The sequence below is a fragment of the Gorilla gorilla genome, chromosome 4, assembly GCF_029281585.2.
Source record: "Gorilla gorilla gorilla isolate KB3781 chromosome 4, NHGRI_mGorGor1-v2.1_pri, whole genome shotgun sequence".
In the NCBI taxonomy this organism is placed as follows: domain Eukaryota; kingdom Metazoa; phylum Chordata; class Mammalia; order Primates; family Hominidae; genus Gorilla; species Gorilla gorilla.
Genome location: NC_073228.2, coordinates 180,338,664 through 180,477,547, shown reverse-complemented (window position 1 = coordinate 180,477,547; position 138,884 = coordinate 180,338,664). Strand labels below are relative to the sequence as shown.

General features: G+C 54.0%; 5 protein-coding genes across 13 annotated transcripts; 2 read left to right on the top strand and 3 right to left on the bottom strand.

The window, feature by feature from the left end:
- Positions 1 to 39,766: 39,766 nt before the first annotated feature.
- TSPAN17 (tetraspanin 17) lies at positions 39,767 to 51,457 on the bottom strand. 4 transcript variants are annotated; one of them, XM_004043061.5, is made up of 9 exons: positions 51,126 to 51,454; positions 47,141 to 47,191; positions 46,907 to 47,053; positions 45,894 to 46,064; positions 43,791 to 43,916; positions 42,684 to 42,731; positions 41,998 to 42,114; positions 41,858 to 41,919; positions 39,767 to 41,296 (listed from the first exon to the last, which is right to left on the bottom strand). In XM_004043061.5, exons 1-9 carry the CDS (start codon positions 51,210 to 51,212, stop codon positions 41,116 to 41,118), a joined length of 990 nt encoding a protein of 329 aa, XP_004043109.1. In that variant the 5' UTR covers positions 51,213 to 51,454; the 3' UTR covers positions 39,767 to 41,115. The 4 variants fall into 4 exon arrangements, with proteins under 4 accessions (XP_004043109.1, XP_030867217.2, XP_055242299.1 ...); XM_031011357.3 differs by having other exon boundaries at positions 41,858 to 42,114; XM_055386324.2 differs by lacking the exon at positions 41,858 to 41,919.
- An 831-nt stretch (positions 51,458 to 52,288) lies between these two features.
- On the bottom strand, positions 52,289 to 68,204 carry EIF4E1B (eukaryotic translation initiation factor 4E family member 1B). Of its 4 annotated transcripts, none has more exons than XM_055386325.2 (9): positions 67,850 to 68,204; positions 56,736 to 56,870; positions 56,111 to 56,203; positions 55,658 to 55,839; positions 55,190 to 55,285; positions 54,485 to 54,548; positions 53,682 to 53,795; positions 53,409 to 53,548; positions 52,289 to 53,058 (listed from the first exon to the last, which is right to left on the bottom strand). In XM_055386325.2, exons 3-9 carry the CDS (start codon positions 56,123 to 56,125, stop codon positions 52,944 to 52,946), a joined length of 726 nt encoding a protein of 241 aa, XP_055242300.1. In that variant the 5' UTR covers positions 56,126 to 56,203; positions 56,736 to 56,870; positions 67,850 to 68,204; the 3' UTR covers positions 52,289 to 52,943. The 4 variants fall into 4 exon arrangements, with proteins under 4 accessions (XP_055242300.1, XP_018882049.1, XP_018882050.1 ...); XM_019026504.3 differs by having other exon boundaries at positions 52,299 to 53,058; positions 56,111 to 56,296; XM_019026505.3 differs by having other exon boundaries at positions 52,299 to 53,058; positions 56,111 to 56,296; positions 67,863 to 68,204.
- Positions 68,205 to 68,536: 332 nt separating this feature from the next.
- Positions 68,537 to 78,724, top strand: SNCB (synuclein beta). 3 transcript variants are annotated; one of them, XM_004043056.5, is made up of 6 exons: positions 68,537 to 68,628; positions 69,246 to 69,375; positions 72,142 to 72,183; positions 72,388 to 72,506; positions 77,625 to 77,714; positions 78,085 to 78,724. In XM_004043056.5, the coding sequence occupies exons 2-6, from the start codon at positions 69,255 to 69,257 to the stop codon at positions 78,115 to 78,117; spliced, it is 405 nt and encodes a 134-aa protein (XP_004043104.1). In that variant the 5' UTR covers positions 68,537 to 68,628; positions 69,246 to 69,254; the 3' UTR covers positions 78,118 to 78,724. The 3 variants fall into 3 exon arrangements, with proteins under 3 accessions (XP_004043104.1, XP_018884116.1, XP_018884115.1); XM_019028571.3 differs by lacking the exon at positions 78,085 to 78,724 and having other exon boundaries at positions 72,142 to 72,171; positions 77,625 to 77,816; XM_019028570.3 differs by lacking the exon at positions 78,085 to 78,724 and having other exon boundaries at positions 77,625 to 77,816.
- Positions 78,725 to 88,664: 9,940 nt separating this feature from the next.
- On the top strand, positions 88,665 to 103,185 carry GPRIN1 (G protein regulated inducer of neurite outgrowth 1). Its single transcript, XM_031010682.3, has 2 exons — positions 88,665 to 88,956; positions 99,155 to 103,185. Exon 2 carries the CDS (start codon positions 99,198 to 99,200, stop codon positions 102,174 to 102,176), a length of 2,979 nt encoding a protein of 992 aa, XP_030866542.1. The 5' UTR covers positions 88,665 to 88,956; positions 99,155 to 99,197; the 3' UTR covers positions 102,177 to 103,185.
- A 79-nt stretch (positions 103,186 to 103,264) lies between these two features.
- CDHR2 (cadherin related family member 2) lies at positions 103,265 to 133,161 on the bottom strand. The gene is made up of 31 exons (XM_019027877.4): positions 133,088 to 133,161; positions 132,749 to 132,820; positions 129,671 to 129,810; positions 129,478 to 129,528; positions 127,176 to 127,265; positions 124,293 to 124,382; positions 123,255 to 123,380; positions 123,038 to 123,184; positions 122,883 to 122,958; positions 122,625 to 122,740; positions 122,279 to 122,512; positions 120,912 to 121,067; positions 120,668 to 120,829; positions 120,367 to 120,428; positions 119,854 to 120,097; positions 116,888 to 117,127; positions 114,212 to 114,281; positions 113,456 to 114,061; positions 112,530 to 112,601; positions 111,706 to 111,755; positions 109,355 to 109,506; positions 109,099 to 109,207; positions 108,921 to 109,009; positions 108,391 to 108,459; positions 108,207 to 108,284; positions 108,052 to 108,112; positions 107,850 to 107,974; positions 107,214 to 107,327; positions 107,053 to 107,133; positions 106,207 to 106,264; positions 103,265 to 103,455 (listed from the first exon to the last, which is right to left on the bottom strand). The coding sequence occupies exons 1-31, from the start codon at positions 133,137 to 133,139 to the stop codon at positions 103,315 to 103,317; spliced, it is 3,933 nt and encodes a 1,310-aa protein (XP_018883422.3). The 5' UTR covers positions 133,140 to 133,161; the 3' UTR covers positions 103,265 to 103,314.
- Between the last annotated feature and the right edge of the window lie 5,723 nt (positions 133,162 to 138,884).

Here is a 138,884-nt window from a genome sequence, read left to right as displayed (position 1 = left end):
CTCGCAATGCTCTCGGGCCTACATTCATGGTAGCTTGAGTCAGCCAGGGTGAGAGTATTTACACCACAGCCGTCAGCAAAGGCTCCCAGTCCAGGCTCTTTTCTATCCAGCCCCACCCCTAGCAAAACACCAAAAGCCAATCTTCTTAATCTGAGTGAATCTCCTCAACCTGCAAAATCTTCCAAATGCAGGGAATGTTGAAATGCCTCCTGCAGTAGGTCCTGTTCCGTTTCCTCTGATGCTTTAGTTCCTATCTTTTCAGCCACCTCCGGCAAGCCCCAGGGCCCCTTGGAGGTGGTGCCAGAAGAGTTAATTCCCATCACCTCCTCACTCCCTTCCTCAACTCACCACCTGTTCTGCTCGGGCTCTGGCCCCAGGTGGGGTATAAACACCCCCAGTGATAAATGGCCAGGCAAGCAGCAGTACCGGTGACGCCGGAGCCCTCTGCTCCCTCCACCACCTGTTCTGTCCCAGCTGGAGGGAGGGGTGCTGGAGGAGGGGGCTTCCATCTGAGTCAGAATCATTCATCCTAAGTAATTAGCTGCCAAAGAGAATGCAAACCTGCTGCCGAGGAGCAGAGGTCTCCCCCCAGCCAGCTTCTCCAAACTCCTCCTGCCCCAGACTTGCCTCCGGAGGCAGCTGGGAGAGCTGGAAACCTGAGGAGGCCAGAAAACCATCTGCCAGGGCTCAGGTCTCTTTGCAGATCAAAAGCTAAGCCACTCCTTTCAAGACTGCCTCTGTCAGGCCCTGCCTTGTCCAACCCACAGCTTCCCTCCCAAGGCTGCTGTGCCGGGCCTCTCTCATCCTCTCCTGAACTGTATTGGTTGAGTTGTATTGGTTACCTGCGCCTAAGGCATCTTAGCCCAGGGAAAGCAAAGGCTGGGCATCATCACCCGCTGAGTCAGGCCCTGATCTTGGACCCCCGTGTGGGTAACTGGGTTTGGGTTGTGCCTGATGCCCAGGCCCCATCTTCTGCCCATTTTGGTGCCTTCCCCCATAGCAGGCAATGTAGGTGCCCACTGCAGTGTATGCCAGCCCAACCTCCAGCCACCAGCGCCTGCGACCACATTTCTTTGCCTGAGACCTTTCTCTGCCATCTGGATGCCACTCTGCCCATGTTGCCACAGGCCAGAGTGCTGGAAAATAGGGCCCCCCGAGAGAAGCCATCAGCCAGTAACTGATAGGAGCTGGTGTCTAGGTGCCCATAACCCTCCCCTTGTGTGGGGTACTCTCAGGCATGCTGTCCACACTGAGCCCAGCCCTGCAGGATGGAGCTGTGGTTGCCCACAGTTGGAACTCACTGAGAGTGCTCCCTCTCCTGGCTGCTCCTTTCCCTTTCCCATTCCCCTACCACCTCCCAAATTAACTACTTGTATGGGAAACCTTGTCTCAGGGTTCGCTTCCAGGGGGATGCAAACTAAGGCTGCCTCCTTCCAATGCATGACTGAGCACCTGCTGTGTTCCAGGCGCTGCAGCGAGAGAAGGACACAGGTGTGCAGGCTCTGCCCTGGGCTGGGCCCATGTGGGAGGATAGGCAATGGACAAGGAATCAAATCATATCCTCTTACATGGTCTTAAACACAATGATGAAAATGCAACCGGATGATGGCAGTGGTGGGGAAGAGTTTGTTTTAGAGGAAGAGAGGGCAGATAGGGAAGAGCGGATCTCTCCAAGGGAGGGTCAGCCATGCAGAGAGCTGCGGGAAGAAGATTCCAGGCAGAGAGAACGGCAAATGCAAAGGCTGTGTGGTGGGAGTGAGCATGGTCGGTTTAGGAACACATAGAAGGCATTGTGGTAGGAAAGAGGTGGGCCAGGAGAAGGTGGAAGAAGTGAAGTAGGAAGAAACGCTGAGGCTGGACCTGGTGGGTCCCTGCAGAGCATGAAAAAGAGTCTGTGGGTTCAGGAGCACTGGAAATCTTGGGCAGGGTTGAGAGGGGAGGAGGAGGTTTGCTCAGCACCACAGAGCATCGCTCAGCCTACTGAGCGGAGACTGGGTGGAGCAGGGGCAGGAGTGGATCACAGAGGCAGCTGGGGCTCCCCCCCATCATCTAAATGGGAGAGGTTGGTGCTTGGAGCAATTCCGTGTTCTCTGCAGGTGAACCTTCCATTTGAAAACCTGCCCTTTCTCTGCTGAGGACCAGTCCCTGGCCTGTGTGTGCCATTCCCCAGGCCCCTCCAGGTTGGCGGTGACCTCCAAACCTCAGGCTAATGCCTGCTTCCTTGTTCCCTCTGGAGTCCCCCACAATGCCACATGTCCCCGCCCACCACCTGCCCAGGGAACATCCTTGCTCCCCATGACTGGGCATCACTAGGGGCCTCCCAGCTTTCGCCGGCTCCACAAGTGAGCAAGTGTCATTCCAGATCGAAGCACCACTGCCACCCCGACCCTGCCTTCCCCAGTCCAGCCCCCAGAATGGCCCCTCCCAGGGCCCAGGGCAGTGATCATTTAGTGGCACCATGCGCTCGCAGCAGCTTTCTCTGAGTTCCTCAGAACACATTAACTACATTATTTTTCACTCAATATCCATCAAGAAACCCTTGAGAGAGCTGAAGGACGTGGCTTAGCCCTAGTTTACAGATGGGTTGTACAAATAGAAAGGTTTCCGCATTTTTCAGGAGCACCAAGGAACAGAGCCTTGGTGAATCCTAAACTGGCATCAATCACAAATGGGCACAGTTAGAGGAAGAGTTATAAGCCTTATGTGGAAACCAGGTTTGGGGCCTTGCTGCCTGCCTCTGCTGGGGAACAGACACCACAGACCCACAGACCCCGCAGACCCCTGCCCAGGGACTAGGGGAGAGCTTGCTCTTGCTCTCTCAGGAGGGCCCCGGGTTGCCTGCCGGGCTGGCCCCATCCTGCTTCAGTACTGAGCTTTACTGTGTAACTCTAATGCTCAGGGCATGGTGGCACACGCCTGTAATCCCAGCATTTAGGGAGGCCAAGGTGGGAGGATTGCTTGAGCCCAGGAGTTCAAGACCAGCCGGCAATCTCTCTTTTGTAGAGATAGGGAGTCCCTATCTCTACAAAACATATGAAAATTAGCCAGGCATGATGACATACACCTGTGGTCCCACCTACTTGGGAGGCTAAGTCAGGAGGATTGCTTGAGCCCAGGGGGTTGAGGCCGCAGTGAACCAAGATCGTGCCACTGCACTCTAGCCTGGGCAACACAGCAAGACCTTGTCTCAAAAAACAAAAGGATAACTCAAGGGCCACTGAGAACTATGTTCTGGGTCCAGGGCAGGAGCAAGAAGAGGGCTTGCAGAGGAAGGCAAGAACGGGAACAGAGAGCGTGCGAGACTAAGCTTTCTGTCTCTGTCTGCCTCAGCCTCCTCATCCGTAAAACGGGGGAATATAATTCCCTTCTCCCAGGGCAGCAGGTGCGATCATGGCTGTGAGCACACTTAGGGGTCTGGGGCATAGACTGCCAGTTATTCCTCACTGCCAGTGTCTATTTTCCCCTCCCTCTGCCCTTCCCTCCCTTCTGGCTCATGGCTGCCAGAATCGGCACTCTCTCCAGCCTCCCTGCCACATGACTAAATTCAGACCGTAACGCTGTAAGCATGAGTGTAGCGTGCAGTTCTGGGAAGTGTCCTCAAAGGGAGAACATGTCCTTCTCAGTCCCTTTCTCCTCTCGGCAGCTGGAACTAAGCAACCACCGTGGCTGGTAAAGTGGAGGAGGTCTCCTGCAAAGGAGGTCGCCCTCGACCGACCGGAGAAGGCTCTTCTAGTCCCAACTCCTGCCTGCAGGCTCTTGATTGTTTGAGAGAGAAATAACTTCTATCTTGTTTACAGCGCTGCTCTTTTCTTTTGAGTGGCTTCTATCACTCCTAGCTGAACCTAATCCTGTTCACTGTAGACCAGAACCTAGATCTGTCTGTCCCCAGGGCCCAGGCCCACCCACCAGCCCACTGCTCTGTGGGTCCTCGTGAAAGGCCATAGTGGTTGGAGGGGTGGCTACCGCTCCAGATTCGTCAATGAGCTGCCCAATAAGGCAGGCGGCCCTGGCTCGGCTGAGCCCCCGACGCAGCTCAACTAGAAGGTGCTGGGGGTGACCCCCACGGGGTTTCTGGAACAGGCTGGAGCTTTGGCTTTTGAGAAGGACAGGAAAAGAGCTTGAAGAATGGGAAGGCTGAGGACAAGGACAGTGACTGGAAATTACTTGCTGGCTGGCTTCAATCCAGCCTCTGGCAAAGCAGAAAGGAAATTCTCAACTGGTCCTCACACAGTTAGAAGAACGTGGTGATGAGGCGGTCTCAGATGTCCCATCCTCATCCTCTGACTCGGTCCTTGTACCCATTGCACAGAAAGGAACCAATGGCTCCCCTTCCACCACCTGGGAGCACGAGCCAGCTGGTGACCACAGAGTGGATATCATCTGTGTCTCTCCAGCCCTACATCCGTTCGTCCTTCTCGGTGCTAACAGCACCCAGTTTCTCTCTGGGAGTCCCCACCGTCCCCGCTTTCAATCCATGAGCTTCAGATGGAGCAGACCTCGCCCCAGGGTCCAAGGCTGCCATGTGGCTCAGGCTGGGCCAGAGAACTTAAATTCCTCCAACTACCATGATCGGCCAGGGATGGACATGTGACCCAGTAAGACCCAGTGAGACTGGAGGGGACGTTCTTTGTTCCTGGATTTGACCCTGGGAAGGTATAACCCTTTTACTACCACATGGAGCCTCAGGACGAAGCTAATGTGGAAACAAGCAGAGCCAAGAGACAGACAGGAGCCCTCCTGGTTCTAGATGGCTCCAAGCTGAAGCTCTCATCAGCCCTGGACATGTATATACCAGCAGATTTATTCCCCATCACCACCCAGAGCAATTTGCCTACGTACATTCTAGTCTCTCTGACTGGAACGTCATTCCTTCTCCAGCTGCCAAAATCCCCTCCAGCATCTTCAGGCAAATGTAAACTGCCCCCCGCCCCCCGCACCAAGAAGGAGCTGGCTCTCTCCCCTGCCCCAGTTGAGCACAGATCACATAAATGGGACCCATTTTCACATGGGCTCCGCCTCCCCATAGGAGTCTCTTCAGCCCAGGACCTGCGTCTCCTGTAACTCTGTATCCAGCACCCAGCATCCAGTAGGCGCTCACTAAATACCGGTTGAATAAATAAATGAATGACTGCAGAGAAGCAAGCTAATCGTTCATCAAGTTTATGGATGACATGAAATTGGGAGCAGTTTCTAGCCAGAGGTTAGAATCGTAAAGCAGATTGGCTTTCACAAATGAGACTACAGCAAGACGGAATCGGAATTGGATGACGTTCATTAAGTAACTAGTTTGAGGAAGTCGTCGCCGGGAGTGTGTGAGAGCTGGGGATATAATGGTTTCTGTGCACGTTCCAAGAAAAGCTGTGGGTGGCAGGCTGGACAGGGGGCGGAAGAAGTTGGCTGCCAAGAGCTGGGGTTAAAATGGGGTTGAGGTCAGTTCATGGGCTTGTGACAGGCAAGACCCCAACAAGTCCTTCTGCCACCAGAAGCCACCCCTAGCTCTGTATTTTGGATGCAGTGGAAGCGAGGGAAAAGCTTTTAAAATACAGAGGACAAATTGGATTTCTGAAGTCGGGTTAAAGAAACTGGGGTTGCTGCATCTGGAAGCAAAAACAGGAAAAACCACTTCCCTGAATGGGCTTTAATGAGGGGTGCCACTCCCCAGAGTGGGGAAGGCACCCCCGCTCGCACCTGGAAGAGCCCTGTGTCCCAGAAGAAGGGTGACAGTCAGGGAAGTGGTGGCAGCCCGCCCTGCCCCCACTGCAGCCTCCAGAGCTGCCGCCACCCCTGCTGTTTACACTTTTATCGTTTGCAATGAAAGACGATGATGTGTGTGCGCTGTATTGATTGTGCCTGTTAGATTTTTATGTCATTGTGGAAAGCAGCAATTATGGTCGCCTGCTCTGGAGGGAGCAAACAGCCCTAGGGGAGGATGAGGCAGGGCCAAGAAGATGGAAAAGGCAGCCCGAGGGGTCCCCTGCTCAGGAGCTGGGGGTGTGAGGTAGGCAGGACAAGAGAGGGACTAGCTGAGCCTGAGGGCAGGCTGGATATGCCCTACCCCAGGCTGCAGACATTTATTAAGCGCCTGGGGTGTGCCTAATACTCAAATCTTTGTCTCATATCCTTCTGAAAGCCCCCAGTGGCTTCCCTTTTGCATTTAGAATAATGCAAAACATGTCACTGTGCTTACCAAGACATGTCACCTGGCCCTGCCCAACCCGCCGGTCTCACCTCCACCCTCACTCATTGCCCTCCGGCCCCCTGGCCTTCCTCCTGGCCTGTCCGTTTGCCACGCCGGGCTCTGCCTTAGGGCCTTGGCACGTGCCACTCCCTCGCCTGGAATGCTGTTCCCCACAATCCCTGTCCTCTTCACACTCAGGTCTCAGCTCCAGCGCCACCTCCTCACAGCCCAATCACAGAGACTCCGTGCCATGTGCACACCAGTCTCTATCACATCACCTCCCTTTTTTTCTTCCTAAGACTTTCAGGAAGTCTTGTCCACTCTCAGATGGCTTCCTGTTTGTGGGCTCATTGTCTCTCTCACGCAATGAGATGTAAATGCAAACAGAATGAGGGCCAGGCGCGGTGGCTCACCGCCTGTAATCCCCCGACTTTGGGAGGCTGAGGCAGCAGATCACTTGAGCTCAGGAGTTCGAGACCAGCCTAGCCAACATGGTGAAACCCTGTCACTACCAAAACAAAACAAAACAAAACAACAACATTAGCCAGGCACGGTGGTGCATGCCTGCAGTCCCACCTACTTGGGAGGCTGAGGTGGGAGGATTGCTTGAACCCAGGAGGCAGAGATTGCAGTGAGCCGAGATTGCAGCACTGCACTCCAGCCTGGGTGACAGAGTGAGACTCTGTCTCAAAAATAAATAAATAGATAAGGAATGGGAACCTTATCTCTTGTTCACTGCTCTGCCACCAGCACCTAGAGGACTTCCTGGTACACAACATGAGTGGAATGAATATTGATAAATATAATTAGCTCCAGTGAACAGTAAAGGAAACTGAGGCCTAGAGAGTGTATTAATCAGGGCTGTGTTTGTGAGTAACAGAATGCCCAACTAATACCCAGAGGTGGGTGATTGCTGGCACTGGCCCAGTTGCTCAGTGATATCCTTCCAGGCCAGGGAACTTCCCATCTTCCTGCCAGCCTTAGGACATTACTCTTAGCTTGCCCCTCATGGTCACAAGGTGGCTGCTGCTGCTCCTGACATCATGTGGCATTCTAAGCCGGAAGCAGAGGAGAAGGCCAAATTCTGATCCAGCTGAGTCTATCCCTCTTTTTACTGGGCCCTTTCCACTCCCAGAACACCCTCAAAGATTCTTTCTCCATCTCATTGGCCAGATTGGTGGCACTTGCCGCAAGAGAGATTGGGAAACTGAGCTCTCCAGGCTCCGCCTTAGAGGAAAGCAAAGAGAAGAGGGTTGGACAGGAAAGTGGGCCAGCCTCAGTGACAGCCATGGGGGGGGTGAGGTGACTTGCCCATGGTCACAACTACACAACTACTGGCTGACTCCAGGGTCCATCCCTATTTGTCATACCCTGGTGCTTCCCTCCTGGCACCTGTGTCAGAGAGAGAAGGCACTAGAGCAGATAGCGCAGGTGCCCTCAGGTCTGTCGCCTGGCCACGTGCAGTTGTGTCTAAGCTGCCTGTCTTGATCAGCTCCCAACATCTGCCTCCTTCCCACAACACACCCCAGTGCTCCGGCCACAACAATCCACCCAGTGCTCCCTGACCCACCCAGTCCCTAAGCCCTCCTCTGGCTCTATGCACCTGTTGCTCCTGGCCAGAGTCCCTGCTCACCCTGCAGCACTCCGCTCATCCTTCCAGGACCAGCTCAAATGTTGCCTCCTCCAACTCTTTCTCTTCTCCCTCTGTCATTTGGCACACATGACGTGCCTAGGTCAGCTCAGGGTGCTCCAAGGTGCCCTTATATAGCTGACACTCCAGAGGAAGAGACAGGCCATAAGCAAATAAACAACAAAATAAGACCATTTTACAAAGGCACCGGTATTGTAATAAAAACAAAGCAGGGTGATGTGTTAGACACTGGGAGGTTGTGCCAGGCAGAATAATAGCCCCCCAAAGATGTCCTCAGTCTAATCCCTGGAACCTGTGACTATGTCAGGTCACACTCCAAGGAGAGTTAAAGGTGAAGATGGACTTAAGGTTGTGAATCATAAAGAATCTGGCTGGCCTTTGTACCCAGTTCCTGGGAGGTAGCCTCTAAATCCTTAGAATTTCCTGAGTGATGGGTGTCTTGTTACTTGCAGTCACTCAGACAATAGCTGTTACTTTATGCCAAGGAGGTGGCTCAGGATCAGGGCTGGACATGCCAGAAAGACCAGCCCTGTGATGAGAGGGTGGGGCTGTGAGCCACACATGATATCAGCCCGACCTCCATGGAGGAGAGGGGGACGGAGATGGGGTTCAGCTTCACGGCCAATGATGCAGCCCATTCAAGCAATTGTGTCCACGTAATGAAACCCCAATAAAAACTCAACACCAAAGCTCAGGTGTGCATCCCTGACTGACAATACTCTGTTTTGTCACACGTTGATGTCTCAGAGGGGGATGCGTCCTGACTCCACAGGGAGATCATGATGGACACTTCATGTTTGGGACTCTCCCAGACCTCGCCCTGTGGGTCTGTCTCTTGGGTTGGTTCTGATTGTATCCGTTTATCATCGTAAGTATAGCCCTTTCCTGAGTTCTGAGTCATTCTAACAAATTATCAAACCTGAGGGTGCAGTGAGAGCCCCTGAATGTGTAGGCAGCTGGTGAGAAGTGGGGGTGGCCTGGGGCCCCTTGCTCCTGTGGCTGGTGTCTGAAGTGAGGGCAGTCTTGCGGAGGAGTGTACCCTTAGCCTGTGGAGTCTGGCCTAATTCCAGGCAGTTAGCGTCAGAAGCCATTGCAGGTGGCTCATGAGCTGACCTTGAGTTGGGGACGTTGTCCTGAATTATCTGATAGGCCCAGTAGAATCACAAGAGTCCTTAGAGATGGAAGAGGGAGACAGAGGGAAGAGAACCAGAGAGTGAGAGTGCAGGAGGGACTCAGCCCAACTTGAAGGGGGAAAAGGGGGCCATGAGGATGGGGGAGGACAGGTGACCTCGGGCAGCTGGAAGAAGCAAGGAAACAGACTCCCCCCACGAGCCTCCAGGAAGAACACAGCCCTGCCCACACCTTGATGTTAGTCCAGTGGGACCCAGGTTGGACTTGTGTCCCCCAGGACCATAAGATATAAGTGTGCATTGTTTTAAACATCTAATCTTGGGGTGGTTTATTACAGCAGCAACGGGAAACTCATACAAGGATGCTACTTGGTGTGGGGAGGGTCAGGGAAGGCCTCTCTGAGAAGGTGGCAATTAGGGTGAAACTTGAGCCTCCTCCTACCCCCTTATGTCACGCTGTTGCTGGCTTTGTTTGGAAGATGCCCACAAATGTGGACCTTACCGGATTCCGCTTTGTACACCCACAACTTACTGGAGACCAACAGGGACTAAGTTTTCAATAATGTTTTTCCTCACAGTAATTTATTTATTTGTTTATTTATTTAATTTCTTGAGACAGAATCCCACTTAGTCGCCCAGGCGGGAGTGCAGTGATGTAATCATAGCCCACTGCAGCCTTGAACTCCTGGGCTGCAGCAATCCTCCTGCTTTGGCCTCCCAAGTAACTGGGACTACAGGCGTGCACCACCATGCCCTGCTATTTTTGTTGTTGTTGTTGTTGAGACAGGGTCTCCTTATGTTGCCCAGGCTGGTCTCGAACTCCTGGACTCAAGTGATCCTCCTGCCTCATCCTCCCAAAGTGCTGGGATTACAGGCGTGAGCTCCCATGTCCAGCCATGGGTCAATTTTCATGGGAACATAAGTTTTCATTTCTGTAGAGTAAATCCCCAGGAGTGGAATTGCTGGGTCACATGGTAAGCATATATTTAACTTTATAAACAATTGATAAATCAATTTCCAGACGGGTGGTGCCATTTTGAGTTCTCATCAGCAATGTGTGAGCATTCCACTTGGTATTGTCAGAACTTTTATTTTATTCATTCTAGTGGATGTGTAGTTGTACCTATTGCCCTAATGGATAATGATGTTGAACATCTTTTCATATGCTTATTGGACATCTTTATATCCTCTTTTGTAAAGTATCTGTTCAGATCTTTTGTCCAGTTTTTAAATGGGTTTTTTGTTTTCTTACTGATGGCAGCAGTGGCTCCATCACGCCGGCTGCAGCAGGGAGTCACAGCCAGGGCTGCACAGGTGGGGACAGACAGGAGTCCCACCCTTTCCAAGCTGGGGTAGGAGCTCCCCAGGTGATATTGCAGCCACCCAAGTTCTGGCTGCGGATCCGAGTCTCCCTGTGCTCTTGAGGGGCCAGGAACAGACAGGAACCCTGCCCTCCTGGGTGCAGCTGCAACCGCCCAAACCAAGGCTGCAGACCTGGGCTTCCCACTCCAGGAGCAGACAGGAGCCCTGCCCCAACCCCCCACCCCCAAACTGCTGCTGCAGGCTCAGGCATCCCTGCACTCTTGGAGGCTTGGGAAGTCCCCCTGCCCTTGCAGGCTTGGAAGTGCCTGCTCCCCTTGCCTGGCTTCTCCTTGCTATCAGGGCTGAGCCCAGTGCCATGAACTGCAGCAGGAGGCAGACAAATTCCTGGGCAGAAGGCAGCAGTCCCCAGTGAGGCTCCATCTTCAAAAGACCCAAGTGTCTTTTCTGGGTCTGCCCATGGCCACCCGTGGACCAATCAGCATGCACGTCCCCGCCTCTGAGGCCCATAAAAGCCCTGGGCTCAGCCAGAACTGAGCAGACAGTGGGATGACTAGCAGCAGAGAGGAGCTTCACACTCCAGGGTCTCCTCTCTGCTAGGAGCTGAACACTCATTGGGACACCCTGGCTGCGGAAAGGAGCTACCCCCTGTAGGTCTCCTGTGAGTTGTTCTGTTGCGCAGTAAGCTCTTCTTCATCTTGCTCACCCTGCACTTGTTTGCATACCTCATTCTTTCTGGCTGCAGGAGAAGAACTCGGGACCGCCAAATGGTGGAGCTAAAAGAGCTATAACATGAACAGGGCTGAAACACGGCCCTTGCTCACCACATTGCAGGCGAAGAGGAGAGAAGACCTGCAGCCCTTTAGGGAGCCCAGACCTGGGAGGCCTCTCTGAGCTAGGGCTGTGACTCCCTCTTTGGGGTCCTGCAGTGCCTGGAATCTCCAAGCTTCTGGGTGCCACTGCATTTCCCAGTGCCAGCCGGGGAAGCTACCTGCAATGCACCTGGTCCAGCCACAGCCTCACAGAGAGCCGGCACCTGTGCTGCCCTCCCCACTGCAGGTGTGTCTGACTGCACAGAGGCGGGACCCCACACTTGCTCACACACCCCTCACTGCTCCACACCTGACTCGTCCTTGGCAGATGTGGGATCCAGGCTGGTAGTGTGAGCCGAGTGCAGCCTGCCAGGCCGAGTGGGTGGAACAAGCCAGTGGGCCTGAGCAAAACTTGGGCAAAGGCACCACCGCCAGAGGTTTCAGGCCAGAAAGTGACACCCCAAAGATTCCGTGACATTACTGTTAAGTTTTGACAGTTCTTTATATGCTCTGAATACAAATCTCTTGTTGGATATGTGGTTTGTAAATATTTTCTCCAAGTCCATAGCTTGTCTTTTTATTCTCTTAACAGTCTCTTTCTCAAAGCAAAAGTTTTAATTTTGATGAAACTCGATTTATCCTTTTATAGACTGTTTTTAATAGCATGCCTACAAACTCTTTGTCTAATCACAGGTCTTAAAGATGGCCTTCTATGTTTCCATTCAAAAGTTTTATCTATAATCTATTTAGAGTCCATTTTTGAGGTCTGGCATGGTGGCTCACACCTGTAATCCTAGCACTTTGGGAGGCCAAGGCAGGAGGATCACTTAAGCCAGGGAGTCTGAGACCAACCAGCATGGGCAACATGGTGAGACCCCTTCTCTACAAATAAAAAATTAGCCAGGCATGGCTGGGCGTGGTGGCTCACACCTGTAATCCCAGCACTTTGGGAGGCCGAGGCGGGTGGATCATGAGGTCAGGATATCGAGATCATCCTGGCTAACACGGTGAAACCCTGTCTCTACTAAAAACACACACAAAAAATTTGCTGGGCATGGTGGCAGGCACCTGTAGTCCCAGCTACTCAGGAGGCTGAGGCAGGAGAATGGCGTGAACCCGGGAGGTAGAACTTGCAACGAGCCGAGATCGCACCACTGCACTCCAGCCTGGGTGACAGAGCAAAACTCCATCTCAAAAAAAAAAAAAAAAAATTAGCCAGGCATGGTGGAGCGCACCTATGGTCCCAGCTACTCAGGAGGCTGAGGTAGGAGCATCATCTGAGCCCAGGAGGTCAAGGCTGCAGTGAGCTGTGATTGACCACTGCACTCCAGCCTAGGAGACAGGATGAGACCCTTCCTCAAAAAAGAAAAAATAGAATTAATTTTTGTGTAAAATGTAAGGCTTAAGTTAAGATTATTTGTTTTCCTATGAATGTATTTGATTTTAATTTATTTATTTAACTTTTTACTATATCTCTTTGAATAGTTTTTTTAGAGGTTGTTCTAGAAAATGCAATAGACATACTTAACTCTTCTCAGTCTACTTCATGTGAAGTGTAAAGAACTTACTGCTGTGTAGGTCCCTTTATCCTCTCCCTTTTATGTTATATTTGTCTTCTATATTACATCTACAGCCACTGAAAACCCTACCACACAATGTTTTTTTGTTTGTTTTAACCATCAGACATATTTTAAAGAGCTCAACAAGAGAAAAAATAGCCTATTATATTTATCCAAATATTTACCATTTCCTCTGCTCTCCGTTTATTCCTGATGTTACACATTTCCTTCTACTATGATCTCTTTCTGTCTAAAGAATTTGTTGTAGCAGTCTTTTAGTGCAAGTCTCCCAGTAACAAATCCTCCTAGCATTCCTTCATCTGAAAATGTCTTTATTTTACCTTCATCCAGAAGGTATTTCTTCTAAAGACTTATGATTTGACAGTTCTTTTCTTATTTTGTTTTGTTTTGTTTTTTTAAGCACCTTAAAACTGTCATTCCACTTTTGCTGGCCTTCATGGTTTCTGATGAGAAATCCAGAGTCATTTGAATCATTTTTCCCCTATAGGAAATGTGTCATTTTTTGGGGGTTGCTTTCAAGATTTTGTCTTCATTTTTCATTGTCAGAAGTTTGATTATGATTTTCTGGTCATAGATTTCTTTGGGTTTCTTCTGTTTAGGATTCACTGAGCTTATTACATCTGTACGTTTATGTTTTTCACCAAAGTTGGAAAATTTTCACCATGATTTCTTTACATATTTTTTCCAGACCCTATTTATCTCTTCTCTCCTTCCAGAATTCAAATGATAAGAATGTTAGACCTTTTGGTGTTTCCTCATGGGTCGCTGAAGTTCTGCTCATTTTTTAAACACTCTTTTTTGCCTGTTATTCAAATTGGATGACTTCTATTGATCTATCTTCAAGTTCACTGGATTCTTCCTCTATCATCTCCATTTTGCTATTGAGCCCATCCAGGGAGATTCTTGTTATTGTCTTTTGCAGTTCTAAATTTCCACTTGGTTCTTCTTGGTATCTTGTTTCTTGGCGGAGACTTTATGTCTTTCCATTCATTTCAAGAGTGTTTGCTCTTACACATTGCACCACTTTCATAATAGATGCTGTAAAGTCTGATGTCTCAGCAAAGTAGCCTCAGCATTGGCATCTTTTCCTGAGTGAGTTGAGCCTTTCCTGGTTCTTTTTTTTTTTCTTTTTGAGATGGAGTCTCGCTCTGTCACCCAGGTTGGAGTGCAGTGGCACAATCTCAGCTCACTGCAACCTCCACCTCCCTAGTTCAAGCGATTCTCCGTCACAGCCTCCTGAATAGCTGGAATTGCCTGAGTCACTGGAATTACAGGCACACGCCACCACACTCAGCTGATTTTTGTATTTTTAGTAGAGATGGGGTTTCACCATGTTGGCCAGGCTTGTCTCAAACCCCTGACCTCAGGTGATCCACCCGCCTTGGCCTCCCAAAGTGCTGAGATTACAGGTATGAGCCACTGTACCCAGCCACTCCTGGTTCTTTCTATATAGAGTAATTTTTGGTATTTTTCTGTTAGCAGGCAAATGATCCAGGTGAGTTCAGGTCATAAGTTCCCAACAGCCTCCTGTGGCCTGTGGTTCCAATGTCAGTTCAATTTACAAAGTTTCGCTATTTATTCATTTTTTATTACTTATTTTATTTTTTTGCCATTTCACTATTTGAATCTGCCCCGTATGTACCACCCCATGGCTAATCTGGGATTTGAGCAGTGCACTATCCCGTAGTTCAGTTCTCAAGTATGCAGTTTAAGGTCTAATCCTGTACAGATCATGCACATTTTGGGAAGGAGCCCAGGATTTCACAAACAACTTTAAGGGATCACTTTTCCCAGCTCTTCTCTCTCTGAGATCTCTCCTATACTTTCTGGTTCACTGAGATTCCCCTTGTCCAGTCCTTGGGCCAGAAATCTGGGGCTTTATTTCTCCTCTGCCATGCATTTCCTGTGACTCTATTAGTTGAGCCCAAGCACCAGAGATAGCAAAGCAGCAGGGGTTTGCCCCACCTTCATGGACCACGGCTCCTCCAATTGGAGAGGAAAATTCCCCTTCCTCAGAGTTTTAGGTTCCCGCCAGCTTTCGCTGCTGCTGTTGCTACTGTTGCTAGTGCTACTGCCACATCATTGCTTAGGGGCTGTGGCATGAGAGAATAGAAAAAGAGAAAAAGAAAAAAAAATAGGAGGCTTCTTCACTCACCGGGAGCAGTGGGAGACCCCTTTCTTGGTCCCGAAGCCAGAATCAGAGGGTTTTCCCTGGAGATCTCTCTATAGATGCTGATATCCACTTCAAGGTTTTTGGCTGCATTGAATTCAGGGGTTTCAATTCAGGGGATATTGGATGGGGGAAAAATAGTAAACTTACCACCAATTTGGTGTTACTTTGATAACTGGTCTTTTTTTCAGAGACTTAAAGGAGGTAATTCATGCAATTAGTCCAGAGGTTTGAAGCTGCATTTTGTGGGAGAGACAAGGTGGAGTGTGTCTACTTCATCTTACCTCCAACTAGAACCTCCCCACTAATTTTTAACAGACCCAGTGCATGCATACATGGTGCTAAAGCCATCACCGAGTAAGCACCTCTTACGTCAGGCACACCAACAGAGTTTTATGCTCACAGACTTATGCTCAGGCAGCTCAGGGTTTGAGCCCCTGGCCCTCCATCCAGCTGTGTGATGCCAGGCAAGAATCCAAACGTATATGATCCTCAGTTTTCTTGCCTGTAAAACAGGGACAATTGTGTGCGGTAGCAAGGATGAGACACTGTAACATCTATAAAGCTCTTTATCTCAAGATCCAGCACGTAATAAATGCTCAAGAAATAATAGCTACTTTTGGTATATTATTATTATTACTCATTTTGTTGCAAGCGGAGTCCTGGGGTTGCAAGCTACAGAGAGACTCTGCCCATATTAAGCAAAAAGGGAAGGTAAATTTGGGGTTATCTGAATCCACAGAGGCTGGGGGACCAAGTCTGAGAGCACCAAGGACTGAAGACTGGTTGAGGGTCTCAGCTGAGTTTACTTCTGGCCTCACAGCCCGGAACAAGCTGCCCTAGAGCTTCCACTGTGAGAGGTAGCACCATCACTGCTCTCCTCAAAGACCACGCTTGGTGGGGAACTTTCCAGAGGGAAATGGGGACTAACAAGCAAGGGGGGCACGGGTTCTAGAAAACCCCACAATAAAAAACCCTTCCCTCTTATTAGTTATAAGACCAAAGGCAATTAACCTAACCTCTCTGCATGTCTGTTTTCTCACCTGTAAAGTAAGGCAAATAATATGAACTGAAGACTTAATCTGATAATGTCAGAAAGGAATGATAACTCAGGATCAGGCAACAAGCAAGTGCTCGATTATAAAATATGATGATGATGATTACATATGGCTGCACATTCAATCCTCACAACCACCCCTGGGTGTTATTGACCTCGCTCTCTGGGTGGAGAAACTCACAGGGAGGCAGTGATCTGGCCAAAGACATGCTATGGCCTTGGATCTAAACGCAGGTGGGACTGGCTTTTAAAACTGGTTTTATTCCCAAAAAACCTTACCTGTCCTCATCGTGGGGGATGATCAGAGTGCCACCAATGTTGGGCAGGCACCCAGTGTGTGCGGCTGACGGGATGGATGGTAACCACGCAGGGCAACATTTGAGGAAGAGGGTCGTATAAGGAGGTGGAGGTGGTGGGAGCTCCTCCATCTGAGATCTGCATTATGTTGGAAGCAAAGTGCTGCATGCAGAGAGGGTTCACCCGGGTGTGCAAAGCCCTCAGCACACCTGCGTTCTGCTATGTATTTTACTCATGAAAAATGTCAGTTATTTGGATGAGGCTGTCAGGATGAGAAATTTGATGACTGACCCACTTGACGACTTAAGATAGGATCCCCACGGAGTCTACGGGTCATGAGATTTGGCGGGAAGGCCTCTGAGCTGACCAGTCTCATCTAAGACCAGTTGATTGGTCCCATCTGGAGGGCATAGCTGGGGTAGGGTGGGGGTCAGAGCTGGGCTGCAGCAGGACAAGAAGGCTGGGACAGGGGAGACAGAGGGTCCCTGTGGATCTACTGTAGGGCAGGAGGTGATGGTGCTGTAGATGGCACTCAGTTTCTTTCCACTTTTTTTCTTTTTCTTTTTTTTTTCCACTTAAGAAAAAGCTGTAATGAGACAGCCTATGGAACAGCAAGATTGATTGTGTCGTTCTGGCCTTTGAGGGAAGAAGGGGGAAAAAATCAAATTATCGGACAGGGTCCTTTTAAGAAGCTGCGGCTTTAATTTATTTTCTTATATTTTGTCAATAGCTGTTGTTTTTTTCTTAAACAAGTGCTGCACTTTATAAATGGATTTGCTTGGGCAAAACAAACAGAGTCATTTCATACTTTTCCTTCCCTCTAAAACTTACTTAAAATATGGTGAGTGGCTAAGATGGACCCCCCAGGGCCTGACCACCACTCAGAAAGGTGACCCGTGGCTTTAGAAAGACACCCAGCCCTGGGAGGCGGGACAGGAAGAGGGATGGATGCAGCAGCAGACCCGTGGCAGATAATCACTTCCCCGCCATGCAGCTTTTGGGGGGCTCCAAAATCGCCTGGGAGAACTTTTTTTTTTTTTTTTTTTTTGAGACGGAGTTTGTCTCTGTCGCCAGGCTGGAGTGCAGTGGCACGACCTCGGCTCACTGCAAGCTCCGCCTCCCGGGTTCAAGCGATTCTCCTGCCTCAGCCTCCCTAGCAGCTGGGATTACAGGCGCGCGCCACTATGCCCGGCTAATTTTTGTATTTTTAGTAGAGACTGGGTTTCACCATGTTGGCCAGGCTGGTCTCCATCTCCTGACCTCGTGATCCGCCCGCCTCCGCCTTCCAAAGTGCTGGGATTACAGGCGTGAGCCACCGCGCCCAACCGGCAACATTTTTAAAGCACAGATTGCCCCACCCACCGGTGAAGAGTCTGATTTCCTGGGCCTGGAGGGTGGCCCCAGACTTGGGGTGTTTAAAGCTCAGGTGACTGGATAGTAAAGCAGCCAGGAAGCTCAAATTCCAGCCCCTCAGCCTGGCCTTCCTGCCGCCCCTGGGCAGCCACGCTGCCCTGGTCCCCACTCCACCCCAAGTGCCCTGGACTCCTTCAGGGGCCCCCAGCTTCTGCACCTCTGCTTCCTTGGCCTGCAACGTGGACTCACCTTTTCAAGTGGTTGAGTCTCATCCACTTGATTATAATTCTGGGTAGTCATCACCATCCATTCATTCATTCATCACCATCATCATTCATTCAGCTGTTCATTGAAAATTTATTTACTCAACACTTTTATATGCCAGTCTTTATGTACCAGAGTAATATACAAAGATAAAAACAAAAAGAGAGAGTTCTTGGCCTCCAGAAGCCCGTGGAACAGCTGGGCCACAGTCTCCCCTGGCCTCTGCTGTGCCCCACGCAGAGCAGGGGTCTCAAGCCCAAATGTCCCCTGGGGTCTGGCGAGGCGCTGGGTGACTGAAGAGGGCAGCCGGGCCTTCTAAACGGGGCTGCCCCCCAGGTTTGCCTTGTGGAAGGCCACCCGATGTCGACTGCCCGTTTTTCAGGAGAAGCCAGCAGTCCAAGTATTTCCATGAACCCTGGCTTTTTAATGTGACTGGTTTTCTTTAAATCCACCCTCCCTGGGGGCCACACGGAGCTTTTCTGCCTGGACCCTCTGCTGCCGGGTCCCCAGTCTCCAATCCTCGCGGATCCCAAAGGCGGAGCTCAGGCCCCGTGGCGCAGGAGCCACCCGGGTGGGCGAGGCCCTGACCGGATGCCTTCCCCCGGGACCCGGCTCGCTCCCCTCGCCCTGCAGCTCGGCTGAGACGCCTCCCTGAGACACCGCCCCGCGTCCGGGACCCGGCCCAGGCGGGTGGGTGCCTTTCTCCGACAGCGGCGGCTCCCGGGAGGCGCACTCCACGCCGCTGGTTCTGCGGCCTCCAGTAATAAATTGCAGCGGAGGCGAGAGTTGAGCTGCAGGGCGGGAGGTGCAGGGTGAGGCTGGAGGCTGCGACTCGAACCCCGAGAGGAGACAGCAAAGTGAAGCGGGGCGGATGGACGGACAGGCTGCGGGGTACGGGGTGCGGGCGGGCAGGGAGCTGGACCCCAGTCCCATGCTCTGAGCTGCGGGGAGGCGGTAAGGCCGGAGCAGAGCCGCACTGCAGCCTGCAGGGGTCTAAACAGGGATCCCCTAGGTCCTCCACGGATTAAACAAGATGAAGCCTGAGCCTGGCCTCTGTCTTCCTCTGCACACCCAGTCACGTCCCCAGACCCTTAGCAGGACGAGCCTTGCTCACTCACGCCTGGCGTCCGAGGTGCCTCGGATATGTCTTCCTCCCGGTGTTGACAGCCTCCTGCCTGGTAGCTGGCAGAGCCCCAGGGTGACACGGAGAGGAGCTAGCCTGGCCCTGTAAGGAGTCTGGGGATCCCAGGCAGGGGGATGTTCGGAGGGGAGCAGTGGGGCCCACGGAGACACCCACTCATCAGGTCACCAGCCACCAAGACAGCCCCTCCTAACTCCTGTGGGAGGGGCCTGGACAGAATGGATGGGGGCAGCTTAGAGTCCCCATGTGCCCCAGTGAGGCAGAATGTATGTCTTGAAGCAGAGGGGTCACCAGATTGGTCCTGGGACGTGACGGGGGACCCCGGTGGTCTAAGAGGGGCATGCAGCAGGGATGGATCCTGTACCAGGCAGGACGGAGGACTATGTGGAGCCAGTGTGGAAGGCAGAGACCCCTGGGTTGTGGGTGCAGTGTGGAGGTCACACAGATGTCTGGGGAGTTTGGCCCCACCCGAGGCCTTGACCCTTCCTGGGTCCCTCCTCCACCTGAGTGCAACCACAAATGGACCAAGAACACCCCAAAATGGGCCAAATTTATCCTGAATTTACTCTAATGGGGACTCAAGACAGAAATTAAGTTTTGTTTTAGAAAACCTTAGCAGGGATTTTGCACCCCTGAGATGCGTTTGTGACCTTGGAGACTCTGCCCCACACCAGGCACAGAGTTCTCAGTAGCATCCAGTGTCCAGGCAGGGACTGCTGAGCCTCTGCTCTGTGCTGGGCCCTGGCTTGGGAAGGAGCACAACAAGGTCCCTGCTCTTGGCGGCTGATATCAGAGGAGGAGATGGTCAGTTAAAGTAGCTCAGGAGCTCATCTCGGATGGTGGTGAGTGCTGGGAAGAAACGCAGACATAGGGAAGGCCCTGGGACAGGACTGGGGACTGCTTTAAAGGGAGCCAAGTTGGCCTCTCTGAGTAGGGCCACTGGGCTGAGCCTCAGATGAGAGGAGCTGAAGGTGAAGGTCAGAGGAGAAGGCACCCCAGGGAAGTGAGCAGCAGGTGCAAAGGGCCTGGCAGGGGCCTGGGCCCAGCTTGGGGAGATCAGCAAGGAGGGGCCCATGGGCACTCACTGCTCAGCCCAGCCATCTTGGCAGACAGCCAGCTTCCCTCGGCCAACAGTTCCAACAAGGGTGCAAGAATATAGCCCCATTGGCCAGGCCTGAAGCCAGAGGCCAGGGTCAGCACTGCCTAAACTACTGGGAGATGAAGGTTTCCCAAGTGAGAACCAGGAAGGAGAAAGATGTGGGCCAGGCAGACATGTGGAGCCCACCTTGTTTGGGGTGAGGACCGGAGGCTCCGATTGCTTAGGGAATATGCCCAGGAACCCGAAGTGGATTCTGCCTCCTAAGTCTGCTGACCACCGCCCAGTGCCTCCTCTGAGCCTTCCTCTGTCCCAGCCTCCTCCAGGCCTCTCCCTCTCCTCTGGCCACCAGGTCACCCAGGCACCCGGGACTGCCTCTTTCCTTCCTAGTCATCACTACCTGCCCTCCCAGCTCTTGCCTGCTCCTGGCAACATCCTCACCAAAGGGGGACTTGGGGAGCAGGAAGATAGATGGCTGTGTTCACCACTCACCCAGCCCTCTCTGTTCCCCTGACACCTACCCCCAGGAGGGAGAGCGAGGAGGAAATGCTCAGGTACACACCAGTGCCCATCACATGACCAGGGACGGGGAGGAAGAGCCACCCCACCAAAGGCTGCGTTCACTGTCTCGCATTCAGCCCTGGATTGTGGGTGTGAATGTTCAGGCCACTCACGCAGGTGTGCCAAAACCACCACCTTACTTTCCTACTATCTGCATTCTTCCTTTCCAACTATCTGCATTCTTCCTTTCCAACTATCTGCATTCTTCCTTTCCAACCTCCGTTTTCTACTGAGTAGCAGAAAAGTCTTGAGTTCAGTTCACCTCTGTCAGCTTCAACTCAGAAGATTCAAGGCCCCCTCCCCCATCTCTTGGACCCCACAGATCCCAGCAAATATGGGTGACATCATAAACATCAGGGGAGGTGGCAGATGGGTCATTGGTCGATGTCATCCCTGCTGGCACCCCCAAGACATACACTGGGACATGTGGTTCTTGGCTGTCATCTCTGTTCTGAGTTGGCAGCCGATGAGCTGTCTGCGTCCCCATCTGGTCTCTGCTTGTAAGGGCCAAGCAAGTTTTGGCTGTGGCCTCCTCTTGTCACAACTGGGACGCCCTTCCAGGCCCTCCTTGAGAACTTGGCCGCTCCCTACAGGGCTCTGGGGCTGGGGAGCTCGCTGGGCTGTCACAGGCCCTCTGTTGAGCCACCACCGCTCACTCCCTGTCTAGAGTCTCCTGGCCTTCTCAGGGCACAGGGCACCTGGGGACCTTGCCCCTCCCAGGAAATGAGGTTCAGCCCCACCAATCCCGAAATCAGAGCTGCAGCTGCCCCTGGGGGCTTATCCTTCCCCAGGCGTCCCCCACCCAGCCCAGGAGAGCCCTCTCCCTTAGTTCCTTATATTCTTCTGTCCTCCCCAGCCAGACGATGTTTAACCTCATCTGTCCATGCTGAGGGGGAGACACGTGCTGTGCAGAGAGCGTTCCAAATGTACTGCATGTGGTAGGACCTGGACTTTGGAAGCTCCACAGCTAAGGTTTCCCTTCTCCTGTTTCTCTGCTTCTCTGTGCAGCCTGCGTCCCTCAAGGATGGGGCCTAGTTGTTGTGGTAGTGGGGAGTGTGACAGGAACAAAACGGCCCTCACTAGGGGTGACATCACAGTGCTACCCCCTGGAAAACTGGAAGTGGGGGCAGCCCTGGGGGGATGGGTACTACAGAACTGGGTGCCCCTCTCTGGGGCAGGTCCATGAAATCAGTGAGATGCCTGGTTGGGGACCCCCTGGCAGGGGCCAGGGAAAGCTGCCCTGTCGCCCAGCAGCAAGTAGACATGGAAATCAGGACCTCTGACCCAGCAGTTGGTGAACAAGACCCCGGGGCTGAATTTGGGGTGAAGGAGCCGTGCAGGGCTGGGTCTGAGCCTCTGGAGTCCTCTGTTAGGTCCCTGCTGCTCTCCTGGGCGTTCAGGGAGGCTTTGTTAAGCCCCAGCAGTAACAAAACTGTGTTCAGGGACCCAAGAAAAAGGCTGTTCATATCAGAGCCAGGATGTATAAAGGGGTAGCGTTTGTCACAGACCCCTCAGGGATGGGCGGTATCATCATCACACCCCAGGGGGGAGAGTGAAACTCAGAAAGCACTGGTATAGGTTTAATGCAAGCAGGAGTCCCTCGAACGGCTCCCAGCTCAACGGAGGGGCTTGCAGATTCCAGGCGATGGGCTCATTGGTCTGGTCAGGCCAGGAAGTGTGACCTGGGCCCTGGCAGCCTCCCAGACTCTGAGCCACTCAGGAGGACCAATGGGATCAGTCAAGTGTCTTTAGGTTCCAAGTGACCAAAGCTTCCCTGGGACCGTCTTAATCACGAGAGGAAATTGCTGACTTACAACTGGCTGTCAAGAGGAGGCCACTCCGAATCCCCCTGGAGCTTTGCAGGAACCACTGGGAGGGGGACTCCGAGTTCCAAGGTCAGATCAGGAAGTGGCTGAAGCTGCTCGTGTGGCCGGGGTCTGACTGAGATGAAGCCAACGCAGACTCCCGACAGTCCTGGAGCCCAGGGGTGCACCAAGCTAGCTCTGCCACCTGCTTTTTTTTTTCTTTTTCTTTTTTTTTCTTGAGACAGGGTCTGGCTCTATCACCCAGGCTGGAGTGCCATAGCACGATCATGGCTTACTGCAACCTCAAAGTCCTGGGCTTAAGTGATCCTCCTGCCTCAGCCTCCCAAGTAGTTGGGACTACAGGCACATGTCACCATGCCCAACTAATTTTTTAATTTTTTGTGGCGACAGGGGTCTCGCTATGTTGCCCAGGCTGGCCTCGAACTCCAGGGCTCAAGCGATCCTCCGACTTTGGCCTTCCAAAGTGCTGGGATCACAGGTGTGAGGCACCTCACCTAGCCCCACCTGCTTTTGAAGTTTCCTCAAAAAGCAACTCCTCCCACTAGGATGACTAGAATTTAAAAGTCAGATAATGTGTGTTGGTGAGAAGTGTGAAGTCAGAACCCTCACGCCCTGCTGGTGGGAATGTGAAGTGGCTGCGGCCTTGTGGAAAACAGTCTGGCAGTTCCTGAAACAGAGCCACCAAATGGCCCAGCAATTCCACCCGTAGGTACACACACCCAAGAGAAATGAAAACATATGTCCACGTTGAAACGTGTACACGAATGTTTATAGCAACGTTATTCATAGTACAAATGCTCCTCCACTTACGATAAACCCATTCTAAGTTGGAAATAATCATAAGTTGAAGATGCATTTAAGACATCGAACGTTCTGAACATCATAGCTCACCCTAGCCTACCTTAAACGTGCTCAGAGCATTGACATGAGTTGGGCAAGATCATCTAACACAAAGCCTTTTTTATTTTTATTATTTTTTATTGTATTTTTATTTTTGTTATATATTTTTTCAATTATTATTATTATTTTTTTTTGAGATGGAGTCTCACTCTGTTGCTCAGGCTGGAGCACAATGGTGCGATCTGAGCTCACTGCAAACTCCGCCTCCTGGGTTCAAGTCATTCTCCTGCCTCAGCCTCCCGAGTAGCTGGGACTACAGGCGCCCACCACCACATCCGGCTGTTTTTTGTATTTTTAATAGAGACAGGGTTTCGCCATGTTGGCCAGACTGGTCTCGAACTCCTTACCTCAGGTGAGCCGCCCACCTTGGCCTCCCAAAGTGCTGGGATTACAGGCATGAGCCACCTCGCCCGGCCCCACAAAACCTTTTTTATAATAAAGCGTTGAACATCTCATGGCAGAATGCTCGCATGGGTGCTCGGAATACAGTTTCTCCTGAATGGATGTGGCTTTCACACCACTGTAAGGTCAAAAACCATGAAGTCAAACCATCGTAAGTCAGGGGCCATCCGAAGTCAAAAAAAGGTGAGAATAACCTAAGTGTTCATCGACTGATGAATGAATGAACAAAATGTGGTGCATCGTTCGGCCTCAAAAGGAAGGAAGTGCTGGTTATAGGCCCCAGTGCGCACGATCCCTGCAAACGTGGTGCTGAATGAAGGGAGCCCAGTGCAGAAGACCACACACCATGCGCGTGCTCTCCCGTGAGATGCCCGGACCAGGAAAACCTATAGCAACAGCGCGGAGATTTGTGATCATGGAGATAGGGTGATAGCTAAAGGGTTTCTTTTGGAGGTGATCAAAATGTTATAAATTGACCGTGATCAAGGTGGCACACATCTGTGAATATACTAAAAACCACTGAATTGTATGCTTTAAGGGGGCAAATTGTATGGTATGTGGATTACATCTCAATAACACTGTTTTTTTTGTTTGGTTTGGTTTGATTTGGTTTTTTTGTTTGTTTGTTTGTTTAAGAAACTCCTTCTAAGTCTTGCAGCTGGACTCTTGAGAGGATTCCGGAACCTAAGAGTCTCCCAGGATAGAGAGCCCAGTTCCCACCAGGCCACCCACCTCCTTTCCCCACCTGCTCCCATCACATCTCTGAGGGCTGGGGTCAAGTGCCATCCTATGGTGGGGGATGGGGGGCCTGAGCAGGGAGCCTCAGCCCCATACCTGGTAGGCCTTGAGTTGTCTCCCATGCTCGGAGGGAACCCCCTCCCTGTCTCTGTGCTGCTGTCAGGGAGCCAGGGCCCCTGGAGGACTCTCTATGCCCATGCTCTGCACACCCCTGCCCTGTGCTGGCACCACCCAGAGACCTGAGTTTTGCCTTTACCCTGCCCCCTTGGCTGTGCTGGCGGGCTACCCTGCCAGCCACACCAAGTGCTGCTGGTTCTCACCCAGCCCAAGCCTGCAGCCAGCCTTCACATCCCGGGTCTTGCCCGTTTGCCCTTTGCGTGCCTCCCAGGAATCTCACCCACCCCCACCCAGTGGGGTTGCACCTGGAGCTCCAGGGGTCTCCTGGAGCTCTGTGGGTCCCGCCTTCCCACTTCTGCTCTGACACCCTGCCCAGCCAGGGCTTTGCTGTTACCCTCCCTGCCACCAACTTGCTGCCCAAGACGACCTCACGGGGAACCTTCGTGCAAGAACAGCTGCGTGCTTCCCCTCGCAGTGGCCAGTTGGCTGCAGCCCCACCACAGACGCTTTGGACAGCAATGGGACAGTGTCTCCTCCAGCTGAAAATGCACCCCTCCCCACCGGAGAGTTCACTGCTCACCTGCCCTCAAGAAAGCCTTGCCCAGACCCCTTGAAGCATTCTTTGTCATTGTGAAAAGCTGGAAGCCACCCAAGGGTTCATCGGGGGGCACCAGGGGGCTATAGCACAGGACAATCACAGACAGGAGCACCCCGGACAGCTCCAGGAGTGACCCAGACCCACAAAAGGCTCAAAAATATGTCCAATGAGAAAAACCAAGGAGCTGAATGAGACAGCGTGACACCTTTTAAGAAAGGGGTAAAGGGCCAGGTGGGGTGGCTCATGCTTGTAATCCCAGCACTTTGGGAAGATGGCTTGAATGCAGGAATTCAAGACCAGCCTGGGTTGTGAATACAGGGAGACCCCGCCTCTACTAAAAATGAAATTAGCCGGTGTGGTGGTGCACACCTGTAGTCCCAGCTACTCTGGAGGCTGAAGCAGGAGGATCACTTCAGCCCAGGAGGTCAAGGCTGCAGTGAACTGAGAGCACACCACCGCACTCCAGCCTGGGCCACAGAGTGAGACCTTGTGCCAAAAAAAAAAAAAAAAGGGAGGGGGATGGTGGGGTGGGAATTCACAAAAGAGTATTACCTCTTTTAAGGCATCTTTATATGTTTGTAAAATCAAGAGGAAAAAATCTTAACAGTTGTTACTTCTGGGAAGGGTAGAGGGCGCTGGGATTGGGGCTGATGGTCACAGGGTCTTTACCTGTGATGTTCTAGTGTTTTCAAAAGGAGAATGGATCCTTGTATGACATGTGTAATTTATCATAACCCAAGAAAGACAAAGAATTCCAACAGCTGGACCACATGCCCCTTGTGCCAGACTCACTGCTGTTTCCCTCAAGGACCCTCCTGGCTCCCTGAAGTCCCCCGCCCCATGCCCTGCCACACTCCCTGTCTCGCCCCTCACCCCTCACGCCTCCCTCAGTCCTCTGCCTCTCAATGGACCTAGAGCTGGAGGCTGTTAGATCTTCCATTTAAAACTCCTCTCTGTGCCCGCACTGGGGAGTTTCTTATTCCCTTTCAGATGTAACTGTCTGTCACCAATAATAGTCTTTTTCGATTTCATTTCCTTCAGCTCCTGCCAGCCACTCTGAGAGCCTCCTTCCCATCCCTGCTGCCCCCCCAGCCCCAAGTCAAGGGAAAAAAAATGCATTTTTGCCTTTACTATGATGTATGCGATCCCATAAAATAGTGAAACAGATATGAAAGGTTGAGAGAAGGTAGATAAATGGCTCCTATTATTCTACCAATCAAATGAAATACCTCTCCACATCCTCATTTGAATGATAATAAAACTCGGAGAGGCGGCTGGTTCGCTGTTGTCGTTGCTGCCAGCAGCTTGAGCCGGGGAGCCACAGGCCAAGGTAACCTTGGGGTGTCCTCTGCAGGACCTGCCGGGGCCTGCTTATCCCCCACCCCATCTCCTCGCCTCCCCACTGCCTGCCGCGCACAAGAGCTCTTCCCCAACCCCACCCTCCCCTTCCTGCCGCACCCCCAGGTCACCTCTGTTTGCCCAGGCCCCTGCTCCCTCGGCGCCTCCAAGGTCCACAGGGTAGAGCCAGGGCCCAAGAATCAAAACCCAGGGTCTCTCCCCCCAGGAATGCCCTCCTTTCTGCCACAGCCTTGGCCCTACACTGCTCAGCCTTCCTGGCCTCCTTTGAAAGCCCCTGCCTGCTGTCCAGGTGGGTCGCCTCCTCGGGCATTCCCCAGCCCTTGCCACACACCTCAGTGATTGGACGGTAGCCTTGTGTGTGCCAGGTCTCTGCAGCTCTCTTCTAAATTCCTAGCAGGTGGGGCCAGGTGGGACTGCCAAGGCCCGTGTGCTGGGCTTCATTCGTCCCACGTAAACTTCACAAGTGTCTCCCGTGTGGAGACACTGGATCAGAGAACAGGTGGGAAGTCCTTCCCTGGGCTGGCCACTGGGTAGGTGCCGGCCACTTCTGAGGCTTACAGTGCCGAAGCCTTCTGCTGTTTCTGCCCCTTGGAGTTCACAGTTCTGTTTCCCATGCATTTGAGTGCTTCCGGCAAGCCTCACCTGACACCACTCTCCCACTCCACCCAACCAGGGGACACTTAGGACTTTTTCCTTCCCTGCATTTCTCCCACATTTTGGGGAGCCCACTGCAGGCCAGCTTGGCAGCCTGCCAGTCATGAGACCCACCCTCCACCCTGGTGGGTACTCACCCCTCTGTGCAATTGTGAATCTCAGCAGAATTTCTTATCTGAGTGGCCACACCCTAAAGAGACTTTCCTTCAGTTCTCACCACCCAGCTCCCCAGCGTGGCCCTGACTTCTGCCCTTTCCTTCCAATTAATTCCCCCTTGCATTAAGGCAGTCAAAGTCAGGCCAGGCACCGTGGCTCACAACTGTAATCCCAACACTTTGGGAGGCTGAGGCAGGTGGATTATTTGAGGTTAGGAGTTCAAGACCAACCTGGTCAACATGGTGAAACTCCGTCTCTACTAAAAATACAAAAAAAAAAAAAAAAATTAACCAGGTGTGGTGGCAGGTGCCTGTAATCCCAGCTGCTTGGGAGGCTGAAGCCGGAGAATCACCTGAACCTGGGAGGCAGTTGCAGTGAGCCAAGATTGCACCAGTGCACTGCAGCTTGGGCAACAGAGAGAGACTCTGTCAAAAAAAAAAAAAAAATAGTAGTCAAAGTCAGTTTTTGGTACCAGAACTGGCGAAAACATGGACAATGCCCCAAGTTGGTCCCCAGAGCATTGGGACTTCCTCTGTCATCTCCAAGATCTGCAACAGTGCATCTGCCTCTCCTCCATCAGGGCAGGGGCCTGTCTGGGCCCCTCTCCTCCCCTGATTTCCAGCCTCAGGGACAGTGCCTGGACCCACAGGAGATGGGGTCAATGACAATGAATGAAACTGTGGAAATGGTACCCATTTTAGAGATGAGGAAGATGAGTCCCAGAGGACAAGCAACAACTCAGCACCCAGATCTTTGTCCTCGTTCCCCGGACCTGGGGCTCTTCCCTCTGCATCAGTCGCTGTCAAGTACCAGGCCGTCCCCAATCCAGGGCTTCCTTGAGCCAACAGATGGGCAGGAGGTGGGGTCCAGGGGAAGAGCCTGCTAAGAGACAAGCTGGTGCTGAGGCCTCAGGGGCTCGAGGGAGGGGAGCATCCACTGTGGCATGCAGGGACCGCTGAGCGCAAGCAACGGAAAGCTTCCGCGAGGCTTTGGGAGGTTGTCAGGTAGCTCGCTGGGTGGCTGGGACACAGAAACCTGGAAAGGGTGCAGAGCAAAGGCTGCCTAGAGCCTGCTCTGGCCGTTTCTCAGTCCCTGTGTCAGTTCTCTGCACAGGGATCAAAGCCCCACCACAGAGAAGGGCCAGACAAGCCAAGCCCTCAGCATGTGGAGCTCCTCCAGAGAGTGTAAGGCCTTGGTGGCAGCTCATCCCCTGCAAATGCTAGAGGAGGGTGAGCCCCCAAAGCAAAAGCCGGTGGCATCACCTCCAGCAGGGGAATGTATTCAGGGCAGCTGAAGCCCTAGAAGCCAGCCAGCCAGCCCACCCAGCCTGTCAGTCTTGGCTGTAGCCCTGCTCAGCCTGTGAAGGGCTGCAGTGGGGCTGGGGTGCAGCCCGCTGCTGTGCCTCAGGCCCCAGAATCACAGGCTTGGAGCTCAGGGATCTCAGAGGGGACCGAATCTGCACTTTGCAGCTGAGGACCTCTAGGCCCCTGGAGAGGCAATGACAGAGCCAAGGCCTTCCCACCCACCACGGGGCCACTCTGAATAGGGACCCCCAGGCCTCCCCCAGGGAAGAGACTGTGCGCCAGTGGCAGTTGCTGTGAGCCATGTGATATTCAGCAGGCCACCATAGCTCTGCTCCGAGCCCAGCTCCTTATGCATAAAATGAGGCTGCTTTGCAGGGCTACTGCAAGCATTAAGCAAGGAATAAATGTATGTGCTCCTAAGCTGACACTTAGAATGGAAATGAAAACATATGTCCACACATGGATTTGTACACGAAAGTTCACAGCAGCTTTGTTCATAATTGCCAAAAACTGGAAAGAACCCAAATGCTCCATCAACTGCTGAGTGAATGGAGAAGCTGGCGTAGCCCCACAGTGGAACACTCCTCAGCAACAAAAAGAACAACAGGGATGAATCTCAGCAGCGTCATGCTAAGTGACAGAAACCGGACTCAAAAGGCGGCATCTGTATGACTGCATATATGGCCGGCTCTCATGCCTGGCAGTAATGTTCCGTGACATTCCCGGGAACACTGAATTCACCGGTATGGAAGCATTGCTCCCAGGGAAATGCAGAGTTAGGTTCCTGCGATCCTCTGCTCACAAGATTTTGGTCACCTGACCAATGCATACATTTGTGGCATGTGTGCTTATGTTTAAAGACACCTTATTTAATATAGAGGCTGTTGATCTGTGAGCATGAACTCATGGCCACAGAACTATAACTCATGACTGAGCAAAGCTCATCCAACACATGCATTTTCTCTGTAAGACACATCACAGCCTTCTAGCATCGAGGAGCACCAGCCAGGGCCTCACTCCGATGCTTGAGGGCCATTTTCAACCGTGAAATCCCCAACAAAAAGTACAAAAATGCGGGAAAGGTGGCCCTGAGTAGACGGGGGAAAGTCGCTCGTTGAGTTTGACCTCCGCAGGAAATGTGTGCATCCACAAACGAAACTTCTCAGTGCTCTGCTGATGTCCAGGAATGATCACAAAAGTGCCACGAGGATTGATCTGGGGCTACAAATAAATTTTTGCAAGTCATCAACTTCACAAATATGGAATCCGTGAATACTGAGGATTGACTATATGCAAAACTTTAGAGAAAAAAATAGAAATCTAACCCGCAGTGACAGAAAGCAGCTCAATGTTTGTTTGGCAGCAGGGTATGAGCAGAGATTGACATAGAAGGACCGCAGGGCACCTTCTGGGTGATGGAAATGTTCTCTATCTTGGTGGTTACACAGGGGAATAAATTTGTAAAACTCACTGAAATATGCACCTAAAGTGTGGAGACTTCGATGTGTGTAAATTAGACTCAATAAATTGACTTTACAAAAACTCCTTAGCATGATGCCTGATCATTCCTCCACTCCTCTAGGGATCTCGGGATCAGCTCCCTTGGGAGGGGCGCTATGGGACAGAGGAAGAAGCTTGGGCTCCATCTGGAAGTGGTTTGCATCTCGCCCCCACCCCCGAGACAGGGCATGTCTGACCCAGGCCTTCAACTTCTCCCTTCTTTCCCACTATGTCCATCAGGACTTTCAGTTGAAGATGACAGAAACCCAGCTCGGACCCCCTTAGACAAAACAATGGCTCTGCCATAAGATATGGCTACACCTACAGCTCAAGTGCCATCACCAAGCCAAGGTTGCCCACCTTCTCTGGACTCTGTGTTTCTCTGTCAGCCTCACTCTGGGACCACAGGCAGGAAGGTGGTCACCAACAGCTTTTAGAACTCCAAGGGAGGGAGCGGAGCCTCTGTCCCAGTGAGGACCCAGGAGCAGGCATCCTTTGTGCCTCTCCACAGCCAAGGCCATGGAATGTGCTGATGTCAGGCCTGGGTCCTATGCCACTCCCTTTGGAGAACAGGAATCAAGGAGGGAGGGATTCTCCCCAAAGGAAAATCTAGGTGCCGCCACCAGAAGCTGGGGGAGAGATGGGGACCAGGCAGATGGAGTAGGTGCCCGACACACAGCTTGCCCTGAGCCGGGGCTACCTTTCCTGAGTGTGTCATAGACACATCAAGAACCCAAACCTGGCAGGGAATAAACGAGAAGTGGGAATTAAACTCAATATTCTAGAACCCCATGAAAAACAGCAGCATATTCTGACGTTCAGTATCCCAGGGCAAAGAGTGAAAAGACTTCCTCTTCTCCCTGCAGCTCCCCCTGCCTGGAAGACACCGCCTGGCTTGTTCCCCCAGCCCCGTGCTCCCACTTCAGAATCCAGGGGCCATTGAGTCCTCTGCCACAGAGACCCCACCGACCCAAACATCATGCCCCTGATTTTGGATCAACACCAATTATTTTGAAAACAATTTTCCTGGCATCCCAAGGGCTCTCATTCTTCCCTGGTCTTATCATGCTTCTATCTTTTTGGCAGGTCCATGACCAGTGGAACTTCTTGACGACCACTGAATTTTTCAGACTCTAGCTACTGAAGGATCCATTCTGCTCTGTTACCTTCAAGAACCTTCTTTAAGGATACAATGAATTTTTCTCCAATTTAATAAAATTTATTAGGTATCTGCTTAATTGGAAACAAGAGGACAGAGATGGTTCCTGCCCTTGTCTCCTCCCTGCTAATTTTTATTCTTCTTATTTACTTTCTTGTGTTACTGCATTGGCTAGGACTCTATGACGGTGCTGAATTGTAGCACTGAGTCAGCATCCTTGTCTTGTTCCTGCTGCTAATGTTTCAACATGAAGTATAAAGTTTCTTCCATATGTCTGGTATGTGCCCTTTATCAGGTGAAAGAAATTCCCTTTTATTTCTTGTTGCTAAGAAATTGTGATTTTTCTTTTTTTTTAGACGGAGTTTCACTCTAGTCTCCCAGGCTGGAGTGCAATAGTGCAATCTCGGCTCACTGCAACCTCCGCCTCCCAGGTTCAAGCGATTCTCCTGCCTCAGCCTCCTGAGTAGCTGGGGATTACAGGCATGCGCAATCACGCCCAGCTAATTTTTTTTTTTTTAAATAGAGGCGGGGTTTCATCATGTTGGCCAGGCTGGTCTTGAACTCCTGACCTCAGGTGATCTACCTGCCTCAGCCTTCCAAAGTGCTGGGATTACAGGCATGAGCTACCACACCTGGCGATTTTTTTTAAATTATAAATTCCTGCTGTAATTTATCAAATGTTTTTTCAAGATCATATTTTACTAGTATCTGTAATCCAAACACTAATCTATTTCTTTCCTCTGTCGAAGGGACGAGTCTGCTGTGGTCCTTTCATGTGAGACCCTCCCCTGGTTTGCCAGCGCCTGTCCCGTGAGAGTCCAGGGCATGCCTCAGCCCACAGGATCTGTGGCAGCAACATCCAACTTGGGTATTTGATAGTCAGGTCAGCACCTATGACAAAAATCAAAAGAACAGTCAAGATCACCCTTGAAAATTGCTTAAATTGCCCATAAAAAAAATACGTGGGTTTTAGGTCTCAAGCCCTGAAAGAATTCTAGAGTGTCCCTGCCTGCTTGGCTGGCTCTCTCCTGCTTCAGTACTGAGCTTTATTGTATAACTTTAAGCTCAGGCCGGGCGCCGTGGCTCACGCCTGTAATCCCAGCACTTTGGAAAGCCAAGGTGGGAGGATCGCTGGCGTCCAGCAGTTTGAAATAAGCCTGGGCAACATAGTGAGACCCCATCTCTACTTAAAAAAAAAAAAATGAGTCAGGCGTGGTGGCACCTGCCTGTGGTCCCAGCTACTCGAGAGCCTGAGGTGGGAGGATCACTTGAGCCCAGGAGTTTGAGGTTGCAGTGAGCCATGATCTCACCACTGCACTCCAGCCTGGGCAACAGAGCAAGATCCTGTTGCAAAAAACCAAAAACAAAAACTTTAACACTCATGAATAGGTTTCTTATTTGCTGCGAGCTGGGTTCTCAAGTCAGCCAGAAGTGGGACGAGACAGGTCACTGAGCCATGCATGCAGCAGGGGCCGGATGGCCTCTCTTAGAGTGGCCAGGAAGGCCTCTTTGTGTCCTCTGCATCTGGCCAAGGCTGGCCCAGACTCCCAGGGCCTCCCCACTCCCATTTGCAGGCACAGTGATCAGGCAGTGATGGAGTCTTCCCAAGCCTGGCTTCCCTTGGGTCCTCAGGCCCAGCTGAGCCAGACAGGACCTCACTCTCAGCTTTTGTGTATGGTCCACACCACTTAGGAAGGGGGTCCTGCCCACTGACCCCTTAGACCTGGCTCTGGCCTTGACTGTGACTTTCCTTGCTTTAATGCCACCCATTTCTCAGCTCATCTCTTCCTCACAGGCCACACTGCAGCCACAATGGCCCCTTCTTTTTCCTGAAATGCCCAAGCCCATTCCTACCTCAGGACCTTTGCACTGCCTGTTCCCTTTGCCTGGAATGATTTTTTTCTCACCACACAGGTTTTAGCCCACATGCTGCCTCCTCAGACAGACGTCCCTGGAAATCTTCAACTAGCACCTCTGTTCCATCACCGTGTCACATAACCGTGTTTACTTTCTTCTGAGCATGTATCATCATCTATGCCCCCCATCCATGGAAGAAGATCTTGACTGTCTTGGCCACTTCATATGGGTACCAGTCCTCGGCACAGTGCCTGGTGCATAGTAAGCACTTGGTGTTGGTTGACTGACTAAACAATGGCATCCTGCCTGCCCCATGCTGCCAGGTTCAGCTCTGGAGTGTCTCCCTCCCTCCCCGACACTGACTCCCCTCCAACACTGCCTGCCTAACCTTGGGGTCCCAATGCTCATAGCCTTCCTGGATGCCACCCCAGAACTCCAGTTCCACTTCCTAGACTGGGCCCTATCCCCACGGCCTGCTCCCACCCCCATGAGCCGCTGAATTCCAGAGCTCCCCGCCTCCGCGCCGCATCCCCCTGTCTGATCATCCTGCCCCAGGACCCAGGTTGGCCAGCGGTCGAGGCAGCTGCAGGCGTCCCATCTGCATGTGGGGCCTGGCTCTGCACATCTCCATCTGCCCACCTCTCCACCCTGTGTGGGCCACCGGACGACCGTCCCTCGGCGGCACCTCCCGCCCCATTCATCCCCATTAGCCGCTGTCCACACTGGGCCTGAGGGAGATCAATTCCCAGCGCCAGCCACTGAGCCGTGTTAATGAGGATGTAAGCACCCCTGCGGCTGGGGTGGGTGGGTGGGAGGGGCAGGAGGAGCCCAGGACGCGGAGCGGGCCATGGGGGATTCCTCACTGAATGCTGGGGGTCAGGCTCCCTCTGGGGATGCTGGAAGATGCCCCCTGCGGGGCGGAGACCTTCTCCCAGTCTCCCCCAGGAACTGCAGTTTAGCTCAAGCAGAGAAAGAGAGCAGAGGAAGAAACCTGGCTGGGGCTTAGGGACCAAAGGAGCAGGGGCCATGCGGCTTACTGTTGAGCAGAGGGGCCAGGCCAGGTCCTCCTGCCTCCCACCCCTCTGAGCATTTCCTCAGGCCGGTCCCTCCACCAGGAGCGCCCTCCTTGCCTCTACCCAACACACCACCGACCTGCAAGCCTCCCAGACCACCAGCTCCCTTACCTCACACAGAACCACTCCAGCCCGGGGGCTCCCCCACCCCTTGGAGCTCGTTCTGGTAATTCTGACTATGCCAAATCATACTGATCTGCATGAACACACGCTCAACCTCTCTCATAAGAGCCGTGCAAAGGAGAACCACAAAGAGAAACCATTTTCTTCCAACAGATTGACAAAGATGAACCGGGTGGGTGAATGCAGGGCGGGCTCCGGCTGCCGCCAGTGGGAGGGCAAGGGTTCTGCCCAACGGTATCTGTGGCACCGTAAATCAGTATGACCTCTTCCGAGGGCAATTTGGCAACAGCTATGTAAATTAGAAATGCACCTGCCCTTTAACCTAGCAATTCACTTCCAAACATTTATCCCACAGAGATACAAGTGCCCAAAGACAGAATCCAAGGGTGTTCGCTGCCTAGAAACCTCCTGCATGTCCAAGAGGATGGGCTGAGTCAGTCGGGCAGTGTCCACCCAATGGGGCACTCCTGGCTTCCTCGCCTGTGCAGCAAGACCAGTAGGTGCCTGTCCCTTGAATTCTTAGGAGTAGATCAGTTAATATAAATAAAGTGCTCCAAGAAGCGTCCAGCACATCGCAAGTATAAATTCTTGCTATTATTATCACTTTGCTGTTGTTGAAAATAACTGAGTAGATCTATACATACTGACACATCATTATCTCCCAGAAATGCTGGTCAGTGAGAAACGCAGACAGGGTGTATGGAGGCCTCCGGTGGGCCATGCAGGTCTGTGGATGTGGCTCTGGACTGCTTTGTTTCTTGAGGAGCTTGGCTTTCTAAGTCATAGCCCATGTCCAGGGTGGCACAGACAGCACTGGCCACAGTCACTGTCCCTGGGAGGGGAAGGGGACCACGGGACAGGGGAGAGAGGGGATTTGCACTTATCTTTCCATGCAGTGTGTGGTTTTTAGCCACCTGCCTATACTACCTATTTGAACAAATCAATCACTTCTTTTGTTTGTTTGTTTGTTTTTGAGACAGAGTCTCACTCTGTCGCCCAGGCTGGAGTGCATGATCTCGGCTCACTGCAAGCTCCGCCTCCCAGGTTCACGCCATTCTCCTGCCTCAGCCTCCCGGGTAGCTGGGACTACAGGCACCCGCCACCACGCCTGGCTAATTTTTTCGTATTTTTAGTAGAGATGGGGTTTCACCATGTTAGCCAGGATGGTCTCGATCTCCTGACCTCGTGATCCACCCGCCTCGGCCTCCCAAAGTGCTCGGATTACAGGTGTGAGCTACCGCACCCAGCAAATCAATCACTTTTAAAGCCTGGTGATGTACCTATCTGTGTCTCCCCCGGACGGTGAGGCCCTGGGGCGCAGGGACTGTGTTGGAGTCACTAATGAATTCCAGGTGCTCAACACTACCCGGCGCACAATGTTACTTGGTGAACACTGGCTGATGGCAAGCTGGCTGGATTCCACATGGTCCTGCTGGAGGGGACTGCACCCACCCTAAGCATGATTCCAGGGAGGTTCCCACAGATTGAGAGTGGGACAGACTGGAGCAGCCTGGGAAGGGGCTGGTGGAGGAAAGCAGCTCTCTGGAGGGAAGGCAGACCTAGAGAGCTAATTCCCAGACAGGATGATCCCAGGCAGGACCCAGGTGTGCAGGTGCAGCCAGGCCTCCGGCACCCAAGGCAGCCTCTAGTCAAAGGCTGGATGCTTGGGCCAGAGCAGAGGCCCCTCTCTTTGCAGGGTACTGACGTCCCTATCTCTCCACATAGCTGCCAAGGGGGCCAGGGAGGCATTACTGTGGCAACAGCCTTGGCAGGGCTGGGGGTTCCTTTGTGATTTTCCCACCTCTGATGGGCTGACGCCCAGACCCGCCAGACCTGTGGTAATGCTGCCCATCAAGCCAATGCCTGGGCTGAGGAGCAGAAATCAGGCCCCTAGGCCTGAGCAGGGACCTGCCGGGGCTACCTCCATCATCAGCCCTGATTTGGGGCTACCCTCCCATGTCCCTCGTCCTCCTGCCCAGTGAAGCAGGAGGTCTTGGCCATGCCTTGTACCAATATGCCTTAGCGTGGGAAGGGCCCCAAAGTGGGCACAGCCTGACAGTCCTCATGCATCGGGTAGAAAGGAAAAGCATGGCTCGCCCCTGCTGGGAGGTACCCCTGCAGTCATGACACGAACCGGCTGAATGCACAGGCTTTTTTTTTTTTTTTTTTTTTTTTTTTGAGATGGAGTCTTGCTCTGTCGCCCAGGCTGGAGTGCCATGGTGTGATCTTGGCTCACTGCAACCTTCACCTCCCAGGCTCAAGCGATTCTCCTGCCTCAGCCTCCGGAATAGCTGCGGTTACAGCCGCCCATCACCACGCCTGGCTAATTTTTTTTTTTTTGTATTTTTTTTTTTTTTGTATTTTTAGTAGAGATAGGGTTTCACCATATCTCTATGGTGAGACCATGGTCTCGAACTCCTGACCTCAGGTGATCCACCTGCCTCAGCCTCCCAAAGTGCTGGGATTACAGGCGTGAGCCACTGTGCCCAGCCAATTTTCTAAGTAGAATGGGTTCCTATTTTACTTGTGCTGTCAAAAATGTGTTACAGTTAAAATGAAAGGTCTTTGCTCCATCTGGCATTCACAGCAAGGCCCGCTCCGACTGCCCCATTTAGTGCCAGGCCTGCCCCTGCCTCACCCCTGCTTGGTCCGCTGTGTCCCCACTCGCAGCAGGGCAGGCTCACGCGATGATGTTCACTGTGTACCGTCTCCTTCCTTCCTTCCTGGACCCAGGTCTGCAAACTCCAGCCGCAAGGTGGATCCCACCCGCTAGCTGTGTTTATACAGCTCAAGAGCCAAAAATGGTTTTCTGTTGTTTAATAGCTGAAAATCAAAAGGAGGATGATATTCACGACCCATGAAAATCACACGAGGTTCGCCGTCAGCGTCCACAAGTACGATGTGATGGGGACACCCCACACCCGACTGCTTAGCCCCACCCGGAGCTGCTTTCCACCATGAAGGCAGAGTCAAGGGGAGCACGGCCCAACCGCCTAGCGGATTTAAGTAGGTTGTTGCAAAAGTAGTTGCGGTTTTTGCCATTATATTTGACCTTTGGCAGACAAAGCCGGCTGCTCCCTGGCCTGGGTTGTGAGTTCCACGAGGTGGGGCCTTTGTTTTGTCCCTCACGTAAGTGCCCGCGGCAGTGCCTGGCAGCGACGGGGTGCTCCGCTGCCCTGGCTGAATGAGTGAATGGAGGTGTAGGTTGTGGAGCACATTGCGTCATCCTCCTAGAGAGAGTGACGCTCACCCCTTTCTCCAGCTCTATCGGGCGGACACCACCACCCACCCAGCCCAGCAAGTGGGCTCGGGCCCTGTAAGCCCTGAGAGAGGCACCCGTGGGCAGGCAGCATCATTTGCTCCACTCCCCAGAGAAGACAGGGCAGAGAGTGGTAAGGCCTGGATTTGGCACCAGCGGGGTGGGCCCAGGGTCTCTGGAACGATGGCATGGGCTTGCTTGGCCCTAGGGGTCGCCCCAATGACTCTACACAGAGCCCCTTCCGCGAGCTGAGCCGGCTGTCCTGCTTGGGTGGCACTTTGGCGCCCTCTGGTGGTAACTTGGAGTGGCTACCACCAAGGCATCTGTGGCCTTAGCCTCCCCAGAAGGAGGCGCTCCTGCCCGTCCTCTCCAGCCCATATGACCACCTCACCCAGAGATAAAGGAGCTCGCCAGCCTGGGTGCTCTCTGTCCCTCCAGCTCTCTCTGTAGGGTATCTTGGTGTCACAGGATGTCCTCTCACCAAGCTGACCAGGGAGCTGCCGGCAGCCTCTCCTGTGGTTAGACAGGGGACTCCCAGGCTGCCAGTGTGCACCTGTCTCTACCAGTGTGCACCTGTCGTCTCTACCAGTGTGCATCTCATCCTAACAGACGGTGGGAGGTGACCTTGGTCCCAAGGCCCAGGGACCCTCCTAGAGGGATAGACAGTCTTACAAGCTCCCTTGTGTTTTTGCATATCTGAAGAAGCTGCATCATCTGTGGGTAAGAGCCCCTTGGTGCAAAGAACTGCTCCAAGTTCTACTAGGGGGACAGGAAATTTGTCTGTAGCCAGCCCAAGACCCCACTTAGCAGTGATCATCACGTCCTTGTCACCACGTATACGTTGCACATTAGCAACTCTCCTTTGTCTGCCTCCAACAAGACACTGGGCTCCAGGAAGGCAGGGGCAGGTCTGAGCTGCCTCAGTAACCCCAGCCTCTAGCTAGGGCCTACCTAAGTGAATGGCAGTGGATAGCTGAGTGAGTCGATGGAGGATGAAGATGGATGGATGGAGGGATGGGTGGGTGGATGAGTGAATGGATGGAGGAAGGGTGGATGGGTGAATGGATGGAGGAAGGGTGGGTGGGTGACTGGATGAATGAATGGGTGGGTGGGTGGATGAATGGATGGATGAAGAGGGTGGATGGATAGATAAGTGAATGTGTGGATGCATGGGTAGGTGGGAGGGTGGGTGAGTGGATGGATGAGTGAATAGATAGATAGATGAGTGAACATGTGAATGAATGGGCGAGTAGGTGGATAAGTGGATGGATGGATGGATGGACATGTAAATGAATGGGCAGGTGGGTGGTGGGGTGGGTGAGTGGATGATTGATGGATGGATGAGTGAACGTGTGGATGGATGGGTGGGTGGGTGAGCGGATGGATGGATAGATGGTGAATGTGGGTGGATGGATGGAAGAATGGATATCCAGTAGCAGAAATGAGCTTTGGAGAACTCCGTGTTCCCAGCCAGGGCCTCAGCCACTCCTACTCAACACTCCCATCCCATCTCTTCAATCCTGTTTCCAAACATATCTTGGTTACACCACTTCCTTGTGCTTATGCCGTTTGCCCCTCCCCACTCCCACCTCTCCAGCCACCCCAGGTTCCCTCACATGGAGCCCACGCTGGCTTCCAGGCCTCTACAGAAGCTGGTACCGAAACCTAGAACATCATTCCCCCAGAGCAGCCCACAGATGGTGCCCCTCCGCTCGCCTTCTCCCAGGCCCCCCTGCAGTCACTCCTGCTTTCTTCATAGTATGTATTACTAACAAAAATGCTGGCCAGCTTGCTTTCCATGTCTTCCCCACAAGAATGCAGCACACAGGCAAGACCTTGCCCTTCTCTGTATCTCCACCCCTGAGTTGATGTTCAACTCACACTTGGGGGATGAATGTACTGCCCTTATTTTGAGTACAGAGGTTTTACCCAAATATATCAGACACACAGGACAGGTATGGTACAAAACTCCAGCAAGAGGGTCAGATTGGTGTGCCTCCTCCCAGCTGTGTGCTCCAGGCAACCTCCCTCTCCTCTCTGAGTCCATTTCCTCATCAGGAAAAGAAATTCCACCACACAGGGTGTTGTGTGGTTTGAGGGATAAAATGAAAGTGAAAATGAAAGACACATGCACAATGCTGCCAGCTGCATTTATTGTAGCATGTACAAACCACTCACAGCCAGCGCCTGTCAGGGGCCCAGGACACTGGCCAGCGGGGCCAAGGAGCCACATTGCTGGGCACATGCCCCATACCCTGGCCACCTGGCAGCAGTGCCCAGCATCCCTCAATGACAGAGAAGCCAGGACCCCAGCAGTGACTGTCCCAGAGGGACCTACAGGGGCATGGGGCCAAAGCTGGGTCCTGCACCTTGTTTGGCCTGCAGATTTGATTTCTGAATTAATTTCTGCCAACAACTTAAAAAATCAGGGCATCTCACATACAAATCTGTATTTCTGGCTTCTCCAGATTTCTGTCATTAGGCCTGCATTCCCACACCAGAGCAATTAGCTACACCTGAATATGGCAGCGGCCACTGTCAGACGGGGACCCATGCTCTCCCCCATCCCCACCGCACTCTCTTGGTCTCAAGGAAAGTGGCTGTTACCAACTAGATTGTGCGAACTTTCTCTCATCACGATGTCTTTGTCTCCAGCAACACTGGGAAAGTCAAAGTGAAGCAGGCTCCCAACTCAAAGGCCTGTTTCATCCATTTGTACAACATACGTGGCCCCAGGGGCATCCGAGTTTGAGATCTCTGGACGAGCCCAGGGAGGGGGCGGCAAGATCACTCCACACACACCCCTTCACGTAGCTGATGAGGCCGAGCTGAGGGCAGCAGCCAGCCTTCCCAAGCCTGAGCCAGTTGGCTCTGAGAAATTCCCAAACTCTCCGAACCCCAGAGCGCTAGTAGGCAGGCACAGGCTCTACTAGAGTGAGGTTGCGGGAGGAAGCCAGACCCAGGGAGTGTGGGGCTGGCGTGCCCTCTAGTGCCCATCAGGCAGCTCTGCAGCCAGGGCGAAGATGCTGAACTTGACTCCTAGGAGTCAACCATCCAGATCCCCCAAACAGGCTCCCGCCAGTCCCACGGCTTCCAGCTACTTCTTTTGCAAAATTGTCCTGACCCCATCCCACCCCTCAGACCCTCTCCTGGGCACTCTACTCCCACCGCAGTCCCCAGCAAGGCCGCCCTTCCCAGGCTGCACCCTCTTCAAAGCGGGGTCCAGCCTCCCCATCCTTCAGGTCCCTGTGTTTCACTCCAGATTGGCCCGCAGCAGCGTCGAGGTGCAGGGAATAACCCTGCAGAGGTGGGAGGCCAGCTCCTAGTGTACAAGGGTCAGGCGGCACTTAGGTGAGTAGAACGGGCCAGCTGGGGCCCTTGGTGACTGGGGAGGCAGTGTCCCAGGTAGTGTTGCCACTGAAGAGCCGGCGTAGCCAGGTGGTCATTCTTCAAGAGAAGCTTTGGACTTTTATGTGAAATCTACCAATTTTTAAAGGTTGGCTCAGGGTATAAACCACCCAGGCCAAAGAAAACATGTCGGCTGGGTGGGGCCAGGCCAGGGGCCCCAATCAGAGAGTTCTGCTGAGGCCCCGCCGTGGACAGGACCTCGGAAATGGTGGGCGTAAGCCAGTGGTTTTCAAAGTCATCATTCCATTTGCTCCTGAGAGGCAAGCAAGAGAAAGAAAATTCTTGGACCCATTTCAGTGTGTGGGACACTGAGGCTGAGGTGGGTTCCTGGCAGGCTCAAAGTTATAGCTCACAGAAAAGAGTGCTCTGAAGCTGTGTGAGGCAGTGGCTCAGGCAACGCGCCCCATACAGCTACGCACAGAAAGGTGCGTCCCAGCATTGGGGGGCAGGGAACGGGGGGGACCCTCCACACAGCACCTCCCACCCCACTTGGCCTGCACCCTCTGAGCTGCGCCCTTCCTAGTCCCCTGGAGAGCCCACCACCCCAAATGTAGCCGAGACGGTGGCTCCCTGTGCACACGTGTGCCTGCATGTGTGTGTACACACGCATACGGGACAAGAGGCCCAGGTGGAGGCACAGCAACTTTCTCCGTGGGTGGACAGCACAGCGGTTCAGGTGAACCCCTCAAGGCTCAGTCCCAGCAGGAACGTCTCCTGCAGCCTTGCCCATCACGAGTATAGTAGGAGGGTTCTGGGGGGCCCCCCAGAGGCCTGGGTAGGCCAGGCATGTGGCCATGGCCTGTGGCGGCCTCACCAGTTGGCTTTCACTGCCTTGATGTCACTCACGAGGTTCTGGGCCAGGCAGATACCAAAGATCTGTAAGACAGAGGGCAGGTGAGGGGAGAGTGAGGGCAGCCCCAGCAAGGGGAGGGGCACGTGGGGCCACAAGGGTACCTGGAGGAGGGCGATGCCCATGAAGACTCCTGCCACCACAATCAGGTTGTCCTGCAGCCACTTCTCAAACTGGCCCACACAGCCTTTGGTGTGGATGAAGCCCTGCTGCTCCAGCTCCTAGGGACACGCAGGCACCAGGCTCAGCCTACCTGCCCTTCAGGCCGGCTCCCACCCTCCCAGCCTGCCAAGCTCACGCCCACCCCAGGGTCTAAACCTGCAGCACCTGCTCCCCACAGTCCCTCCACAAAGCCGGCTCCTTCTCATGGGGTCTCAGCACAGATGCACGCCCCCTCCTGCCTGCCCAGCTTCTCTCCTATCACCTCCCTTATTTTCTTCCAAGCTCTCAGCTGAGACTGTCACATGGCTGTTCATATTGTTTTCTCTAAGGGCTTACCGTCTTTCTCCCTCCACTCCTCCAGAGCCGACTGTCTCATGAGCGCCAAATCTCTGGCCTCTAGGGCAAAGCCGGGCACCCCAAGGGTGCTCCACAGAGCAGAACTGAGCAAACCCACATCTGCCCAGGCCCAGGGGTCTACTCCCCCTCTGCTGCCTGGGTGTCTGGCTGGTTCCTGGGACTCAGCACCCTCTCCCCAAAGAATCCCTGAGGCCTTCCAAAGGAGGTTATAGACACTCTCATTCCCACCCCAGTACCCCGCCTGCCCCAGCCCGGTTCCTACCCCTCTCACCAGTTTGAGCCGGACGTCGTAGCCACACTGGGTGTTGAGGACATCCTCCTGAGGGGAGACAGGCCAGTTAGTGACTTGGTGAGGACGCATCCCATGGGGTCCATGGTACCTGGGCAGTGCGGTGGCTTTTCCTTCTCAGAGGACGCAGATGGGCCCATGGATTCTGCCGTGTCCACCAGTCTTAAGTGAGCCTCTCTGAGGCCCATGTGCTTTTTTTTTTTTTTTTTTTGAGACAGGGTCTCACTCCATTGCCCAGGCTGGAGTGCAGTGGCACGATCATAGCTCACTGCAGCTTCGACCTCCTGGCCTCAAGTGATCCTCCCACCTCAGCCTCGCAAGTAGCTAGGACCACAGGAGTGTACCACCATGCCCGTCTAATTTTTTTTTTTTTTTTGTAGACATGAGGTCTCACTGTGCGCCCCAGCTGGTCTCAAACTCTTGGACTCAAATGATCCTCCCATGAGCCACCACACCTGGCCCCACGTGCCTCTTTCCCAGACGCTGGAATGCGTGGCTGCAATCGCCAACCTGGACCTGCCTCCGTTCAGGAATCCTGCCTGCTGGTGTGTTATAAGAATGGGGAGAAACCTGGCCCTTGGCATCCCAGATGGACTATGACTGAAGAAACATCATCAGGAGAGGTTTCTGCCCTGAAGAAAGTCGTAAAGGGACAGAGGTCCCCACTCCCTGCTACCCTGCAACTGTGGCCCAGTGGAGTGCTGGCTGGCAATGACCCAGGCAACCCCTGTCACATACAAGCATAACTGAGAGTGACAGCCCGGCCAACCTTCAAGCTGGCCAGCAGCAGACAATGGCTGCGGCTCTGTTTATGTAGATGTATAGGGTGCAGGGAGGCCTCCAGGCCAGTCCCCATCCCTGTGCCCCAGGGTCCTGCTGTTTCCATCTCACTACGATAAAAAAGACAGGTCGTGCTGAACAGGGAAAACAGCCGCGCCCCAACAGGCCTCAGTGCCACCCATGTAAAATGACGTCCCCCAGCATCCACGCCCCCAGAGTGGGGCAGAGCGGAGCGGGGCCCTGTGGGAGGTTTCTCCAGAGTCTGTGCACTGGAAAGTCCCTTACCTCTCCTCCCCCAGCCCCACTCACCGCAGGGTCCCTGACGCAGCAGGAGAAGGGCACCCCGCAGCGCTCCCGGCTGGGGTTCAAGTCAGTGCAGTTGAAGTAGATATTGAAGTTCCAGTCATTGGGGCCTCGGGCTCCGCAGCAAGACCACTGTGGGGGCAGGGGAGAGCCCCAGGTAAGCCAGGCTCACCCCAGGAGCCTCACCCTGTTTGGGAACAAGCCCAGGCTGCAGGAATACAGGGTTGCCTGGGACAGGACTGGGACAGCCAAGTGGGTGGCCACCTCCCCACCCCCACAGGCCTGGGCCCAACCTCCAGGCTGGTGGAGGCAGAGGGGTGCAAGGGAGGGGACACTGAGCTTCCCCTTCCCTGACCCAAGAGAGGCTAGAAAAAGGGAAGGAGTGGGACAAGGATACTGGTTCATCAACTGTGGCTTCCTCCAGACTACCTGAGAGGCAGGCGCTGGGCCAAGCCCTGTGGAAGCAGAGACCGCTGGGCCCCACGTCTGCAGCAGGCCTCCCACACTTGCCCCAGAGGTTCTACAAAGCCCTCCTCTCTTCAGTGCAGGGACAGGACGGGAATCCTGCCACCCCCATAGCCATCCCACCCCATTTCCCCCATGCCGGCTGGCATCATCCCACACCCCATCACCCCCACCCAGAACACCCTAAGCTGTCCCCTAGGCAGGAGCAATGGCGAGTTTGGGATCTGCCATGAACCATGGTCTTGTGGGGCACACGGGTGCACACAGCCCTCACTGAGCAGCAGCACAGCGGCTGGAGAGCAGCCCACAGGGCTGGGGGAGCTCAAGCTCGGCAGCAGACACAGGCAGGCCCTGTGGCCGAGCCAGAGAGCTGGAGGAGCCAGGCCTGCCACATGCCCTGCATGTGCTGGTCCCAGGGCAGGGCTCAGCCTCCACCTGCCTCCTGGCACCTGCTCAGCGCCAGCTGCTCCTGCTACAGAACACTCTCCCTTCTCTTCCTTCTCCTCCTTTGGGAGGCTTCAAGCTCTCCACGCAGAGGCCTTCCCATTCTCCACCCTTCATTTTGACTCTTACCACAATGTACAATTTTGCATACACACGTATGTACATGCACACATTTGTTTGTTCTGCTTGTTCACCATCTGTCTCTTCCCGACTGCCAGCCCTGAGAGGACAGGTCCCAGCTTTCTTCCCCGCCGAATCCCCAGGGCCTGGCTCTGGGTCCGGCACATGGTAGGCCCTTAACAATCCTGTGCTGAATGAATGAACCGCATCATAACTGCCTGGCTATGTCTGCCTCTGCCCTGGGTTGAGAGCTGCTTGAAGCAGGCACCAGCTCTGCTTCACCTCTGGATCCAGAGCTGACTCTTGGTGGTGAATGGTGCCAAGGGCCTGTCGCCGTGTGTGGGTGTGATCGGGTGTGACTCATGTGTGACTGTGGGACCATGTGTAGGTGTAGGTGTGATCAAGTGTGCCTGTGAGTGTGTGACTGGGTGTGGGTGTGACTGTGGGTGACAGTGTGTGACTGTGTGTTTGTGGTTAGGGGTGAGTGGGCGAGATGGTGCAGGTGGGAGGCAGATAGGGTTTCGGGAACTCTTCTCTGGCTGCTCTTCACTGGGGTTAAGTTTGCAAGTTTGAGGGCAGACCTTCCATCAGGGGTCTAAACCTTAATATGCACAGAGGCCAAACATAGTATAAATGAGAGATAAGGGCTGACAGATATAATAAAATACAGAGTGTTGGGAACAATGGCAAACAGAGAGCCTCTGTACCAGTGAAGGGGCGGCAGCAACATAGCTGCAGCCGATACTGTGGGCCCAAGGTTTAGCAGAAGTAGAAATCTATATTTTATGTCACATTTCCTCCGTTCTCCCGTGTGTCGTAGGCCCTGGCCTGGGAGCTGCTAGTGTAGAGCCCGTACCCTCTGTTTCCCAAGGCCGTGGCCCTATGGCACTAGGCAAATGGGGACCCATAAGGATCAGCAGGGGCTGGCTCTCCTCGGACGAGGACACTCCTGGGTCTCTCTCCTGGGGCCCGCTAGCCCAGGTGGGTAAGGAGATGGTCCCATCACAGGGAACTTGCTCCCTCATTCGTCTGCCAGGAAGGCGCCTCCTACAGGTGTCCCAGGCTGGACACTGGACTCACGTATTCCTGAGCAAAGTCAATGAGGTTCTGGAGGTCAATGTCGTCCCGGTAGGCCTTGACGTTGTTGTTGATGAAGAGGTTGAGCTGGTCTCGAATCCAGTCCTTGAAGACAAAGGCCAGGATCCCTGTTGCCAGCTCCAGGAAGAAGATGAGACCGAGGAACACGGAGAACTGGGGTTGGGCATACAGACAGTAGGGGTTGGAGACGCAGGGCTCTGGTGACCTCCCAGGGCTTGGGTGTGCCACAGGGAAGGGCTCCATCCCTACCTCCACCAAGACCCAGAGGCGCCCAGAGCCCCCACCTTCTATTATTTTAGTATTGTTATATGATGGTAATAGGCATCTGTTGTTACCTACCCATCCAATTCCCTTTGTCTGGTAATCACACCCTGCTGTCTCTGAAAAACCATCCTCCCTGCAAACCTTTAGTTTCCAAGGTTCGGATGGAGCCACCTCCCCAAACCCACCAGTCCCAGATACAGGACTGGCAAGTGCCTAAAGCCCACCAATCAGAGCACTGCCTCCCTCGGCCTCCAGGGATTGGTCCAGAGGCAGCCAATCAGAGCCAAGGAAACGCAATTAAAGCACTTTGGGAAAACGGTTGGGAAGAGAGCTCTCAGCCTCCAGCAGGAGTTCCTGGGAGGGCATGGGGAAGCCGGCTCTGTTCCTGAGCCTCCTGCCACCTGGGAATGGAGCCAAACGGGGGGAGCCCGAGAAACAGGGAGAAACCAGGCCAAGTGAAACTGTGGCAGCCCCTGGATCAAAATGCACCGGCAGCCAGCACACCCCTGGACTTTTCTTATTTGAGTCAATAAATATTTTATGCTTGGGCCACCAGGTCTCGGTCACTTACCATACCACAGAAAGGATCCTAGTAAATATAGACAACATGAATCTAACGATGACGATTATAGCACAATAATAAAGCTACCCATCATTAGGCTCCAACTGTATTGCAAGAACTGGATGGGAGGAGATGGGGGCTCCCAGGGGATCTTGAGGGCAGCACTCACAAACTTGAGCAGGAAGGTGTTCTCCCGGAGGGCCCCGATGCAGCCAGCAAAGCCCAGCACCGACATGACGCCTCCAACTACCACAAACAGCCACACGGGGTCAAGGCCTCCCAGATCTGTCAGCGCTGAGATATTGGAGAGAACGCCCTGTGCCGGGCAGCAGAGGCAGGTGTGGGGAGCTGACCTTCCCACCACCTCGTCCCACATCAGCTCCACGCCCGCCCGCTGCCTTACCTTCTCACCCCAGGCCCAGAGGCCAATAGCCAGGAACAGGGCTCCCAGCACCTGCAAGGGCAGCAACAAAGAGCTCAGGGCTGGGAGCAGCCCCAGGACCCTCCCCCCTCATCCTTCCCCAGTAGCCAGGGCCTTTCCAGCGGAGAGAGGAAGAGGCACAAGGGCTGTGAACGGGATCCCGGGTCCTTTCCATCTTCCCAAGAACACATCCCAGTGCTTCTTCCCCACAGGACACAGCCTGGAGGACTGAACCCTCTCCTAGCCTTGGGATGGACATTGGGGCCCCTTCCTGGAACTCCAAACTGGAGCAGACGGTGGCCAAGACACTCCTGCCAAGGAGCAATAGCAGCTGTGTCAGCGGGGGTAGCGACGGCGCCAGTATACTGAGCCTCTACACCTGACCGAAGCTGGTGCTGGGGTTCCAGGCTCCTAGCCTCCTTTCTGCACCCTCCCAAGTCCAGCTCTCCTGCTGCCCTAAAGCCGTGTGACTGCTGCTCCGCCCTCAACACTCCTCCCCAGCCCAGCCCCATCCCACCCCTTTAACCTCCACCTGCCAGAGTCAGTTTCCATGGCTCACGACCAGACACCCCTGAATGACAGGAATCTCAATCATCCCTAGCAGGATCCACCTAGGATCTGGCCTGTGCCAGTGGCTTTGCCCCATGGCCACAGCTCTGCCTGGGCCTTCAGAACACCAGCTAGACTCCCCACCGGGGCAGTCCAAGTGCCTCTCCTCCATCCTCAGCTTTCCCACCTTCCTGCCTCAATTCCCTACTGGGAAGAGCCCTGGATGTCCAGGCTGGTCACTCTCACACCTGACCCTGGGCAGGTCCCTGGGCGTGCAGTCTCAGAGGGGGAAAGGCTGTCGTACCCAAGCCCCCACCATGACCCCACCTCCTGCGACCTCCCCACCCACCTGCTTTATCTGCAGGCTCCTTCCCCTCAGCACATAGCCAGGGCCAAGGCCTTTATCACCTTCCCTTCCCTGACCGTGGGCTCCCCACACTGCTCTATTCTTTCTCTGGAAACATCTTCCCTTCCCTCCTGCCTGCTGGGTCTGCTGATGTGAAACCAAACATCACTTCTCCTGCCTCCTCCCACTTGGCCTGCCCTTGGCCTTCAGACAGGGGACTGAGTGCCACTTTCTCCTTCCTGAACCCCACCTCAGTTAACTCAACCCCATTCCTCCCCGAGCTCCTTCCCAGGATGCTCCGCCTTCACCTGCCCCGGGGATTGGTCCAGAGGCAGCCAATCAGAGCCAAGGAAATGCAATTAAAGCACTTTGGGAAAACAGCTGGGAAGTGAGCTCTCAGCCTCCAGCAGGAGTTCCTGGAGGGCTGTGTTCCTGGAGGGACCACCTGTGGCTGGTCCCACGGCCTCTAGCCTCAGCCTTCTGCCGTTCTTCCTCCTCACGCTCGTCTTGATCCCATCATGACGCTGGCATCTCCCGATCCCCACCCAGACCTCATGCTGGTCCCACACCCCTACGTCCACCCGCCTGCAGCAAACACCTCCACGACCCACCGGCACTGATCCCCGCCATGCCGGGGATTCGCTGGTGAATAGGACGGACTCGACCCTCACGGAGCTTACACTCCAGCAGGGGAGATGGACAGTGAGTGAGCAGACAAGGAAACTTCAGATGCAAACAGATCCCTTAACAAATATCGAGCGGGGCGACGAGATGGGGGATGCTGGGGTTGGAGGCCAGCTTTAGAGAGGGCAGAAGGGAGGGTGGGGGCATTTCAGCTGAGGTTTGAATGATGAAAAGAGCAAGAGGGAAAAGCCTATTCCAGGAGGAGGATAGGGCACAGGCAGAGGCCCTGACACAAGACCACGCCTAGTTCAAGGAACAAACTGAAGGGCGGACAGCCCGGACCCGCGGGGCCCTGGAGGCCGACAGTACTCTAGGAGCAGTAAGAAACCACGAGCAGGATGGCCGGGCGTGGTGGCTCACGCCTGTAATCCCAGCACTTTGGGAGGCCAAGGCAGGTGGATCACCTGAGGTCAGGAGTTCGAGACCAGCCTGACCAACATGAAGAAACCCCATCTCTACTAAAAATGCAAAATTAGCCAGGCGTGGTGGCACACACCTATAGTCCCAGCTACTTGGGAGGCTGAGGCAGGAGAATCGCTTGAACCTGGGAGACGGAGGTTGCAGTGAGCCGAGATCGTGCCATTGCACTCCAGCCTGGGCAACAAGAGCAAAACTCTGTCTCAAAAAAAAAAAAAAAAGAAAGAAAAAAGAAAAAAGGAAACCACAAGCAGTTTCCAAGCAGAACACCAGGGTCTGCCTGACATTACACATGAAAACCTCTGTGCCTGTTTCACAAGCAGCCTCCCTTAGGCCACCTTAACCCAAACCTGAAATCCTCCCTCCAGCCCCCAAGTGACCCAGCCCAGTCAATTCAGCCTCTTGACTTTCCCAGCAGCCTTCCTCACCTTTCCCACCTCACCATCCCAGCTTTGCCCCAGCCCTGCCCCCGTTCCAAACCTCCAGGCCCTGCCCCTCATCCACCCTCCACACAGCAGCCAGGCAAGCGGTCTCCAGAACAGAAGCCAGATCAGACCCATCACCGGAAGCCCTCGCTTCTCCACGCCACCTCAACAAAACACCCCACACTCCGCCCCAGCAACAAACCCGGGTCTCTCACGCCTGCTCCCCCTCGGTATTCGAGGTTACTTCTGCTCACAGCTCTGCCTCACCTCCACCCTCTGCCCACTAAGCTGTCACCTTGGCTCTGTACTTTCTGGCTGTGTGACCCTAGGTAAGTGACTTAACTTCTCTGTGTCTATTCCTTCAGTTTCCCCATGTGTAAAATGTAGATAATAAGGCAGTTGTGAGAATACAACAAATTGAACTCATTGTATCTGCCTAACAGCCCTCACAGGCAGATTCTTTATCGTCGTCTCCCAGGCATGCAAGCTGAGGCCCGGAGAGGAGAGGTGACTTGCCCAAGCTGTCCCAGCCAGGCCTGCTACAGCCAGGCCTTCTGACTTCCTTGCCAGTGCTCCCACACACTGCCCACACCCTCAAGAGCCTAGTGCTGCAGTGCAAGGACACCCACCACACCAGTGAGCTCAGTGACACGTGGGTGGGGGCAGTGACACGTGGGTGGGGGCAGTGCCACTGAGTCTTGCTGAACACAAGGGAAAGGGCCTGGCATCTTGACCCAAGGCCTCAGGAGCAGAGACTGCAGAGGGCCACGGCTTTGGAGAGATGGGAAAAATGACCTGGCAGGGCCCAGGGGGACAGATGCCACCCTGGGAGGGGCACTAGTAGCTCCCTTCCCCGGTAGGGGCAGCCCCGCCCAGGAGCCTCAGCTTGTCAGCTGTGGAATGTTGAATTCTGTTCCCCAAGGCCAGCTCCCATGCTCTCAACCGGGGAGATCCCCTCCCAGCCGCCAAGGACTCGCCATTGTCCCTCCCTGCCCCTCCTGGCAGGTCAGCCTCCTTGTGCGGGACTGCGGTGGGGAGAAGACTGTGACCCACCCCACTTTGCAGGAGCCTAAGATGAGGCACCTGACCCAGGTACTACTGGAAGGGAAAGGAGGCCGGGGAAGGGGCCTGGCGGCTCCCTTCACGCCAGAATCTCCTTACCGGCTAAACCAGGGGTGGGGCTTGGCGCGCATCCCACATCCCAGGGTAGGAAGGAGGGCTGGGCGAGAGGGGGCAACCTGCACCTAGCACGCCCCTGGGGTCTTCAAGGAAACACCTTCCCTTTCTCCACCAGGCCTCGGGATTACTCAGGGAGACTCCCTACCCCAACCCCGACCCCACGCTGTCGCTAGGACCCGCCCCCAGCAATCCGGGCCTCTGTAGCTACCTCGGGTGGTCCTGGAAGTGGGCGTGGGTGTGGCAGAAGTAGGGGGATGGTCCCGAGCTCCAAACTCTTGGGGCAGGGAGTGGTCTCCCCCAGCGAAAGACTGAATCTCCCTCTCCCACCACCCCCCAGCACAGGGCAAGGCGCAGACCCCGCGCTCACCCAGAAGACAATGTTGAAGCCAAACAGGAAGTATTTCCCGCAGCAGCCGACCTCGGGTTCCTGGAAATGCTGGTGCTTGCCGGGCATGGTGAGCGGCCACCCGCCGGCCCGGAAACCGGAGCCGGGAGCCAGGCCCAGCGCCCCGAGGGCCGCCCTGGGCTAGAGCCGCCCGGGGCCTAGCCGGGTGGCTGCGGCTTCATGGCCTCGGCCACACAGAGCGCCAGTTGGGCCCCGCCTGCCTCTCAGGGACCGCCCTCAGCATCCAGACCTCCTTGCCCCGAGCCCTGCTGTCCCCGCCTCTGGACCGGGCCCCGCCTCTGGACCGGGCCCCGCCTCTGGACCGGGCCCCGCCTCTGGACCGGGCCCCGCCTCTGGACCGGGCCCCGCCTCTGGACCGGGCCCCGCCTCTGGACCGGGCCCCACCCCCACAGCCCTCAGTCCCTTTGGAGTCCCGCCTCCTGACCTGGCTCCGCCCCCATAGCCCAAGTCAGTCCCGCCTGAGCCCCGCCTCTGGACCTGGCTCCGCTCCCGAGCTCCGCCCCCACAGCCTGATTCGGACCTCCTCGCAGCCCCGCCTTCGGCCAGGCCCCGCCCCCACGCAGGCCGCTGCCGCGTTTCCCAGCGTCCTGCAGACCCGCCTGGGACGCCGGCTGATGGCGCCGGAGGCCGCCGAGGTGTAGAAGCCTTGCTTCCCCTGCTGGGTACCAGCGCCATCCCAATCCCCAGCCTGCTGTTGGAGCCCATCCCGGGGGAAGGTTAACTGCTGCTCTGGCAGGCGAATGGGGAAGCTGGTCCGGATTGAGTTTTTAACACGTGCAGGACGTTTTGTCATTGTGGAGTCGCATCAGGCTCACCTTCACCCAGCGGAAATCCAGCTCTACTTATCCTGGCTCAAACTCAGGCCAAACGAGGGCCTGGGCCCTGGTGCCACGCTGGCTGCGCCCTGCCAGGGGCATATGCCCCGGAACCTGGCTCAAGCCCCCTTGGTGGCTGAGTTTCCCCAGCCACATCCCCTGTCCTCCATACTGGCCAGGGTCCCGGTCAGGCTCCTTGGTACCCAGTGATCTCACATGAGCCCCTGTAAGACAGGACAGAGGCAGATCAAAGTTTGGGGGAACCTGAATCTTACTCCAGTTTGAAGCCCTCTTAAAAATAATTCCAACTTTGGTCAGAAGTATTTATTTAAAACAGGAACAGAAAGATGCTTAAGCTTTTATTATCAAGTTTATCCACTTCCACCACTTCTACCAGAACCTTGGTGAGGCCTAGCCCAGCATCCCCCCACCTCCACTTCAGTCTGGCCCTGAGGCAGGCAAGGCCCAGACAGCCCTGGTCACTGCTGGGGAGAAGGGGAGCGGCCTTGCAAGGCTCTCCCAGTCCTCCATCAACCCACGTATCCCTCTGTACAAATGATGGCGTTCACCCTCCAGAGTGTCTGTGCCCTTGAGCCCACCACCCATGGAAGAGTCTGTCTCTCAGGCCACCTCACCTCCTTCCTGGGTGGAAACAGTAAACGCTGGACTATGGGCTTCTCTGCCTACCATAGAGCCCTCCTTCCCCACCATGACTCACCCCACCCCCAGGAGTTTTTTCCACCCTGCTGCTGTCCTGTGGCCCCAGGACAAGCTAGGTCCTCAGACTGCCACCACTACCCCCATCTAGCCCCTAAGGCTCAGGCCCCAACTCATGTTAAAGAGTGTTTGCATTCCTGTTCACTTGAGGACAGGCTGTCTGATCCCCAGTCCCACCCCATCCCCCAAAGTAATGAGGCTCAGGTGGTGACTGTCCCATTACATAGGAGGGGTGCCAAGGCCCCCTTCACACCACAAACTTGTTCTTGGCTAGGGAGTTGCTCTTGGTGGCTGTGTCTGCATGGGCCTGGTACCCAATGATGGTCTTTGGGGAGAGGCCCAGGCGCTCTTTGTATACACGCCTGCAGGTGCGGGGGACACAGAGGAAAAGAGACACAGGTAGTCATCAGAGGGTCCTAGAGATAACTTAGGCCACCAGATTCCTACCCTCATTCTGGCCACAGCCACACCTGTTGTGTCTTACCCATGTGGAAACCCAAAATATGACCCCCTTAATGCAAAAGGAGAGCTGCACTGCCATAAGAGAAAGTTAGAAATCTGAACACCAGACCCTTCCATACAGGTGGGCAAGGCAGAAGGGAGGGAGGCTATGGAGACTTTCAGAGGTCTCCCATGCAGGCCAAGCCCCCTCCACCCACCTTCCCTCTAGAAGAGACCCAAGCCCCCACCCTGTGCCAGAGACCCTCCTCACCCAATGTGCAGCACGCCCGCCTGGTTTTCCGCCTCCCTCGTCCACACAGCGATCTTGTCCCCCTTGGTGCGGATGTTGACGACGGCCCCACATACCTCTCTGCTGTGTTCCTCAAAGCTCTCCCCGATCAGACACAGCAGCTGGACCCGAAGTAGGGGGTTGTGAGATCACTGGCTGGGACATAGGGACTGGCCTGCCATCCTTGAGACCACTGCCACCATGAGACCCACACAGCCCGTCTCTTCCCCTGAGGACCCTCCTCCTCCAACTCACTGTCTCCAGCCACAGCCGGTCCAGCTCAATGTGGCGCTGCTGCTTGGCCAGGCTGACCAGCCAGCGGCCACCCCGCTTATTCCTGCTGTCCTCCCACATGGGCTCGATGCCATCCTGCAAGGCAGATGGCAAGTCAACTGCCTCCTTGTGTTCAAAGGGAAATGGGGACCCACCTACCATCCCGGCCTTATCCGCTCTCTGCTGAGGCCCTAAGTAGGCCAGATTCTCTTATCCTCCTTCCCTCAGTGCAAGCAGGTTCCACCCCCAGCCACTCAGCTCCCCCTGACAGACAGCACTGGTCACCTTGTATAGCCTTGTATATGTGCATGTCTCTTTTACTGAGTTCCTTAAGACAAGCATTCAAATCGGGGTGGATTAAGGAAGCCTCAGGGGCAGACCCCAATGCAGGCAAGGGGGACATCCCAGGCTTGGCTGCATGGTTCCCAGGCAGGGCAGAAGTCACTGGGGAGATCTCTAAACACAGTGTCAGCCCTCCAGGGATGGGTGTGGCATCAATGAGCATCCTCAAGCAATTCTGATGCCCTTCCCTAGTTAAGAAGCCAGGCCAGAAATCTCTCCCTCTCCCTCTTCCCGCCTCTTAAGGTCCTCCAAGGTGCGGCTTGGGCCTGACCTACTCTGTCCAGGCTCCTGTAGAGCATTTCCTCCAGTCAGAAACCACAACTCTGCTGAGAGGTGGCCTGTAGCTCCCCACCCCCACCCCTCTGAAGGATTAACGCAGTGGAATCCGGGAGGGATCAACCCCTTGTCCCTTTGCGGGAGGGAAAGAGAAGAGCAGAGCTTACCTTGAAGAGGGCATAGTCACAGCCAGAGGAGAGCTTGCTGGCCAGCTGGATGTGACTGTATAGCCTGGACAGAGCCCCCCACCCCATGCCAAAAGTCAAGGCTTTTTAGGGCCTGGTTCCAACTGGGTTCAGCCCTCCCAACTCCTCATCCGACCCCATGGCCTCCAAGCCTTTGCTTACACTGGCCTGCCACCTGGGATTCCACCCCCGTTTATCCAAACTCTCAAGACCCACCTTTTCCACAGAGCCTTCCCAGTGAAGGCTGAGCCAACCCCTGGGGAGGGTTTTGGACCCCCTGGTGCTCCCCCCTCTAGCTACAGCCGAGGCCTTCTCACCCTCCCTAGGGCTTGTGCAGCCCTTTTCAGACCCACTCCCATGAGCATCCGGACACTGCGGCAGCCGAGTCCTCCCTTTGCAGCTGAGACAGGTTCAGAGAGGGGAAGGAACTTGCCCAGGTCACAAAGCCCTGGAGTGGCCGAGTCAGGGTCAGCTTCCTGCTTCTCCTGCTCCCCAGGCTCTCTCCCTGAGCCCAAAGAAGGTGGTGGGGTGGGGGGTGGTTGTGTCCTACACCCCCTGGGCAGAACCCACAAAGCCCCAGCCCTCACAAAGGCTGAAAGGCCCTAGGGAGGGCTGGCTCAACCCGGAGAGAGGGAGCCCAGAGCTCAGAGCCCCCCAACTCTAGCCCCACTGGGGACAGACACTCACGCCCAGAAGTCCTCCACAGTGTCCACCTTGGTGACCAGGTGCAGGTTGTCCTGCCAGGCCCGGCTGCGGTCATTCTTGAAGAACCACAGAGCCCACCTGGTAGGGGAAGGGGGAGGCAGCCAGGAGGAAGCAGAGAGCCAAGTCCACCCCCGGGACACCTGGACTGACAGGGAGGACCCTCCCCTTCAAGGGCAAACTGGGAGATGAGATTTGGGGCACAGCATTCCCCTCTCAGGTGAATGAAATCAGTTGTCCTGAAGGGCAGGGGAGGAGTGGGGGTGTTTGACCCACAGTCTCTGCGGGGTTAGGGCTGGAAGGGCCAACAGGGCCCAAGGCTGAGGTCAGCCCTGGCCTCCCACGGATGAAGAGCTAGGGCCGAGAGAGGAGGGGTTGCCCAAGGCCACGCTGCCAGCGCAGAGGCTGGCCTGAAAGCAAGGGGCTGTGTTCTACTCCCAGGCTCCTGCCTACCTGTTCTGCAAGGGGTGCAGCTCCAGCTTGACTTCCATGGGGCCCCCCGTCCGGGCCTTCCCTCTCAGAGACAGCAAAGTCCTGGGAGAGTTTGGAGACTTTTCTCCCGTGGGCGTCCTCTCTGCTGCCTCCTCCTCCTTCTCCTCCTCCCACTCTCGGATTCCACCCTCAGCTTCACTCACCTGAGCCAAAAAAAGGAGTCAGGATGGGTTGTGAGCTCTGGCCCTGGCTGTCCCTGTGCCCACCCTGCCCATCCCCTGCTCCAGGAGGGGAAGGCAGGGGACTCACAAGTCCTTCAGTAGCCATGCCCAGCTCAAACTCCATGGAGGACCCAGCATCTGAAAAGCCCCCAGCTACCAGCTTTTAACCCACCAGCACCTGCCCCGCCCACCTGGGGCCGGGGGAGAGGGCGGGGCCATGGTGCATTGGGGGTAGAGAGGCCAGGCTGATTACCTCAACAGCAAGCATTTAGTGAGTGCCTTCTTCGTGCAGGCCTGGGGCTGGGGAAGCAGCTGTGACCAAGCCCCACACCATGGGGGCCAAGACCTGAAGGTAAGCGTCAATATTTGGAGCCTGCCCGAAGGGAAAGCAAGGTCTGCATCCCGTGGAGGGTGACCCCAGAATGTGAGGTGGACAGCCCTGCAGATGGCAGAAGCAGAGACACTGACATGGCCGTGGGGCCTTCTGGCACCATCCCCAACCTCACATCAGAGCAAGTATTCATCTGGTCTCTGGAAGCACCTGAGTTTTTTTGTTTGTTTGTTTTTAAATAAAATATTCTTTTGACTAGAGATGAAGGAATCTCACTATGTTGCCCAGGCAACTCCTGGGCTCAAGTGATCTCCCATTTCAGCCTCCCAAAGTGCTGGGATTACTGGCATGAGCCACCATACCCAGTGGCATCTGAGTTTTTTAAAAGTTTAATCATCTGCCAACATTTAGACATAGGGGGGTTTTATACTAAGATTCACACTTTTGGTTTCTCTTGAGGATTTGGAAAGTTCCTCCCGGACCCACTGCCTCACAGGCCCCCAGTCCCTTTGGAGACACATGAGGCTCCCCACAGCCCCCACCTTACCTCCTGCCCCACCTGAGTGTTCTCTGCCTGACATGGATGGTGAGGGTCAGGGCCGCAGCCACACAGCCTGGGTTCCAGTCCTGATTCTACCCTGACCGCGGCCAGGCCTGAGCTTCATCGAGTCAGTTTCCCCATCTGTAAAGTGAAAATGTTAATCATACACAACTCAGAAGCTTGTTGAGGGTATTAAATGATATAGAACACATAGAACCCGTAGAACAAGGCCTGGCTCATGCTGAACAGAAGTCAGCTGAGGGTTCTCCCAGGTTGGGGAGGGTGGGGACTGGGATGGGGAAGGAAGGCAGGGAAGCTTTGGACACTCTTTATCAGCCTTCTGAACAACCCCTTTTCTGTGGAGGCTGAAGGCTCCCCAAGTCCGTTAAAGTTTTGCCTCCTCCCCTTGGGCACTTTTAGGGTCCCAGACGTATAAAAGGCCCTGCTCCTCCCCCACACTTGGGGGGGCTCGTGACCATCTGGAGGCTGAGTATTCGCTCAACCCACATCCTTAAGCCCTGGTACGTGCTAGGCACAGGGTTAGGTGCTGCTACGGTGATGAGTGAAAAACAAGTGGGCCCCGTGCTCAGGTTTATGAGATTATGCATCCCTCAGGCAATCTGTGTCGTCACAAACACAGCCCACCAAAGGAAAGGGATTCGGGGATGGGAGAACCTAAAAAGTCCACGATCCAAGCTGGGGCTTCAGAGCGGCAGTTCTCAGGTGTGTGTATCAGAATCACCTGCACGGCTTGCTCATCACACGCTGCTGGGCCCTGTCTCAGAACTTCTGACTCCTTAGTTCTGGGCTTGGGCTTGAGGATGTTTCCATTTTATTTATTTATTTATATTGTTTTGAGGCAAGGTCTCACTCCAGCTGCCCAGGCGGGAGTGCAGTGGTGCCATCTTGGCTCACTGCCGTCTTGACTTCTCAGCTCAGGTGATTTGCCCACCTCAGCCTCCCGAGTAGCTGGGACTACAGGCATGCACCACCACGCCCAGCTAGTTTTGTTTTGTTTTGTTTTGTTTTGTAGAGGTAGGGTTTTGCCATGTTGCCCAGGCTGGTCTTGAATGCCTAGACTCAAGCAATCTGCCCACCTGGGCCTCCCAAGTGCTGGGATTACAGGAGTAAGCCAAAGCGCCAGGCCCAGGATGTTTGTATTTCTAACAAGTTCCCAGATGCTGCTGGCCAGGGACCCCGTTTTAAGAACCACTGAGAAGAAGGTCACTGAGAGGTGGTATTTGAGCTAAGACCTAAAGCATAAACAAGAAATAATAGGAAATAATTAACTGGGTCGGGGAGGGCATCTCTGGGAGTGGGAACAGTATGTGCAAATGCCCTGGGGCAAAGGGAATGTGGAATACCAGAGGACGAGAAGACAGGCCAGTGTGGGCGAAGCTAAAAGGGGAAATAAATGGGTAAGCCTGATCCTAGGGGCAGTGGGGAGCCACTGAGCATTTTGAGCATGTACAGACTGGCTGGGGAGGCAATCAGATATGCTTTTCAGCAGGTTCTCTGGATTGCTGTGTAGGAAACAGAACCCTGTGGCTGCAAGAAGGTGTGGGGAAACACTGACTAGGATGCTAATGTAGTCGTCCAGGTGACAGATGGGGCGGCAGAGAAGATGGAGAGATGATAATAGACTCAAGGGGTATGTAGAAGGAAAACTCAGTGATATTTAGTGATAGGCCCTGGAGGGGTGAAGCACTGTGTCCCACTTATCTATTGCTGCACAACAAACCACCCCAAACTCAGTGGCTTAAAACAATCATCATCATTTATTATGCTCACAAGCGTGCAACATGGGCAGTGCTCAGTAGGACAGCCCAGCTCTCCTTCAAAGGGAGGTCAGCTAGGGTGGCTTACAGGTTGGGGCTGGAGTCATCTGCTCACTCACACGTGGGGCAGCTGATGCCAGCTGTCAGCTGGAGCCTCAGCTGGGGGTGCTGGCCAGGATGGCTCTGCGTGGCCTCTCCATGTGGCTGCTTGGCTTCCTCCCGGCGTGGTGGCTGGGTTCCCAGAGCAAGCATCCCAAGAGACAGGAAGCAGAAGCTGCCAGCTTCTTAAGGCCTGGGCCTGAAACCTGGCACCACATCAGACCCACTGTATTCTACTAGAGTCACAGGCCCAGATTCAAGGGAGGGACATACTGCCACCTCTCAGTGGGAGGAACATTGAAGAAATTTGGGCAGAGGGAGCACTGGAAGAGGACCAGGCTGGGAAGAGCTCACGAATCTAGATTTTGTTGTTGTTGTTTTGAGACAGTGTCTCGCTCTGTTGCCCAAGCTGGAGTGTAGTGGCATGACCATAGCTCACTGCAGCCTCAAACTCCTTGGCTCATTCTCCCTCCTCAGCCTCCCGAGGAACTGGGACTACAGGTGCACACCACCATGTCTGGCTAATTTTCAATTAAAAAAAAATAGAGATGAGGTCTCAATATGTGGCCTAGACTGGTCTCAAATCAGCCTGGGAGGGTTCAAGTGATTCTCCTGCCTTTGCTTCCCAAAGTGTTGGGATTACGAGTGTGAGCCACTGTGCCGGCCAGGAATCTAGATCTGATGAAGAAAAAGGAAGGAAGGGCCCTCCCCCAGGACCGGGTATGGTCTTAGCTACCTTACAACTGTGGCTCAGAGCCCAGCTCGGAATGACCCTCCCAGCCACAGCACCCCTTCCCACCACCTCCCACAGCTTCCAGCCTGCGGAAGCTCCTGGAGTCTTGGATTGAGGTGACTAAGGAGAGACCTTAAGAGCAACCCCCCTGGCGCTACAGGCATCCTGGCCCCTCCCTGAGGCCCTTCCAAGTCTGTCTACGGGGGACATCTTCATGTTGGGATTGAACCAGCAGGGGCTCTTAAATCCCAGCCCTACCATCCTGTTCCTAAAATATCTTGAATCTGCCCATTCCTCTCCCTCCCAGCTCCCCTGACTCCAGAGAAGCTGGTTCTGACCTTGGCTGCTGCGTGAGTATTTCCTGACACTCCACTTGCTTCCACTCCTGCTTTCCTACAGAAAGTTCTCCAGGTTCCTCGGGGGGATCATTTAAAATATTAATCTGGTCACGTAACTTCTTTGTTTAAAACCCAGGTCAGCTGTGGTGGCTCATGCCTGTAATCCCAGCACTTTGGGAGGCCGAGGCCAGTGGATCACCTGAGGTCAGGAGTTCGAGAGTAGCCTGGCCAACATGGTAAAACCATGTCTCTACTAAAAATAAAACAAACAAACAAACAACAACAACAACAAAACTAGTTGGGCATGGTGGCAGGCACCTGTAATCCCAGCTACTCGGGAGGCTGAGGCAGGAGAATCGCTTGAATTGGGGAGGCAGAGGTTGCAGTGAGCCGAGATCGCACCATTGCACTCCAGCCTGGGCAACAAGAGTGAAACTGCATTTAAAAAAACAAACAAACAAACACACAAAAAAACCTCCAGGACACCCAGGATGTGATCCAAAGTCCAGGTCCTGGGCTTGCAAGGTTCTTAGGCGATCCAGCCTCCCATGCCCTGAGCACATGGAGCCTCCAAAAGGCTAGATTTGTTCCTGCCTCAGGGCCTTTGCACTTGCAGTTTCCTCTGCAACTTTTTACAGAACTTCTCCTTGTCCTTCTGGGCTTGGCTCAAATGTCACCTTCTCAAAGAGGCCTTCCCTGACTGCTACCCTATCTAGAGAAGAACACTCTCCCCCATGCCCTCTAACTCACCACTCTGTTCTATTTCCTTCTTAGCGCGTAACACTACTTATTCGTTTATTCATTCAACAAATAATGACCTACCAATTACTTTGTGCCAGACACCATTTTAGGCAGCTGTGAACAAAATGGATGGTTTCTCCTCTTTGCATCAGAAGGCCCTAGGACTAAGCCCTGGGACCTCTTGTCTGTTCTGTCAGTACTTGCTGTTTCATGCCCTTATCCAGTAATGGGCATTAAATGTCATTTAGACAGTGACATGCTTAGCCGCCACCAGAAATCCAGAAGAGTATATCCAACTGCCCGCCCGACAGCTCCATCTGGGTATCTACTGTGCATCTCAGAGCTACCATGTCCAAAGATGAATTCCTGACACCTCCTCTGCCCCGCTCCAGACTTGTTCTTCCACCCGTCTTCTCCACCCTTCCAACTGCTCAGCCGAAAACGCTGGAATGGTCCTGGGGCTCTGTCTTTCTCACCTGTTAGCACATGCCATGACCAGTTCTCCCTTCAAAACATCCAGGACCCAACCACTTCTCTTGGTCTCCATTGCCACCATCCCAGCCCAAGTGACAGTCATCCTGCCTGTGTGATGGTGATGGTCTCTGAACTGGTCCTCAGCTTTCACCCTTGCCCAAGAATAGTCCCCTCCCTACTCCCTACACAGCAGCCGTTAAAATGAAATCTGGATCACTCCCTCCTCTGCTCACAGCGCAGGAGCCCACAAGGCCCTCCTCCCTCCAGCCCTCCTCTCCCTCCCTCTGCTGCAGCCACAGTGGCCTTCAGTCATGCAGATCTTCAGATGTGCCAGCCACCTCCTGCCTTAGGACTTCCAGAGGCTGTCCCCTCACTTCCTAACCTCTCTCAGGGTAGGCGATCCCTGCCCATCGTATGTGACTGTCCAACCCCCCTCAGCCCAGTGCAGCAATTCATCTGCTTCTCCTCCCTCACTGCCCCCAGCATTTGTCACCTCCTGACACACCATACATTTTACTGATTTATTTTACTCATCACTTGCCTTCTTCAAGGTCCCCAAGGCCTTTTTATTTTTGAGACGGAGTCTTGCTCTGTTGTCCAGGCTGGAGTACAGTGGTGCGATCTCAGCCCACTGTAACCTCTGCCTCCTGGGTTCAAAGGATTCTGCTGCCTCAGCCTCCCAAGCAGCTGGAATTACAGGAGCACATCACCACACCTGGATAATTTTTGTGTTTTTAATAGAGACAGAGTTTCACCATGTTGACCAGTCTGGTCTCGAACTCCTGACCGCAGGTGATCCGCCCACCTTGGCTTCCCAAAGTGCTGGGCTTACAGGGGTGACCCACCGCGCCCAGCCCCCAAGGCCTCTCTTGTTCACAGCTGTGTCCCCAGGGCCTACAACAGCGTCTGGCTTATGGGAAGTACTCAGAAGTCAGAGGGAGCAGGGAGGCTTGGTCAATAGATTTAGCAAAGTGAGTGTCGTTGACGACTTTTACAAGAGCGGCACAGTGGAAGCGTCTTTTGTGGTTTCTAGTTGTGAATTGTCTGCCCCATCCCACTTGAATGCTGAGTTCCAGAGGGGCAAGGGCTTCATTGGTCTTATTTCCTGCTGCATCTCCTGTACCTGGAATGATATCGGCACCCAGTAGGCACTCAGGGAAAACTGATTGAAAAGAACAAAGGCCAGTGACTTTCCCTCTCTGGGTATCAATTCCCTTATCTGTAAAATGGGAATGAAAATGCCTGCTTTGAAGGATTGCCGAGGATTGCCGTGAGGACGTTGTGACGTAATGGATGGAGTACTTGGCGCATTGCAGATGTTCAGTAAATATCCCTGGTTCCCCTCCCTGTTCTCAGCTTCCCGTCCTGCCTGCTCTGCAGGACTCTGAGGCCTCTGGACAGCAGGAATGCTGCTAAATGTTTAATCTGCCAGGCGCCACACACAGAGTTACAAAGGCACATTTGGATTTTTGCAGAACCCAGGCGGGGCTGGAATCCCCAGGATCCACTTAAGAGAACTCTCTGCTCCAGCTGCTCCAACCAGGATCTTCTCTAAAACCCTTTCCCACCTTTTGCCATGTTCCCTTCCCAAAAGCTTCCAGAGTCATCGTCCTTAGTACATTCCTAGGAAGGGGAGAGGAAGAAAAGAATGGAAAGGCCCATTTCCTGGGGAAAGAGAGAACAGAAACAGTGAGAGTTCCTGAGGCTCGCAGGTTTAGGGACTGGCCACTGGAGGCCCACGAGCCCGAGCTTTGCCACCCCATGCTCTAAAGCGTGGTAGGGGTATGTGGCGGGGGAAAGGATCCATCCTGCTAGAGAGTGGTGACCCAGTATCCGTGCCCCCTTCTGAGGGAAGCACATACGGAGCAAGAGAGAAAAATGTAGCAAATGCTAATAATTGGTGAATCTAGCTGGGAACGGTGGCTCATGCCTGTAATCCTAGCACTTTGGGAGGCTGAGGCGGGCAGATCACCTGAGGTCAGGAGTTCGAGACCAGCCTAGCCAACATGGTGAAACCCCGTCTCTACTAAAAATACAAAAATTATCCGGGCATGGTGGCATGTGCCTGTGGTTCCAGCTACTCAGGAGGCTGAGGCAAGAGAATAGCTTGAACCCGGGAGGCAGAGGTTGCAGTGAGCCGAGATTACACCATTGTACTCAGGCCTGGGCAACAGAGCTAGACTCCATCTCAAAAAAAAAAAAAAGGAAAGAAAAAGACAACTGGCAGATATTCTTTTTACCCTACCTCCCCTCTTCCTGCTGTCTGCATCAACATGATGGCAGGAGCTGCAGCAGCCATCTTGGGCCATGAGGATGAAATTCATGTACTAAGAATGGTGCACCAGAAAGGTAGGAGTCTGGGTTCCTGATGACTGTGAAGTCATCACACCACCTGTGGACTGCCCACCACTGGACTTGTTTGAGTGAAAGAATAAATGCCTGCTTTGCCTAAGCTTCTGTGCTAGCAGCCAAACGAACTTCCTGCCTGACTCAGAATTTAACCTATTTTCTGTTACCTCAACACTCTGGACTGTCCCACCTGCTAGATCCCTTGCTGGGAATGCTCACCACCACTTGTAAGGTCCTTCTCATCTTTCAAAACCCAGCTTGAATGTCACTTTCTCCTGGAGGCTGTCCCCTGCTGCCCCTTCCCTCTTTGGGCTCACTGCTATTCAGCTCCCCAACCACCCACTTGCTGCCCATCCATCGCAGACTCTCCACTGCTGGTCTCCTTCGGCCTCCCTCTAGCATTTATCTAGTCGACCTCTATCCCCAAGGTCTTTGTGCACTCTCTTCAGCTTGTCCTTCTTTCTCACTGCCAGAGCCTTCTCAGTCTTCCTCCAGTTTCCTCTGCTTCTGGCCACCCCGAAGTTTGCAGCACCTCAGGAGTCTGTTCTGGGCACTCTCTTCTTTTCACTCTCCATGCATCCCCGGATGATCACACTCAGCCCTATGGCTCCAGCCACCACCTCTATGCTAATGACTCCAAACCCAGTGGGGCACTGATCTCACTTGGCTCACAAGAACAATTGTTAAAACTTCAGGAATCTGGCTGGGCGTGGTGGCTCATGCCTGTAATCCCAGCACTTTGGGAGGCTGAGGTGGGCGGATCACGAGGTCGGGAGATCGAGACCAGCCTGGCCAACATGGTGAAACCCCGTCTCTACTAAAAATACAAAAATTAGCCAGGTGTGGTGGCGGGTGCCTGTAATCCCAGCTACTCAGGAGGCTGAGGCAGGAGAATCCTTTGAACCCAGGAGGCAGAGGTTGCAGTGAGCCGACATCATGCCACTGCACTCTAGCCTGGGCATCACAGCAAGACTCCGTCTCGAAAAAAAAAAAAGAAAAAAAAAAACTTCAGGAATTGTGTGAGCCAGTTGTTAAAGCCATTACATTGTTAAAAATTAAATTATATAAAGTTATAGTTACATTATGTTTAAAAAACATAGATAATACTCAAAACACATAACTTCCTAGTTATTTTACTATTATCTGTGCTCTTAAGGTTATTTTTATCTACGTTATCTGTCTCGTGAAAATTCTAGATAACTGAACCAATTTTCTGTTCAATGACATCACACTGACAGCTTGGAATCAACTGTGGTGGGAGTATTTTACCCCAAGGACACTGGCAAACTACAAATCTAGGTGTTCCTTCCCGCCTACCCTTTTCCCGCCCCAACCTTGGAGAGCCATTTGTGCCATTTGTTAAAGAATTCTGAGTACACCGTGGCTCAAATCTGCATCTGAAGCCAGCCTGGAGTGCTTTCCTGAGCTCTGGGCTCAGATACCCTAGTGTCTGCTGGACACCTCCTCCAGCTTGTCTGTCATTCCCCCAGACAAGCTCATCATCATCCCCCCACCAAGCTGCTCCACCCCCTCAATGCCTATTTCATTTTGTAGCAACATCACTCACCCCATTGTCCAAACCAGAAACCTGGGAATCTTCCTCGACTTGTCCTTCTCCCTCTCCCATAACACCTAATAAGTTACTCCCAAGTGATGTTCACGTCTCTCCTTCCAGCCCTGCTCCAGCGTCACCCGGGCTTCTGTAGTTCAGAAGTCCTTGTCCCTCCTCTAGAGTCTGCCCCAGCCTCCTACTGATCTTTCTACAGCCAGCCTTATCCTCCTCCAACCCACCTCCGTTTGGCCCCATAAAATGCAAATCTCATTAGGTCTCTTGTGCTTAAAATCCTTCAGTGACTTCCTGTTTCCTGTGATCTGAAGTTCAGACACGCTTCATTTCATCTTCTTTCTCTCTTCCTCCTTCTCCCCGCTCCTCCATCCTCCTTCATCTTTCTTTATCTTGTACTCTGGCATCAGGAATTCTTAATCCCAAGCCACAGAAATCACTTCTGGGTGATTTAAGCAAATAAGGAGTTTATTAAATACTGGGCAGCTCATGGGCCAGGTACAATAGCTCATACCTGTAATCCCAGCACTTTGGTAGGCTGAGGTGGGAGGATCATTTGAGGCCAGGAGTTCGAGACCAGCCTGGGCCACCTAGTGAGACCCCCGTCTCAACAAAAAATAAATAAGTAAATCACAAACAAATACCCCGTCTCTACGAAAAATAAATAAGTAAATCACAAACAAATAATAAATATTTTTTAAATTAGCCTGGCATGGTGGCACGCACCTGTAGTCTCATCTACTGAAAGGGCTGAGATGGGAGAATCGCTTGAGACCAGGAGTTCGAGGCTGCAGTAAGCTATGATTGACTGTGCCACTGCACTCCAGCCTGGGTGACGCAGTGAAACCTTATCTCTTTAAAAAAAAAAAAAAAAAAACTGGACAGCTCAAATAATCTCCAGGATAGCTAGAAAATCCACGCTGGAGACCACACAGCCTGAAATGATGCCCCAAATCCCACTACCAGGCAGACCTATGAAGAATCCCGATGCCATGGCTGGGCATGGACAGTGCAGCTTGTCCTGTTGGTGTTGGACACTCCCACAGTGAGTGTCACTGCTGCCAATGGTCCTTGGCAGGAGCTGCCACCACCACTTTTCCACACCAGAACACACCCCTCCTCCCCCCCCCCCCCACCCTCCGCTTCCCTGCTGCTTCCTGGGACTAGCTTCAGGTCCCAAGTCTGGAGCTGCACCTGTCAGTCACATGTCCTGGCTGCAAGGAAGACTGAGAAAGCAATTATCTGGCATAGTCATCTCTCAGAGGGGAAGGTGGGTTCTGCCTCAGAAGGTGGGGGACCCCTCTAAACATGGGAAGGGGGCAATTTTAATGCTGAGAGACCAAAAATAATTGCAGGTACCCTCCATGCTAGTTCTTAAAATAACACAAGTAAAATACTATCCAAGGGAAAATAATCAAACAGCACCAGTAAGGAAGGCAATGGAATGTGAAACTTCCTTCCCTGAACCCTGTCAGTCCCATTTCCTAGGTGCAACTCCCTTTAACAGTTTTCTCAGAAATTATTACAGAGGTGTGGCCAGGTGAGGTGGCTCATGCCTATAATCCCAGCACTTTGGGAGGCCTAGGTGGGCGGATCACTTGTGGTCAGGAGTTCGAGACCAGCCTGGCCAACATGGTGAAAACCTGTCTCTACTAAAAATACAAAAATTAGCTGGGTGTGGTGGCACATGCCTGTAATCCCAGCTACTTGGGAGGCTGAGGCAGGAGAATTGCTTGAACCCTGGAGGTAGAGGTTGTAGTGACCCAAGATTGCACCACTGCACTCCAGCCTGGGCGACAGAGGGAGACTCCATCTCAAAAAAACAACAAAGAAAAAAGAATTGTATATCTAGCCATAAATATGTGTATGTTTGTATATAAGGTGTCTGTGTATAATGTATATAGTATGTGATAAGTATGTATATGTTAGTATATAATACATATTTGACACATAGAAAGTTATAAATACTTATACATAAAATATAATTCCCTTTGTATCAAAATTGGCTCATTCCACACATTCCAGTTTGGCACCTTGCTTCTCACACTTACCACCACATCTTGGCACACTCCCATGTCAGCACACATGGGTCTAGCTCATCTTTGCCAACCATAGTGTGGCATTGCACTGGGTGGACATGCCGCAGTTAGCTAGCCAGTCCTGTACAGATGATCATTTAGATCATTTTCAGTTTTTCGCTACAAAAAAACATGCTACAGTGAACATCCTTGCACAGATATCTTTGTGTGCATGTATGACTAGAGTCGCACGGGATCAATTCCTGGAAGGGGAGCTGTTGGCTCCAAAGGCGCATGCATTTATGCTTTTGGTAAACACTGCCAGATGGCCTTCCAAAATGTCTGCGCCAATTTGCAGTTCTACCAGCGGCCTGTGAATGTTTTTTGTTTGGTTGGTTGGTTGGTTGGGTTTTTTCTTTCTTTCTTTTTTTTTTTTTTTTTGCAGTCTGGCTGCTGGTGGCCCCCTCACCTAATTACCTGTCACTTACACACCCTGCATTTCTGGCCACAGTGCCTTTGCCCATGCTGTACCCACAGCCTAAAATTCTCTTTCTCCCTAGCCTGCTCGATGAAATATTCCCCTTCCTGTCAGGCCACAGTTCAGATGTCACCTCTTTTTTATGTCCTTTCCTGACTCCCCTAAGTTGTCAGAGTCCCTTTCCTCTGGGATACTACAGCTTCTTGGGCATAATTCTATCATAGAACCAACGGAGGGCCTACTGTGTGCCTGGCATTCTGTGATCATTTTGATAGTCCCCACCGTAAGCACACAAAAAAGTGGTTTTGTTCTCCACCTCCCTCCATCCTGGCTCTCCAGCTGCACTGTCTTTTGTCAGCACAGTCCTGCCTTGGAGCCTTTGCACTTGCACTCTCTATGGATCTTGTCCTCACCCATCGTGGTGTCATGGTGCCTGTCTGGAGTCTCTGCTACAATTCACCTGCTGGTAGAGGCCTTCCCTGAACACGCTGTCTCAAGCACCCCTCCTCTAGTCCCCGTGTTACATCACCGTTACCTTCACAACTTACAAGCTGTAATGACCTTGTTGCTTTGGATGTTGATCCGTTTATTTTCTGTCCTGTCTTCCACCAATGAGCGCACGAACACACACGCGTACAGACACCCCCATGGTAAGCTTCCCGAGACCAGGAACCTTGTTTTCCTTTTCCGCTGCCTCCAGCCTTAAACCTGCACCACTGGTCTAAGCGCTCAGTAAACATTCGTTGAATTAACCATTCCTGTTTTACAGAGGAGGAAACTGTCATTCAGAAAGGAGAGCCGAGTAGCTCAAGGTCCCACGGTTAATAAAAAGCACAGCTGAGATTCGAGCCCAGCAGAACTCCAAATCCAGTCGCGTGATTTCTTCCCCACTCTTCACACGCCGCATTGTCCCCCTCCCCCAACTCCCAACAGACTACGCGAGTCTTACGGCTGGGGCCCCCAGGGGCGCGTCCCGGGCCCGCCCCGGGAGGCTCATCGGCTACGCGCTGTCACCCTCCCCGCCCCCTGTCAGTCAGGCCGAAGGGGCGGCGCGGCCGCCAGGGGGGGCGCTGAGCTCAGAGCTGCCGCAGCGCCGGAGCCGGAGCCGGAGCGCGCGAGCTCGCAGGGCGCGAGGAACGAGCGGTGGCTGGCTACGCACCCGAGACCGGGGCACTGCTGCGCTCCTGCTCAGGACCCGCGACCCCAGCGCCTGACCCCGGCCCTATCCCCCCTCCGGCCCCTAGTCCACCCCGGCCTGGCCTAGCGGAGCCTCCGCGTCCGCCCGCCGCAGCCGCCGCTCCATCCCCAGCCCCGGCCCCGCATCCAGGTGAGGCGGCCGCGCGCCGGGGATGGGGAACGGGATGAGGATGGAGAGGGGACTGGGGCGGCAGGAGGGAGCTGGGGAAGGGGATGGAAAATGGAGGGGGATCCGGGGGATGCGCGTCAGTGTGCACCCCGGAGTATGTGAGTATGCTCCGGTGTTTGCAGCTGCCCGGGCGGCTGTGGGGACGTGTGTCCGCGCCCGTGTGGGTCGGGGTATTCGTGCGCGTTGGAGCGTCTGCGTGTCCTGTGTGTGCATGTGAGCTTGTCCGTGGTGTATGTTTGTGTGCATGACCGTGTGACTGTGCCGTGCGTGTACAGGCGGGTCCTGGATCTTCGCGCCGAACCCAGCACTCCGGTTCGACGGGGCTGCAGGTTGCAGGGCCCGGATAACCGAGGCAGTGGCCCCTCCCGCGTCCCCGGGTTTCAAGGACGCTAGGACTCTCCGCGGCCCTGAGGCTTCGCACTGGGGAGTGGGGTGGGATGGGGGGAAAGCGGGAGGGGGCTCAGGGTCCAGAAGGGCGCCGTGGTCTCGGGAGTAGGGGGGGCACCTGCGTCCCGCGGGAGGGGCTGAGGTGAGAGTGCGGGGCCAGTGCACCGGTGCCCGTGTATCGCCCTCCCCAGGCCGCCAGGATGGACGTGTTCATGAAGGGCCTGTCCATGGCCAAGGAGGGCGTTGTGGCAGCCGCGGAGAAAACCAAGCAGGGGGTCACCGAGGCGGCGGAGAAGACCAAGGAGGGCGTCCTCTACGTCGGTGGGCGAGGGGCGGGGTTTCTGGGGCTGCAGGGCTGGGGGTCCCCCAAGAGTGTGGAGCTGGGGCTGGGTCCCGGGGAGGGGGGTTCTGGGCAGGAGAATATGAGTCAGCAGATGGGGCGAGGTCAGCAGGGGTCACAGGGGACATAGCCAGCCCATAGAAGCCTGGGTCTGCATCCGGAAATGGGGACACGGGGCGGGCTGATGAGGGGGGTGCTCCAGCTGAAAGCCCAGGGACCGGTGCAGTGATGAAAGCAGACAGCCTCCTTTTTCTTATCCTTTTTACCATTATTAATAGTTATCTGGTGTTGAATACTTTCTGTACGCCAAGTACTGGGTAAAATGTCATAACATCCATTTCCTCATGTAATGCTCCGGCCCATTCTACAGATAAGGGAAACTGGGCTTCCCAGAGATCTAAGTACCTTGCCCAAGGTCAGCAGCTGGTAAATGCTGAAGCTGGGGTTTGAACGGAGCTTTATAGATTCTGAAGCCGCACCCCTCCCCTTGTGGCGCCTCCCTCCAGCACCTCCAAGGCCGAGTTGAGTTGCGTTCCAGGTCCACCTGCATCACGACTCTTGTGGTTTTACCTTTGCCAGCTCTCTTCCCCGTCCACTTTCCTTGCAACCACCGGCTGGTATCAGAAGAAAGGCCAGGGTTGGATAACTTGCCCAGGGTCGTGGCATATTTGGATTGTGGCCATTTGAAAAATATTTTGTGTCCACTTACTATGTGCCAGGCATCCTGCGGATGCTGAGGTTTCACAGTGAACAGGAAAGAATTGTTCCTGATCTCCTGATGGTGATACAGAGCATTTCAGCAGTGCAAGTTGACATCCAGTGGCTCCCGGAAGAGAATGCCTCATCTCTGAGTAATAAGAGGGGGGCAGGGCTGCAGAAAAGCCAGGTGCAAAGGCCCTGGGGTGAGCTGGGGGCAGGGCAGGAAGTAGTGGTAGGAGGTGAGGTCAGAGCGATGGGCAGGAGACAGTTCACGAGGGCCCTTTGCAGGCCGGGGCAAAACGTTGTTATGATGGCCACGAGAGATTGTAAGCAAGGGACTGCCATGATGTGATTAGAACGGTCACTTGGGCCTCTGGGGACAGAACAACTGCAGGGAGGCCTGATGAGGCCACAGGATGAGGGTGGCAGGGGCGAGGGCGGTGGCAATGGAGACTGGGAGAAGGCTAAAGTGCATGGCTGCTTGATCCCAGCTCTGGCCTCCCTCCTGCCTCCTCCCCAAGGTCTTTCATTCCTGCTGGCCTCTGGCTCTCTGACACTCTCTCTCTCATAACAGACTTGGCCCCTCCAAGCCATGCTGCTCTTCCCCTTAGATTGGCACTTCCTGCTCCTGCCTCTGCCTGGGAGCCCCTGATGGACCCCAGTTCCTACAAGTTAAAGCCTCGGCTCCCTGTACCCTGGCATTCAGTGCCCTTCATGGTCCTGCCTCAGTCTACGTTTCCCACCACACCCATGGCTCCTGGCACATGGACTGTCCTGAAAGCACATTGCTCTGCTTTGTCTGTGTGGGTCCCTGGGCCTGGGATACCCTCTGCAATCTCCTTTCTGATGTCCATCTGTTCCCCATTTCTCAAGGCCCAGGCAGTGTCCCTTCCCTCCTCACATAGTCAGTCCTTGGAGGTTGGAAGTCATCTCCCCACTACTTGAGGTCCAGGAACTGAATCTGTTCTTCTCTTACCCACTTCAGACAGTGAGCGATTGGCCCAGGGCCTGGCACAGAGTAGGTGGAAACTGATGTTTTGTGGGAGGAGTGAAAGGGGAGCATGCAGCCTGCCCCTCCTGTCTCTGGGTGCTGGTTGGCCTTCGCCCTGAGAACCCTGTCTTCCCACACCAGCCTCTTCCCCCACCCCCCTGCCAGGCTCAGTCTGCCTAGACACCCAGTTCTGGCTCCATCACTGTTGTCTGTGTTGCCAAATTGTCAGACGGGATATTCCCCACCCTGTTCCCGGCTCTCATCCTCCAGCCCAGATCAGGCCCTCTGGCCTTCCCAGCGGCCCCCAGCCATTTTGAAGTTATCAAGTTGCTACCCTCCGAGGAAGGCCCGGCCAATGCCATGGGTGCCAGTTACAATCTGCACATCACCTTTAGACCCACCCTGAGCCTGACACCCCCTACTTTGGCCAGAAGAAGGGGTTTGCACCCTCGTTAGGAGAAGAGAATCTTTAGAGGAAATGGAGTGGGGCAGTGGGCTATGGGCAGTGGTGCATGGGGCACAAGGGGAACCTTTCAAAATACATGGCTTTGTGGCCTCCCAGCTCCACCCCTACTCCCACCCCCCACCTGCCTCCTATCCTGGGCTACATGCTATTAGAGTGGTTGGTAGCTGAAGTTTTAGGGTCAGAAAGGCCTGAACTTGAATGTCAGTTCAGCCACTTCCTAGTGGTGGAACCCACACTGAGCTTCCATCCTTGAAACGGGGACAATAACAGCACCTGCCTCCCAGGGCTGGGGAAAAGTGAAGTGCAGCAGGGCAGGCAGAGGACTTGACACAGCACTGGCCGTCAGCCAACATCCACTAGAGGGGTGGGTATCGCATCAGGTGGGACAGAACTGCAACCCTTGCAGACAGAGGTGTGGGGCCCAGTGCAGTGATAAGACGGGGGTTAACATGGGGGTGCAGGTTGTAGGATGTGGGGACCCAAGGAGGCAGTGATGGGGCCGGGATGCCCACTCTGTAATCACCATGCTGTGCTGGAGTTTCTGTTCCCTCAGCACAGAGTCCTTAAATGTGCCGCTTTTTCTCCCTGCAGGAAGCAAGACCCGAGAAGGTGTGGTACAAGGTGTGGCTTCAGGTACCAGCCCAGCCCTGGCACCAGCCCCTTCTCTCACTTAGGCGGATGATCTGGCCGGGAACCAGAGGGCAGGGGCGGGGGAGACTCCCAAGCCTTCTGCGGGAATGCGCCGTGGGGAGGGCAGGCCCTGGGATACTACAAGGCGGGGCATCAGTGGTTCCCCCGGGCTCCCAAACCCCTTCCTCAACCCCCTCCCTGCTCCAGTGGCTGAAAAAACCAAGGAACAGGCCTCACATCTTGGAGGAGCTGTGTTCTCTGGGGCAGGGAACATCGCAGCAGCCACAGGACTGGTGAAGAAGGAGGAATTCCCTACTGATCTGAAGGTAAGCGATCCTCCTGACCCGCACATGCACGCAAACATACACACACACACACACACACACACACCAGGCACACAAATAAACCTGTCACCATCCCCGCCCCCCTAATCCTGCCACCAGCTTGGAACACAAGCCACTTTGCCTCCCATCCTGCAGGCCCGTGCTAGACTCAGCTCAGAATGCATCTGAATAAAGGCGTGCATGGGTGTGATGCTCCCGGTGATGGGGACCCAGACCTGGCTGTCTGCATGTATCCTGCTTGCCAGCGTGACCCAGATGACTTCTGGCCACGTCTGCATGTGTCAATGATTGTTCATTCATTTCTTTTCATTCAACAAATATCCATGCCAGAGAGGAATTGTTGTAGAGTCTGCCGCAGTGAATAGGTTCCTACGTTCCTGCAGCTGACATTGTAGTGGGAGAAGAGAGTAAAACGCAAGCCAGCAGGCAGGATGCTTTCCACGGGGATAAGTGCTACAGAGAAAAGACAGAGAGGGCGATGGGACAGACAGGCAAGGGGTGAGAGGGCTATTTTGGCTGGGAAGGCTTCTCTGAGGAAGAACCATTTGAGCTGACACCCAAGGGATGACAGAGGCAGCCTTGAGATGTGTGGGAAGCGAATTTCAGGCTGTAGGAACAGCAAGTACCAAGGCCCTGAGGCAGGTTGGAGCAGGTGGGAGCTATGCTGGGGTGGGTGTGATCTGTGCAGTTGTGTTTCCCCAGGGGAGCCCTGGGAACCTCTCATGTGTGCATGGAGACAGATCCCCCTACTAGGACCCCCTGATAAGAGGGGGTTAAGAGTTGTGAGCTCTGAACCCACCTACCCCCAACCTCAGCTGGGTTTGAATCCTAACTCCACTACTTCCTGGCTGTGTGACCCTGGGCAGTTCCCACCATGTCTCTGAACTTGATAGTTCACTTGTAAAATGCGAGTGAACACAATAGGAATCTCATGGAGATTGGAGATAATGTAGATTAGATATTCTCAAAGCTTGAGTGTGTATCAATCACCAAGAGGCCAGGTTAAAATACAGATTGTTGGCCCCATCGTTAGAATTTCTGATTCAGTAGGTCTGAGGTGGGGCTGGAGGATTTACGTTTCTAACAAGTACCCGGGTGAGGTTGATGCCACAGTTCCAGGGAGCAGACTATGAAAACCATGGATATAAAGAGCTGGGTTTGCATACAGTGAATGCCCCGCAAGAGACTGTGGCCACATGATCACGCAAGCAGCCTGGGTCTGCCTGCAGGGGATCCTGTGACCACAGGTGTGCCTGGAAGTGGACCCCCCATGACATGTGTGTGCAGGCATTCGCTGTGAATGCTCTGTGTCTGTCCATGGACACATGCAGACCCTGCCTCCATGGGGATGGGGGCTCCTTCTGCAGCGTCTGGTTTGGGTGATCAGTGTACGTTCAGCATGAGTGCATCCACCAGGCTGTGGGAGACCCCACGCTGCCCTCCACTCCTGTCATTTTGCACAGTTGGTTCCTTCCACTGTTGGAAGTCAGGATCTTGACTCAGAAGTTCTAGTTCAAGCCCTGTCTCTGCATTTTACTATCTGTATGACTTCCCATTTGTTTTTTTTTTTTCTTTTTTCTTTTTTTTTTTTTTTTTTTGAGATGGAGTTTTGCTCTTGTTGCCCAGGCTGGAGAGCAATGGCACGATCTTGGCTCACTGCAACCTCTGCCTCCTGGATTCTAGCAATTCTCCTGCCTCAGCCTCCCAAGTTGCTGGGATTACAGGCACCCGCTACCACACCCGGCTAATTTTTTGTATTTTTAGTAGAGACGGGGTTTCACCATGTTGGCCAGGCTGGTCTCGAACTCCTGACCTCAGGTGATCCACCTGCCTCGGCCTCCCAGAGTGCTGGGATTACAGGCATGAGCCACTGCACCCGGCCATGACTTCCCATTTCTTATAATCATGTTACCAATAATCACTTCCATTCATTGATCTCTTTCATGAGCAGGCACTGTCCTAGATGTTTGACTCTAGATGAACTAACTCATTGACTCTTCCCAATGTGGCACCATAACCAGCCCATTTTACAGATGAAGAGACTGAGGTTTAGAGAAGTGAAGTCACTTACCCAAGACCCCAGTTCCTGCCTGCCTCCCTTATAAGGTGGTCAGGAGGATAAGCTCAGGCCATGTCACTGGGGTCGCTTGGTGATGGCACAGGGCCAGTCCTAGGGCTGCGAGCTGGGGTGCAAAAGAGAGGCAGGTTCAGCCTGTCAGCCCCAGGCTGTGATGGGTGTTTGCACAGAATCATTTCTCTCTGGTCACCTTTCTCCTTCTGGTGCTTGTTGACACCTCAAGGCTACCCTCCCAAGGGAGCCCAAGATCATAGAGTTATAACACAGACAACAGCCCCTTGGGCCACCAGCGGCATGGGGGACTCATGCAGACCCATGGTCTGCATTTCTGAGACTCTCTGCTTTGAGCATGCTTTCCATCCATCATCATGGAATCCTCACCAGCCTCGTTTCCCATGCAAGGCTGCTGAGATTAGAAGCAAAATGACTTGCCTGATGCCAGGTAGCCACCAGGTGACCAGGCTGGGGTTGTTTGTTTGTTTTCTGAGATGGGGTCCTGCTATGTTGCCCAGGCTGATCTTGAACTCCTGGGCTCAAGCAATCCTCCTGCCTCAGCCCTCCAAGTATCTGGGATTACAGGCTATGGTTTTTTTTTTAAGTGAACTTTTTATTGAAGTACAATGTACATGCGGAAAACTGGCAGCTCCATGAAATGTTCACAAAGGGAACTCCCCTTGTAACCAGTAGCCAGCTCGAGACAGAACACTACCCCCCAGGACCCCACCTTGTGACCCCTTCCAGTTCCTATCCCCAGGGCCAGGACTAGGGGGAGACAAAAGAGGTGTCTGGGGCACTCACTCATGGAGTCTCACTTGCATGGCCAGGAGACGGAGGCCAGGCCTCCCTAACATCTACACTCCAGGAGCCTCACCCACCTCCCCTCAGTCCTGGCCCTGCCTATTGCCCTCCAAGGGGAACTGCTTTCTGACTTTTTTTTTTAGACGGAGTCTCGCTCTGTTGCCCAGGCTGGAGTGCAGTGCCACAATCTCAGCTCACTGAAACCTTCACCTCCTGGGTTCAAGCAATGCTCTTGCCTCAGCCTCCTGAGTAACTGAGACTACAGGCGTGCACCACCATGCCCAGCTAATTTTTGTATATTTAGTAGAGATGGGTTTCACCATGTTGGCCAGGCTAGTCTCAAACTCCTGACCTCAAGTGATCTGCCCACCTTGACCTCCCAAAACGCTGGGAGTGGTAACAGGTGTGAGCCACTATGCCTGGCCTTGCTTCCTGGCTTCTATCAGCACATTAGTTGGGTGTTTTTTGACTTCTTGTAAATGTTATCATGAGGCTGGGCACAGTGGCTCATGCCTGTAATCCCAAGCATGAGGCCGAGGTGGGCAGATCACCTGAGGTCAGGAGTTTGAGAACAGCCTGACCAACATGGCGAAACCCCATCTCTACTAAAAATACAAAAATTAGCCAGATGCAGTGGCACATGCCTGTAATCCCAGCTACTTGGGAGGCTGAGGCAGGAGAATCGCTGGAACCCAGGAGGTTGAGGTTGCGGTGAGCCGAGATCACACCACTGCGCGCCAGCCTGGGCCACAGAGTCAGACTGTCTCAAAAAAAAAAAAAAAAAAAGTTATCATGAAGGCCATGCTCTTCTGTTCTGTATCTGGCTTCCTCCATTCATCAGGAAGCTTGTGAGACTCAGCCCTGCTCTTGTATGCATTGTTGTTCTTCATTCTTGTGTAGTATTCCATTGTGTCGTTAGGTCACAAGGCACACATCCATTCTCCTGATGTTGGACATTTGGGTTGTTTCCAAACAATGTGCTCAAGCTGGCTTGTTTTGTTTTGTTTTGTTTTGTTTTGTTTTGTTTTGTTTTGTTTTGTTGAGATGGAGTCTCACTCTGTTACCTAGGCCGGAGTGCAGTGGTGCGATCTTGGCTCACTGCAACCTCCGCCTCCCGGGTTCAAGCGATTCTCCTGCCTCAGCCTCCCAAGTAGCTGGGACTACAGGCACGCACCACAGCGCCCAGCTATCAAGCTGGCATTTTTAGCACTACATTCCATCCCTGGGTTCTGGTCATAGCTGGGTGACTTGGGGGCAAACTAACATTTCCCCACCTCCTGGGCCTTGGCATACCCATCTGTGCAGTGGGGAAATGAGCCAGGTCAGGAGCTGGAAACTCATGTGCCCACAGGGCCCACTTAGACAGGTAATGTGAAGGAGCTGACGCTGCCTGGATGGAGCTGGGACACCCAGGGTGCAGACGTGGTCAGGGCAGGCTTTCCCCAGCACCAATGCTCCGGGATCCCAGGCGTGTGCCAGCCCGACATGAGGCACTGCACAGGCTGTGCATGGATCCTAAGCTATCGCGTGTGTTCGTGTGTGCAGCCAGCTCAGTCCCGTGTTTGTTCACATATATGTGGTCGCCTGCAGGTGGCTGGCCATGTGTCTGGCAGCCCGCCCACATGCATGCCCGCTGGTCTGCGCCTGTCTGGGCAGCAGATACAGCGGGGAGGGGAGAGTCTTAGCTCACACATCCAAGCAACACCACGAGCTGTGGCTTCCAGCTTATCTTAAAATAGCAACAGCTGAAGAAACGAGGCCACACAGGGCCTGGGGGAGGGATGAGTGGAAGGTGGCGGGGGAATGGCTCAGAGCCCCTGCCCAGCCCTGTCCCTGAGCCTCCAGCTCCCTTCAGCCCAGGGGAGCCTGAGGGTTATCTCTGGGGTCCCGATGCCCAGCACAGAGCCTGACACAAAGGATGAGGCGTAAGCTGGTGACTGAGTACCCAAATGGTGGAAGTGCGGAGGCTGCCAGGCATTGGGGGAGCGGTGTGGAGAGCCAGCTCCCACTCCACGCTGCCACTTCCACTGTGATTCGGGGGAATTTCCCCCTTCACCTCCATCCCACTTCCAAGGCACTCCAAATAAACAACTGAATTAGAAATTATCCTTGCTCTGCCAACCCACCCTAGCCTTCCCTACTCCAACCCACCCAAAGCTTATCAGTGTGGGAATTTGGGGGGCATCCTGGCTGTCCTCATGAGTCTTGACCTTTTCTGCCCACAGCCAGAGGAAGTGGCCCAGGAAGCTGCTGAGGAGCCACTGATTGAGCCCCTGATGGAGCCAGAAGGGGAGAGTTATGAGGACCCACCCCAGGTGAGGGGGCAGCAGGGCTGGGCGGGACTTTGGGAATCCAGGATGATTGCTGCCGTCCCTAGCTGGGGTGGGACATCCCTGGCATGAGATGGTTGGGCCAGGGAGCTTGACATCCCTCTTCTAGAACCCAGGCCCCAGGAGGTGGGAGCAGGGAGGAGAGGGCAGATAGGGTCTAGCGCTGGGCCCCAGGCACACCTGCTCAAGAATTCTCTGTTGTCCCCAACTTCCAGGCTCCTCCCCTGCCCAGGAAAAGGGGAATGTGCTATTCCTCCTTGAGGGAGAGGGTTCTTGGGCCAGGGCTTGGCCACTTGGTCTCAAACTCCTCCTCCTTTTTGCTCTTCTCTACTCCACCCCCATCCCGGTGATGCAGGAGGAATATCAGGAGTATGAGCCAGAGGCGTAGGGGCCCAGGAGAGCCCCCACCAGCAGCACAATTCTGTCCCTGTCCCTGCCCCGCCCCCCAGAGCCAGGGCTGTCCTTTGACTCCTTCTCCCCAATCACGAGATCTTCCTTCCGCTCTGAGGCAACCCCCTCGGAGCCTGTGTTAGTGTCTGTCCATCTGTCTGTCCTACCCGCCCGCGTCCAACCCCGGGGCGTGGACAGGGCCAGGGTTGCGGCCGCGGCTGGGAGCCTCGCCCCTCCAGTGTTGCCTCCTCCCATCCAGCGTCTGCGCGGATGTAGCATGTTCTATGTGTTTTTAAACGAAGATCCGAGCGATGGCTCCTCCCCGATCCCCGACAGTGGCTCTCCAAGCGGCCCCCGGGCAGCCCCAGAGCACCTCGCCCGACTCCCATTAACCTCGAGAACCTTTTTTTTTTTAAATCAAAACCAGGAGCCAGGCTGTGCCATGTCCCCGGCCCCCCATCCCAGCCGGCCCTGTCCGAACGCGGGCGTCGTGTGTTGTGATTGTGGCATGGAGAGTCCCCATCCCCCCCATGTGAGCGTGTCCCGGGCGGGTGGGCCCGGCCGCCCCCCCCCGAGAGTCCATGAATAAAGCTAATCTGTCTGTAGCCAGAGCCGCACCGGCAGGGCTGGGTTGGGCGCCGGGTGGGGGCGACACGTGGCGGCGGGTCTTCCAGGTCCCAGCCTCCCCCTCTGTGCTCTTTGGGGTCTGGCACACACAGCCCAGGTACAAGACTGGCCACCTCTGGCTTCGCGTCTCCATCTCCCACTCTGTCCCCCGGATGGCAGGTCGGGGAGGGTGCCCCCGGGGCTGGGACACGCAGTTGTCTGGGAGGCGGGAAGGTGGCCTCGGGCGCCTCCTGCTAGTCCCTAAAGTGCCAGCTGGGAGTGCAGGATCTAGGGAAGCCCCATGCCGCCGCAGCGTTGGGGCGGAAGGGCTCACAACTGGCCGCACAGGTAGCGCAGGCGCGCCGATGCCCACTCACGTGCGGACCCGCGTGCCTGTCCGTGGGTCCATATGCGCGAACCCGAGTGTGCGCACTCTGGCCGCGCGAGCGTGCAAACACGCGTGCATGCACGCTGGCCAACACGTGCAGACCAGCGTGCTCCCATTCGAGCGCTGAAAGACCTCTCCCACTCCAGAACGTGGACACGCACAAAGCCCCGCGCGCACCTGCCCAAAGCAGAAAAACTTGTCTAGGGGGAAGGGAAATGGGCAACTGCCCCTGCAGCCAGCAGAGCCCTGGCCTCCGGTGCTCCACCCTCCCACCCCCACGAAGGCGCCGGAATGTTTGAGGCCGAAAGTTTGAGGTGGGCGAGGGCCCGCAGAGGTCTGGGATGCCGCCCGGGAGCCTTGAGCGGATCAGGATCAGCACTAGGGGGCCCCCAACACCGCCTCAGAGTGAGAAAGATGGGGGCGGAGATACTGCTGGCTCCGCGCAGAGGCACCGCCCCCCATGCGCTGCCTTTATTGGCATAGGCAGTCCCTGCGCGAGGCCCCGCCCCTGCCGTCTTGCCGCAGAGGCCCTCTCTCCGCGCTTGCACCGAGGCCCCGCCCCGTCCCGCAGAGGCCCCGCCCCCACCCGGACGGGATCTTGGCGTGGCTATGCCGCAGAGGCCCCCAAACTCGCCTGCGCAAGACCCTGCCCTATTCTAAACCTCGGTGCGACCTCAATTCCGTGCCGCAAGCCTGCCTCGCCCCCCAGCCTCTAGCTGGAAGAAGGTTGCTCTATTCAGTTAGCCCCCGAGTGTTAGCGCCTCCTCTTTCCCTGAGTTGTTGGGGGCAAGAAGTGGTGCCAAGCTGGAAAGAAGGCCTTGAACGCTGCGGGAGACCGTTCTGCTCAGGTCACCTTGGCCCGCAGGGTAGGGACCTTTATTTCCGGAAGTAGGAGGCAGCTGGCAGACGTGAGGCGGGTGGGGTGGCGGGGGGGGGGGGGGGGGAACAAACCGGTGGGCTTGGATTCTCTGAGTCACTTACGTGAGGATGCCAGGAGCTCCAGATCCCTTTTGGTTGAATTAAGATGCTACTCACAACCCACAATCCGTGGGGATTGCAAACTCGTGGCCCTCAGGCTGAATTTGGCCTGTAGATATGTTTGATTTGCGAGCACAAGGTTTTAAAATTGTAAAATTTGAATGCCTTTAGGCTGGACACACTTCCAGTTGGTCACAGTCCCTTCCCCTCCTTTTGTATCACACCCATCCACTTCACTCATTTTCATGCACTGCGTGGCCCCTAAAGACTGAGTTTGCCGCCTCCAATCCAGCTACCAGCACCTGATCCCCATTTTTAAACGCCAAAACCAGGTTTGCCATCTGGCTTGTGGGGAGATTCATTCCTGCTTCCTGGGTGCCAACCCTCACACCTGGTCCCACTGAGAATGGTTCTGCTCAGAGACCAGTGTTGTCATCTGCCAGGGTCAATGCATTCCAGGCACAGGCCTAGAAGTGTCAGTCAAGATACCAGCCTCGTGTCAGAAGCCTTGACCGTGTGCATGTGAGAGCCCACGCATCTCATGGGCTCTCTCTGGTGACAGGGACCAAGCCATTTCCCAAGTGCACAGTATATCCATGAAACGCTTATCTCCAGTAATTTCACTAGAAACTGCCCTCAAGTCTTTCTTGTTTTTTACCCCCAATTTATGGATGAAGGAATGAAGGCTGGAGAGGCAGTTACCTGCCCACTGTCACCATTGCTAGGAAGTGGCAAAGGCCACATTTGGCCCCAAGCCTGTCTCCAAAGCCCAACTCCTTTGGAATTTCCAAAAGGGGCCTGCTTTGCCTCTGAGGGGAGATAAACAAAAGACACAGGAAAATGTGGAGGTAGCAGCATGGAGATTACGGACACTTGCGCAATTTCATGGAGCCAGGGACCGAGGTTGTGTATGTGGGTGGGTTTGAGCTGTGTGTGCACACTTACAAAGGTGGTATGGGCATGAAGTGTGCTGTGTCTGCATCAGTGTTCACGCATGTACCCGTGTTGCGGGTTCGTTTAGTCCGACAGTGTGCGTGGCGCAAATGCTCTGTCCTTAGATGGAGGAGGGGCTGCAGGGAACAGCCCTCAGGTCACTGCTCCGACTAGAGCTCACCTAGTGATCACAAAATGGTCAACAAATACATGGAACAAGATAATCTTGAGTTTTACGAAGAACAAAGCAGAGCGGTGTGATAGAATGTGACGAAGAGGAGGTGGTGAGCAACCTTAAAATAAGGCGGCCACGGGCCGGACACGGTGGCTCACACTTGTAATCCCAGCACTTTGGGAGGCCGAGGCGGGCGGATCACGAGGTCAGGAGATCGAGACCATCCTGGCTAACATGGTGAAACCCCGTCTCTACTAAAAATACAAAAAATTAGCCGGGCGTGGTGGCAGGTGCCTGTAGTCCCAGCTACTCGGGAGGCTGAGGCAGGAGAATGGCGTGAACTCGGGAGGCGGAGTTTGCAGTGAGCGGAGATGGAGCCACTGCACTCCAGCCTGGGTGACAGAGCGAGACTCCGTCTAAAAAAAAAAAAGAAGAAAGAAAGAAAGAAAAGAAGGCTGCCAGGTCAGTTGTCTGAGTTGTCTGAGGAGGGGAGGTTGGAGCTGAAACCTGATGGAGAAGAGGGTGGTATGGGAAGACCTGGGGGGCGGCAAGTGTCGCAGATGGAGGAAAAGCCCACCTCGCTGTGTCTGTGTGTCCCCAGCAGTGTGGCCATCAGGCTGAGCCCAGCCAGGCCTCCTGAGATCTGTGGATCCAACCCCACCTTACCTGGCCCATGATTTCCCTTTATCTGCCTGCCTCCTCCTCCATCCAGACAGCGGCCGTCACCTCTGCCTGCCGCAACCCTCCCTCTTCTGAGCTTTTGTTAGTCCTCTGACTGGAAGTGATTTCTCCTCCTCACCCCCATCCTGCTTTGCTGTGCACACAGAGACTGCCTTCCCACCCATGTCAGCACCCTGAGGACCCTTGCTGGGTGGCTAACCTGAAAACTGCCCTCTCCCACTGATGGAGGGCTGGGGACTGTCCCCCGTCCCCACTGTTCGTCGGTCTCCCCACCCCCACCCCCAGCAATGCAGCTCCACAGCTTTCTCTGGAACTTTATTTTTGTTTTCTCCCTTCCCTATTTATAGCTCTCTCCCCTTCAAACCATCCCTGCATCCATCCTGTTGCCTGGAAACAGGCTCTGGGCTGAGGGTGGGGGAAGGCCAGGCCGAGCCCAGGCAGGAGGAAGGAAGAGCTGTCACCCACTCCCCTCTTAGTACCACCCCCAGGCTCCTAGAAGCCCACCCCTCCCTCTGCCCAGCACCCATCGTGTTTTTTAAAAAGAGAAAACAAAATGTGACAAGCAGCGGCCTTTGGGAAGTCCTTCCTGGCTCCTCAAGGGCACCGTGATTTCGCTTGCACCTCTCAATAGCCTACCTGCCCGAAACTTGGACCCATTTTTTCAGATGAGGAAATAGAGGTTTCAAGAAGCAAAAGTCTTGCAGCCCACTGGAAGCTCCATGCTGTGGGGTTGAGAGCCTTGGGATATCAGCCTGACACACTGAAAAGAAAGCTTGAAGGCATAAATCATTCTGTAATTCTTTACTTACAGAAGGATAGAGAGAAAAAGTTTACAACAAACCTGCCACACAGCAAGCCACTGGCCATGCATCTGCCATGCCCTCTGCCATGCACCCTACCATGCCCCTGCAGTCCCCCCACCTACCTCCTACAGTGCGCCCACCACACCCAACTGCAGCTTGACTTCTGGTCCTAGTGCTTACTCCACAGATTGGACCAGGCTTGCTTCCTGACTCTGTCACGCCACCAACTGTGGCAGTGGAAGTTCACATAACCTCTCTGAGCCTTGGTTTCCTGAGCCCCAAAATGAGGATGCTAATTTCCACCCCATAGGACTAGTAGGAGAATTAATGCAATACTGATGAGAAAGTGCTTTGTAAATTATAGGGTGCTGTAAATTGGGAGTGATCAATTAGAATAGTTAATATTGTTTATTGTTACTGTCATTGTTAGGACCAAGAGGTAGGGCAGGGGAGCCAAAATCGGCCCTGAGATTAGAGAGGGAGCCCCTGGCCAGGGTCCAAGCAGAAGGACTCCTTTCCCTGGCAGAATGAGGGACATGGGTGGGGGCTGCCTGGGCGTACCTGCAGGGTATCAGGGAGTGGAGGAGGGCACAGAGGTCTTCTTGTGCCCAATTTCTCCCTCTCAAGTGCTCCATCCCTTATTGTCTACCACCAACTCATTGTCCCCTGCCCTAAGATCCAACTTTGCTTTCCAAATAGGCTCTCTGGGATAATTTGAGCCCAGGAGTTCAAAATCAGCCTGGGCAACATAGCAAGACCCTGTCTACAAAAAATACTAAAAATTAGCTGGGTGCAGTTGCTCACGCCTGTAGTCCCAGCTACTTGGGAAACTGAGGTGGGAGGATTGCTTGGGCTCAGGTATTGGAGGCTGCAGTGAGCTGTGATCATGACACTGCACTCCATCCTAGGCAAAGCAAGACCCTGTCTCAAAAAAGAAAAAGGAAAAAAAAAAAGGTTCTCAGGCAGAATGGGAGAGAGGGCTGCCAAGGAGCAGCTGGGCCATGATTCAGCCTGAGTCACCCATCCGAATCCTGGGGCCTCCCTCATCCAGGCCGGGCTGCAGCTGCTGGGGGTGGGGGGGTGCAGCGAGGGGGGAGGGGGCCTGTGTGAGCAGCAGGCCATGTGCCTGTGTGCCCAGGCTGGGGCTCTCATGACCATCAGTGCAGCACTGTGAGGGCCCGGGGGTAGTGCATGTGAGGAGATCAGGGTGGGGAAGGTGACCCGATGTGCATCAGTTATCTGGGCTGACTGAGGAGGTAGGGTTTCCTCGTGTGTGTGCATATGTGTATGTGTGTAGCATGTGCACATGTATGAGGGCGTTGTGTTGGTGTCTGAGTAGGGCTAGAGTTTGACTCCCAACTTTATTACTTTCTAGTTGTGCAACCCTGGCAAGTTACTTAATGTCTCTGAACTTTTTAGTTTCCTCACCTATGAAATGGGAATAATTGTGTTGTCTCAGATGGTTTTCTTTAGGATTAAATAGAATGAGGTGATGACTGTAAAACACTAATGTACAGTAAGTGGTATACTGCCATCGTTATCATCATCTGGGGGGGTGCTGGGCTATACACGGCACACAGGAGGATGGGTGTGGATCCAAGTATTCAGAGGGTGCAGGTGTGTGGGGTCTGGGTAAGTACTTTTTATTTTTATTTTTAAATTAAAAAAATAAAAAAAAATCTTCAATCTTCATAGCCAACTACAACTACAGGTAAGTATTTCTTGAAGGAGTGTGTGTTTGTATGTGGTGTGTGCATCCCTGAAGCAAACACAAGAACTTTACAGAAAGTTGGGTTTATATGGCACTGCCTGCCCTCCCCCCTCCCCCCCCCCCCCCACACACAGAGCACACACCTTCTCTAGTGGCTTCAATTTGCTGAAATATGGCCTAGACCAGGGCCAGTATCCAGGCAACGAGTTCAGGAACTGTGGATGCTGTTGTGTTGGGAGTCTCAGACCTTCTCAAAAGTTTTAGCCTCAAACAAAGCTAGAATGGGAGTAGCTGCCTGGGTGTGAGAAGGGGATTGTGCTTTATGGAGGAGATATGAACATGATATGAATGTGAAAGAGAGGGGGAAAGAGGGCAAGATACATATTTTGTGTGTGTGTGTGTGTGTGTGTGTGTGTGTGTGTGTGCGCGCGCAGGGGTGGCTTTGGGGGGTGGCTGCTGTCTCTGCTCTGGTACAGTCTGCTTGTCTCCATGGTGCCTGTTGCCACACACGCTTGCTTTTCAGAAAGTCACTGGGATTGTTTATTCCACCCCCGGCCTGGGCGCCAGCCAAGGAGCTGCAGGCACTTGTTTATCTTCTGGTGCGTACGAGTGTGTATGGCTCCCCAGCGGCAGAGCAACCCGAGATACATACACACACTCACACGGGTGTGGGTGACCATGTCGTTTGTCACAGGGTGAGCCTGAACCCTAGGATGAATCACAACCTGGGACCAGATGGATTCTCTCCACACGGGGACAAAGATGACCCCCAGCAATTCCAGGTGTATGCAACACCGATTCAGCAAGGCCCAAAATTCCAGGAGAGTATGAGAAGCAGGTGGCTTTGGTTCCGTGCTCCATCCCTGACTCCCCCTCCCCCCAGAACAAATCAGTGACCTGGGTCACTGCCCACCCTAGAGCTGGCACTGGGATCCATCCCATCCCACCACATGGGCTGGGGTGGGGAGGTGGTCTCCCAAGGAAAATGGAGTTGCCGTGGTCAGAAAAGGGTGTGCGGTGCTGGGCTTGCCATAACACTGCTGTCCACAGCAAAGGCACTTGGTGTATTTTTCCTCCCTACATCTTCCTTAGAGCTCTGAGAGCTAAGCATTGTATATGATGATATCGAGGCTAAGAGAGACCTCAACCAAGGCCATACAGCTAGTAACTGGCAAAGCCAGGACTGAACCCACATCAACTGCCTCCGTACCTGTTTTGAGCTCCTCCTCTGCGTTACCAAGTGCTTTGTTTTGTTGTCTGGAAATTTTCATTTTAAAAATGTTTTTATCAACAAGTCCCCATGGAACAAGAGTGGTTGCAGAGCATGGCAGAGGACCCAGATTTTAAAGAGGCTCCAGTGTCCACATAGCAGGCACTGCCAGAACTCTGACCACATCCCTTTGGGTGCCCTTATCATTTTTGTGCCCACCAGCAGGACTCCCAGCAGTACCTGCATCTTTGTCAGAGAGCTGCTCTCAGGCTGCTGGGACCCACTTTGCCCACATTCATTGTGGGCCAGGAATGCCTGGGAATTAACATACAGCCCATGCAACACATTCCAGGGATGGCCCTTAACCAACATCTGCTGGTGTTGGGATATAAATACCCCATCTCCCTTGCCCTCAGCCAGGAGAATTCCAAAATGTGTATTTACCCCATTTTCCAAGAGTTCCCTGCAGGATTAAGCTTCACTCACTGTGGTAGCCGACTGAATAATAACCTCATACTGGCTGCCTTCCCTTCCTGGGTCACCTTCCCACTCCCCTGCTGGTGTCCTTGCACCTCACAAATAAACCACATGCTTTTGATCTTTATCTCCAGGTCTGGGAGCTGCCCTGGGGTTCTGGATCCCATCCCCGCCTTCCACCTGAGCATCCAGGCCCAGCCCTGGTCCTCTCTTTTGCTGACACCTTGCCCTTTCCCTCTGTACTGGGCCCCTCCCATCAGAATTTAAATGCCTTCAAGTCTCCTTCATCTCAACCTCCCATCCATCTGGAGAGACTGTCATTCCTGTTTTCTCTCTCAAAGCCCAGACTTTCTGAGGAAGTTGTCTACTTGCCCACTCCATTTCCTTACTCCTATTTCCTCATCAACCTACCTCCCACCATGGCTGCCTTCCACCCCGCTTCTCCACTGACTGCATGTCATCAACTTTCAAAGTCCAGAGGACACCTTTCAGGCCATATCTTGTCTTCTTGATGTGGTGACTTTCCTGCCTTCTGGAACACTCTCTCCCTTGGCTTCTGAGACATAACACTCTCCTGGGCTGCTTCTGGCTTCTCAGATGACTGCTTCTCATTCTTTGCTGCAGCCTCCTTTTCCCAGCCAGTCCCTTCGTGTTGGCGTGCCTCAGGGTTGGCCTAGGGCCCTTGTGTCTCCCTACCTGGTGTGTACCTGATGTGTACGTCCTCCCATGTGCCAACACCCCTCCCATGACCTCCAGCACCAGCTGGAGATGGATGGGCTCCCTTGTCTGCCTTCAGCTTTGGCCACTACAGAACTCAGTTCTGGACTCAAATGTATCAGCACGGCCATCCTATAAACCCCTCTTTCCCCCCCAGAGCTCATAAGTTATCTGTCCTTCATCCACCTGGCTCCCCAAGGCAGAATCTCAGAGAGACAGCAAAGTTCTCTCTCCCCTCCACCCACATCCACCTCATGGTCAAGGCCTATTGATTTTACCCCTAGATAGGTATCCAATCTGACCCTTCCTCTCCATCCCTACAAATGCCGCCGTGGTTCAGGCATCATCATCGCTCACCTGAACACTTGCCATAGCCTCCTCACTCCTGCCTAGTCTCTGCTCCTGTCCACCCTTGTCCTGTCCCACGGGGACCCTTTTCGATCGCAGGTTGGTTCTTGCCACTTTTCACATCTGTGAACTTCTCCAAGCCTTAATTTCACCTGTGTCGTGGAGCCAGTAATCTTTACTTTGAAGGGCTGTAGGGAGAAAAAAATGAAATGATGAATGTGGAATAAGGGTCTGTAAGCTCTGAAGCGAAATGGCCTTGTGGGCAGTGAATGAGCAATTTTCAGGACCGGAAATGTGAGGAAGCAGCCCTGGTGTGGTGCTGTCCGTGGTGCTGAAACCGGTCCGACACGCTGAGGTTTCCTCCTTGCCTGGCGTGCTTCCTGGAGACGCCAGTCCCACGGATTTTCTTCATTTATCACCTAGAATTTTAAATATATATATATATTTTTTTAAAGGATCACGGTGACTTACGGTTCACCAAGTAAGAGAGGGGAGTAAAATGTAAGAATAAGACGTGAGGTTTCAGGAGTTAGACTGCATGGGTTTGTAATCCCAGCTCCACTACTAACTAGATGTGTGACCACAAACAAGTTACTTATCTGCTTCTGTTTTCTTATCTGAAAAATGGAGATATAATACATTAATATTAACTTGCTCCTAAGCGATTGGAAATTGAAATTAGATAAAACCTGTAAACAGAATCTTAGCGCCGTGTCTGGCCCTACATAAGCATCATTGCCAATAGTTGTTACCATTGATTAATAGATGGTGGTGGCTTCATAGTAGCGGTGCGAGAGGGTTTTGTCACATCTAGGGCAATTACGGAATTATTTTTTCTCCTCTGGGAAGTCAAGGGGAAGGGAACTCCTTCTCTGCAGGGAAATGTGGAGGGGGTGGGCAGCGAGTCTCTGTGTCCTTGGTGATTCAGATACCACTGGAAGCCCCTGAACACCTACTTTGCCCTTCCAAGACCACCGTGAGGTGCATAATGTGAGTCCCGTTTTACAGATCGAGAAACTGAAGTGCAGAGAGGTGAAATGATTTGCTCGAGGGTATCCAGGGGGAGGGGGGCGGGCGGGCCCCCGGGGAGGCCGCAGCCAGGGACTGGAAGGCATCTCTCCCGCACCACTACCTCCGGCGTCCCCGCCAGTCGCTGGAGCGTGGGCAGCGGCGAGACAAAGGGCCGGGGGCGGGGAAGAGGAGGCCGGAAGTGCGGCCGGGGGTGGGGGGAGGGGGCGGAGGCGGGAAATTTCCTCGCTGGCGGAGCCGGGAGATCGCGCCGACCTGGGTCCCCATCCAGGCGCCTCGAGTCCTCAGGCCGGCGACTGCCCCCTCTGAGCCCCAGTTCCCTCCTTGGTCAAGCCAGGCGAGGGCTTTCGAGGGGCTGGTCTAAGATCTGCTAGACGGCGCGCCCCGCCCTCAGCAAGCTCGCAGCAAAGGGGCAGCCTCTCCGGCCCTCAGTCTCCCTGTCTGTGAAGTGGGAACCCGCTCGAGGACGGCGCGGAACCCGGGAGCCCAGCGGCCGCAGTTAGGGTTGGCCAGCGAGGGGCGCCCCTCCCTCGCTCCTTCAGGCCGCGGTTTCCCCGCGGTCACCGCCCCCTCGCGGTTCCGAGGCGGCCGGGCGGCTAGTGCGCATGCCCGGGGCGGGGCGCGGGGCGGGAGCGCGGAGCCGGCGCTGGGGACGGCGGCGCCGAGTCTGCGGGTCCTCCCGCCAGCCCGGCCGGAGGCAGCCGAGGCCGCTCGGGCGGCGGCGGCGGCGGCGGGAGCCGGAGCGCATCTCGCCCAGGAGCCGGAGCAGCGGCACTGCCTGGTAAGCGCCGCGCCCACACCCGCTGTCTTTCCGGGCGGGCGGCGGCAGCCCCTTCATCCGCTCGCTGCCGCCCCGGAGCCGCTGTCCAGGGTCCTCGAAGCCCCCCGGCGGCGGGGCTCGGACACCTCGCGCGGCATGAGCCCGGGTGTGTGCGCGCGGCTGGGGGCGGTGGGTGTCTGTTTCCAGGCTCCTCGCCGGGGCGGGGCGGGGCGGGGGCGGGTCCCGCAGCCCCGGGCCGAACATCCGAGGGGCCCGGCGGGCCAGGCTGCCCTGGCTGTGGTGTCGGCCCCGCGCCCGGCCTTGCCGCCGCCCGCTGGCTTTGTTCGGCACGGCCGCGCGGGAGGGGGTGCTTCCCGCCACTGGGGGGAGGGCGTCCTCCCGCGTTGATTCATCTTCCCCGGAGCGAGCTCAATGCTCCACTGGCTCCACTCGCACTACTGAGCACACTCGCCGTCACACACCCAGTGTGGCACACACTCCGGGGCGCGATCACACAACACCGCGTTCACACACGGGCGCCTCATTTCCTCGAGTGAGGCCACAGGTCTACCGCACACGCACAATGGCTGTTGGTCATTCCATTAGACTCATACACACGGCCACCTGTCACCCAGGGTACTGGGTGGGAGCCTTGCGTACACACCCAGGCACAGCTACGCACTCAAACCAGCCATCGCGGATCACAGCATGGACATCAACTCAACAATTCTCCCTGATCACAACACACTCGGGGCCACCCTGCCCTGGCCTGCTCACCCCTGCTCATGGGGTCCCTTGCGTACCCAGATACCCTGGAGTAGACTGCCACCCTTGTGCACACACTCTCTCTTACACACACACTCTGTCTCTTAGCGTGCTGCCCACTCCCACCCACACTGGCCCACGTTTGCACGTCCATGAACGTCCATTCTTGCCCTCCTATGTATGTATGTATGCATGGTCTGAGGGCCGTTTCTGGAAGCAGGTCTGGCTAACACCTTTAGATTCCTTCTCCCCCCACACCCCCGAGCAGGAGACTTCGCTGCTCTGAGGGCACTGCGAGAGAAGGGGACGAGGGGCAGCAGACTGAGATTCTCAGACACACTCAGATGCCTGACGAAGTCCCTCAAGCCTTTGTTGGTCTTGTCAGCACAGAAGAGGTATTTGCAGGTGCTTGGCAGTTCTGGCCCTGTTTATGGGCGTAAGGATAGCTCCATGCTGGAAAGAAATCCTAGAGGGAAAGGAATGGCTGGCCAGGTCTCTGTGGCCTGAATGGGCAGCCACAGGGGCTGCTGCTCTCCCTGGGAGCAGGACACAGGCACCTGTGCAACACCCAGATAAGCTCTCCCAGGAGTGAGAGACCCACAGGGTCCAAGTAGCCCCCACGAGGCACAAACACACAGGCCATTCTGCACATGCAGGGTGTACATACGCACAACAAGCTCTTCTTGAGCAGAACACAGGAGCCAGGTCCTGGCCCCAGAGTGGCCCAAGCTGGTACATACATCCACAAGCAGTCTGCTCACTCCTTTGCATGCCAGGTGAGCCCGCCTACATACCTAGCAGACATTTCTGCCTTCTGCCTCAGTCAGGCCACACTCAACCTGTTTGTGCCCAAGTGTACAGGCTCATCTGCTCATAGGGTTTGTGCGTTCCCACAGGTGGGGGAATGTATGCAGGGGCAGGGGAGCTCTTGCTTCTTCTACTGCGTGCTCCTTGGCACTGTTGCTTGGGAGGAACCTTGGCCTGACCTCAAAAACCAGAAAGGGGGTTTTAAGAACCAAGTGTCAGGTCAGGTGCAGTGGCTCATACTTGTAATCCCAATACTTTGAGAAGCCCAGGCAGGAGGATTGCTTGAGGCCAGGAATTTGAGACAAGCTTGGGCAACATACCAAGACCCCCGTCTCTACAAAAATTTAAAGATTAGCTGGGTGTGATGGCGCATGCCTATAGCTACTTAGGAGTCTGATGAGGGAAGATTGCTTGAGCTGAGGAGTTGGAGGCTACAGGGAGGTATGATTGTGTCACTGCACTCCAGCCTGGGTAACAGAGTGAGACCCTGTCTTCAAAAAAAAAAAAAAAAGAAAGAAAGAAAAAGCCAAGTGTCAGTGTCCACGATCTTAGAAAGAACTCAGGTTTTGTGCTTGGGCACAACTGGCTTTGAGCTACAGCCTTCCCTCCCGCTCCAGTTGTGTGCCCTTGGTCAAGTCTTCTCCCTCTGACTTCAGTGGCCTCATCTGTGAAATGGGATGATAATGCCCCCCTCATGAGATTGTTGTGGGATCCAGATGATAAAAAGAGACTGAGACCGGGTGCAGTGGCTCATGCCTGTAATCCCAACACTTTGAGAGGCCGAGGTGGGTGGATCACTTGAGGCCAGGAGTTCAAGACTAGCCTAAACAACATGGTGAAACCCTGTCTCTACAAAAAATACAAAAATTAGCCAGGTGTCGTGGCACATGCCTATAATCCCAGCTACTCGGGAGGCTGAGGCAGGAGAATCACTTGAACCTGGAAGGTGGAGATTGCAGTGAGCCGAGATCATGCCACTGCACTCCGGCCTAGGCAACAAAGCAAGACTCGGTCTCAAAAAAAGAAAGACAGTGAGCGTGCTGGGCCCAGGTAATGGAGCTGGGTTCTAGTGGGATAGTTGCGGGGAGAGAATGTGGGGCCTCAGGCCTGGGCTGCCTCTCAGAGAAGCAGCTGGAGGATCCTCAGGCCTCCCCAAGATCCAGGAAGGGCCCAGCAGAACTGTGAGCAGTAGAGCCCCTAGGAGTGGTCTTGGGGCAGTTCTGAAACCCAGGGCTGGCCTATCTCTTCCAGATGTAACTACATCCCCTCTCCCATTTCACAGATTGGAAAACTGAGACCCACAGAGTAGAAAAACTCACTCAGAGTCATAGAGGATGTCAATGACTAAGCTGGGGCTTGACCCCACATCTTTCTACCTCCCTGACCAGGCTCTCTGTCCCTACCCTGGACTTTATCCCATCTCAGAGGCTGGAAAATACAAGTTGGGGATGGGAAGCCTGGGGACTTTCAAAAGGGGCATGTTATCAGCTGAGCCAAGCTTGCCTCTTAGAACCTGTTTCTTCCTCTGGAAAACAGGACTACAACAGCTGCCTGGCAGGCGGGTGGGATTTGCACATAGTAAGGGCTTGATTTGTACAAGGTCACCTCTGCCTTTCATGGCATTGTGCTCCAGGGTCCACACTCAGGTGGCTACAGGCCAGGAGGGTAACATACATGAAGGGCCGGCTGTGAGAAACATGACAGTGAGAATTCCATGATTGATGGCAGCAGACAGTCAGCCTCAGTGTCTAGGACACCATGGGGAAGAGGGGGAATTGTGGCTGATTGGAGAGTACACCCCCATCTAAGGAGGCTGTCCCTTTGGGGCTCCAGCTGAATGTTGCCAGGCAGGAAGCACGCTCAGATTGCCAAATTTTAGTTTTCCAAGAGAAGCTGGAAATCTTACTGTCACATGAAATCTTCTAATGTTTAGAAGTTGATCAGTTAATTCCTTTTTAAAACTGATTTTAAAATGTGTGTAGCTCTGTGGGTCAAACAAGCCTGTCTGAGGGTCAGGTTTTGCTGGTTTGTGTCTCTGCTGCAGGCCCTTTCCTCCCCTGCCCCCTCCTGGGAGCACAGCTGGGCTCTGACAAGCTGAGCAGATAAAAACAGGCCTTCCACAGACACAGCCCAGCACTAAAGTGAGCAGAGTCAGGCACACCCCTCATTTTCTTTAATTCTCACTATAGCCCTGGGGGAGCAGGAGGTGGGTTCTTCAAGGTCCCCAAGGAGGAGAAGGGCGTTGCTTGAAGTCACAGAGCTGATAAGCGGTGGGCTGGCCTGACTTTCTGCCCGGGCTGCACCCAGGGAGAGGAGCTTATTGGCTGGGCTGGTGTGTGAGGACCCCAGGGCTGGGCTTCCAGGGCTGAAATGAGGGGTAGTGAGGGCCCAGAGCACCCTTCCTATATCCTTTGCTGACTCCTTCCAGCTCCAGCTAAACTCCCTGTACACCAGCCAGGCAGCTGTTGAATTCCTATTTTCCAGAGAAGGAAACAGGCAGGCATGGTAGGCAGATCCTGGCCCTCACTGGAACCTGGGCCCTTTCTCTCTCTCCCTGTCTCTGTTTTAAAGACAGTTTCTTGTTCTGTTACCCAGGCTGATCATAGCTCACTGCAGCCTCAAACTCCTGGACTCAAGAGATCCTCCTGCCTCAGCCTCTGGAGCAGGCAGGACTATAAGTACATGCCACCACACCTGGCTAATTTCTTTTTTTTTTTATTTTAATTTAAAGTTTTTGTAGAGACGGGATCTTGCTGTGTTGCCCATGCTGATCTGGAACTCCTGGCCTCAAGCAGTCATCCCACTTTGACTTCCCAAAGCACTGGGATTACAGCCGTGGAACTCCGCCCCAGGGCCCTTTCCCTTGACCATCTTCCCGGTCACCCTGGCTTATAACGTCCTTTTCCATAGCCCAAGGGCCAGATGGATCCGAGGTTGCAAGCTGGTGACCTAGGGGTCAAAGTTGGCTCATGAAAGTGTTTTGGCCGGGCATGGTGGACCATGCCTGTAATCGCAGCACTTTGGGAGGCCAAGGAAGCCAGTCACTTGAGGCCAGAAGTTCGAGACCACCCTGGCCAACACGGTGAAACTCTGTCTCTAGTAAAAATTTAAAAAATTAGCTGGGCGTGGTGATGTGCGCCTGTAGCCCCAGCTACTCGGGTGGCTGAGGTACGAGAATTGCTTGAACCCGGGAGGCAGAGGTTGCAGTGAGCTGAGATTGTACCACTGCACTCCAGCCTGGGTGACAGAGTAAGACTCTGTCTCAAAAAAAAAAAAAAAAAAGTGTTTTGTTTAGCCTGTATGATATTTTTTAAATTAGCCAATATTTAAAATATGGATATCCAGGCTGGGCGTGGTAGCTCATGCCTGTAATCCCAGCACTTTGGGAGGCCAAGGTAGGCAAATCACCTGAGGTCAGGAGTTCGAGACCAGCCTGACCAACATGGAGAAACCCTGTCTCTACTAAAAATACAAAATTAGCCGGGCATGGTGGCGCATGCCTGTAATCCCGGCTACTTGGGAGGCTGAGGCAGGAGAATCACTTGAACCTGGGAGGCAGAGGTTGCAATGAGCCGAGATAGCACCATTGCACTCCAGCCTGGACAAGAGCAAAACTCTGTCTCAATAAATAAATAATAAAATACAGATATCCAGATTTATGACTTAGCTAAAAAAAAATTTAGGAAACCTGGAGGCACAGCGGCCACATTCACTTCCCTGCTTAAATACTTCCAAGGGGCGGGACACAGTGGCTCACTAGGTGCTAGGTATAATCCTATTGTAGACACGAGATCCTGCTATGTTGCCCATGCTGGTCTGGAACTCTTGGCCTCAAGAGATCAAGGTATAATCCTATTACTTTGAGAGGCTGGGGTGGGAGGATCACTTGAGCCTAGGAGTTTGGCTCTTAGACCAGCCTGGGCAACATGGCGAAACCTCATCTCTACAAAAGATACAAAAATTAACCCAGCATGGTGGCACACATCTGTAATCCCAGCTGCTTAGGAGGCTGAGGTGGAAGGATCATTTGAGCCCAGGAGGTCAAGGCTGCAGTGAGCCGAGATCGGGACACTGCACTCCAGCCTGGGCAACAGAGTGAGACATTGTCTCAAATAAAAAGAAAATACTTCCAGGGTTTCCAGTGCCCTTAGGCTAAACCCCCCTCCTCCACCATGCCTCGTGTGATTTGCTGCCTCCTCTTCCGCTGCCACCCCCTTTCCGACTCCACTCCAGCTCTTCATGGCTGGCTCAGATGGTAACTGCCTCAGAGGGGCCTTTCTTGACCACATGTCTAAACCAGCTGCCCACTCCTTTGTCTTCACAGCATCCATTATTTGAAATACTGTGATTTATTTGCCACTTGTTTATTTCTCTCCTCCCAATCTTTCTGCATCTATAAGGCAGGGACCCCACATTTCTTATTCACTGCTGTATCCTCAGTCCCAAGAATAATGCCTAGAACATTGCCTGTGTGCTCAGTAAATGCTGAGTTAATGGAATGATTCCTAATTGGCCGCAGCTGGCAGGAATTGAGTGCAGTTGCCCCTTTAGAAGGGGCCAGTGCCCTCTAGTTTGCCACAGTCCCCACCACCCCCTCTTGTCTCCCTCAGTCTGGGGATGTCAGGAGTCTTTCATCATCTCCCTTGTAGGAGAAAACAAATATTTGTCTGTGCCCATGTCACTATCAAAAGGCCAAAGATGAAGATGGACTCAATTCACGCCACTCAAATCTGATGCCTACCTGACCCCTGCAGGCTGGTGACCATCCAGTGATCCCAAGAATTCCAACCAGACCTCTCCCGTGCTTCTGGCCTGCTTCCTACTGCCTCCTGGATGTCACCCCCCATAAGTCCCATGGGCACTCCAGTTCCACTTCCGAAACCCAGTGCCCCATGATCCTCTGCAAAACTGTTCCTCTTCCTGTGTTCCCCGCTTAGTGACGGTCCCCCTCCCCCACCTCATAAGCCAGAGCCTGAGGGACCCAGTAGTGAACAGTATCGACTGTGTCCCCATCCAGAGACCTGAGGTCTGGCCAGGGACCCAGAGGTGTAAATGGCCAGATGCAGAGTGACATGAGCCTTGTTACAGGAGGAACGAGAGGCTACAGGAATCCCCAGGAAGCTGGTAGCCAAACAAGGCCCACTAGAGGAGGAGGTGTTTTAACGGAGATCTGAAGGTGTAATAAGAGACAGCCAGGCAAGAAGGGAGGGAGAGACTCCTCCAGAAGAGGGTGTGTAGAGGCTGAGATGGTGGGGGAGAGAGAGAGTGTGTATGTGTGTGTGTACATGTTTTGGGGGTGGGAGTGGGTAATGAAAGATAAATCCCAGCACTTAAGTAGAAACATAGGGGCTTAGGAGCATATTAAAGAGCTGGACTTTACCCCAAAGGTAAGAGTGAGTCATTAAAGGTTTCTCTTTATTGTCCATTGGAAAAAAAAAGGACTATGTGCGCACATAACCACAATTTAAACATCACAAAGGGGCGCACAAAGAAAAGCTTCTCCCACCCTCAGATCCCCGCTCTTCCTTCTGAGAGGCAGTCACTGCTAAAAGTTTTATAGGATTCCATCCAGAAATTCTCTTTATAAATAAACCCATCCATGTGTGTCCTTTTCCTTGGCTACACGCGTGGGATCCCAGTAGCGATGCTGTCCCCTGGCCTTTTTCAATTAATTTATCTTGGGTGCTTTCCCTCATTACCCCACACCTTCCAGTAGCTGCCCGGTGCTCTGCGTGGTTGTCCCACGGTTCACAGAACCTGCCTCCCCATCTTGTTCTCATCACTAGCCATGCCCTTGTGTACCCCAGGGCCATCTTCAGGACCCCAGGTCTATCTTTAGGACCATGCTTAGAGGTGGGCTTGGTGGCTCAAATGCTATGCGTGTTGTAAACTTTGATAGAAATTGACAAATGTCCTTCCAAAAAGATTACAACTAATTTACATTTCCGGCAAGAATGAGGAGGGTTTTGAGCCAGGGAGGGCACAGGTGGCTCTGCATCTTAGGTCATTCAGTCATTCATGGAACAAATCCGTATGAGGATCTTCCTTGCTTACTGCATGGGTGCCAGGTCTCAACTCTGGGATATATCAGATAGCACAGCAAAGTCCCCACCTCCTGGAGCTGGCATTTTAATGAGAGCAACACACCACAAGCAATAAACGAATATATGTGATATGTCAGATGGTGACAGGTACTATGGAGAAAAACTGATTAGAATAAGAGGGTGGAGAATGCCAGCCAGAGCTGGGGAGGAGGCTGTTTTACATTGCATGGGTCAGGGAAAGCCTTGGGGAGCCGACCATGCAGATATTTGGAGAGAAATCTCTCCATGCAGAAGAAGCAGGCAGCGCCAAGGCATGGAGGCAGGCGTGTTCAAGGCACAGCAAGGCGCACAGCGAGGCACCCCGCGTGGCTGAAGCAGCGTGAGGGAGAGGGAGAGCAGCAGCAGAAAGGGCAGAGGAGGTGACGGGGCCTGAAGATGCAGGGGCTTCTGAGCCATTCTAAGGAGTTTACTTTTACTTCGCATGGGATGGGGAGACACTGCCTGGTTCCGAGCAGAGGGGTACATGATTTGTCTCGGGTTTTACTAAGATCCCTCTGGCTGCTGTGTTGAGAATAAGCTATGGGACAAAGGAAAAGGCAGGGATAATCAGGTGAGAGATGGTGGGGGGTTCAGATGGCAGTGGCCAGATGCTGGATATATTCTGATGGTAACTCCATTATGTTTTGCTGATAGACGTGGGGTGTGAAAGTCAAGGGTGATTAGGGATTTGGGCCTGAGCATTAAAGCCATGGTTTTGGAGCAGGTTTGAGGGGATCAGGAGCTCTATTTGCTTTGGCTACTGAGTGTGTAATGGAACGGGGTTGCTTGTAGGTCCAGCTGCCTGCTGGACCCTCTTCTTGGATATCCCCCAGGCACTAGAAACTCAGCTTGTCCAAAAACGGATCTCCCTCTTTCCTACATCTCCTGCTCAGCACCATCACCCAGCAGCCCTCACCCTAGCCAGTACCCTGCAGACCGCCCCTGCCATTACCAATACAGCCTGTTGGTACCTGTCAGTTTTCCTTTGGATTTCTCAATTCTGCCTTTAACTACCATCTCCAGGACCTCTGCTGCGCTGTCTCTCATCGAGATTCCTGCAACTGCTCAGGGCCTGTTGCAGAGAAGGGGCTAGGTGAATGAATGAAGGATTAAATGGATGAAAGATTAAATGAATGATTTACCAGCTTCCTCACAGGTCTTGGCCAACCCCTGTGCTCCTTCAGCCCAGCCTCCATACCATCGCAGAGGAATCTTTGAAAACACACACATCTGACTATGTCCCTTCCTTGACTATAAACCATTCACAGCTCTCCAGGGCCTACATAGACATAAACTGGTGGCCTACAGGCAAGTCTTGTTTGGCCCACATAATGTTTGGGGTTTTGTTTTTTTTTTAAACCTTTAATTAATGAGCATATTTTACATTAAAGTCCGGATTTCCCACTTAAGCAACTGGAAGAACTGGGACCACCAGGTTGCATTTCTCCAGGATAGCACTTGGCTGATGGGAGTAGTGGTTCTCCCTTTATTATTTTTATTAATTTTTGTTTTTATTTGTTTATTTTTGAGATGGAGTCTTGCTCTGTTGCCCAGGCTGGAGTGCAATGGCACGATCTTGGCTCACTGCAACCTCTGCCTCTCAGGTTCAAGCAATTCTCCTGCCTCGGCCTCCTGAGTAGCTGGGATTATAGGCGTGCCCCACCACACCTGGCTAATTTTTTTGTATATTTAGTAGAGACGGGGTTACACCATGTTGGCCAGGGGGGTCTTGAACTCCTGACCTCTAGTGATCTGTCAGCCTCAGCCTCCCAAAGTGCTGGGATTACAGGCGTGAGCCACCGCACCGGCCATCCCTTTAGACAGAGCATGTGCTCTCTAATTTGCCATAGTCCCCACCACTCCCTTTTGTCTTATACCTAACCCACTTCCCTCACTTAAATTACCTACTTGACCCCCGGACATCAGAGCTTGCAGCCCCTGGCCTAGAGGACAAAAGCATAACTTCTGGATAGTGTGTTGCATGGGGTGGGGTTGAACAGAGAGGGGCAATAGTAGGCAAAGTTGAAAAGTTAGGCTGTGGGTGGGGCGCAGTGGCTCACGCCTGTAATCTCAGCCTTTGGGAGGCTGAGGTGGGCGGATCACCTGAGGTCGGGAGTTCGAAACCAGCCTGACCAACAAAATACAAAATTAGCTGGGCGTGGTGGTGCATGCCTGTAGTCCCAGCTACTTGGGATGCTGAGGCAGGAGAATCGCTTGAACCCAGGAGGCGGAGGTTGCGGTTGCGGTGAGCTGAGATCGCGCCATTGCACTCCAGCCTGGGCAACAAGAGCGAAACTCTGTCTCAAAAAAGAAAAAGAAAAAGAAAGTTAGGCTGTGGCCAAGTTGTGAAGGGCGTTGAATGCCTTGTAAGACGTCTTTATGCAGAGGGCCACCGGGAGCAGTGAAGCAGGGGAGTGACATGCTTGGGTTTGTGTTTTTAGTCCAGGCCCTCTGGACAGGTGGGGACCAGATGGGACACAGCACTCAGTGAGGAGGGGGAGAAGGCAGAGGCTCCTCCCCCACTGAGCTTTGGGAAGTCTGAGTCAGCTCTCTCTCTGTTTCAGAACCAGACAGCAGCCTTGGGTGCAGGCGTGGTCATGAGGGCAGATGGACACTGCTGAAGACCCGGCCTGGCTCCAGCTGCTTCAAAAGGACTCCAGCCCCCCAGGACCCCAACCCACAGCCTTCTTCTGCCCACAGGATGGGAGCCTGGGGGCTGGCAGCTCGGCTATGAGGGATTACTGCCCCTCCCAGCAAAAGGCAAGCCCTGCACCCCCCAGGCACACTCCTGACCAAAGCCCAGGCATGGAGTCTAGACACAGAAGCCCCAGTGGGGCTGGGGAAGGGGCCTCCTGCTCTGACGGCCCCAGAGGGAGCCTGGCCTGCCCCTCCCCAACCTGCTTCTCTCCCCAGGAGGCACCCTCCAAGGAGACATTGGAGGCACATGGAGCCTCCATCTCAGGGACACCAGAAACCACCACGTCTGGGAAGCCAGAGCCTGTGTCCTCCGTGAAAACTGAGCCCAAATCCTCAGAAGACAGAAATCCCATGTTCTTAGAGAAGATGGATTTCAAGTCCTCAAAGCAGGCCGATTCCACTTCCATAGGAAAGGAGGATCCTGGGTCCTCGCGGAAGGCAGATCCCATGTTTACAGGAAAGGCAGAGCCTGAAATCTTGGGAAAGGGGGATCCTGTGGCTCCTGGAAGGATGGATCCCATGACTCTAAGAAAGGAAGATCTTGGATCCCTGGGAAAAGTAGATCCTTTGTGCTCCAGCAAGACGTATACAGTGTCACCGAGGAAGGAGGATCCTGGGTCTTTGAGAAAGGTGGATCCTGTGTCCTCAGACAAAGTGGACCCTGTATTCCCAAGAAAGGAGGAGCCCAGGTATTCAGGAAAAGAGCATCCTGTGTCCTCAGAAAAGGTCGCTCCTACATCTGCAGAAAAGGTAGATCTTGTATTGTCGGGAAAGAGAGATCCTGGGCCCTTGGGAAAGGCAGATCCCGTGCCCTTGGAAAGCATGGATTCTGCGTCCACAGGAAAGACAGAGCCGGGGCTCCTGGGCAAGCTGATTCCAGGCTCATCAGGCAAGAATGGGCCTGTATCCTCTGGGACCGGGGCTCCTGGGTCCTTGGGAAGGCTGGATCCCACATGCTTGGGGATGGCAGATCCCGCATCTGTGGGAAATGTAGAAACTGTGCCTGCCACAAAAGAGGACTCCCGGTTCCTGGGAAAGATGGACCCTGCCTCCTCAGGAGAGGCGCGTCCTGTGTCTGGCCACACGGATACCACGGCTTCAGCAAAGACAGATCTCACGTCTTTGAAAAATGTGGATCCCATGTCTTCAGGCAAGGTGGATCCAGTTTCTCTGGGAAAGATGGACCCCATGTGCTCAGGAAAGCCAGAGCTCTTGTCTCCTGGACAGGCAGAGCGTGTGTCTGTGGGAAAGGCAGGAACTGTATCCCCAGAAAAAGAGGACCCGGTGTCCTCCAGAAGGGAGGACCCCATATCTGCTGGAAGTAAAAAGACATCATCTGAAAAAGTGAATCCTGACTCTTCAGGAAAGACAAACCCTGTGTCTTCAGGTCCAGGCGATCCCAGGTCCTTGGAGACAGCAGGTCCCCCATCTGCAGTAAAGGCTGAGCCAGCAACTGGGGGAAAAGGAGATCCCCTGTCCTCGGAGAAGGCAGGTCTGGTGGCCTCTGGAAAGGCGGCTCCCACAGCCTCAGGGAAGGCCGAGCCCCTCGCGGTGGGCAAGGAGGACCCTGTGAGCAGGGGAAAGGCAGACGCTGTCCCCTCTGGACAAGGGGACTCTGTGTCTGTAGGTAAAGTGGTCTCAACTCCAGGAAAAACAGTCCCGGTGCCCTCGGGGAAGGTGGATCCCGTGTCCCTGGGAAAAGCAGAAGCCATCCCAGAGGGAAAGGTGGGTTCTCTGCCTCTAGAGAAGGGGAATCCTGTTACCACCACAAAGGCGGATCCCAGGGCCTCGGGGAAAGCACAGCCGCAGTCTGGTGGCAAAGCAGAAACAAAGCTCCCTGGGCAAGAGGGCGCTGCAGCACCAGGAGAAGCAGGGGCTGTGTGTTTGAAAAAGGAGACACCACAGGCCTCAGGGAAGGGAGAGCCTGTGTCCCTGAGGAAGGCCGACTCTGCACCTTCCAGAAAAACGGAGTCCCCATCACTGGGGAAGGTGGCCCCCCTGAGTCTGGAGAAGACCAAGCCGTCCTCCTCCTCCAGGCAGTTAGACCGCAAAGCCCTCGGCTCAGCCCGGTCTCCCGAGGGTGCCAGGGGCAGTGAAGGCCGCGTGGAGCCGAAGCCCGAGCCCGTGTCCAGCACCGAGGCCTCCAGTCTCGGCCAGAAAGACCTGGAAGCCGCTGGGGCCGAGAGAAGCCCCTGCCCAGAGGCCGCAGCGCCCCCGCCGGGGCCGCGGACTCGCGACAACTTCACCAAGGCGCCGTCGTGGGAGGCGAGCGCCCCGCCGCCGCCGCGCGAGGACGCGGGCACTCAGGCGGGCGCGCAGGCCTGCGTCTCAGTGGCCGTGAGCCCCATGTCTCCGCAGGACGGCGCTGGGGGCTCGGCCTTCAGCTTCCAGGCGGCGCCGCGCGCGCCCAGCCCGCCCTCGCGCCGAGATGCGGGCCTGCAGGTGTCGCTGGGCGCCGCCGAGACGCGCTCCGTGGCCACTGGGCCCATGACACCTCAAGCCGCCGCGCCGCCCGCCTTCCCCGAAGTGCGGGTGCGGCCCGGCTCAGCGCTGGCGGCCGCTGTAGCGCCCCCGGAGCCGGCTGAGCCCGTGCGAGACGTGAGCTGGGACGAGAAGGGCATGACGTGGGAGGTATACGGCGCCGCCATGGAGGTGGAGGTGCTGGGCATGGCCATCCAGAAGCATCTGGAGCGACAGATCGAGGAGCACGGCCGCCAAGGGGCGCCCGCGCCGCCGCCCGCCGCCCGTGCCGGCCCCGGCCGTTCGGGCTCGGTGCGCACCGCGCCCCCAGATGGCGCCGCCAAGCGTCCGCCCGGCCTGTTCCGCGCGCTGCTGCAGAGTGTGCGCCGGCCGCGGTGCTGCTCGCGGGCGGGACCCACGGCCGAGTGATCTGCCCCCATTTTGTACGCCCGAGTTTCCGACCTTCTCAGGCTCCCTTCTTGATCACAGGCCCCTAGAAGGGGTCCCCTCTGCGTGCCACAGGCCTCCGAGGGGTTGTGCAGCCTCTAGGGCTGTTGCTTCCCCGTCTTTCCAGCCCCTCCCATCACAAATACAGAAGAACCCCTTCTACCAAGTTCCCTCGTGGCCACGAGGCCACGAACCCGGCCAGCCCTGACGCCCCACTGTCCCCTCACAGCCCTCAGCTCTACTCCCGGTCACACTGGGCGACCACGGGGACCTGCTCAGCACCCTCACCTCCCACCCCCTGAGAGCTGGGGCAGGCTCCTGAGATGTCTAGACTGGTGCGTTGTGGTCTCCGGTGGGGCCAGATCCCCAGAACAGGGAAAGACTGCATACAAGTCTGAGTGGCAGAAGCTTCAAGTGGGTGAGGATCGGTGTGTGAGACCCGCGAGTGGGCACGTCTCTGAATGTGAGGCCTCGGGCAGCACGTGAGGTAGAACGAGTGTGAGCGTCTCCACGCAGTGGCGGGCCCCGTGGCCGGGGCGTCTCTTGCATGCTGTTGGTGGTCCTTCCCCAGTTCCTATCTCCCACCCGCCTGTTTCCAGCCCCATCCCCTCTCCCACTGAGTCACAGGTTTGAGATTCCCAGAGAGGCCAAAGACAGCTGCAGGAAGTACCCTGGGGGCTCAGCTGAGAGAGAGTCACTGAAAGGCCAGAGGGTCTCAGGAAGGTCTGGAGGTCACAGCTGGGCTCACAGAAGCTCTTGGGCCCTGGCATCCTGGGTGACCGGTGTTCTTGGGTATTGGGGACAGGACAGAGAGCTCATTCTATAACCACAGTTGTCTTTTAAAGGCCACCCTCTCCAGCCCCTTGTCCCCCCTGTGCTGTGAGCCCCACAAGTCCCTTGTGACCACTCAGTGTCCCGTCCCCACCCCTCCAGCCGCAGTTTTTGGCTACAAACTGTCACAGTATACATTGGTAATAAAATATTTCCCCAACCCCTGTCTGCCGTGATTGGCCAAAAGCAGGAGGCAGGGCAGCGTCATATATTTTCATCTCCAGGGAGACAGGTGCAGTTAGGGTGTGGTGGGGCCTCTTCAAGGGGTCCAGAAGAGGGGGGGGCCCTGTCACAGGTCCGTGGTGTCCAGGCCAGCGTTGGTGTAGGATGGCCCCTCCAGCTGTCCACTTGTGCCTGCCTGCCGTCCTAACAGGACCACACTCAAGGGCTCTGGATCTGGCTCTGGTGGTGTGTGCGGTGGCCTGTGCTCCTGCGGGGAGAGGGAGAGGAGGTGTGAAGGGCAAGGCAAGGTGGGGCGAGTGCCCCAGGCCCTAGGGGAGTGGATGGGCTTCAAGCTCAGGACCAATGGTTCCTTGGCAGGGGTCCCACCCTGCCCCTCCTGGGGCCTCTGGTCCAGGCTGTGTCCCAGAGGTGGCCCTGGCTAATAGTGATGCAGATTAGGGGAGGGGGAGGGTGTGGCCTGGGGGATCCACTCTTGCCTTTGCCCTGCCCACCAACACTGCGGCACTCTGCTGTTCTGCCCAGTTCCAAATAATGTCAGGCCCTGTGTCCTGTGCCGAGGAGCCAGCCCAGCGCAGTTCCTGCCCCCTGAACCCCACGGCAGGCACCGTGTGGGTTGAGGTCCATCCATTACCTCAACTACCCACTGAAACCCTCTGAGGGAGGGAACATGCCCTCTCTTCACAGATGTGGAAACTGAGGCTTAGAGAGGTCTACTGGTGAAGAGGGGGCAGACCACTGGTCTTGCTGGTTCAAAAGCGTGTCCATGATGTGACACTGCCCTGGTTGAATTTGACGTCTCTTTTTGCTGCCCTCAGAGGGACGCTGCCCACAGGCTGGTCCCACCTGCAGTTTATCATGGCACACACTCACTCATCTCTCCCGCCCTTCCTCTTCCACCTCGCCATGCGACATGCTGTGTGCGTGCACACACACACACCCTCCTGTGGAACAGCCAGGCCCCCAAGCTCAGCTGCTCTGCTACAGAGACACCCACAGGGCCAGAGCCCCAGCCACCACCGCCCTCCCCAGGGCACTCCAAGGGCTTTTTCCAGACTGGGGCTGTTCTGGTCCCTAGTAAACAGTGGAACATCTGAGGGGCCCCAGAGGGGCTAAGCATTCTGCCTGTGTTCCTCAGAGCCCTCAAGACAGACCCCGAGTGGAGAGCTGCAGGCTCAGTGCCACCCACGATAACATGACCTGGTGCCAGAGACCAAAGACCTGGGTTCTGGTCTGCTCCTGCCCTGCACGCTGTCCCACTTTGAGCAAGTCAGCACCCCTCTCTGGATGTGAATTTCCTTGCTGGTTACTTGGAGAGGTTAGAGTGATAATCTCTCCAGCCACTCACACCTACCACACAGACGTGTGGAGCTTAGACAAGTCAGGGCACCAAGAGATTCCTGGGAAAAGGATCCACCTGCGCCACCCCAGCCATGGGAGAGCAGGGGGCAGACAGCTCCCAAGAAGGCCCCATGCCTCGTGGACCTGCCCAGAGACCCGCAAGACTCACTGCTGCAGGAGACAGGGCGGAGCCTTGGGCAGCTTCTCAGAAATATAGCAACCCCCTGCCCTCCCAGGACATAATCTGAGCAATTTTCTGGCTTTGAAGACTTTCCGTGACTTGTCCCCACACCCTCTCCAGACCCTTCTCCTACTTCCCTGCCCCTTCCCAGTCCACAGATCCACCCACACCTCAGGGGGTCCTTAACTCCACTCCCTTGGGTTAGGAGCAGCATCAGCCTCTGCCACAGGCCATGCACTCCAGCAGACAAGACTGTTCCTTTGCCTCAGTTCCCCAGACATGTTCATTAGAGTTTTGGCCACTAACCATCTCCTAGCATCTACCCAGAGGCCTCCAGCACTGCCTGGCTGCCTGCATTACCACCCACACAACCATACCTGGGGCCTGTCCAGAGGCCTCTGTGCCAGATTCCCTGCACCGTGTTATACCTGGGCCCCTGTGCGACATTCTACCATTTTAAAGACCAAGAGAGGCTTTGGTTGACCAAATCTTTCCATGTAAGGAGTCCTTAGGGAAAACAAATTCTGAACCATGAAGTCAGGTTGGGAGCCCCTAGTGGCCAGGGACCCAGCCAAGCCCAGAACCCAGACTGGGGGAAAACGTGGGTGGATCCCCCGCAGCACCACACACAGAACCTCAGCCTATCACAGCTCCAATGGGCCTTAAGCGTCTCCTCCAGAGGTGGCTTTCAAAGTGGGAAGGAGAGAGGGCAGTTCCTTCTGTTTCCAGAGAGCCACCCCTCCATGTCCAGGACCCACCCCACACTCAGCCTGCTGACCCGCTCCAGCGGTGTCCACCGTTCCTGCACCTTAGCACCCCCTGAACGGCTTTTACAACAGGTCCATGCCCAGGCTCCACGTGGGCCATCAGAATCAGAACTCTTGGTCTTTAAAATGCTAGAATGTTGCACCCATGGACCTGGGTGTGACCTGGGCATCAGTATTTTTCAAGAGTTCCTCAGGTGCTTTTACGCAGCAGGCCAGTCTATGAACACTTGATCTCATCCAACCAACTCACCTGTTTAACAGATGGTGGTACTGTTGTTTATTTGAACCCATCTTCTCTCCTTTGCTAGACTATGCTCGTTCACCTCTGGATCTCCTTTCCCACCCCCAGCTGACTTTCCTATAACGGCCATAAAGGGCTGGAAGCAGATGGGTGAGCACTTGTTTGTGCCGAGTGGTTCTTATGCCTGCCTTTACTTAATCCTCACAATGGCCCTGCATGGTTGATGTTCCCATCCCCATTTACAGGTGAAAAAACTGAGAAGCAGAGGCAAGAAGTCTCTCAGGGTCACACAGTGAACCAGTGGAGGAGCAGGAATTGGACCCCCATTCCAAAGCCACAGGGCTTCCTGGGGCCTGGTGCAGAGAAGCAGAACTGCCCATGTCAGTAGCAGGTCCCTTGAGCTCTGCCCTGAACCCTCCACAGAAGAACCCAAGTTGGAATCTCCAGGCACCAATTCATCCCCCATCTTGCCTTGATTTCCTGACTGTTCTTGTCCACATCCACAGAGTTGTCGTCCAGGGAGTTGACGCTGTAAGAGAGGTGATGGAGCTCAGGTGTTGGCAGGCCCAGTCCTCCCTTACTGTGCCCAAGAACCACCACCTCCATCACCACCATCACCATCACCACGACTACCACCATCATCACCATCACCACCACCACCGTCATCACCATCATCACTACCATCACCATCATCACCATCACCTCAACACCAACACCACCACCACCATCATCATCACCATCACCACCACCATCACCATCACTACCATCATCACCATCACCACCACCATCATGATCGCCTCAACACCAACACCACCACCACAATCATCATTGTCATCATCACCATCACCACCATCACCATCACTACCATCACCACCACCATCACCACCACCATCACCACCACCACCACGATAACTGCCACCACTACCATGATCACCATGACCACCACCATCACCATTGCCATCACCATCACCCACCACCACTACCATCACCACCATCACCTCAACACCAACACCACCACCACCACCATCATCATCGTCATCATCACCATCATCACCACCATCACCATCACAACCATCACCATCACCTCAACACCAACACCATCATCACCACCATCATCGTCATCATCACCACCATCACCATTGCTACCATCACCATCACCTCACCACCATCACCACCACCACCACAACTACCACTACTACCATGACCACACCATCACCATTGTCATCACCATCATCACCACCAACACCATCACCACCATCACCGTCACTACCTGTACCACCACCACCACCTAGCCTGGCTGTGAGGGGCACTGCTCACCTGATAGAGTCCAGGTCATTGGAGGGAGAGAGGTACTCCAAGCCCAGGTCTTTGTTGGGGAGGTTCAGCATGGGGTTGGCTCTGGAGAGAAAGCCTGGTCAAGTTGCCTGGCCCTCAGCCACCCCACCAGGCCTCTTACCTACCCTTTGACCCCTGCTCACCGCTCAGTGTTGTACATGTTAGTCCCTGGGATGGCGGGGGCTGAGGGCATCACCCCTGCTGCTGTCTTCCTGGCCTCCTTGGCAGCCTTCATAGCTCGAAGCTTCCGGTTGTAGCTGTGGGGAACCGGAAGAGGGGTCACACTGTTGCTGCACACCTATTGTGTCCCCAGTGGAGGCCCTGAGCATGTGGCTTCACAAGATCCTGGGAGGTGAGTGTTAGCTCTATTTTACGGAGGGTAGAAGTAAGAGCCAGAGAAGGCAAGTGATTTGCCAAAGGTCAAATAGCCAGTGACAAGGCTTGAAGTCAAGCCCAGATACGGCTGCTGACTCTATACATGTTGGAAAAAGCAGCAGCATCTATTAAATGCATAGTGTGTGCCAGACGTCTCGCTGGGTGTGAGATGCATGTTACTTCCTTGAGTGCCCTGAGGAATCAAGTGTCATGCCCTTTCGCAGATAAGGAAACTGAGGCTCCTGGAGGGGAGGTGACTCACCCAAGATCTTGCACTGGGTCACTGGGGAGTGAATGCATGTATACCTGTGCCTAAGCCCCAGCTCCTTCTACCCCCACCCCCCGACGTCTTGGGTGGTGGGAGAGGGTGAAGGTTGGAGACACGGGGGCAATGGGAGCCGCACCTCTTCCGCACACACACGAAGGCCGTGGTCATGATCACAAGGACCAGCAGCAAAGCCACTCCCAGTCCTATGATGACGCTGATGAGCTGTTTCGACAGGTCTGACTCCTGGCTCTCCTGGGAGCCCTGGAGAAAGATGAGTGTGAGGGAAGCACACTCGTCTTCAGCAGCCCCACCTGCTGCCCCACCCTGCCCACACTCACCAGCACCACCAGCCCCAGCTGCAGCAGCTGCGTCAGCGAGTCCTGATCATTCCGGATCATCCTGGCCACAGAACTCCACTTAGGCCCGAGGGACCTTGGCACACCCCAGGCTTCCTGCTCACCCTCACACCTGCCCCAAGGGCAGCCCCACTCACACGCTCAGCTCATCAAGGGTCAGGGCTGACCCATTGGGGAAGACAAAGTAGGCATCGAGGTAGGAGTGAGGTCGGGCCCTGGAGTGGGACAGAGTTGAAGAGTCAGGAGGCTGGATCACCCAGCAGGCCCCTCCTGCTACCGCTTCTCCCCCTCACCCCCATCCCCAGGCCTCTGGGCACTCACCGAGCTGCAGAATCTATGTCCTGAATGTCCACAATGTATACTGTAGTCCTGGTTGCCTGGGTAAGAGCCCTGCAAAGGAGGCAGATGTCACAGAGGCCTGGGGTCTTAGCCTGGTCCTGTGGCCAGGGCTGTGCCAGTGGGATTAAGAATTGTGTGAGTGAGAAAGGGCACCTCCTCTGGACAGCTCTGTTGGCTGAGTAGGTAGCATCTCTGTGAAAATTACAAAAGGAAATCCCTTCCTCTGGGGCTGGGTGAATAGCTTAGCAAGCAGAGTGCCCTTGTGCAACGCACAGCCTTCACAACTGTACATGGCAGCCTTGTTCCAAGGCTTCCCTCTGCCCTTGGCTGGGTATGGGCCTCTGGGGACATGCAAGAACGTCGTGCAGGTTAAAGTACAGGGTTGAAGACAGGGACAAGGTCAAATGTGGGTCAGGAACAGGATTGAGAGACATCCCATCCAGGTTTTGTTGGGGACCAGGCTCCTACACCCTGTTCTTCCTACCCCTCCCTCCGGGGCTCCCCAGACCTACGCATTAATCGCCTGTCTGTTGGCGCCCACCTCCTCCTTTGGTGTGGAGAACTGCAGCCGCGAGCGGTAACTCTGGTCTACAGTGAAGAGCTGGGAAGGGGGTGTGCAGGAGATGAGGCACCAGGGACCCTGGGGGCTGGCAGAGGGCGTTGGGGGCTGGAGGTGGGACCAGCACTCACATTCAGGGTGGTGGTGGCTTCCAGGGAAGGACCCAAGGAAGGTCTGTCCCTGGCCTGGACTGTCACCTGGTAGGTGCCTTGGAGAGTGGAGTCAAGGCTGGTCACCGGCCTGCGGAAGGCGGGAGGTGCAGGTCAGTCTTGGAACCCAAGCTGAATCCTCAGGACCCTTGTAACCTCCAGGATGGGGGACTTGCTGCCTGAAAGCTCCTATCGGGCCCCTCCCCGCAACCTCCCTCCCAGGGCCGCCCGCAGTTACTGAATGCTCCCAGTGAACACGTCGGCCTCGGAGGAGGTGAAAATCGAGAAGACACCCTGGAAAGGGATGGTGGCCCCGTCCTTAGAGATGAAGTCTACTCGGAGGATGGAGAACAGGATGACGCCATTGTTCCCTGAATCATCGTCTCTGGCCTGGGAACAAGAGTGGACAATATCTGGGGGCCCGGCCAGGCCAGGCATCCCTCCACCCCAGCAGGGATCAGAGGCAAGGGTGGCCTGGGAGGCTGGCCCTCAACGTCTCTATCCGCCATCCCCACGCTGCCCAGAATAAGCAAATGGTTTCAAAAAACAGTGTGCCTGCTCTGCAAATCCAGATTTGGACAAGAACCTGCCCCTGTTCCCCAACTCTAAACAGATCACTGCTCTAAGTCCCTCACGTGTGGAAATCCTGCCCTGCTCCCCCTACACCCCTCCACTGCCATACTCTCTCTCACACACACACACACTCATACACACAGTCTCTCTCACACACACACTCTCACCCTCTCACACACACACACTCACACACACTCTCACACCCACTGTCCCACTCACACACACAGTTTCACCCTAACACACTCACACTTACACACATATGCACACACACTCATACACACCATCACACACCCTCACACTCACACACACTGTCCCACTCACACATTCACTCTCACCCTAACACACTCACACACACACGCACACACACACACCCTGACACACACTTATCCTCTCACACTCAAATACACTCACACACCCTCTCACACTCACACACTTATCCTGACACACACACTCATACACTCACACCCTCACTAATGCACTCACCACACACTCAATTCACACACACTCACACACAAATACACTCAATTCACACACATTCACACACTTGCACAGTCACACACATACACACCCACAATCACATACCCACACACTGTCACACACATTCACATACACTCACTCACCCTTATACACACCCTCACGCACACACATTCACACTTAGACACACACTGGCGCACACACACTGGCGTGCACACACAGCGATGCTCAGATTTCCTAAGCACCTCCCCTGGGATCCCTCATTTCCGTGCGGGGAGTACCAATTCCCCTAGTGGACCATGAAGCTGGTTGGGGAGGGGACACAAGCATTTTTATTCATTCTAGTGCCTTTTAGAGAAAAATTTAACCAGCACACAGAGCTTCGAGTTCACCAACGTTACTGTTAAGGATAGGCCAACACCAGTGCTTAGGTCTTAAAAAGGAGTCTATTTAAAGAAAATTGCCGTGGCTAAACTCATGACATTAGAACCAAATTGGCAGAAGATTGGGAAGCTGTCTTAAGACTTGAAAGTCACACAGTCACTGTCTCTAGCATGAACGTCAACCTAGAGAGGGAGAATTACTATCCCCATTTTACAAGAGGAAGCTGAGGCTCCGAGAGACCCTGTCCTTACACTCGGCTCTAAGTGGGGAAGGCCAGCCCTGTCCATCTCTTGTACCCATGTCCTTTCCACAGCATAGGGAATGGCACCCACATGCCACCTTCTGGGAACTGCTAGCTTCTTGTTGAACAGGGAAACGGAGTCCCAGAGAGGGTAGGCAGCTCTCCAGGTCAGTAAGAAGCCCAGCCAGGCCCAGCCCTCGGTGGTGTGGGAGGCCTCATCCCCACACGGCATGGCCACCACCCCTAATAAACTTGCCACATCCAGCAACATAAACAGCTGAAAGCCTTTTTATGACTTGGCTCCAGTAATTTATTTATTTTTTTTTTGAGGCAGAGTTTCACTCTTGTCGCCCAGGCTGGACTGCAATGGCGCGATCTCGACTCACCGCAACCTCCACCTATCGAGTTCAAGTGACTCTCCTGCCTCAGCCTCCCAAGTAGCTGGGATTACAGGCATGCACCACCACACCCAGCTAATTTTGTACTTTTTAGTAGAGACGGGGTTTCTGCATGTTGGTCAGGCTGGTCGCAAACTCCCGACCTCAGGTGATCCACCTGCCTTGGCCTCCCAAAGTGCTGGGATTACAGGCTTGAGCCACCGCGCCCAGCTGGCTCTGAGAATTATTTAATGACAAGGCACTGGCTTAATTTACAATTAGCTATTAGTTCTCTGTATTACTCAAGAATTCTGGTATAGTAAGAAATATCTAGACTGCAAGTGGTATTTACGGTCATGACATTTTTATGAATGCTACATTTATCACAGTGAAGTTTGATTACATTGATTAGACAGGTGTTGGTTTCCCTTCATGTGTTGGACCCCATATATTTTCTTTCTACCATGAAAGGCCTGAAGGCCTCAGCCCTGTGTCCCCTGGGGCTCATGTGACCAACAAAGGCTGGAGCCAAGAACTTACCCGGACAGAAGCCACCTCCCGGTTGGGCAGCACAAGTTCAGGGATGATCACTGCAGGTGTGAATGGGAACGGGGTCAGCGGGGTCGGGACACTGCCCACCTGGACCAAGGCTGGCCACGAGCACAGCTCAGGGCTCATCCCCCTAAACCTGCCCTCAACCTCTCTACCAAAAGAGACCCCCATTACATCCACCACTGGGCCAGTAGTTAGCAAGTCATCCACCTCCCATTGTCACAGGTGAGGTCACAGGCTCACAGGACCATGGGGAAATGGAGGCCCAGAGAGGGAAGTCCTGGCCCAGGGCCAGACATTAGGTCAGACAGAGCTGGAATGAAAACTCCAGTGTTGGCTGGGCATGGTGGCTCATGCCTATAATCCCAGCACTTTGGGAGGCCAAGGCGGACAGATCACTTGAGGCCAGGAGTTCAAGACCAGTCTGGCCAACACGATGAAACCCTGTCTCTACTAAAAATACAAAAATTAGCCAGGTGTGGTGGCGCATGCCTGTAGTCCCAGCTACTCGGGAGGCTAAGGCATGAGAATTGCTTGAACCTGGGAGGCAGAGGTTGCAGTGAGCTGAGATTGTACCATTGCACTCCAGCCTGGGCGACAGAGCAAGACTCCGTCTCAAAAAAAAAGGAAATAAAAAAGAAAAAAAAAAAACTCCAATGTCCTCTCCTATTGCAGCCCTAGGAAGATGCAGGATTAGAGGCCTTCCCCCCTTTCTAAAGGCTCCCCCTGGGGTTCAAGGAGGGTCTGTCGGGGTTGCTCAAAGGCAGCCTCATGGAGCAGGGGTATGGCGTGTGAATGGGGTTGCTGCTTACCAAAAGTCTTATTCTCAGGCAGAAAATAGGGTGCATTGTCATTCACGTCCTCAATGGTAATGAGGAGGCTTCCTAGGAGACAAGGTCAGCTGGCTTTGGCTCTGGGCAAAAGCTTGACCCAAAGAGCCTGGGCCTCAACCCTGTGCCCCACAGCCTCAACCCCATACCCCGCAGCCTCTCTCCCATGTGTTCCCCCATGCTCAGTCCCCTTCCCTGCTCCTGACCCAGAATGCCTGATCGGTCTTCTCTGGCCTGTGTGGGTGGGAGTATCATACCAGACCTCAGAGCAGATAAGCAGCTTGTCAAAGTCACACAGCAATAGTGGTGGGCCAGGATTGGGCCCAGCCTAGGTAGATCTCACCTATGACATTATACTGACACATTCTAACTATATAAGCTGGTTGTTTAAATACCCACTTTCTGCCTCAGTTTCCTCATCTATAAAATTGGATAGGGACCACCTACCCCATGGGTTGTGTGGAAGTGGAAAAATTCTTACAAGGTGCCTGGTGTAGTTCTTGGCTGTCATAAGGACTCAATATATGCTAGCTGTTAATGTGATTATGATTGCTATTTGGTGTCAGAAGTGGGATACAAGCACACATCTGGCTCTGCAGTGTTATCTTTCTTTCACAGCATCTTGTAAAATAATGGCATTAATTTGATGCTACTGCATGCCAGGCACTGCAATAAATGCCATACATCCATATTCTCATTGAATCTTCACAGCCCACCCCACTGCCCAACTCCACTGGACAGATGGGGAAACTGAAGCTTGGAGAGGGTTTGGGACTTTCCCAGTATTTGCAGCTGGAAAGGGCTGGAGCCAAGATCTGAGTCCAGACCTTGTGAGTTCCAGCCCAGGGCTCCTTCCCGCGGTCCCTAAGCTATGGCCTGCCAAGCCCTGCAAGGACAGGCTGCCTTACCATTGTTGCTGTAGGCCTGGAAGCCGGGGTCCGTGGCTAGGTCACAGGCCCGCACAACCAGCGTGACCAGATCACAGGTCTCGTAGTCAATGGCTTTGCTCTGGTTGATGTACACAGAGCCGTTGGCCGCCACTGAGAACCAGCCCCAGCATAGGCTGCCCACATCGACCCCGGCCTTGGTGCAGAGAATGTTCACAAGCTGTATCTCCAGCTGGGCACTGGTGTCCACATCCGAGGCAACCACCACAGCCACCTGGCCGTGCTGTGAGCCATTCTCAGCCACACGGATGCCCCGGAGTGAGGCTACATCCAGGGTGGGGGGATTGTCGTTCACATCTTTCACATTCACGCGGACGTCTACTATGGTCTCACCCCCCTGGGGGTCTGGGTTCTCAGCACTCACTGTCAAGTTGAAGACGGGCTGTGTCTCGTAGTCCAGGCTCACGTCCGGGGGCAGCCGGAGGTAGCCCTCAGCCCACCCAGCCCCCAGCACCAAGCCTCGGATCATGAAGTAGTTGGCACCACTCCCTGACAGGCTGAAGCTGATGCGGTTGTTGGCTTCCGTCTGGTCCGCGTCCCAGGCCTTCACCACGCCCACTAGCACTCCTGTGGACAAGGGGCAGAGCTCAGAAGGACTCCTGACCCCGCCATCGGAAGCCTCCTCTGCCCTTGCCTCTCTTGGAACTCGAGGTCCACCCTGACAAAGCCACACTGGGTCCCAGCCGCAGTGTCTCTCCTGGCCCAGGGAGCACGTACCTGGATCCTCCTCCTTCACCGTAAAGTTGTAGCTGGACTGATTGAAGATGGGCAGGTTATCATTGATGTCCTGCAGTCAGAGACAGGTCTGAGTCCCCGGGATCCAATCTCACCCTCCCCAGAGCCAATCCGAGAAACCAATAATCCCTGTGCTCCAAGGCACAGACTCCACTAGTGCCTCAGACCTCACTGCCCACTTCCCAGATGAGGAGACAGGCTCTGAGAGGAGGGAACTTGCCCAGGTCACACACCCGGGGTTCAGGGACCTACAGTGGGACCTTGGCCTTACACATCCATCCTCAGGAAGCCCTGCTTGCTTCCTGTTTCTCTGACCACAGCTCAGGACTTGTTCTAGACCCTGCTTTCTGGAAGCACAGTTCTGGGTCCCCACCTGCGTCCCTGCCTGGCCCAGCTTGACTCCCATCTCTCAGATTTATTGTGTCGGCACCAATACCATTATATGTCCACAAAGGCTCCAAGGCCCACACTTTCCCTTGTCCCCTCCTACCCCTGTCCCTCCTGCACACAACTGAGCCCACAACACCAGCTCTGTGCTCAGTCAGAGCTGGGCTCCGGGGACCTGCAGAAGCTTAGACCTGCTCCTGCCTCAGACACCAGCTGTTTTTGGCTCTCACCTCTGTGGCCAGCCCTAGCCCACTGGGCACAGCTGGAGCCCTGCAACTATTGTCACAGCCTGGAGGTGACTCTGCCCTCCCCTATGTCTCCTAACACTGGCATGTGCTTGGGGGATGCCCTGAGCACTCCAGCCCTTCCCAGGTTTGTGGGTCACATAACAGGTGTTTGTTTTTCTGAATAACCCTAGAACGAACATTTGGAAGACAACATTCTTGCACCTTAGCTAGATGTCTTTTCTGCTGCTAATTTCCCAGAGATGACATCACTGGCTCCACGCACAAGACCAGCTGCATTCTCAAGGTCACCCTAACTCACAGGAGTGGCTAAGAGCACTGAGTCACATCTTGCTCCACCTCTGCCTCATGTGTGACCTTGACCTCTCTGGACCTCAGTGTCCTCATCTGCAAAATGGGGTAGTAGTCCCCACTAATAGGGCAATTGTGAGGACAGCTCACAGGGGTGAAGAAACCTGTTCACTCAGGAAATGAAGTTCTCTCTTTGCAGCCCTCCCACCCTAAGGACAACCAGCAAGTCCTCATTCTGCTTTGTTTTCTTCATTTCTGAGGTCTCACTCTCTGACCCTTGTGTGAAAATGGCACATCCCAGTCCAGGGGACACAGGGCTGCTATGTGCAGTGGTGCAGGCTGTGCACTGCACAACCCTATGGGGTGCCATCCACATCACAGACACGGCAGAGGTGCACATTTGTCACAATACTGTTCCAGAGGAAGGTGCCTTGTGGGCTGGTGGCAGCCTTAGAACCAGACTGATTGAAGTCAAAACCCAATTTTGTGACCCCCAGGCAAGGTACTGAACCTCTCTGTGCCTCAGTTTCTTTTTTGAGACAGGGTCTTGCTCTGTCTCACAGGCTGGATTGCAGTGGCATGATCATAGCTCACTGCAGCCTCAACCTCCTGGGCTGAAATGATCCACCTGCCTCAGCCTTCCAAGTAGCTGGGACTTCAGGTACATGCCACCATGCCTGGCTAATTTTTTATTTTAGTAGAGATGGGGTCTCGCTATGTTGCCCAGCCCAGTCTCAAACTCCTGGGCTCAAGCAATCCTCTCACCTTGGCCTCCCAAAGTACTGAGGTTTTTGGCATGAGCCACCGCAACCAGGCCCACCTCAGTTGCTCAATCAATAAAATGGTAATAAACCGGGCTCAGTGACTTATGCCTGTAATCCCAGCATTTTGCGAGGCTGAGTTGAGAGGGTTGCTTGAGGCCAACAGTTCAAAATTGGCCTGGACAATAAGCGAGACTCTGTTTCTATGAAAAATAAATTTTAAAAATTAGCCAAATTAGCCAGGCATGGTGGCACGCATCTTTAGTCTTAGCTACTTAGGAGGCCAAGGCGGGTGGATCGCTTGAGCTCGGGAGTTCAAGACCAGCCTGGGCAACATGGAAAAACCCCATCTCTACAAAAATAAAAAAATTAACCAGGCATGGTGGCATATGCCTATAGTCCCAACTACTCAGGAGGCTGAGGCAGGAGGATCGCTTGAGCCTGGGAGGTTGAGTCTGCAGTGAGCCACGATGGCACTATTGCACTGCAGCCTGGGTGACAAAGGGAGACCCTGTCTCAAAAATAAATAAATCAATAGATAAATAAATAAAAACAAAATGGTAATAACCATCCCAACCTTGGCGGATGCCCTGATGTGCAATAGACACCAGCAATGCTGATTTTCACCCCTTCCCTTTGCTTTTCAATGCTGGCAGGGAGACAGGAGGGTTTCAGGTGGGACTTTATGAGTGACAATTAGAGCTGACATTCACTGATACTGTCTATAGGTCAGGCACTCTACTAATCACTTTCCATTCATTAACTCACTTAATCTTTAACCTTTTTCACCCCCGTTTTATAGATGAGGAGCCTGAGTGCCTAGGGAGGTTGAGTAATTGCCTGGGGCCATACGAGTGAGCGGGATTGTAACCCAGGCAGTCTGGCTGCAGAGGGCAGAAGTGTGACTCAAGCTGGAGGGGCTGGCCATCGGCTTGGGAGGCCCCCGGGCCCATCCTGGCTAAGCGAGGCCTTACCTCCACAGTGATGGTGACATTGACTTTGGTGCTGAGGACAGGCTCGCCACAGTCAGACACAAGCACTGTCAGCACAATGCGGCCCTCCAGGGCGGGGTCGATGGCCTCTCTGTCCAGGGGCCCCAGGTTTCTGAGGAGCCCTGTGTCAGGGTCCAAGGAGAAGTTGTGGCTGTAGGGGCCAGGCAGCAGGTTGAAGAGCAGACGGCTGTTGTTGGTGCCCGGCTCATCATTGTCGTGGGCCTGTGCAGGTAAGCAGGGGTTGGTCATCGGCCATCGGCATTCCCAGCCCCCAGCCCCTCCGATGCAGCCAGACCCTCCTCTCCAGCGCTGGCCCACGCAGGCAGTAATCAGGCCTGGAGCCCCTGGGCCCATCTCCCAGCCCCAGTTTCCCATCTAAGAGGCTCAGGTCAGCAGTTTGCAAGAGCTTCTGAGATCTTCAGCACTGAGGCCATTCTTTCATCTCACAAACGGCCACTGTGGACCTACGTGCCCAGCCCCGTTCCAGGTGCAAAGAAAGAATAGAGCCGTCATCAAGACAGGCCCTTTTGCTACTGATATTCTAGCAGGAAGGGGGATACGGGGGCAGGAAATTGTAGACATTCAAAGAAAGTTTCAAACTCATAAGTGTGAAGTCCAGCAAGATTCTCATTTTCCCATAATGACTACTTCAGTGCTATATACATATTTTTTCTTTTTTCTTTCATACAGTTTCACTCTTGTTGCCCAGGCTGGAGTGCAATGGTGCGATCTCTCTTGCTCACTGCAAACTCCTTCTCCTGGGTTCAAGCGATTCTCCTGCCTCAGCCTCCTAAGTAGCTGGGATTACAGGCGCCCACCACCACACCAGGCTAATTTTTTGTATTTTTTAGTAGAGATGGGGTTTCACCATGTTGGCCAGGCTGGTCTTGAACTCCTAACCTCAGGTGATCCACCTGCCTCAGCTTCCCAAAGTGCTGGGATTACATACAGGCGTGAGCCACCACGTCTGGCCCTTCTTTTGTTTCGTTTTGTTTTCTTTTTTTTTTCTTTCTTTTTTTTTTTTTTTTTGAGGTGGAGTCTCACTCTGTTGCCCAGAGTGGAGCGCAGTGGCATGATCTCAGCTCACTGCAGCTTCCAATTCCTGGATTCAAGTGATTCTCCTGCCTCAGCCTCCTAAGTAGCTGGGATTACAGGCATGCACCACCACACCCAGCTAATTTTTGTAATTTTAGTAGAGATGGGGTTTCGCTATGTTGGCCAGGCTGGTTTCGAACTCCTGATCTCAAGTGATCCACCCACCTCGGCCTCCCAAAGTGCTGGGATTACAGGCGGGAGCCACCATGCCCGGCCGTCAGTGCTATATGTTTTAAATAGCTGATTCTTCACCCACTTTGTATGTCTGTGAGTGCGTGTGTGAGTGTGTGTGAGTGCGTGTGTGAGTGTGTGTGTGAGTGCGTGAGTGCGTGTGTGAGTGTGTGTGTGTGTGTTCTTGCCCTGCGAGGGCCCTGAAGGCATGCTTGGTTTGTCTTTGGGGTGAACCAGCGTGGATAACACAGCGGGTTCCTCTGTGCCGCCAGGCCTTTGCAGGTTCCGTTCCCTCACCCCGATGCCCCCCACACCTTCCCTGCCTGACTCCAGGCCAGGTTGGCGCTTCCTCTGGGCCTCAACATAGCACAGGTGACACCGCTGGGTGACCGTCTGACGCCCTCTTCCTAACTGGGAGCTGCTTGGGGGCAGGAATGGTGGTGGACTCATCTCTGAGGACCCAGGGCCCAGCCAAAGACTGGGTAAGCGCTCAGCAAACGTGGCCTTGAATCCAGAGTGGGAACACTCTGACTCAACCAATTCTTTCCTTCCTCCCAGCCAGTCTCCACCTTCAGCTCCTCCATTTCATTCTGCTGGGACCTTGTTTATTACATGCATCCTTTGAAAGCAGCTGGAGATGTTTTTTTTTTCCAAAAGCCTCATCCTGTCTGCTCATCCCTTGGTGCCCTGAACTCAGGCCAGTTAATTCATCAAGTGCTTCCTGGGGCTCACGCTGGGCACCACAGTTAACAGCAGCCGAACAGAAATGCTCCTGCCCCAAGGAGCTCACAGACCAGGGGAGAAGTGCCAAGCAGGAAGGAGGAAAGGCCAAAGCTTCAGGGCCAGAGAGGTCTGGGCTGCAGCCCCAGCGCCATCATTTACTGGCTGTGTAACCACAGAAAATCACTTAACCTTTCTGAGCCTGTTGTCTCCTGCGAAATGGGAACTATTGGACCGCCTGCTTCCAAAGCTGGTCAAGAGATCAGGGATAGGAACATGCTCTGGAAACTACATAGTCCTGGAAAGACGGGAGGGCTCTGTGGCCACCAGATTGTCACTCTGAGGACCTGGTTTCTCACTTCTCACAGGATGCCTCAGGGGCGAAGCTTCCGAACTCCTCAGGATGAGGGAGGAAGCTACTCCCCGGTGTTTCTCTGGAGTCACTAGTGGGTTTTTATCTCATGAACTCTGAACCTGGCCACTGATCTCATTTCCTTTTTTGCTTTGGCCACCACGAAGCTCAGATCAGAATTTGCAGCTCACTCCAAGCAATTCTGTAGCACTGGGTTCTAATTTTACCTTTGTGCCCTTTAACAAATGCCACCTTTATTTTCTCTTTTTTCTTATTTCTTTCATATTTTTATCTTACTATTTATCTAAGCCACCTCAAGTCCTTTTTGGAGTGGGGCAGGTGGGTAAATAAAAAAGAAGTGTATGTTTTTGAGGGATTTCTCTGTGGCAGGCCCAGTGCTGAGCTCCTCACACAAGTCATTAAATTATTCCCCAATGACCTTGAGAGTAAGGCTATAATTTTCTTCATTTCCTGGGAGGAAACAGAGACTCTGAGTGACTGTCTCAGAGCCACACAGCGGAGCCCCGACTTTACCCAGGGCCAGCATGCCCACAGAGCAGGCTTGGTCCCCTCCCCCAGCCTCACCCACCAGGTCCAGGCAGGCTCACACCTGGATGGTCACGGAGACATTGCCCTCCTCCTCCTGGACGAAGATGTTGTAGGAGCCGCTAACCACGGGTGCGTTGTCGTTGATGTCCAGCAGGTGGATCTGCAGTGTGGTGGAGGAGGACAGATTCCCGCCGTCTGTGGCCTGCAGCGTCAGGTAGTACACGGCCTGGCTCTCCCGGTCCAGCAGCTCACCGTTCCTCACCATCACCGTCCCTGAGACGGGATCCACTTGGAAGAGGTCTGCCCTGCTCAGAGGGGCCAGGTTCAGCAAATAGAGACACAGGATGCCCATTTCAGTGTGAATTTCAGATATACAACAACAAATATTTCAGCATATCCCATGCAGTAAATGCAACATATTCATTATTTCAAAAAGTCATTCCTTGTTTATCTGAAATTGAAATGTAACTGAGTGCCTTCGGTCTTCCCCAGCTATTCTATCTCTGCAGAGAGGCAGAGAGGTGGGCCTGGGCCCTGCTCACCCACCTGCCTACGGCCCACCCTGAGCCCTTACCCATTTCCTGGGAGCAGGCTGTAGGTAATTTGGCCCCACGCGCCCGTGTCTGGGTCCGTGGCCTGTGAGGCAGAGACACGGCAGGGTGCTGTGTGGAGGCGATGCACGCACCGCCACCCATGCAGCTTGTGGGGACAGAGCTGTCGTGCTTCCTCACACAAAGGGAGAATCCCCAGCACACTCAGATTCACTCATGGCCACCCCCATCTCACACATACACACACTCACACACACTCTCACACTCACACATGCACGCCCGCTTGCTGGGACCCCACAGCCCCACTGGGTCCACATCACTCACGTGGATGCTGTCGGTGACCACAGAGCCGGTGGCGCTGTGCTCTGGCACCGTGAGGACGTACAAGCTCTGGGGAAACGTGGGCCTGTGGTCATTAATGTCTCTAAGGTGGATGGTCACCATGGCGACGGAGAAGTTCTGGCTGACGGAGTCTGTGGCCACAACCTGGGGGCAGGGGAGGAGGCAGCAGCTATGGGGCCCAAGTGCCCCTCGGCTTCTGCCCCTGGCACCCCGGAGCAGCCCTCACCTGCACCGCCATCGCCGTCTGCCTCTCATAGTCCACCAGCGCGGATACTCTCACCAGCACCTGAACGGAGGCTGAGCCCGCTGCCCGCTCCGGGGAGACGCTGAAGGCTTCTGCATCGGGGCCCCCCAGCGACAACAGGAAGGTGCCATTGCTGCCCTGTAAAGATGGGCTGTCTAGCAGGGACCTGTCCCCCTGCTCTGCCCACCTGCATCTTCCCCCAGTCCCCAGGCTTCTATCTCCGGACGCCCCGCCCGATGAGGTCCCATGGAAGGGGGCTCTCAAAAGACTGAGAGAGAAGGTGCAGGAGGCTGGGCTGGTCACCAGTCCCTGCAAATGCGGGCTCGGTAGAAGACAGCTCCCTAGGCACTGTGGGTCCCAGACCTGGGCTGGAGCCTGGACACACACCCCTCACTCCTGTCAACTGTCCCTCCCACCCACCCTTCACATCCCCCACCCCCAGCCCCCACAGCAACACCAAACACCACTCACACCCTACGTCACCCCACTGGCCAGTGCCACCCTTCTGGCCAACCTAACCCCACCCGACACTGTCCTCCACGCAACATTCCCACCCCCTCAGTATCACCTAACACCACACACCCTCCAGAGTTACTCATCCTTCAGTGCCACCGTGTTACCCACCTCTCACTGCAGCCTCCACTTAAGAGTGCCTCCCATGGCTGGGCGCAGTGGCTCACACCTGCAATCCCAGCACTTTGGGAGGCCAAGGTAGGTGGATCACTTGAGGTCAGGAGTTCAAGACCAACCTGGCCAACATGGTGAAACTCCATCTCTACTAAAAACACAAAAATTAGCTGAGCGAGGTGGTGCACACCTGTAATCACAGCTACTTGGGAGGCTGAGGCAGGAGAATCCCTTCAACCTGGGAGGCAGAGGTTGCAGTGGGCCAAGATTGGGCCATTGCACTCCAGCCTCGGTGACAGAGCGAAATTCCATCTCAAAAAAAAAAAAAGAGCACCCTCCCACCTCACACCCTCAGACCACTTGTCCCAACACTGCTCAGCCTCCCCCAGTTCCCAGGACTACCCAAATCATGGCCGCCCAATGCCAGGAGACCTCGCCAGCCACCCATCACCACGGACAATGATGTTCTACTCAGCATCATCTGACGTTCAACGTCAGCCTCCACTCAGCATGGCCTTCTATTCAGCCCCACACGGATCGCCCAGAGGATGATACTGCTTACCAACACAGGCTTCCAGAGAGCACCCAGCACGCCCATTCTCCGCCATCACACCCTGCACCACCAGCACCGCCACCCAGCACCACATGACACCGTCACTCGATCCAGGCTCCCACTGGCTTCCCCCAGCCACCCCCGCCCACACCCATGCCACCACGCCTGCCTTGTCCGGGTCGTAGACCACCATGGTGAGGTCATCGATGGGGATGTGGGGGGAGGCATGCTCGTCCACGTAGCCAGTGAAGTTCACTTGGGCCTCTTCAGGGGTGAAGGTGCAGGCTGGGAGGCTGCAGTTGTAAAACTCAGGTTTGTGGTCATTGACGTCCATCACTCTCACTGTCACCCAGATGCTCACCTTGGCCTCCTGCCCGTAGATGTTGAGGTGTGTCTCGGTGGCCTGAGGCACAGAGCAGAGGGCAGAGGTCAGAGAGCCAGTGCTCAGAGAGAGAGATCAAAGGCCAGAGGTTAGAGAGCAGGGTTCTGACAGGGGTGGTGGGGCCTTTGCTCACCGTGACCTGCAGCTGCACCTCCTCATCCTCCTCCAGCAGCTGCTCACGGTCCAGGGAGCCGTTGACCCTGATCACCCCATCTGCCCCGATGTCAAACCAGCCGGGCCGCGTGGAGTCTGGCAAGGAGAAAGGCGGAACAGCTGGAACAGCTGCTCCAGTGGCTCTGACGAAGCCCCAGGCCCATTGCCTCCAGGGGCTCTGACGGAGACCCCACCCCGGCCCCGGCCCAGCCCTGGCCTGGGGACACCCCGTTCTCACAGGAGATGCTGTAGATCACAGGGTCATTGATGCCTTTGTCGCCATCCACAGCCTCCACCGTCAGCACCGAGGTTCCCTGGAATGGGGCCTGGTCAGTGCTCCTCAAACTTCCCCGCCTCCCGCCTCCACCCACACCCCACAGGTCCCCCGTGCACCTTGGCTGCATCCTCAGCCACAGAGGCCGAGTAAAACTCCCTGACAAACTGGGGGTCAAGGTCAGGCTGGTCCACCACGGAGATGGACAGGAAGACAGGCAGGGAGCACTGGATGGTGAAGGTGTTGTGGTACATGCCGCCCAAGTCCTGCGGGGAGATGGCCACCCGTGAGCTGGCGCCGTGGGTCCTAGGCCCGCCTGCCGGCACCCCCACTCACACAGGCCTTCAGCTCCAGCTGGTAGAAAGCGCTCTTGTTGTTGTAGCTGAGGCTGCCATTGAGGACGATGGAGCCATTGGCCAGGATCCGGAAGAGATGCTCGCTGTCCCCAGTGCTAGGGATGACCTGGGGCAGAGCAGACTTGGGTCAGGCTCCCTAGGGACAGCCCTGCACCAAGGACCCCACTCTGAGCAACGCAGGGAAGGTCCCAGCTCTGCCACTGACCAGTCACGCCACTGGCACCAGGTCATATGATCTCTATGAGCCTCAGTTTCCAGCTCCAGGAAATGGGGCTGGTGACAACCCTCAGTGGGTTGAAAGGAGGATCCAATAAGATGCAATCGGCCCTCCATCTCTGTGGCTTCCACATCCACAGATTTGACCAGCCACAGATCAAAACTGTAGCTAGGCTCACTCACAATGGTTGCGTCTGTACTGAAGGTGTACAAACCTTTTCCCTTGCCATGATTCCCTAAACAATATAGCATAACATGCTATATTTACATAGTATTTGCACTGCGTTGGTATTGGAGGTAACCTAGAGGTGATTTAAAGCACACAGGAGGATGTGTCTAGGTTACATGCAAATACTACCCCGTTGCATGTCAGGGACTTGAGCAGCCATGGATTTTGGTGTCCTCAGGGATCCTGGAGCCAAGTCCCCACGGATACCAAGGGGCGACTATACGGTATGTGCCAGGCACGTGGTTGGTGCTCGGTAAATGGCGCTATCAACAGCAAGTCTGTTTCCATGAGAAATGGGTTTACACACCCCTTATTGTCTGTGGAATTTGGACAAGACCTGGGAGCAGGCGGGCAGGAAGAAGGGTCTGGTCTGCAGCAGGCACCCTCTTTAGGCAAGCGGGCAAGGCGAGGTTTCCGGGGAGGGGGGCTGGTGGCCAGAGAACGGTTTGGGGACCAGGGCTGGGCCAAGGCAGGACCAATGTCCCCACCCCAACGTTCAGGCCCTGTGGGTTGTCTGTGGAGATGCTGCCCCCTGGCGGTCACAAAGGCGGTCAGGGCCCCCTTCACACTCACCTTCTCTATGGAGTACACGACCATGCCTGCAGACCCCATGTCTTTATCCACGGCCAGCACGGAGAACACCACACTGCCCACGGGCAGGGTCTGCAGGGAGGGACTCGTCACCTACGAGCTCAAATCCAGCTCCTCCTCTCCCTTGTCCGTCAGTGCCCCCCTGAGCTTCAGTGTCCTCAGCTGTGCACTCATGGGGACAGGGTTCCCCTGTCCTTCCCACCAGGGCCGCGGGTGGAAGGCAGCTGGGGGTGCGGGGCGGCAGAGAGGATCTCCCTCCTCCCCTCCCCACACAGCCTCTCCACCAGCTAAGCTGCCTTCTGATTGTCGGAGCCCCTCAGAACCAGGATGAGGGATCATTCTAGAGCCCAGCCTCACTGTGCCACTGTGCACTCAGACATCCCATGTGCTCTCTACAGCCTATAGCCATGGGTTTCAAACAGCGCCCTACAGAGCTGGAGGCTTCTTTGGGGAGTACTCTGCTCCTGGGCTCCTGTACACACCAACTCTACCTCCTTTTTTTTTTTTTTTCCTGAGATGGAGTTTCACTCTTTCGCCCAGGCTGGAGCGAAGGGGCACAATCTCGGCTCATTGTAACCTCTGCCCCCTGGGTTTAAGCGATTCTCTTGCCTCAGCCTCCCCAGTAGGTGGGATTATAGGCGCCCACCACCGTGCCTAGCTAATTTTTTTTTTTTTTTTTGTATTTTTAATAGAGACAGGGTTTCACCGTGTTGGCCAGGCTGGTGTCGAACTCCTGACCTCAGGTGATCCACCCGCCTCAGCCTCCCAAAGTACTAGGATTATAGGTGTGAGCCACCGCGCCCAGCCACGACCTATACTTCCTAATGGTGGCCACAGAGATCTTTGAAAATCATGAATCAGACCACATCACTCTTGTCCTTCAAATCCCCCAAGAATCCCCCCATTCTGCCCAGATCACAGTCCAGACTCCTTCGAGCCTGGGCTGCCACCCGCCTCTCTGACCTGACCTCCTCCTCACCCTCCCCCTCCAGCCACACTGGCTGAGCTTGTTCCTGCCTCAGGGCTTTGCACCTGTTGTTCCCCCTGCCTGGAGCACCCCTTCCTGGAGCATCCCCTGCCAGCTCCTTCTTGCCATTCAGGTCTCTCTGTTCAGATGCCCTCAACTCAGAGAGGCCTTTCCTGACCCTTCAACCTAAAGCAGCTCCCGCTGCAGTCACTTCCTTCACTTTGCCTTGTCTCGTGCTCATTGTGGGGCTCACCGCCATCTGAAATCCATTCTGCTTATTTTGTTTCATTGGTTCCTGTCTGTGGCCTTCCCTAGAAGGTGAGCTGCTGAGAGTAGCAACCAGGTCTGTCTTGCTCCCCAGGTAACCTTAGCACCTAGACAGTGCCGGGTGCTGAGGCATTGCATCAGAGCCTCTCACATGGCTGTCCAGACCACACGTGTCTGGCCTGGCGTGGGGCCCCCCACCTGGAAGGTCTTTGCAGGCACATGGCAATGGAAGTTCAGGAGTGGTGGTATTTGCTGCCCAGTGACCATCAGGGAATCTCCTTTCCACCCATGTAGCTTAAGTGGAACTGTCCCCACTCCTCCCCCTTGCTGCGGGGAAGGCCCACGATGCAGACCTAACCCATGAGAGCCTTCCATACCCCTAAATTAGCTCAAGGATAGCACATGACCTAAAATGAGCCAATGAAAGTCAGCCCTGGGCTTTGGGCTGGAAAGATTGAGAAAGAGACGGTCTCCTCAATGTGAGCCTGTACTTTTTAATTTTTTAATTTTTTTATTATTTATTTATTTATTTATTTTTGAGATGGAGTTTTGTTCTTGTTGCCCAGGCTGGAGTGCAATGGTGCAATCTCGGCTCACTGCAACCTCTGCCTCCCAGGTTCAAGCAATTCTCCTGCCTCAGCCTCCTGAGTACCTGGGATTACAGGCATGCGCCACCACACCCGGCTAATTTTTTTTTTTTTTTTTTTTTCAGTAGAGACAGGGTTTCTCCGTGTTGGTCAGGCTGGTCTCGAACTCCCAACCTCAGGTGATCCGCCCGCCTCAGCCTCCCAAAGTGCTGGTATTACAGGAGTGAGCCACGGCACCAGGCGAGCCTGTACTTTTATCACCATGTGAGAGACTTGCCTCTCGTCCCCCAGGATGGAGGCAATAAGAGAAGCAGAGCTGAGAGGAGGAGAGAAACTCAAATCATATCTTGATGTGATTTGAGTACCTGGATCCAGCCATGCCTGAAGATACGATTTCAAATCAAATTTCACGATATGATTTGGCTCAAATCAAATCAAGATATGATTTGAGTACCTGGATCTAGCCATGCCTGAAGTCTGAGGTACCTCTAAATTTTTTAGATACACGAGGCCGGGCACAGTGGCTCACGCCTGTAATCCCAGCACTTTGGGAGGCCGAGGCGTGCGGATCATGAGGTCAGGAGATCGAGACCATCCTGGCTAATACGGTGAAACCCCATCTCTACTAAAAATGCAAAAAATTAGGCGGGCGAGGTGGCGGGCGCCTGTAGTCCCAGCTACTTGGGAGGCTGAGGCAGGAGAATGGCGTGAACCCAGGAGGCGGAGCTTGCAGTGAGCCGAGATCATGCCACTGCACTCCAGCCTGGGCAACAGAGCGAGACTCCGTCTAGACGAAAAAAATCAACTCCCTTTTTTTTTTTTGCTTTCATCACTGAAAGAATTCCTAACCTGACTGATTGCAAAATATTGCTGTAACCACTGTTTGTGGGGTTACATCCCCCTGGCTTTGGTTCTTGAAGCTGCACCTGCTAGGAGAGGTTTTTCCCAACCCTGAATGCCCCACTGACTGTCTCTGGCTCTTCCTACTCTGAGAAGCACTTTGGGATGCCCCCTGCCCCACAACCACATTAAGGCAGGTGTCACCTCGTTGATGCTGGTGGAGAAAGCAGTGTTCTGGAAAACGGGTGCGTTGTCGTTTCTGTCTTCCACAATCACCAGCATCTCCCTCTGCACCTACAAGTGAGAAAGCCCAGGGGACCCCAGACAATAGCATTTAAAACACCAGAAAAGTTGCAAGTATCATACAAAGAGCTGGTGTCCTTCATCAGGATCAACCTACTGTTTGGTCTCTCTTTCTCTCCATATGTTTTTGGGGGCTTTTTTTTTTTTTTTTTTTTTTTTTTTTTTTGTAGAGACCAGGTTCTCTCCATATGTTGTTTTCTGAACCATTTGAAAGTAAGTTGCAGGCATCATTAGTTAATTTTTTTTTTTTTTAGACAGAGTTTCATTCTTGTTACCCAGGCTGGAGTGCAATGGCGTGATCTCATCTCAATGCAACCTCCGCCTCCCAGGTTCAAGCGATTCTCCTGCCTCAGCCTCCTGAGTAGCTGGGATTACAGACATGTACCACCACACCCAGTTAGTTTTTTGTATTTAGTAAAGATGGGGTTTTACCATGTTGGTCAGGCTGCTCTTGAACTCCTGACCTCAGGTGATCTGCCCGCCTTGGCCTCCCAAAGTGCTGGGATTACAGGCGTGCACCACTACGCCAGCAGTTAATTTTTTAAATATAAAATATTGCCAGCCAGCCAGGCGCAGTGGCTCATGCCTGTGCACTTTGGGAGGCCAAGATGGGAGGATCACTTGAGCCCAAGAGTTCAAGACCAGCCTGGGCAATATGGTGAGACTCTGTCTCTACAAAAAATTTTAAAATTAGCTGAGTATGGTTGGTGAGCACCTGTAGTCCCAGCTACGCTGGAGGCTGAGTTAAGAGGATCGCTTGAGTCCAGGAGGTGGAGGCTGATGTGAGCTGTGATTGCACCACTGCACTCCAGCCTGGGCAAGAGTAAGATCCTAACTCAAAAAGATAAAATAAAAAGTTGGAAAAAAGTGCCTGTCCTATCACGGGAATGTGCACGTTCGCTTTGTTTGCCATAGTATAAAGCTGGGAACAACTATGTGGACACCAGAGGGGACCAGCTTAAGAGCGGTTCCCACCCTAGATATAGACGTTACAAAAATTGGGGATTTGTAAGACCCAGAGAGAGCTCTAAGCTCAATCGCTGAGTGGTCAAGGCAGCTTTCAAGACAATATAGACAGCTGGATTCCACTGGGTTTCAGAAAATACACCAAGAAGTACATGGAGGCATGTACCTCAGCGCTGAGGAGTGTCAAAGCATACAGTAACGGTCAACACTTCAGTGGGAGTGAGCTGGAAAGGATTTTCCAAGGGGACTTTAGTTTTATCTGTAATTTTTTTTTTTTTTTTTTTTGAGACGGAGTCTCGTGCTGTCACTCAGGCTGCAGTGAGGTGGTGCAATCTTGGCTCAGTACAACCTCCACCTCCCGAGTTCAAGCGATTCTTGTGCCTCAGCCTCCTGAGTAGTTGGAATTACAAGTGTGCACCAACATGCCCAGCTAATTTTTGTGTTTTTAGTAGAGATGGGGTTTCTCCATGTTGGCCAGGGTGGTCTTGAACCCCTGACCTCAGGTGATCTGCCCACCTCGGCCTCCCAAAGTGGGAAATAAGAGTGTAGTTGCAACATATTCAGCCAAAGCAGTTGAGAGTGATTTTGCCTCTGGAGCCCTGGGGTGGAGAGGTATTTGGCACTTTTCTAATCAATATTTATATACGTTAATAATACATTTAGGCCAGGTGCGGTGGCTCACGCCTGTAATCCCAGCACTCTGGGAGGCCGAGGTGGGCGGATCACAAGGTCAGGAGATCAAGACCATCCTGGCTAACACAGTGAAACCCCGTCTCTACTAAAAATACAAAAATTAGCCGGGCGTGGTGGCAGGCGCCTGTAGTCCCAGCTACTTGGGAGGCTGAGGCAGGAGAATGGCATGAACCCAGGAGGCGGAGCTTGCAGTGAGCCGAGATCGCACCACTGCACTCCAGCCTGGGCGACAGAGCGAGACTCCGTCTCAAAAAAAAAAAAAAACAACATTTAATTTATAATTAAAATATAACCAATATATTTATATGTAAACAAAAAAGCCCTCATATGATATAAATAATATATTTATATAATTTAAATAAATTTTAAACATACTAAAATCTTGGTAATATCATATGACAAAGAAATGAACTAGTATAATCTCGATATAAATAAACATTAAATTCGCTGTTAACTGGGGCACTGTCCGCTTGCCGGAGGTGGGGACACAATCAGGAATGGACTCTCGCAATCCCTGTCTACCCCCCTGCACCTCCCAACTCACCTGGATGTAGGGGTCGCTCACGGAGATGGTGACTTTGAATGTGTAGAGTGTCTGCAGCAGCCAGAGAGAAGGGGCCGGTGGTGAGCCCCTGCTGGGTGGGAGCACAGGGGGTGCCGCCACCAGGACGCGGGCTCCCGGGGCCCTCCCAGCACCCCCTCCGCGTCCTGTGCCCTCTCCGGCTGATGCTCTTTACCTCGTAGTCCAGTGCGCTGGCCAGCTTCACTTCCCCGGTTTTAGGAGTGACAGCGAAGAAGTAGGCGTTGGGGCCGCTCATCCCATAGGTCAGAGGGTCATTGTCCTGGTCTTCCGCTACCAACCAGAAGGCCTGGGCACCTGGGGATGGGACAGGGGCCACCCAGGGTCCACAGCCACCCTTTCAGTGCTGGTCTGGCCAAGCTGGCTGTGAGGCTGGGCTGGGCGCCTGGCTGCCCTGTACACAGGCTTGACTTGCCATCTGGGACCTCCCCAGCCATCAGCCAAGTCAGCAGCATCCTGACTTCCCTTGTGCCCAGTGACTCGAAGGGCACTGGACACAGTGCAGGGGGCGGGGGCTGTACCCAGGCATCTACCCCTCCCCTTGCCAAGCCTGTGGCCCTGCCCTCTCCAGAATACCAAGTTTCCATGACACAAGACTAGACGTGGCTGGTGTGAACCTTTCCACCTGCAGCATCTGGGTGCAGACTAGAGCTTTGGAGAGCCTTCCAGGACACCCCCTTTCTGCTCAAGTGAGCGAAAGCTGTGTCCAGTCTGCTGCTGGCCTCCTGAGAGCCCTAACTCTTGTACTGCATGCCTGGGCACAGCAGCAGGCTGGTCGCCCACTCCCTAGCCTGAAAGGAACTTTTTACAGATTCATCAACCCCACCCTATCCCTGAGCCCCCACCTCCTTTACCCATCCAGCCTCTGCTCCGACACCTCCACTGGCCCCGATATTCATTAGCAAGGACTTTCTTCTTTTCATGAAGATGCGTTTCCCTGGAGCTCCGCCACAGGGCTCTGAGGGCTTCAGCCACTGGCATGGGAGCCTACGTCCCCTGATACTTTCGTGGCCCACAAGAAAGTTGAATTTATTTTAAAAGCAGAAGGCCAGGTATGGTGGTTTACATCTGTAATCCCCGCACTCCGGGAGGCTAAGATGGGGGATGGCTTGAGCCTAGGAATTTGAGAGCTGCCTAGGCAACATAGCGAGACCCCCATCTATACAAAAAAATTTAAAAATTAGGCCAGGCGAGGTGGCTCATGCCTGTAATCCCAGCACTTTGAGAGGTGGAGGTGGGCGGATCACTTGAGATCAGGAGCTTGAAACCAGCTTGGCCGACATGGTGAAACCCCGTCTCTACTAAAAATACAAAAAATTAACCAGGCCTGGTGGCACGTGCCTATAATCCCAGCTACTGGGGAGGCTGAGGCAGGAGAATTGCTTGAACCCGGGAGGTGAAGGTTGCAGTGAGCTGAGATCGCACCACTGCACTCCAGCCTGGGCGACAGAGCGAGACTCCATCTCAAAAATAAATAAATTTAAAAATAAAAAATTAGCCAGGTGTAGTGGTGCACAGTGGCTCATGCCTGTAATCCCAGCACTTTGGGAAGCCGAGGTGGGAGAACTGCTTAAGCCCAGGAGTTTGAGACCAGCCTCAGCAATGTAGCAAAACCCTGTCTCTACTTTAAAAAATAAAATATTAGCTAGGCATGGTGGCACATGCCTGTAGTCCCAGCCACCTGGGAGGCTGAGGTGGGAGGATCGCTTGAGCCCAGGAGGTCGAGGCTGAAGTGAGCATGATCGCACCACTACAATCCAGCCTGGGGGACAGAGCCAGACCCTGTCTCAAAAAAAAAAAAAAAAAAAAAAAGTCCTGTGCACTCCTCCCTCTCCAGCCTCCATGGGATAGACATGAGAATAGCACTTGCCTATAGGGAGCAGAGATTGACTAGAACTGGACACAGGGAACTTTCTGGGGTGATGGAAATACTTTCTCTTGATCAGGGGATTGCTTGCACAGGTTTTGTATTTGTCAATACCCCTTGGTGTCTCTTGTTTCATCTGGCAGCTTTCAACATTCCTGGATTCCATTTTGCACTGCAACAAAGGCTGCGGCTTGTCCCCCAATATCCACTTGTCCCCCTTTTCTGAGAACAATGGAGCCCCAGATTTTGAGCTAGGCACACGGCCAACCAGAATGAAGGCCACATTTGCCAGGTTCCCTTGCAGCTAGGAGTGGGTCTGTGGCTTAGTTTTGGCCAAAGAGACAAAAGCAGAAGCAATGTGTGTAAAATCCAGAAAGGAAGAAGCCCTCTTGTCCCCTTCCTCCTTCTGCGGCTGGAATGGTTTCTCATCTGAGCCATCCTGGCCCATGTGGGTGGGACCAGTGCCTTAGGGAAGTCGGGCCACTGAGCCGGAAGAAGGCTGCGTGACCCCCGCCCCCTCAAGCCCTGCAGGGAGGGCAGCCTGATGGGACACGCCCCCACAGCTCCGTCCGGGCTCCTGGAGGGGCGGTAATTCACCTCCGCCTTGTTTGCATCTCTGTTATTTGGGGTCCCAACCAACCCGGCCACCTATGGTTTCTACTTCCCCCATCTATATCCTGCCTTCTGGGAATGTGGTATCTAGGCCCCCTGGCTCCTTCCAAAATAATGTTTCCCAAACTTCATTCGTTCCTGCACCGCTGCCATGACCTTTGCTGTGACTTTTGCCGTGACCATTGCTATGCCTGTGTTCTGTTCCTGGTGCTCATTCCTTAAATTGACTTTCCATCTCATGTAAAGACATTTACTTTAAAAGCAAACTTTACATCTCAAAACCCATCTCACCTGCCATAGATAGAAAGTAACTTTACAAATAAAAACAAAGCAAAGTGAGTCATTAGCTTCTGTGAAAGGGTCTGAGCCTGACACCTGCTCTCCCTTTAAAAAAAAAAAAAAAAGCCAGCGTGGGAGTGGGAGAGATTAGCCAGTGTGAGGAAGGAGGAGGAAGCGTGGCCCAAGGGGATCCTCCAGTCAGAGACTGAAAGCGATGGGCAATGGGGGAGGCCGGATGATTTGGCGCTGGTGTGAGGGCCCCTGGAGGTGTGTCTCACACCTTTGAGGACACTGCTCTTGACCCAGAAGCTGAAGAGAAGAAAACAAACTTCTGGAATCAAAGGAGCTCCCTTCAGTCCCTCTTTGTCCCACAATAAGCCGTGGAGTTGCAGGGATGGTGGGGGCTCCAGAGGGCACCCCAGGACTTTCTTGTGGGTCAGGACCTGACATGGGGCAGACACAGGGACCGGGACTCACCCACAGGCAGGTCCTCAGGCAGAATCACTGACGTCATGTTGGCTAGGAACTTCGGGGCCACGTTGGCTGCCACTGTAGGGACACAGAGTGCTGGAACATCGGGACACCCCTGCAAAACCCCATCCCTACCTGCTCCCCTGGGAGCACACACTAGTCCTTATGGCCACCCAGGCCACCCGTCCAGGCCTGGATTCCTCCCCAGGCCTCCCCAGCTTAGCCAAGCACAGGGCTGGCCCATAGGAGCTGGTGTTTGCTCATGAGGGATCCCCCTCCTTTCCGGAGGGTCCTGCCAAGGGTCTCTAGGTTAGGGCTGCGTGGCTGGGGAGGGGAGACACCTACCAGACACCACGAGGGCAGGAAGGAGGACGCAGGACAGCCATAGCTGGGCCATCACATCCGCAGGGGCCTAAGGGAAGAGGTCAGGGAATGGCTCCTGGACTCAGGCCTCCCTCCTTTTGGCAGACTCCCATCTGCCTGGGTCTGACCCAAGCCCACCCACCACTGCTGCTTAGTAGTTCTCCCCCAGGGCCTCTATCATCCTCTGTCCATTTTCCACGTGCTCTAGGGTCAAGGGAACCAAGCGGGAGGCCAGGTGGGGTGGGGGTGAGCACAATGCCTGAACCTGAATCCAGGACGCACCATGCACCAGGAACTGCTCCAAGGCACTAGACGTGCAGTTGTGTTATTCCCACAACTGTGAGGTGGCTGCTAAGGCACCAAGATACGAAGGGGCTTGCCTGAGGCCACGGGGAGTCAATGACAAGACCATGCTTGGAACACAGGTCTTTTGGAGTCCAGAGTTCATTCTCTCAACCACTGCACCATCTATACCTGCCTGTTAGAAGTGTTCAAACTAATAGCATCCTTCAAAATCAAGACCCTGGAGAGGGACCATAATTTGTCCAGGACCATCCAGAGACTATGGGTGGGCAGGGTCCTTCATTCACCTGCTGATACATCTAATGGCTGTCTTTGCAGCCTTTCCCAAACTGTGCTCCATGGAACCCTGGCCCTCTGGGATGCGCCACAGCAGAAGGGTTCCCCAGTCAGGTGGGTCTAGGGAGGGCTGCATACTCTGGGATCCTCTTGTTGATTGATAGCTGGACAGAGACCTTAGAAAACCCTGCTGGGCCAGTCTTTTTGATCATCTTATGTTGCAAGCCGTCCCTTGTTAGGGAAAAGGAGAAAAGGGGGACTTCGATTCACTGTCACAGAGAGACCTGAAACATCAAGGCCCTTTCAATGCCCAAAGACAAGGCTGGGCGTGGTGGCTCACGCCTGTAATCCCAGCACTTCGGGAGGCCGAGGCGGGCGGATCACCTGAGGTCAGGAGTTCGAGACCAGCCCGACCAACATGGTGAAACCCCGTCTCTAACAAAATACAAAAAACGTTAGCCGGGCGTGGTGGTGGGTGCCTGTAATCCCAGCTACTCGGGAGTCTGAGGCAGGAGAATTGCTTGAATCCGGGAGGTGGAGGTTGCAGTGAGATGAGATCACGCCATCGCATTCCAGCCTGGGAGACAGAGTGCGACTCCGTCTCAAAAAAAAAGAATCCCCAAAGACAACTGGTGTGTCACTCCACAGAAAGCAGGAGAGCAGGATGGGCCCCCATACGTTTTGTTTCTTGCTGTCTGTCTAGAAAGTTGTCTGTATGCTCTATGTTCACTATGCTACTCTATAATCTTTCTGTAAGACAGGGCTTTTTACTGTATACTTTTTTCTTTTGAGACAGTGTTTCACTATGTTGCCCAGGCTGGCCTTGAACTTCTGGGCTTGAACTCCTGAGTAGCTGGGATTACAGACGTGTGCCACTGTGCCCAGTTTTTTACTGTATACTCTTTTGTGCTAATTGAATATGTTAACTTTTCCAAAAATGAATTAAACAAGCTTGAAAGCAAACAAAGGAACACATTTGCTACTGTAAACTAAAAATAAAATCTTATGCCTCCCACTGACTAAATGGCCCCACTTGTGGCCCAGGAGACCCCAGAAAAACTTTCAAAACTTAGTTTCCAGCCATGGTGGGATGGGAGGTCAATCACGCCTCATTATACCCTTCTCTTTTACAGGTGACACACAATAACCGACCAGCGTTAATGTTAAAATAGAGATCGCAGGACTGAAAGAATAGACATTCCGTAGCAATAAGATGCCAAATTATAAACAGGACCTGAGGCCATGCCAGGCCAGGGTGAAGCCAGGCAGCCCTACAGAAGAAACTCTGTTCTAACCGCCACGAGGGTTTTTTTTTTTTCTTTTTCTCTAGCAGCTAAATAAGCACTGGCCTCGAGAAAAGCCAAATTAAAGCAATTACAGCTCATCCAGTTCACAGATGCTGACGAACTGAGCCCCTGTTCCACCAGCCATAACCGCAGCTTTTTTTGTTTGTTTGGTTTTGAGATAGAGTCTCACTCTGTCACCCAGGCTGGAGTGCAGTGGTGCCATCTCGGCTCACTGCAACCTCTGCCTCCATTGTTCAAGTGATTCTCCTGCCTCAGCCTCCTGAGTAGCTGGGATTACAGGCACCCACCACCACACTGGGCTAATTTTTGTATTTTTAGTGGAGACGGGGGTTTCACCGTGTTGGCCAGGCTGGTCTTGAACTCCTGATCTCAAGTGATCTGCCTGCCTCGGCCTCCCAAAGTGCTGGGATTACAGGTGTGAGCCACCGCGCCCGGCCCATAACCACAGCCTTGACTGGACAAGAGACTGATTTCAGTAACTTTCTCCTGATAAGAGCCCACCGACCACAGACTGGCTCCAGCTCATACAGAGATTGCTTACTCATGCACCTTCCATGTCACAAAAAGGCCTTTTGATGTATAGGGCATAATTGTAATACATTTAAATGTTAAGTTGCCACCCCAAGTGAGCGTGGATCATATGTTACATGCATGTGTGTTCAACATGCATGTGTCAGGAGCTCCTTTATGAATATGCATAGCTCCTCCTGTAACCTGTTGAATATGTATGTGTAGCCACCCTGTCCAGCACCAAGCTCCTGCCCCAAACCCCATTTCGAAGTGTCTGTCTCTGGTCTTGGCCGGAGGGATGGCCACCTGCACATGGTCCCCTCTCTTTTTCTAGATTTATATTTTGTGTTTTTAAAAAAGTTAACACTACCAAGCACCCTCACCTGGTCCTGGGCACCTCTTCATGTCCCTTTCCCTCCTGCCCCAGAGCATCTGAAGTAAGCAGGCAGCCCTGGGGAGGAGTGGGGGAAGAGGATGGCTTCCAGAGCCGAGCCCTGATGATGAAACAGCATCAAAAACCAGAACTCTCCCTCACACCGCCCACCCCTCCTCCCGAGTTCCAGCCTCGGGGAGCTACCCACCTGCCCACGCCATTCTGACACCTCCTTCTCCTGAACGCCCACATCCAATCCATGCGGCCTCCTCTGTTTCTCTCTAATCAGCCTGCATCTCTCCATCCCATACTGGCCGCCCTCCCTGGGGACACTGTCCTCAGCCTCCTCAAGGCCTCCCTTCCTCCAGCCTCTCTAATCCATCCCACTCAACCAAACTAGTCCTTCTGCACATAATCTAATCTTTTCCGCCCTCACTCAAAACCCTTCGATGGCTCCCCATTGCTAGAGTCCAGACTCCATAAAAGGACTTCCCAAAGACTACCCTCGACCACTCCAGCTTCACCTCGAACCACTCCCTGCATCTCAGCCCACCCCTCATCTCCCGCACGCCCACAGACTCCCTCTGCCTGCCCTCACTACTGCCCGTCCCTCTTTTTGGAATGCTCTTCCCCGCCTTGCTGGCTGATGCGCTCTCTTCATTTTTAAAAGCCAGCTCCAAGGCTGGGTGCGGTGGCTCATGCCTGTAATCCCAGCACTTTGGGAGGCCAAGGCAGATGGATCACTTGATGTCGGGAGTTTGAGAGCAGCCTGGCCAACATGGTGAAACCCCATCTCTACTAAAAATACAAAAATTAGCCGGGCAAGGTGGCACACACCTGTAGTCCCAGCTACTCAGGAGACTGAGGCAGGAGAATCGCTCGAACCCGGGAGGTGGAGGTTGCAATGAGCTGAGATCATGCCACTGTAATCCAGCCTGGGTGACAGAGTGAGACTCCAACTCAAAAAAAAAAAAAAAAAAAAAGAACCCAACTCCAGGATCCCCTTCTGTCCAGACACGCCCTCAACGCTCCCACAGGAGAAACTGCCTCCTCCGCCCATCCATGGTGACCTCACAGGATGCTGCATACACCTGAGAGTAACCTCTGTTATCTCTTTGCAGATGAGCCTCTCCCACCAGGCCAGAAGAGATGTGAGGGCAAGGTCCGCATCTGATGCACCTTTGTGACCCCAGGACCAAGCACAGGGCTGAGCCCAGTGTAGGCTCAGTGAGTATTTCTGAAAGGAATGAATGGATGAGCCAGTGAGTCACTGCAACCCCAGGTGGCTTATCCAGAACACCCATGAGATAGAGCAGAGTGTAATGTAGTATGTGGACCTGAGAGCCTGGGTCCAAATCCAGCGTAACCTTGGGCAAGTAACATACCCTCTCTGGGCCTCAGCTTCCTCACCTGTAAGATGGGAATAATAACAGCACCTACACCAGGGGTTTGTGTTGAGGCTTAAACAGTGCCTAGCTCACAGTAAGTACATAATAAATGTGAGAAGTTATTACTGCAGGAAAAAGAAGGTCTGTCTCTTGCCCTTCTCATTGTTGGAGTTCCCATTCCTGGTTCCTCTCTTCCGGAGAACTCTGCCCTGGCCAGCACTGGCTAGCTGCAGGCCCTCCTCCCCCAGTGTGCCCTAGACAGTCAGAGATCCTGGTTCTGATCTGGCTACGTGCTTCCCGGGCATGGTTAGCACCCCGCCCTTGGTTAGCACCCCGCCCTTGGTTAGCACCCCGCCCTTGGTTAGCACCCCGCCCTGAAGCCCCAGCACAGCATTCCCTCTTTTAATTCAGATTCATCTCGCCATGCTCCCCACAGACCTGCTGGGGAAACATGGGACATCAGGAAGGCTGACAATCTTAAATAGCTGCTGGCGTTTCCTGAGCACCTACTATGTGCCGAGTACCCTGATTCACTCATTCATTCCCTCAGTAAATAGTTATTGGGTATCCATGAGCCGCTATCTGCCAGACCCTGCTCCCAGCAATGGGAAGGCAATGGTGAGCAAAACAGTGCAGGTTCTGAATGAGACAGACTACAGACAAGTACACAAAGTACCACCTAATAGTGCACTGCATCCCTGCTGTGGAGGAGGGGGATGTGGGCGTGATGAGAGTGAAAGAAGGGAACCGCTTTAAGTGGTATGGCAGACAAACACGACCACAGATCTTTTGACACTCCTCCCTGCAAGAGATGAAGAACTATGTCTGCTCCCCTTGAATCTGGTGTATTAATCATTCTTTTTTGGCGTCTTTTTTTTTTTAAATTTATTTATTGAGACAGAGTTTTACTCCTGTCGCCCAGGCTGGAGTGCAGTAGTGCGACCTTGGCTCACCGCAACCTCGACCCCCTGGGTTCAAGTGATTCTCCTGCCTCAGCCTCCCGAGTAGCTGGGATTACACGGTGTGCCACCACGCCTGGCTAATTTTTGTATTTTTAGTAGAGATGGGGTTTCACCATGTTGGCCAGGCTGGTCTCGAACTCCTGACCTCAGGCAATCTGCCCGCCTCGGTCTCCCAAATTGCTGAGATTACAAGCGTGAGCCACTGCGCTCAGCCATTTGTTTTTATTTTCTGTGTTTTATGATGCTTTGACATCTTTGGGGCCTTGCTGGTTAGGGAGAGACTTCCCTCCCAGGGCTGGCTAATTCCCAGAGACAGCAAGCACCTTGCCTTCAGACCTGCCTCTCCTATGCAAACCAACCAATCCAAAGCCACGCCTCAACCACCCTTTATCTAATTCTCACATACCAAGCCGATATTTCCTCGCTGTTAAACACCTCTGTCCTCTACCCACTAGATGCCGGTAGCAACCCCCAAGTTGCAACAGCCAAAAATGTCTCCAGACATTGCCAGGTGTCTCCGGATGGGGGAGGGGCCAGATGTCTCCTGATGGGGGAGGGAGAGTGGTGGTAAGATCACCCCTAGTTGACAGCCACTGTTATAGATTTAAAAAAAAATGCAGGAATTAAAAATGTAATGGAGGAATCAGAGTATAAAGTTGA

What these genes read in the sequence shown, in the direction of transcription:
- GPRIN1 (XM_031010682.3), top strand. Translation starts at nt 99,198, where the DNA reads ATGGACACTGCTGAAGACCCGGCCTGGCTCCAGCTGCTTCAAAAGGAC.
- TSPAN17 (XM_031011357.3), bottom strand. Translation starts at nt 51,212, where the DNA reads ATGCCCGGCAAGCACCAGCATTTCCAGGAACCCGAGGTCGGCTGCTGC. An exon ending in GCTGCGTCAGGGACCCTGCG is followed by an intron (nt 42,732 to 43,790) that starts GTGAGTGGGGCT and finishes GTCTCCCCTCAG; the next exon opens with GAGGATGTCCTCAACACCCA. An exon ending in ACGACGTCCGGCTCAAACTG is followed by an intron (nt 42,115 to 42,683) that starts GTGAGAGGGGTA and finishes GCGTGTCCCTAG; the next exon opens with GAGCTGGAGCAGCAGGGCTT.
- EIF4E1B (XM_055386325.2), bottom strand. An exon ending in CTGCACCCCTTGCAGAACAG is followed by an intron (nt 55,286 to 55,657) that starts GTAGGCAGGAGC and finishes TTCCCCTACCAG; the next exon opens with GTGGGCTCTGTGGTTCTTCA. An exon ending in ACTGTGGAGGACTTCTGGGC is followed by an intron (nt 54,549 to 55,189) that starts GTGAGTGTCTGT and finishes GGCTCTGTCCAG; the next exon opens with GCTATACAGTCACATCCAGC.
- CDHR2 (XM_019027877.4), bottom strand. Translation starts at nt 133,139, where the DNA reads ATGGCCCAGCTATGGCTGTCCTGCGTCCTCCTTCCTGCCCTCGTGGTG. An exon ending in CCAGCGCACTGGACTACGAG is followed by an intron (nt 129,529 to 129,670) that starts GTAAAGAGCATC and finishes TGGCTGCTGCAG; the next exon opens with ACACTCTACACATTCAAAGT. An exon ending in TGGCTGAGGATGCAGCCAAG is followed by an intron (nt 122,959 to 123,037) that starts GTGCACGGGGGA and finishes GCCCCATTCCAG; the next exon opens with GGAACCTCGGTGCTGACGGT.
- SNCB (XM_019028570.3), top strand. Translation starts at nt 69,255, where the DNA reads ATGGACGTGTTCATGAAGGGCCTGTCCATGGCCAAGGAGGGCGTTGTG. An exon ending in GGTACAAGGTGTGGCTTCAG is followed by an intron (nt 72,184 to 72,387) that starts GTACCAGCCCAG and finishes TCCCTGCTCCAG; the next exon opens with TGGCTGAAAAAACCAAGGAA. An exon ending in AATTCCCTACTGATCTGAAG is followed by an intron (nt 72,507 to 77,624) that starts GTAAGCGATCCT and finishes TTCTGCCCACAG; the next exon opens with CCAGAGGAAGTGGCCCAGGA.